The 144,179-nt window shown below is 42.5% G+C and overlaps 1 protein-coding gene across 1 annotated transcript; it reads left to right on the forward strand.

Moving 5' to 3' along the window:
• Window positions 1–3,122: 3,122 nt before the first annotated feature.
• Window positions 3,123–118,353, forward strand: PHLDB1 (pleckstrin homology like domain family B member 1). The gene is made up of 27 exons (XM_063436091.1): window positions 3,123–3,297; window positions 7,984–8,091; window positions 13,233–13,356; window positions 20,162–20,332; window positions 50,414–50,536; window positions 52,378–53,441; window positions 65,795–66,073; window positions 68,915–69,052; window positions 69,177–69,314; window positions 71,553–71,681; window positions 73,550–73,705; window positions 75,234–75,344; window positions 76,048–76,137; window positions 76,879–76,980; window positions 77,431–77,598; window positions 103,046–103,204; window positions 103,712–103,828; window positions 105,360–105,462; window positions 105,718–105,762; window positions 106,053–106,329; window positions 106,480–106,570; window positions 107,021–107,167; window positions 107,262–107,481; window positions 111,907–111,992; window positions 112,170–112,199; window positions 116,884–116,922; window positions 117,262–118,353. The coding sequence occupies exons 1-27, from the start codon at window positions 3,196–3,198 to the stop codon at window positions 117,400–117,402; spliced, it is 4,458 nt and encodes a 1,485-aa protein (XP_063292161.1). The 5' UTR covers window positions 3,123–3,195; the 3' UTR covers window positions 117,403–118,353.
• The last annotated feature ends 25,826 nt before the right edge of the window (window positions 118,354–144,179 follow it).

Consider the following 144,179-nt stretch of genomic DNA (forward strand, 5'->3'; position numbering starts at 1 on the left):
AACAGACTCCCGGGGGTCGACATTTCGTTCCTCCTGCCCTTCAACTGGAACTGTTACAATGTTTCCACAACAGCAAGGTGGCTGGACATCCTGGCATTCGCAAGACGTACGCTTTGATCTCTAAGGACTTCTGGTGGCCTGCTTTACGTAGGGATATTAAAGATTTCATCGGTGCGTGTGTGGTTTGTACCAAGACCAAGCAACCTCATACGCTTCCATGTGGATTTCTGCATCCCTTAGAGATTCCAGAAAAGCCATGGTCCTGTCTGGCTATGGACTTTATTGTCAATTTACCTATATCTAAAAAACAGACTGTTATCCTCAGTTGACAGATTCACCAAGATGGCTCACTTCGTTCCTCTACCTAAACTTCCGTCTTCTCCCGAGTTGGCAGAGATATTTGCAAGGGAGATTTTTCGTTTACATGGGATACCCTCCCAAATTGTATCTGACAGAGGTTCCCAATTTGTTTCTCGTTTTTGGAGATCCTTCTGCTCTCAACTGGGTATCAAATTGAATTTCTCTTCCGCCTATCATCCTCAGTCTAACGGAGCTGCTGAACGCACCAACCAAAAGATTGAGCAATATTTACGTTGTTTTGTTTCCGAACACCAGGACGATTGGGTTGGTTTGATTCCTTGGGCGGAGTTCGCGCACAACAATCTCGTTTGTGATTCTACTCATTCAAGTCCCTTCTTCATGAATTATGGCTTTCATCCATCCATTCTTCCCTCGGCTTCTCCTTCCCAAGGGGTACCGTCGGTTGATGTTCATGTTGCCAATTTGAGGAAGTTGTGGGATCAGACTCGACAAATTCTTTTGCACAATTCTATGCTGGTTAAGAAACACGCTGATAAACGTAGAAGGCCGGCTCCGGTTTTTGTTCCAGGCGATAGAGTATGGTTGAGCACTAGGAACATTCGTTTAAAAGTGCCTTCCATGAAGTTTGCTCCTCGTTATATTGGACCTTACAGGGTTCTGACTCGAATTAACCCAGTTGCGTATCGTCTAGCTCTTCCATCTGCCTTACGCATTCCTAACTCCTTTCATGTTTCATTGCTGAAACCACTAGTCTGCAACAGATTTTCCTCCACAGTATCCTCTCCTCGCTCTTTTCAGGTGGAGGGGCAGGAGGAATATGAGGTCAACTCTATCATCGATTCTCGAATCTCCCGGGGGAGAGTACAATATCTGGTAGACTGGAAAGGATATGGTCCTGAAGAGAGGAGTTGGGTACCTCAAGAGGATGTTCATGCTCCTCGCCTCCGCAGGGCGTTTCACTCCCGCTTCCCATCTCGTCCCGGTTCCTTCCGCCCGGTGGGCGTATCTGAGAGGGGGGGTACTGTCAGGGTACCTGAAGTCTCTACCTCTGAGAGAGGTAGAGACTTAGAAGTTTATCCGTCCAGAAGGTCTGTTTCCTCCGTCCCTCGCGGTCCTTCCGGCCATTTACACGCCGGCCGCGAGGGATCCACTTCCTTTTGTAACACGACGCCCAGCAGTCGACGTCATGACGCCAACCCGGACCGACCTGTCACTCAACTGTCTGGAGACTAATCAGGACTCGTCGGAGGCGTGTCTACTCTCTTGAGCCAGGGTATTTAACAGTGCTTCTTCCATTTGTTCATTGCCCTGTCGTGGTTCTAGCCTGTCTAGTCTCGCAGTGCTCTTGTATTCCAGTTATCCTTTTGGTACCGACCCGGCTTGTTTGTATTACTCTGCTTATCTCTGTTACCCTTTTGACAGTACTCATATGAATGGAAGAGGTAGGGTGGGTTCTAATATGCATGGAAGGGGTTAGGGGGTACTAATATACATGGAAGGGGTTAGGGGGGTACTAATATGCATGCAACGGGTAGGGGGTTAATATGCGTGGCAGGGGTAGGTGGGGTTCTTTTGTGCATGGAAGGGGTAGGGGTGGTTCTAATATTCATGGGAAGGGTAGGGGTGGTTTTAATAAGGAAGATCCCGGCGCTGTATCCGGGTAAGTAAAACCCCTTCCCTGTAGTGACCCTTTAATGTTATTATTTAATCATTTATATAGCGACTGCAAATTCCGTAGCGCTGTACAATGGGATAAACAACTCCTAGTTTACAGAATAAGAATATAACCGGTGAGTAAAAATGCTATCCCCCCCCCAGATTTTTTTGGGTTCCTACGCCCATGGATATTAAAATATATGTTCTTAAAAAAAAACTATATATTATGTATGAGGGCACTGAAAGAGAAACCCCTACAAAAGGTGAAAAAAACACATTGCAAAAACGTAGATTTTATTTTGGTTCCGAACTTGGAAATTTGCTTCTGTACGTAAAAGGTTACCATGTGATTTGTTTTTCTGTATTAAACAATGAAACAACTGATGTTAAGAGCTACAACATCCTGACTGGATATTGTGGGGGGAACCGTTCCCTGCTCATGACCCCAGCCTCTATACCCTGGCTTGCCCCCAAGCCATTAGTTGCCAGTCCTCCCTTGCCCATGTTCTTGTTATACAATAAATGATTTCCCTGTTAGATTGTCTTCCTTCTGAAGATATCCCCAGATGTTTGCATGTTTGATTAGTCTTCACTCTCGAGCATTTCTGCTTTCCTTACTTTCCATTAAAGGTGTTTTCACATTTTCTATTATATTTTTCCTGTGCAGCTTCTTTTGGTATTAAAAACCCTATTATAACCAGTATTTCCTTTTGGAATTGTTACCGATTTAGCGGAGTTTCTGGTTAGTCGTACTGTCTGCACTTGGTGTAATCACTGTGATATAATCTTATACCGAGTAGTTTCTATCCAACCATTAACAATGTTTCCTACACGGTAAATACGCAAAGCTCCTTGTAGGAGGAATAAATGTGGTCTTATTGGCAAGATTGTAACGGCTAGCTCAGCAGGGCCATTGTTTCATATGCCGTCAGCGTCCATGTTTCTATAGCTTAAATATAATATCTCCCTGCCTTTCTTTTCCTTACCTCATATAACTTTTCTTCCCTTTCATTGTGACACCACCACCCCCAGTTTCCTGAACGGAGAATGATTCCTTTCCTCCCTCTCTTCCTCTCTCTACATCCTGCCCAAATCTCCAAGAGAAGCCATTGGTGAATACTATGTAGTACAAAAGGCAGGAGCGGAATAGGTATCCTTAATTAACGGCAGAGGAATGTGGATCTGCCCTTCGTCCCTCCACACCCCTGTGGGGGAACCATGGAGAGGTGCTGGGGTTCCTTAACTGAGCTCTACCACCAAATCAGCCATTCCTGTCGGCATCAGAGGAACGATCAGGATAAGGAACAAGATCAGGATCAGGTGAGCGAGGGCTGGTGATGCATTTGTGTCCTGTGTACGGCTGTATAGAAGTATTGTGTGGAAGGGAGACCGTACCTTTAACAAGGTATGAATGGTCTGTAATCCAGAGTGAATTCAAAGTAAATTTCATGTTTATGGCCAAAGTAGTCAAGCTGAAGACATAGCTGACTTAGAAAAGCTTTTTTTTGGCAACAAATGTGAAATTCCATTTAGTTTTTGATTTCTTGACATTTCTCACCGTGTCAATGAATATACTACATGAGCTGCCTGTTATGTCAAGGATCAGATCATGGTTTCAAATACCCACATTGCACAGTGTTATACCACACCATGCTGTAAAACCTGTATTGTAGACACTACACTGTGCAGGACTGTGACATGCATGGGAAAGACTGCCTGAGATTGATGGGAGTCTACTGGACAGAACCCATGAATTGTGATGGTGGGACAAGATTAATGACAAGCATCAATTGATGTTGCCACCCACAAGTTTGACTCCTATCATTCTCAGCCAGGGATATGTATTCCTAGTTTTGGACTAAAAGTAAGCAGCTGTATAAGTATGTGTGTATCTCTGTGTATACCTGCGTGTGTATATGTGTCTATGTGAGTCTTGTATGCAGTCTGTGTGTGTTACATTCCACAGTAGCTGGAATTTGCTGGTTGCTAGTTCACAATGTGTGGGTAGGTCCTTTGTTGTCCTTGTTTTTTTGAGGCGTGATTCTGTGACACAAATTATATTCCAAAATAAACTCACGCTGTAATTAACTGTTAATTACAGGATGGAGCTGGAAAAGAAGACTGATCTGGTTCAGTGTGTCCCATTTCCCTACATTATAGTCTTGTAGCCCATGCAATTTTTTTGTGTGCCAAATTCCTTTTTCCTGACATTAGCTTTCTTCGTCAGGATACTGTTCTTGTCTTCATTTGCTACTTTTGCCCTTCGTTATTTGACATTGCATCCCTTTATACTCGTATTTTTTTGATTAGCCAACTACGCAATGTAACCCTTTAAATGCCAAGTGGGTGCTCAATACGTTGCTTTACAGCCCTGTTACACCACTCATAGACAAAGGACAAGCTAGAAGATCCAAACATCAATAACCCTGTTAGTGAGGCCAACTCCAAAGTAGACTAGAAGGTTGCAATGCATCAAGTGATACTGTTTTCCAAGTACCAGGATTGCTTTACAGTGATATATCCTGCTCTCTAGTGAACAAGCAAACCTTGACATGATGAATTACACTTCCTGCTAGTGAGTGAGATCGCTTGAGTGAGTCGGACGGCTGCCCAAACAAGTGCCCTCTCTTGTATGTTACTCTAGTAGCTGCCAGGATAGGACTGGTCAGTCTTGGCAGAAGGTGACACAGACAAGCTCCGAGTGTCTATATATAGTACTACAGAGGATGTCCCCTCCAGGCTGGGACATGTGGCAGGAAATCTTCCTTGTGGACCTGCTTCCCGAGCACATTCCTGTGTTTACAAGTCTGACATTCCTTCCCCTCTGAGAATTACCACAGGGAACCCATACTTCAGAGTAGATCACCCCCATGCTCAGCTGTTTACAAAGCACATATTATTTATTATTGTGTATATCTGTACCTGGGAACTCTAAGGGCCAAGCTCGGAATCCCTAGGCTTTACTGACGAATTATTGAGTCATATGGATACAGTGCTTTTTATATGCTTCCCTATATGTATGAAATAAAAACAATTACATGACTTATTATGCAACAATTTATGCAACTAAAATGTAGTTTACATCAAGAACAATGTATCTTATTTACACAGATTGATTTCTAAAAGTCTGTTGACTTTTTGTTTAACACGGCATGGTTTGGCAGCAACGTATTACAAGTAGCGTTACACTGCTGTCAATAACCTGATTTCACATCCTCGGCTGATGACACTGGTTATATTTCTGTGTCCTGTACTGCAAGGACCAGCGATGTTACTTACCGATAGATCATTTCTTGTAGGCCTGCAGTTAAAGCAGGCCAAATAATTGTATACAAATACAAGTACAAAAAAAGTATGAATATATGTTCATACAGGCCAAAAGAGCTAAATAAAAATAGGTAATCCAACTAAGTAGTTTAGTCCATGTGGTAGGATTTAGAAAAGGAAGCCACAGTTAACCCAATGCAACGTATTTTTGGCATTAATGAAGAAATAGAGCATAAAGAGTTTATACTGAAATTCCAACCGAGTCAAGAAATATACTGAGGCAAAGTAGGGAAAGGCATTTAACATCTGAGGAAAGGGATTTAGGGGTAATTATTTCAGGATGACTTAAAGGTAGGCAGACAATGTAATAGAGCAGCAGGAAATGCTAGCAGAATGCTTGGTTGTATAGGGAGAGGTATTCGCAGTAGAAAGAGGGAAGTGCTCATGCCGTTGTACAGAACACTGGTGAGTATTGTACGCAGAACTAGAGACTGTATCTTCAGAAGTATATTGATACTTTGTATTAAATATTCTTTATTGAGCAGGTAGTGATATAGTGATGCCAGAAACTTTTAGCGTAGCTAAACATGTGAGCTGCGCAGAGGTCATAGGTAGCTTTCAGCAGAATAACAATTGTCCCACGCAGGGGATAGGTCTTTAACCTTTCGTATATAGGAAAAAAACAACGTCAGGGTAACATGTTGCCATAGCGTAACATAACATTTGACCTGCCCAGAGGTCGTAACTAACATGTAATGGAATATCCATATTCCCACGCGGGGGATGGATTATTAACAGTGCAGTATATAGGAAAAGCCAGTGTCAGGTTAACATGGTGTCAATCCTGCCATGTGTGTCGTTACCCGTGTCTGTGTATCTGGTGTGGATAGGTCCACCTCGTGCTCTTCTGTTGAGAAGTGTTAACACCTGTCGTTGGTAGCAGTGTATTGGTATGGGGGTGTTGCGGGAAGTATGGTATCGCTTATTGTACCAGTGTCGTTTGCATGGCTTTCTCCAGAAAAAGGGTATAATTGCCTTGGCCGCATTGAGAAGCCTCGGGATAACCAATCTTTTGTATGCTGGTGTCAGCATGGTGGTATAGTGCAGGAGAAAAGGGTCTGGGGAGTGTGGTAGGGATTCATCTGACACCTCTTTTATTATTCTGCTGATCGATTCCCATAATGGTTGGATGAGAGTACAGCTTCACCACACATGGGTGAATGTGCCAGTCTCTGCCTCGCATCGCCAGCAGATATCAGATATTGTGGGTTCCCTAGCGTGCAGTGTTGCAGGGGTTAGGTACCAGCTTGTGAGGTAATGTTTTGTGCCATATCTGCAGGGTTGAGAAAAACTAGGACTGAGCAATGGTCTGACCAGATGGCCGGGGCGTAGTATGAAAAGAATATTCCCTAACAAATGGTTATTGCACATACCACAAGCTAAAAAGGCAATGGCAAAGCAAAACCAATGGGGCACCACACAATACATACTGGCAGTTGAGTATACAAAACTTACCTGTAGAGGTATCCTGTCAACAGTGATGTTAAGATCTCGACCAACCAATACAGCGCTACGGAATTTGATGGCACTATATAAATAATAAAATAATAATAATAGGATGCTTTCCTGGAACTCAGCCAGCATCCAAGGGATGCTCTGTTAGGATGTGTGCTATTTCCTGTTTATGGAATGAACAGATGCAAAAGTATATTTTAAAGCACATATAGAGCCTTATAGATAGGTTGCTAGATCTAAATGGATTCACTGAGTAAAGTCAATCAGATTTTACCCTGGTGGTGGAGACAGATTTATTTTATTGAATATTGAGCTCTAATTGCTGAGCAATAACATTACTTGCTGTACTGTACTCTCTTCTACAAAAAAAAAAAAAACTAACAATAAACAAGGGAGATTCTATACATTTTAGGATAACAAGCACATTATTAGTGGATAATGCCTTCACATCTGCCCAACCCCAAATGGGGAATATGCTGTAGGATGTAAAACTACTTGACTCCATTTTCCAACAGCCATCTGAAAGACATTATTATACTAGAAGACACGTTTTGTGGTGTTCTAATAACAATAAAGTGTTTTTTCAAATATTACATTACAATGTTGTGGTTGTACCACGCAAACAAAAATGATCAAGTGTTGAGGACAGAGTGAGCAGGTGCAGAAATCATCAAGCTCCACCAACTACCGGTACTTATATTTTTACATTGTCCAAAAAGAGGGACAACATCTGTGTACCAAAACCACTTCACTGAGGTAAAAATGGTTTTGGTGCCTAAAGTGTCAGTTTAACAGTAAATTGTTCCTGAAATACCCTTAGGAAAATGAGTAAAAAAAATCATAATAAATGTTTGCCGTGAAATAGGCACTGTAGCCATTATTAATAACATAAAATACTTTTTTATTTGCAGGTTTGCTATATTATATTGCTTTATATCATGTAGAATTGAAAGCTCAAAGAAAGCTCTTTTTAAGTCATCATTAAAAAAGTTTGCTCATTTTTAATAAACCTTATATTCATCTTCCCTTTCAATGTTGAAACCATGCCAACAACTCTGAAAGTATAAATCAAGCTGAGCCATTTTAATTCTTGCTTTTGACGTCTCTTGTATCCCTTCAATAACCATATGCAAACAGGTCATTCCCAGCAGCACCTCCTGTTGGTAGCTTTACATTAATGTCTTTGCTTTTTCCTGAACTGACACTAATCTTGTTTCTTGACAGGATAATTTCGAAACAGAACCCACACCTCAGACAGAAGATCAGGACACAATGAAAGCACTAAGCCGGGATGTGACCAGCCCCTGTCGAAAAACAACCACTCATATCCAGGTAAATAATTCTAGACATTGTAACAGCTAATTAACTATCTCATTGTCACGGTTTAACAAATTACCGATGAACAGCGTCTGGGACCTTCTAGTGCAGGTCCTAACATGCCATAGTGGTTATGGTACCTATAGTGTCCCATTAAGAAGAAAGATTAAAACATTAAATTTACACATTATACTTATTGGGGACATTCTCTGGAGTTCTCAAAGGTCCACATGGGACAAAATGCTGCAGTGCGACAAAGGATCCTCCTTCTCTTCGGTGGATATCTCTTTTGACCCAGTAGAGAGCCCTCAATATGCTGTATGCCAAAGACTAGAGCATCGCAGGAACCGGTCACAGCAGCCCTGATGAAAATTATGTTGGCTAAGCTCTGCACAAACATTACTGCAGACATAGCCCACTTTAAGGACGACATAGAGGGAGTCACCTCGAGGTTTACCCTGCTGGAGGTCTCTACTAGTACTCATAATTCTAGGCTGTCCTCAGTGGAACGGAAACTTGAGAAACTCCAGCTGCAACAACTTAATACCATAGCTAGAGTGGACAATCTGGAGGATCAGAGGAGACGCTACAATTTAAAGATTAGAGGCATACTGGAGGCTCTGGGCCTCACTGACCTGCTGCACTTCATTAAGCAACATTTAGCGGTATTACAACTACTGCACAAACAAGCAAACTCGTGAAATTTGTTGGCATATTTCACTTACCAAAACCGGCAAACGAAACAGCATCCGCAACCTCAGACCTCGTTTTCTAATTCAAGTCGATTCAGGACACTGCGCTATTCCTCGCTGTGGTGTGGGGAAAGACCCCAATCCACTTTGAAGGCTCTGCATTGCTTATGTTCCTGGGTCTAATAAGGAATTCTCTTTCCTGGTGAAAGTCCCTAAGGCCGCTCTTACAGCACCTCCACACCAAGGACATTCCCTACAGATGAGGATACTGAGAGTGCTCTTATTTACTCACCTTGGAAAAATACACATAGTTATCAAAAGCTGGAGACACACTTATGCAACCTGGGCCTCCTGGAGTCACCGGAGGTCGTTGAGGCAGGCTCACTTGGATCCTTCTAAAATTCCAGAGTTCACACCTCGCTCATCTCAGATCTGCTCATCCAGCCAAGCGGTGGCTTTTTATTACCACTCACAAAGACCGCAACCTGGCACAACAAGCTTAACTAACTCCCAGGGGACCACCATTTACTACCAAGGATCCTTTTTGTTTCTATTGCGTTTCCACATATACGGATTAACATGCTATTCCAATAGCTTGCTAGTATTTTTAGAGCTGTATTTAACACCTGATCCGACAGTTTATTATCTTATTGTACACTGTAAATTGTCGACATAATCTTTATTCTCCCCCCACCCTCCTGTTTTTTGGCCTGGATACATTTTGGCTGCTTTCGTAACACACTGAAAGAGGGTAAATCTCCTCAGGGTTATTGTTTTTTTTTTATGTGCAAGTCTCTATTAATGTTGTATCCTTGTGACCACGAGGAGAATAATAGATAGCCACTTATTTAACGCTACTCTAACATTTCTTTTTTTTTTTTTTTATTCTTTCTTTTTCATTTTTGGTGCATGGTATTTAAGTTTCACAAACAGGTGTGCACGTAAGTGCTCCAAAAACGTATAGATACAATGTCGTTTAAGTTTTGCACCAATTTTGGGTCAGGCAGTAACATATTCAGGAATAACATTAACATAGTAAGCTTTACAAGATGCTATGTCGAGATGTGTCTGTATGTTTTGTATACCCTTGCGTATAGGGTGAAGCATTATTTATTGTGTCAGCACTTGCGAATTGTGGGTCTGATGGTGCTAGCGCTCCGTGTGTGCGTAGAGGAGTAGGTGCGGCTATGGTGTGCCTGGGTAGCACTAAAAGCGTGTTCGTTAGACTAGGTCTTTGTGTTGTGCTGGGTGAGTGAGTCTGTGCTATGGTGGAGGGTCACGTTTTGTTGCGGGTGATGCTTCTGGGTTGATTGGTTACCCCTAACCAAGGGGGCAGCGGGGGGGAGGGTGGGGTGTTAGGATTGTGGACGGCTACTCTAACATTTCTAAACCTGTAAAAACACTCATTCTACATGTTTCCTTTTGTACAATGGCACGGTGTTACTTATTGATCATACTTGTGGTTGTTAAATTTATGGCTTATTCTGTAACACTCAAATGTGGATTGAGATAAATAAAGAATTAAATTGACGCTGCATGTATGGTTCTAACATTGAATTAATGTCAAGCCCAGAGAGGGTAAAAAGCCTTGCCGTTGCTGAACTACAAATCTTGTAATGCGGTAGGGCACGGGTTCCTAATTAATTTTTCCTGTGAAACCCTTTGACATAGTGTACCAACATCGTGGAACTCCCTGAAAAAAATAGTAAACAGATTGTAGTACTTAGCAGCAGGTGTGCTTCTGTGTGTAGAGCTGGCGTTTGTATATAATATTAGCATTTTAATACAGTGTGTTTGTATATTATGCTTACATTTATGTGCAATGATGTGTTTGGATGTAGTGTTGGATTTTAAATGCGGATGTACATTTGTGTGTATTATTGGTGTTTTAGTGATGGGTATGTTTGAGTGTTTATATATAATTTTAGAGTTGGTGTTCAGAGGTGTCTTTGTATGTCATGTTTGCAGGGGTTTGTTTGCATGTTGTGTTGGTTTTTGATTGTTGGGATGTCTGCACATACACATTTACACAGAAATGCATACATATTAAACAGAAACACACACAGATACACACACTGGCACATACGCACACTGACACAGATACACAGACTGGCACGTACGCACACAGACACACTCAGATACCCTGACACAAAGATACACACTCTGGCACAAAGATATACACACACTGGTACACAGATACACACAGGTACATACATACTGGTACATACACACACGCACACACACACACTGACATATATACTGACACACAGATACAAACTGGCACATACACACAGATACACACACTACAGATACAGTGGCACAAAGATACACACACACTGGCACAAAGATACACAAACACACACACAGATACACACTGGCACACGGATACACACTGGTACATACACACTGACACACAGATAAACACACTGGCACAAAGATACACACTGACAGATACAAGGACACAGATACACACACTGGCACATAGGCACAAAGATACACACACACACACACACTGACACACACATACACACATTGGTCCACACTCACACACAGATACACACCGGCACACAGACACACTGGTACGTACACACACCATGACGGATAAACTGACACACCAATACACACACATTGGCACATAGGCACAAAGATACACACACTGGCACATACACACAGACACACTCAGATACACACACACACAGATAAACACACTGGCACAAAGATACACACTCTGGCACAAAGATATACACGCACTGGCACATACACACAGATACACACACTGGCACATACAAACACTGACAGATACACTGACACATACACACATACTGACAAACAGATACACACACTGGCACATACACACATTGTCACACAGATAAATACAGTGACACATACACAGATACATACATAGACAGGCTGCGGTGCCTGACTGGGCCCCTGTTTAGTGATACCGATCAGGTGGCCCTAAATGCTTGGGGCACCCGGTCGACAAATCAATTTTGTTCACCAATTGGGAAATGCTGCAGTAGGGCATTTGCTGGCTGAGTTTCATTAGTGTTGTAGTTTAAAAATACTTGGATCCAAGCTGATTACTCTGGCATTTCTAGCACAATTCTGTGAGTCAGTCAGTGCAGGTATTTCTTTGTTTTTTCTTTCATATATATACACCATTGCTTAGCTGAGGACCATTGAAGTTTTAGTTCAATATTGCCTTAAGGACTAATTATATATAATCGGATCCCTGAAGGTTCAAGAAATATGGAATGTCCCACTATACAGCAGCTATTTACAGACTAGTTACCTTTGAGTGGGAAATTACATTTACATATAGTAATGTAAAGGCTAGTTTATTATGATGGAATTAATTTGTCAGTGGTCCTTAGAGGGTTAAACATCCGAGAGACTTATTTTTTCTGTATTGTGCAGATTTAGGCCATAATACTCTTGATGAGAATCACCCTCATTATTAGACATCCTCATATTTCAATTACAGATTCGGCAATTTGAGTTTCCTCAATTTTTTTTTTTTTTTTTTAAACATACCTGGTTTGAGTAAGAGTAAGTAATTGTAAAAATAGAATATTAGCAACAAAAGTGACGCATATAACATGTGGCTACATTGAAGGAATAAATGAGTGAGGTCTAAAGAACCATGGTTAATTGGATTTATAAAGTAGGATGAGATTAATGGAATTAAAAGCTAATCCAATAATTAGATAAATGAGGGGATAGAAAAGAGACAAGGAAAATGTTCCAAGCACAACCAGGTGAAGGCTATTGGCATCATAGAGCAAATGTATATCCTTATGAAAATAATAATTTTGAAAATGCAACATCACATACCTGGTATGTGATAAATCAGTGTCTATTGTGATATACAGTCTTTCGAGCAATATCCAATTTACTATGGCAGCTTAATCAATCAAAAAACACCATACAGGTAATTTTAAAATACATTGGTTGAGCTGCCAGTGTTTCAAGATAACTGTACAAACACAGTCTAGGATATTTAAACTTTTATATAAAAAGCTTGACCACTCTGTAATAATCTTTTTAAGACACAATGGTGTCCAGATTTGTCCCAGGTAATGGAGATAGATCACTACAACAGAGCCATCAACATCAATAGCCAGCTCTGACAAGAGACTAGCAATGACTGTAACAATTGGAACGGGATCTGTGAATGCAATTGTAGATGATCTATCTTAGAATTGACCAGCGGTGGACATCCAGCCATTAGAACTTAAAAACTGATGGATGACAAATAGGAATTGCAGTTTGAAAATAGCTTGATCGTCTGAATCTGAATAATAAGAATATACATTTCTCAGATGTATTGATCAAGGTGTAAATGGGTTGGCTTTGAGAGGTTTAATTATTCTTCATGTATGGAGTTTATATATTGTTATTACTGTGACTTCAAGTATAGAGTTTGTATATTGTTATAACATGTCACTTTGTCACACACAGAACACTCCACTGGATTTCATTGATACTGGAAAGGGACTTAAGGTGCAGACAGAGAAACCACATCTTGTGAGTCTGGGGAGTGGAAGACTGAGTACGGCAATCACTCTGCTGCCTCTGGAAGAAGGTAGGTAAAACATAGTCAGGTATGTGTTTTGATAATAATTAATGCGTAAAAATATAAACGAATAGGAATTTTATTTTAAGCCATTTCAAGAAGGTCAACATGTTGATAGTCGAAATTTAATGCAGTGGGACAATCAGGACAAAACTGGAACACAATTGGAGCTAGTATAATGTATATAAGATGTAAAAAATTAGATATGTGTTTTATAACTAACATATCACGGAGGGTACGTGAGTGGATGAATGGATAGAAAGGTTATGGTCAGGAACTGCTCAGACCGGCTAAAATAGATAGGCGTGCTCTGTTTGCAATTGTCGGCGTGGGTAATACACAACTCTATTTTCAGATGACAAAAATCATATATAAATCTCTGTGCAATATTCCATCTCTCATCTACATGTACAAAAATGTTGTCTTGACTCATCTCCCTCTGTACCCCTACCTGTCCCCTCTTATCCCCTACCTCCACAACCATTAACTCGCCTTTTGTCTGCTCATTCCCCATATCACTGTTACCCCAGCAGTCGAAATTACTATAATTAAAGGATCACTATAGGGTCAGAAACACAAACGTATTCCTGACCCTATAGTGAAAACCCACCATTTAGGTGGCTTCCCCCTCCATAGCCCCCTCAGAATGAGTTAAAACTCACCTTATTTTCAGCTATCCACATGTCTGATGGCGCAGGCCCCTTCCCCTTGGTGACATCATCAAAATTGCAGATTTTTAGCCAACCAATGCTTTCCCCATTGGATTGGCTAAAATCGGCAAGAGGGCGGGGCCAAACGCCGTTTTGGCCAATCAGCACCTCCTCATTGATGTGCATTGAATAAATGCATCTCTATGAGGAAAATTAAGCATCTCCATGCAGAGCGTGGAGATGCTGAGTGGCAATGCTGCCTACTGTGCAGCACTTCCCCAGGAAGCACCTCCAGTGGCCATCTGAAGAGTGGCCGCTTGGAGGTGTCCCTAGGGGCAATGTAAACACTACCTTTTCTCGGAAAAGGCAGTGCTTACATGAAAATGCCTGAAGAGAGCTATTATACTCACCAGAACAACAACATGAAGCTCTTGTTGTTCTGGTGACCATAGTGTCCCTTTAAATAATTGTCTACAAATATGTGAGTTTAAGAAAATCATACTGTGTTTGATCTTGTGCACATTTCTATTAAGGATTGTGGAAGCAAAACCTATTTGCTCCCCTACCCCTTCCTCTGGTTTATTTTAGGACAATGTTTTGAATCCATGTTATCTGATTGTAGTGGTAGTAAAAGCTTTTGTGATCTTATCAATGATGCAAAACAGTTAACTACCACAAGACAACTGAAATATAGATGGCATCTAAGATAGCTGCCATTTTCATTCAGTGACTATAGAGAAATTGATTTAAGTGTATTACGTCACTTGATCAAAACCATCACTGTTTTATACTGCAATAATGTGCAACACCGTTAGAGCAGCAGTCATATCAATTTACTGAAAATTGAGCCGTTCCATTTACTAAACACATGACATCAGAAGAAGTAAATAGAACAGCAATCGCTCTAATCAGAAGTATCATAAGAAACTGAGATGGTATTTGCAATCAAAAAAATTTTTTGACCCGTATATGCCTTACCATCTGTTTAATTTAAATTTTTAACAATGATTTTGACTATGTGTTTTAGGAGATACTAAACTAGAACAATGCGTGCTATCTCTGTTACAATTTTGTATCTGTAATATCCTGTCTGCCGCTGCTCCTGTAAGAACATCCTGGAGATTAGACCCAGATTACATACGTTAGGCAGCAATTTTATTTATTTATTTTATCTGGGGTTTGCAGAAACATTTAATATCTCTGAAAAAACACCGTCCTTGATTTACCTTGGAATCTATTCACTAAACCCAGAATTTTAGCTGCCTGAATCTATTCACTAAACCCAGAATTTTAGCTGCTTTAATCTATTCTCTAAACCCAGAATTTTAGCTGCCTGAATCTATTCACTAAACCCAGAAATTTAGCTGCCTGAATCTATTCTCTAAACCCACAATTTTAGCTGCCTGAATCTATTCACTAAACCCAGAATTGTAGCTGCCTGAATCTATTCACTAAACCCAGAATTTTAGCTGCCTGAATCTATTCTCTAAACCCACAATTTTAGCTGCTTTAATCTATTCTCTAAACCCAGAATTGTAGCTGCCTGAATCTATTCACTAAACCCAGAATTTTAGCTGCTTTAATTTATTCACTAAACCCAGAATTTTAGCTGCCTGAATCTATTCACTAAACCCACAATTTTAGCTGCTTTAATCTATTCACTAAACCCAGAATTTTAGGTGCTTTAATCTATTCTCTAAACCCAGAATTTTAGCTGCTTTAATCTATTCTCTAAACCCAGAATTGTAGCTGCCTGAATCTATTCACTAAACCCAGAATTTTAGCTGCCTGAATCTATTCACTAAACCCAGAATTTTAGCTGCTTTAATTTATTCACTAAACCCAGAATTTTAGCTGCCTGAATCTATTCACTAAACCCACAATTTTAGCTGCTTTAATCTATTCACTAAACCCAGAATTTTAGCTGCTTTAATCTATTCACTAAACCCAGAATTTTAGCTGCTTTAATCTATTCTCTAAACCCAGAATTTTAGCTGCCTGAATCTATTCACTAAACCCAGAATTGTAGCTGCCTGAATCTATTCACTAAACCCAGAATTTTAGCTGCCTGAATCTATTCACTAAACCCAGAATTTTAGCTGCCTGAATCTATTCACTAAACCCAGAATTTTAGCTGCTTTAATCTATTCACTAAACCCAGAATTTTAGCTGCCTGAATCTATTCACTAAACCCAGAATTTTAGCTGCCTGAATCTATTCACTAAACCCAGAATTTTAGCTGCCTGAATCTATTCACTAAACCCACAATTTTAGCTGCTTTAATCTATTCACTAAACCCACAATTTTAGCTGCTTTAATCTATTCTCTAAACCCAGAATTTTAGCTGCTTTAATCTATTCTCTAAACCCAGAATTTTAGCTGCCTGAATCTATTCACTAAACCCAGAATTGTAGCTGCCTGAATCTATTCACTAAACCCAGAATTTTAGCTGCCTGAATCTATTCACTAAACCCAGAATTGTAGCTGCTTTAATCTATTCACTAAACCCAGAATTTTAGCTGCCTGAATCTATTCACTAAACCCAGAATTTTAGCTGCTTTAATCTATTCACTAAACCCATAATTTTAGCTGCCTGAATCTATTCACTAAACCCAGAATTTTCACTGTCTGAATCTATTCTCTAAACCCAGATTTTTAGCTGCCTATATGCTAAAATGGTGGAAACGTAATTGGGACTTGAAGGAGGTCTTCAAGGTTCCTCACTATTTCTCAAAGTTTGTGGTCTGTTCACTGCAGATGTTCCTCACAAAGTAGGAAAATTGCTGGCGCATCCTACTAATTTCCATTGAATTTGGCTACCTGCTACATAGACCACTCTAGGTTCAGCAGGTCACATTGAATCTGAGCTAGCTTTTGTACCTGTGGTGATGAGTGAAAACTACTTTAAATTTTTAAAATGTGGCCTTTCACTAGATTTGTTGTAAATGTATGTACCGTAATTGAGCAGTCATCAAACCCCCCATTAAAGTTATTTGACAAAAATGAAAAATGAAACCTTTCTTGGGTTAAAATAGCTCTGTATTTTAAAATATGTTAATAATAATTTTACTTTCTAATTAATTAAAGAACAACAAAAGCTGAAAATTTTACTAAGCAATTTACTGTTTTCTAAGATGTTTTTAAAAACAGATTGTGGACGATTTGTGAAAAGATTCTGCGTGAAATTGCTGTTCTTCTAAACATCTATTTGCTGTTTTCTGTAACCATTTATTCAGTGAGTTACAAACATTTCTAAAGGTGATATTGACTAGGAAGACTAGGTCTGGTGCCTGCTGGGAAATGCTATCTCTTTCGGCATCAAAGACAGGAAATTAAATTCTAGCGTATTATTGGGTTTTACATTTTTTTTTTAGTTTTATGCAACAGACCTTTCAGTGGGCATTTTAACCAAAATAATACATTTGGATGATACAAATAAATGATACTGAAAGTTTCTAGAGCTATAAGAGAATGTAATGTGGGTGAAATAAGCTTTAATGATACATTTAATAAAATTAAAACAAAGACTCATAGATCTACTTGTGTAAGTAACAATTTTATATAACCAAATATTTAATGGAACACTAATTTTAAAAATAAATATATTCATTTTAAAGTTAGACGTGTTCTTTAGATGCAGGGCCCCTGTTTTAAATGTAAAAAAAACAAAAAACGGAGAGAGAAAAAAAAATGACATAAAACTTAATTGCGATCGAACAAAGCAACAGTTACCTTACAGCAGCAGCTAACCTTCAAATTTAAAAGGCCTGACAGCCACTATAGGCAGGTTCTAAGCAAAATGTAAACATTACCTTTTCTTTGAAATGGCAAAGTTTTACATTTCCAGAGAAAAGGGACAGGGTATATGCATCAAAAATGCTACTTTAAGATGTTGTGGATTTGTTGCTTAGATTGTTCCTTTAAAGGCATATTACAGAATAAGAGAGAAAACAAATGCATGGGGATGTAAATAAGACATGCATGTGAGATTGTAAGGAACCAGCTGTGAATCAGTTATGTATAATTACCAGAAAAAAATATTGTTCCCCTTTACCACTGTGAATATTCCATTTATTTTTAATTCAATTTATCGAATTATGTCTGTCAACATGCTCTTAAAATAATAAGGTACTCCAAAAAAAACTTAAACTTAAACTTTTTTTAAATGTATCAAAAATGTTACTTAGCCCCTTAAGGATGAAACTTCTGGAATAAAAGGGAATCATGACATGTCACACATGTCATGTGTCCTTAAGGGGTTAAAGGGATACTATAGTCACCAAAACAATGTTAGCTTAATGAAGCAGTTTTGTTGTATATATCATGCCTTTGAAGTCTCACTGTTCAATTCACTGACATGTAGAAGTTAAATCATTTTGTTTCTGTTCATGCAGTCCTAGTCATACCTCCCCTGACTGTGAATGATACAGCCTGTATGAAAAACAATGGTTTATTTTCAGTCAGATGTTAACTTATTTCAAAGGTTTTAATCTCCTGCCCTGTAAATTGAATTTTAATCACACATAGGAGGCTCCTGCAAGGTCTAGAAAGCTATTAACAGAGCAGGAGATAAGAAATTCTAAGTTAAACATACTGTGCAATAAAGGAAGTTTAAAAATTAGATGTCACTTTACAGGAAGTGTTTAGGAAGGCTGTGTAAGGGAGGTGTGCCTAAGGCTGCATAAACAAAGTTATTTAACTACTAAATGGCCTAGAATTGAGCAGTGAGACTGCAGGGACATGATCTATACACCAAAACTGCTTAAGCTAAAGTTGTTTTGGTGACTAAGGTAGCTTGTTTATTCCTATTTTTGGAAAGAGAAGATAGACAAAAGATATCAGAAGTTAGATTGTTACTCCAGGCACCATGACCTCTTCAGTTGTTTGAAGTTGTCTTGGTGCCTGGAGCCTGTAAGTTCAGCATTTAGAAAATAAACACACCTATATCTAAATGAGATCTAAAAGCCAATTTGACACAGAAAGGTCCTTTGTAATATGTAAAGAAAAGTATAAAGAAAAAGAATGACTTTATTGCAAAACAGAAAACTTACATATCAAAAGGGACAAATAAAAAATACCCTATAAAAAGAATGTAACAGTTGTATGTGAGGAACTATCTATGGGTAAGTAATATCCTAATCCCATAGGTTAAACTTTTTAGAAAGCTTCAGCATTTCGCTTTTAAACGTTCCTGTCTGGCAAATGTCAATTCTGTGCATTTTGAGGCACAAAAATCCAATACATTGGCTGAGAGTGGTCAGCTGATGCTCTCAATGCCAATGAATAAGTGGCAGCTCTGCACAAGTCAGATGTCATAAATCCTGTTTCAGAAGAGACCCGCTAACCAGCAGGACCAGCTAACATGGCTAACTGCTGTAGAATAGTTTGACCCACTGCCGGAGAACGGCTCCAAGGTTCTCCTACCATCATAACCATTGCGGCCCACTGTAGTGATTATGATGGTTGGAGTAACCCTTTAACAATATGAACATCACATTGTTAATCCACATTCCCTTAATACATTTATTAAATATTAGAATTTTAATACTATGTTCATCTTCCGGTATGCATTCATCCATTGAGTAAAATCAGCTTTTCTGAGAGTGCTGTCTCCTTTTAGATGGAAATATATTGTCTGTATTACTTGGAAAAGAGAGATGGCAATAGATAATATTAATGAAAAGCTAATATGCTTTTAAATAGACTGTTTTGTCTAGAAGCCAGCACTGAATACCACTGCTAATAGCACCAATGTAGGTCAAGTATTATCATTTCTCTTTCCCTTATCTAATTTTACAGTGCTGCTACTTCTTTTCATGGTAATTTCCCTTTCAAACAGATGTTTTCAATGCCATTGTGGTAAAAATTGTTTTAATCGAGTTTCTCTTCTGTATTACGGACAGATATTATAAAACATCCACAGTAGCTTTAGGCTTACTCAGGTAGGTTAACACACACTAATTAATCACGAAGGACACCAAGATTTCGAAGTAGGAGTATTGGAAGGTATAGAGTTTATTTTACAATCACATGTTATGGTATAATAATTTAAGCTTTATATACTGGTATAAGGTTGTTAGGTGTTTGCTGACCACAAAACATTATTCTAAATATTACACATATTAATGTAATTATAACTTTCTCATATTCTTTCCTAACGCTAGGTAGGACAACCCTGGGCCATGCTTCCACAGACATATCGCTGCAAGGTCCTGGTATTGCTGCCGAACACTGCTATATTGAAAACATCCGAGGAACACTCATACTGTATCCATGCGGAAATCCCTGTTCCATTGATGGGATCCCTATCAAGAAACCTGTCCGCTTGACCCAAGGTAAAAAACACTATGAAAATAACTACATGATGGTATTTGTCATGCTCTGACATTAAAGGAACACTATAGGGTCAGGAACACAAACCTGTATTCCTGGCCGTAAAGTGTTAAAAACACTATGTAGCCTCCCTGCCCTCCCTCTTGCCCCCTTAAATATAGTAAAATCTTACTTTTATTCCAGTCTGTTGGTGTTGACTCTGCCTCTGATCTGCCTTCTTGGCTGACAACATCTGAAATGGTGATCTGAGCCAATTACAATGATTCATAGGAAAGCATTGGATTGGCTGAGCTTGTCAAAGAGGCAGATCAGCGGCAGAGCCAGCACAAGCCAAACACAGAACTGGCCAATCAGCATCTCCTCATAGAGAATCAATGCATATCTATGAGTAACGTTCCACACTGTGCAGCACTGCCCCAGGAAGCACCTCTAGTAGCCATCTGAGGAGTGGCCACTGGAGGTATCCCTAGGCTATAACGTAAATACTGCTTTTTCTCTGAAAAAAACTGTGTTTACTGCAAATAGTCTGAAGGGACTGATTATACTCACCAGAACAAATACATTACGCTGTAGTTGTTCTGGTGACTATAGTGTCCCTTTAAAGTGCCTTATACACAATTTCTTGTGTGCCTTGATTGGTAACTTCTACAGGATAACTAGTGTAGTTATGTGAAGTTAAGCTGAAATGTAGGGTGCAGCTGTTCCGCAACCAACGCGATTTGCTTGCATCATAATGCTGCTTATGTATTGTAATACACAAAAATATAACCCCATGACCCTAGCGTTTTGGACAAACTTGATCACAGGAGCAAGCTTTGGAATCCTTACTTAATACTGTCCTGCTAAAAATCTGTATTCCTAACTCTATAGAGCCCTCTGATATCCCCCCTCCATTGTGCTGCCCCACCCCTGATAGCTAAAGGGTTAAAAAAAACCTTAGTCACTTACCCAATTCCAGCATTGATGTTACTCGGCACTGGGTCAGCACTCTGCCTCTTCCGACGTCATCTGACAGGGAGAGGTTAATGCACATGTGTGGCGAGTGCATTAGGCCCTCCCCATAGGAATGCATTACCTCAATGCTTTCCTATGGGGATTTTACTGATGCATGAGGACGTACAGCATCAATTCGGTGTTAGGACTCAGGAAGTGCCTCTAATGGATGTCGGATTGACAGCCGCTAGAGGCTGTCTTAGTCCTGCAATGTAATCATTGCAGTTTCTCTGAAACTGCAATGATTTACATTAAATTTTTAAGTGGGACAGGGACACTGCATCAAGACCACTTCAGTGAAGTGGTCTGGGTAACTATAGTGTCCCTTTAACCCCATGACCACTGAATGTGCATTGATAAAGGTACGGAGTCTCTAAAGTTTTGTAATTTGGTGCTCTTCAATAAATGTTCTGGGGTATTCACTAGAGGTCCTTATCTGCTAAGACGCACATTGTGCTTTTCCTATATTTTTTTTTTATTAAGTTACACTTAATGCCGAGGTACCACAGCATTTTTAGCACACATGCAGCACTAATGTTAAATTTTTATTTTTTTTGGTCACTGCAGTGACCACACTCCACGTCTGTTATATATAATTCAAGTTTAATTTAGAATGGATAGGGATGAGTTACTTTTTTCGGTTTGGCAACTTATCTAGAATGGGAGGTTTGTATCTGCATGTGTGGGGGAGGAAGCAGACAGTCCCCTCGGGAAGGGGGTTGCCAGGATGGCTCTAAACAGGATGTGGAAATACTGAACACAGTTTACACTGGGCAGGACAGACCGCTATTTTTAACCTTTTAAGAACTGAGGCCGTATGAGCATTGTAATCACTGACCTTAAGTGAACACTGAATGGACATTGAATGGATTTGTCAGTGTAAATACTGTCAGAATTGTTCACTAAAGTGTGAATCTTTGGGAAACCATAGTGAATTTCAAACGTTAGGCCTAAGCAGCTAACATACACACATTGCTGACATGTTGACAGAGTTTTTCCAATTTACTTTGAATTGCCAACTTTTGACACTTTAGTGAATAAACCCGCTGTGCTTTATTTAATAGGACTTTTTAGGCACAGGTATGTATTACTCCACTTCTTGTCTGTATCTCGTTTTAGAGGCGGTTTTGTCTACCTGTATGTTTTTCTATCCTGGTTATTTGCCACTGAGTTAATATAGACTAAGAATCAAAAGTGAATTTCAAATTTAAGGCCAAAGTACTCAAACTGGAAGCATAGCTTACATAAATAATGTTTCCAGTTCGTTTAGTTATACCTTGAATTTGAAATTCACTTGGACTTAACAATTAAAACTCCCTGGTCAAGTCACAAGTATTTATTGAATAACCCTGTTACTATTATCAAAGCTCCCATTCGATATTGTTACATCATTGTTATATTATTCACAATAGAAAACAGTTGTAGGGCTGTGTTATATATTTTATTAATGTGTGGTTCTGACATTTGACAGCCTCATTTTATATTCATACATTGAATAAACTGAATGATAACACTTTATTCTGTACTTATATTTGAAAGTACAATTTACAATAAAAAAAATTGTATTTTATTTTTATAACTATTGAAATACTGGCTAATTGAGAAATTACTGCAGTGTGCATTGTGTTGCACTGGGAAGAGAATTGTAGACTTATAAATATTAATAGTAACAGCCAACACTTTGGGGAAGATATAGTATTTTTTGTCTGTGAGAGTTTTTGCAACACTCAGTTTTTCTAGTCTGTACCCCGTTTAATGTCGGTAGACTTTTCTCTTTGTTTTCCATAATATATTGACATATATTTTTTCCTTTTTGTTAACTTGATTGTATTATAAAGCTTGCTTACTTTGTATTCTTGACAGGAGACATTAGTCACAGATTTTAGCCTATTTAACTTCAACCTTGTCCCTCCCTCAGTCTGCGTCACCTTATGTCTGTGTAGCTTACAGACTCTACAGACAGATGTGTATATTTAAAACATGAGGATCCTTGTAGCTATCCCATTGTGGGTCATCTCATTTAGGGAAACTCAGTGTCTCGTTACTAAACATTAGCAATCTGTGTTCTAGAACCCCCATCTAGAATATTGTGCATTAGGTTTTTACAGGACCATGTTTTTCTATTGACTAATAAGTGAAGTGTATAATATATATATATATATTTTTAAAAGCCCCAGCAATTCTAAAGCCCCTCCACCCCACTATTTCAGCAAAATACTTCATTAAGTAGTTTACCTTTAAATATTTGGAACAGCGCCTTCTGTTTCTGCATGTTCAGCTTGTTTTAATTAATTGTCTGTCCATCTTTTGTACATCCCTATGGTGTACGATGGTGCTTTATGAATAAAAATTACAATAACTCATAATAAAGTATAGCCTACAGCCACATAATTCTAACACATTGATGAAAGTGCACAATCTGTCATACCATTAAACATAACCGTAATGAGTTCACTTTCATGTCATGTATATCATTCTGCATATTAACATTGTAATCAAGATGATTGTCGAAAGTTAGGTCTGTAAGAATAGCCTTCAGAGTTATACAAAAAAAATGGGTCAGAACATTCAAAATAAATGTTTCTAGCATTTTGTTTTAACTACATTTTTAATAAAATATAGATAAAACATTTTTTAAATCCTTTATAAACATGCATAAGATTGGATTGGTGAAATGATTTATTTTAAATTTTCCAATTATCTAATGTTACAAATAACAGCCCTTTCACAACAATAGGTTGGCAACAGTACACAAATATTCTGGGGGATGGAAAGGGGTCTCTGACAGCTAAAAAGCATAAATTTAATCACTCGGAGCTGGGGGGGTGGGGTGGGAAGGGGGAGCTCGTCAGAATGGAATGTTAACTAGTACTGGAATAAAAATAGTTTTTTCTGGAAATTAAGATTGTCAGTTTATAGAAAACATATTATTCTCCTAAATTTTTATTGTCGCATTTTGATGTGTCTTAGGATAATAACAATTTACGAGAGAATAAATTCCAATTGTTTTCTGCCTATGGCAGAATATTAAGAAAAATAAATCTCATATCTGCTTTCACCAATATGTGTCATATTCACTGAAGATAAATCAGACAGTTGACACATTCATTTTCGAAGAAATTGATTTTTGATTCCTTGTCATATTTACTTATGTACTGTTTTTTCATAAAGGGACACTCCAGACCCCTAAACCACTTCAGTAAACAGTGTTTACTATTTTTTAACATTACACAAAGTGCAGATTGTAATATAAATTGGCTCTTTTCTAAATTAACTTTTTTACACCCCCATTGAGTAAGGTACATGGTAATATTAACCGCAAATAGATGTTAAGAATTGTAAAAAAAAATGTATGCAAAGTTTCATGAGGGTTATCACACAGGTGTAAATGTCAAATTGTAGGTCAAAACAGCCATAGGAAAATAAAAAGTGTTTTTAATTTTGCTTTTTTGGCCAATTTCTGGTAAAAAATGTCTAGGTACCCAGATGTAGTAAAACTACAACTCCCATGATGCTTTGCATACTTTTAGCAGGTCTTTAGCATGACAAAGCATCATAGAAGTTTTAGTTTTAAAACATCTGGGGATCTACCGTTTGGGCACCCCTGATTTACACTCTCCTGAATAATCCTGATTATCCATAATCCTGATTGCATACAAATATTTTGCAATTCTAATAATAAAACAGTGAGAATGGATTTTAAATGGAATCTGTCGTGGTAAACACAACTGTAGCACTTTAAAAAAAAAAGCTTAAAACTCCATCTATACATTGTGCTAGCAGTTTTGCTAGCAAATGTATAGATTTGGAGGAGAACATTTAAAAATGGGTTTTACTCCAATCTGTTTTTCAATTCCACGGCAGACACTGAATGTCGAGGAATTGAAGGACAGGGAGATCAACCCATAGCAACCAGTTGCTATAGTGGTTATGGTGGCAGGAGTGACATGGCAGTATCCCACGGTAAGGAGTCAAACTATTTTTTAAAGGTTTTACACTTACCTGAATCCCTTTGGTAATCAGTTTTGTCCCTATTAGTATTTTCTTAATTGTCTGAAAGTCAGCTGACACTGTCAGCCAATGATGATATTCAATGTTAGACAAAAATATTACTTTAGAGATATCAGAGCAGATACACATCACAAAGGACGACCGGTGCCCAGAGGAACCTTGAGGTAAGTGTTCGATCATTCAAAAACGGTGTGACTCTCTACTGTGAAATAACTAAAGCACACACTGCCATAGATATTAGAAAAAACATGCTTCCCCGATGTTGGTTTGCACAGTAGTATCAGACCTGAACATTTGCTGGCCAGCTGGCTACGGTTCATGTGAAAAATTTGTCATACAAATAAATAGATATATAATATCTCTGAGCTGTTTTATTGTGTAACCAGCTCTTGTGTCTAGAGATTGCTGCTGTGAGGATTGGTACTATTGATGGAAATCCATGGAGGTAAGAGCCCACACAGAAGAAGGGGTGCAACAGGAGGCACTAGATTCCGAAAGAATGATGCCAGACAAAGGTATTATTTGTCTTTCATGGTTATTAGTCAAATGCAAAATACAGATGACTGTGGGTAGTGGGTGGTTGGAACAAGGCATTCTTCTGTTAATGCACTTAATCATAGGCCTTAGCAGTCTTGATTCCTCTCCAGCTACAGTCATCTGTGTTTTACATTAAAGGCATTAATACATATTTTTTGCAACAAGGTTGGAGTCTGATATCATTCCTCGAGTACCGGGAAATGGGTTCCTCTTGCAGCTTCTCAACTTCTGTGCAGACTTTTGCCTCCCACCTTTCTCTCTATATTTACTTCCAGTGTAAGGGGCCTCAGGATAGGTGACACTAGGCTGTGATATCATATACCAGCACTGTGCATCTTAAAGGCTCCACACACTGCGGGGGAGCAGACACAAAGAACTGTTCATAGATATATTCAGATCTTGCGTCTCTTATTCTGGCTCTTCATGGCGGAGCCCTCAGGGAATGGACAGTTTTGTTGAGCGAATATTAGAAGAAACAGTCATAAAAGAGAGAATTGATAAAAACAGCTAAATTGTAGTCTGAAAGACAAGTTGAGGCAGACATAAAGAGATGGGACATGAATACACAGGGTTATTGTTGCAACTTAAATTCCAAATATGGGAAAATTGAGGATTAAAGTGACACTATAGGCACCCAGACCACTTAATTTCAATGAAGTGGTCTAGATGCCACATACCCCCCATTTTAACCTTGCAGGAACGGCAAGGTTTACATTGCAGGATTAACTTACTTGTAGTGGCAGTCATACTGATATGCCACTAGAGGCGCTTCTGTATAATAGCATAGTAAAACTCTGCTATTTCAATCAAACGGTCTCAGAGACACCATCTGATTAGAGCAGTGTGGCGTTTTGCTGCGCATGTACACTAGCCTACCATTGCATGTCTACGGGAAACCATGGGATTGGCTGAGATCATCCATCTTGATGATCTCAGCCAAAAAAGTGGAGCTTCACAGAGGAGGCTGGCACTGCAAAGGAGAAAAGGTAAGTAAATTCACCTTTTTTAACCCTGGCAGTACTGGCCCGGTCACCTGAGCGTTGACTAGGTCAGCATTATAGTGTTCCTTTAAAGAAACACTAAAATGTTAAAGGACCACTATAGGCACCCAGACCACTTCAGATTAATGAAGTGGTCTGGGTGCCAGGTCCATCTAGGATTAACCCTTTCTGCTGTAAACATAGCAGTTTCAGAGAAACTGCTATGTTTACAAATGGGTTAATCCAGCCTCTTGTGGCTGTCTCATTGACAGCCGCTAGAGGTGCTTCTGCGCTTCTCACTGTGATTTGTACCGTGAGAAGATACCAGCGTCCATAGGAAAGCATTGAGGATGCTTTCCTTTGGACTGGCTGAATGCGTGTGCGGCACTTGCCGCGCATGCGCATTCAGCCGATGATGGCGAAAAGGAGGAGGAGAGTTACCCACGCCAAGGAGGAGGTAAGATTTAACCCCTTCCACCCCCTAGAGCCCGCGGGATGGAGACCCTAAGGGTGGGGGGGACCTCGAGGCCATATAGTGCCAGGAAAACAAGTATGTTTTCCTGGCACTATAGTGGTCCTTTTAAGAATAAAATCTGTATTCCCAACGCTTTAGTGTTTCTGTGCATATTCAGGTCCACCCCCATTGCAAGGTTAAAAGGACAGGACCACTGCACCCAGGTCATTGAGATGGAGTGTCATGGGTAACTTTAGTGATACATTAAGTAGCCAAGTAGTGACTATCTATCTATAAACAGGAGGAAGTCAGAGACAGATAGGAGGAAATGCCAGACAGACAGAGAAGGGAAAGACAGACAGATATAAAGGAGCTGCAGTTTAGGCAGTCTGACATAATAGGGGGCAGGGGATGCAGAGATTTGTAACATAAGGAGCCTAAAGACATAGATAAAGAGGTGCTGAGAGAGATAACGTGTGTCTGGAAATTAGTTACAAAAAGCAGGAGACTGACAAACAGCAGAAACAGTAACAAAAGGATGACAGAAAAGAATAGACAGGAAAAGAGTGAATAGCCTAAAGTGTATCATAATTCCCACATAGTACAGAAATGTTTCCAGAAGCCCATTTCTAGTTGTTTGAATGTGGCTTTTATCACAATTGCTGACTATATATTTAATTAAACATACACCCATTGAACTGTGCTTTGGTATTTTTTGACACTCTAAATCTTAAAGGACCACTCTAGGCACCCAGACCACTTCAGCTTAATGAAGTGGTCTGGGTGCCAGGTCCTTCTAGGGTTAACCCATTTTTTCATAAACATAGCAGTTTCAGAGAAACTGCTATGTTTATGAATGGGTTAAGCCTTCCCCCTATGTCCTCTAGTGGCTGTCTCATTGACAGCCGCTAGAGGCGCTTGCGTGCTTCTCACTGTGATTTTCACAGTGAGAGCACGCCAGCGTCCATAGGAAAGCATTATGAATGCTTTCCTATGTGACCGGCTAAATGCGCGCGCAGCTCTTGCCGCGCGTGCGCATTCAGCCGACGGGGAGGAGAAGAGGCGGATCGGAGGAGGAGAGCAGGATGAGAGCTCTCCGCCCAGCGCTGGAAAAAGGTAAGATTTAACCCCTTTTCCCTTTCCAGATCCGGGCGGGAGGGGGTCCCTGAGGGTGGGGGCACCCTCAGGGCACTCTAGTGCCAGGAAAACGAGTATGTTTTCCTGGCACTAGAGTGGTCCTTTAATTGTAAGAATAATAAAATTAGATACAGTATATGCAGAGACTTGATGTGGAAGAGGGTAAATGTCTCCACTGCTTGCTATGGCAAATACATTGACCAATATAATGCATTGGTGAGTAGAATCATTACCTTCAGGCTTTTTGTTGTAAACACTGTCTTTTCAGAGAAAATGCAGTGTTTACATTACAGCCTAGTAATAACTCCACTGGCCACTCCTCAGATGGCTGCTAGAGGTGCTTCCTGGGGCAGTGCTGCACACTGTGCAGCACTGTCATTTAGTGTCTCCACCCTCTGCATGCAGGCACTGAACTTTCCTCATAGAGATGCATTGATTCAATTTATCGCTATAAGGAGATGCTGATTGGCCAGGGCTGTGTTTGACTTGTGCTGCCTCTGCCCCTGATCTGCCTCCTTGACAGTCTCAGCCAATCCTATGGGGAAGCATTGTAATTGGCCCAGACCACCACTTCTGATTATGTCAGCAGACAGAGGCAGCAGCTTCAGAGTTCATTACAGGTAAAATGTTACTATATTTAGGGGTGCCAGGAGGAGGTCAGGGGGGCTAGATGGTGTTTTTTTTACACTATACATGTTTGTGTTCCTGACCCTATAGTGTTCCTTTAAACGTGTTTAGGTTGTTTGGGGTAGCATTTACTTGTTACTTGGAGTTTGTGGGGGTGTTGTTACACAGACAATCAATGTGGTTAAGTTTATTAGTTAGTTAAAGCTTTGCATTACTTTGCAAGGGGCAGTGGTGGTATAATAGGGCACACATCTGAATGTTATACAAAGACGAAAATGTTCCTTTAACAAAATTACTCTGGATTTGACTGTCTTGTTACTATGTATAACCATCATTTAGCAAAGCTATAATTACCAGAGAGAGACTGGGAGAAAGGGGGAGTGTAAGAGAGGCATAGTGTGTGTGTGTGTGTAGCAAGGGGAGGCAAGAAGTCCTTAGCAATGATAGGACTTGTACATTTTATACAAAGAATATGTAAAGGGTACACAGAACGTGATAGAATATAAATTAGAGGGAGCAGAACAGAAAAATAGCCAGGATGAGTCAGAGAATGAAAAAACAAAAAAACAAACAAACAACAACAGTGATATGACGAGTGCTTCAGACAAAAGTGCACAACAGACAAAGAATAGATACCGTATTTGACAAATAAGGAGCTTATTATTATTTGTATGACTAGTAAATTGAACAACTGGAATAATTCTGTGAGTTTTTATTCCAGGGATCAGTGAATCAGGTCATGATTAACATCATCACCTATAGATCACATAGAGTCCTAAACATATAAACACGGTTCGGGTACCTTCCACACACATCCTGACCTTACCAGTTCAGTGGATGGATCCAGCTGTCAGAGGAAACTATGCCCAGTGCATGCATTTATTGATGTTCTACTAGTGTCATACCTATAATGTTCACATTTTATTGGACTCTTAATTCTCTATCTATTGTCTACTAATTGAGAAATATATGAATTTAGTCTACTAACATATAGATGGTTGCAGTTTGATAACTCTGATCAAATGATCTAATGGATACAGAAAAGAATGCATAAAGTCCTAAAAAGATAGTTAGAGGGATATGGTGTTGTTATTATGCAGACAGATATATAGATATTGAGAGACTCGTTACTTCATGCACTGCAGTGCAGACTCGAGAATTCAAAGACTTCAAAGTCCACTTAAGCCATTTAAGATGAGAACTAAGTTGATATTACTGTAGCATGATGCAAGGTGCTTGCTCAAAAATGTGTAAAACCACTTATAAACACCACCCTTTGTCTGTGAAACTAGGATTGGCCAAGAACCATAGTTTCTGTAGTAGCAGGAGATCCTGTGAATTGCTCAAACAAGGGGCAATTAGAATATCTGTGTTATTTTTCAGATTTTTTTTCCTAATGCAATATATTTAGAAAGGATCACCATTATGCACTACACATATCCAGTGCCTTCTCACAGCAAGAAGTCCTTATCAAATGTGTGTGTGCCCAATTCATTTTTTTTGTTTTTAAACATTATTTGAGCAGCGTAGTGGCTGGTAAAAACTACACCTGACCTACACACACACACACACACAAAAAGTTAAAATAAAGTTGCTATCAAGTACAGCATATTAGTTTGTATTAGTTACTTTAACATATACCAGCTTTTGAGATATTTTGGTGTGGATGCGAGCAGCCAGCACATAAACTTGCAACAGTAAACTGGGATCAAAATTCTAAGCATTCATTGCCAACATAGAAAAAGCTAAAGACACCTGCTTTTACAACGGGTTATAAAAAGATGCAACACAGATGCAACAAAATGTTTCTGTGCGTTCATCATCAACGAAAGTCAGATAAAATTCTGAACAATCGCGAAGGTTTATTAGTCTCCATGAGTTGGGTGATTGCTATTAAGAGAGACAAAAAGCTTTTATGCATCCTTAAATGAAAGGGTCAAGGTCACTGAAATAGTTGTTTCCTGGCCAGGAAAAGTATGCGAGGAAATCATTCCATCACAGGCACTAAAATGTTTTAGGAGGAGATTTTACCAAAAAAAAAAAAAATAGACAAAATTGTAGAAGATCTCTATGTAAAACAGCAATATGAATGCAAACATGACTGTTCAATTTTATCTGCCAAAAGTTCTTTCTGAATGCTTGAAACGCAAATATAAATGTAGGGTTTTGTAAGATTTATTAGAAGTTGGTTGAAAAGTCACGAAGGGTTCAATTTACTAAAAAAAAGTAAAGTTTGCCCACTAGCTTTTGACCTTTCAACCAACTGAGAAAAGTTGGCCGAAACAAAAGTCAGGAGTATAACTTTCCAAAATGGGTGCCTACTGCTCCTTGACAACTGACTTGCCTTTCAAAGAAAAATTGGTAATTATCAAGAATGCTGTAAGTAAAAAAACTGACCTGGCAGGATTAGTCAGGCATGAAATTAAATATTATTTTATTTTAAAAAAAGGTTTGAGTACCCAAAAGAAATTCCTATCAAGCTAGTACAATTGTCATGTTCTAAAGGAACACTACAGCAGAATATTCACTACAACCCGCTGTCGCGGTTATGGTGCCAGAAGTGTTCTGGTACCCTCCCAGAGTAATTTAGCATCAATTGTTTTAGAACAGTTTAACAACTGGGTCGCATGGAAGCCCGCACCACATCTGTTTTTTTATCCAGCAAACTAAGATGGTTGTCTTTATTGGGCTAAGCTTTCCTAATCCAGGACAGCACTGATTGGCTCAGAGCACTCCGCTGACACTCTTATCCATCACGGCTAGGCATGGCCCTGCTCAGTTGTAGTTGAATAGTGATTAGAGTTTTCCTTTAAGTTGTTTTGTTTTTTGTTTTTAGCAATACCTAGTTTTAACCAATGAGACAGTGTGAGTTGGTTGCAAATACTGTTAGTGACTAGTCTTCTTGCTCTTCTATTACACCCAACTTTAAACAAGATATGCCCAGTTGGTTTCAAATATGCTTCTTAGTCGCTAAACAACTGTAAATTTACAATGAAGATGCAAATGTTTAAAAAATTTAGGTCACCGTTGTGAAGTCATGAACAAAATCTAAGTTGGATGGTTGAATTATTTTTTTCAGATTGCTTTTAGACCACTCATAACTAACTTGTTAGCTATTAGATCACATAGTCATTTGTAATAGCTATAGAAGGCGTGCTTACTGTTCCACAATTCTCTGGATATAACTATGTTGCATTGACACTACTCTAATTCCCATGGTGTGTGTACCTATGAGGATTTAAATACACAAAGATGTGTTAAAAACTGAATTTGACGGACGTGTGTGTCTGTATTGAGTAAAACCTTGTCCTCTTTAAAAAATAAAAAAGCAACCTTTAAGAATGAATTGTGCAAATTCTACATGGAATATATCACAATGTTATTGGACTGAAAACCGAATACTTATAGTTTACAATGTCCATATAAAAATAATTATGTCTTACGTGACTTATTTGGCTGTAAAAAAAATGTATCTTCAAAAGATATTCTATGTATCATTGAAAAATAATGCCCAGTAAATCTTTGGGTTTTTATTAAATCTTTTGATTTTCAATTTTTCCAGGAAGGATGTGAATAAATATGACCAGGGCTGTGTATGTACACACATAAAACAAGCAACAAGTATTATCAAGAGGCCAGCTGTAGGGCAGTGATAAAAGACAGGCTTGGGATGGGGGTTGAGAGAGCAATAGGGGGTTGGGGAGATTGCAATCTGGAAGAGAAGGAGTTAAAGTAAACTAACAGAAAGATGTAAAAGAAAGACAAAGAAAATGAAGGTGATAATGAAAATGTAATGGTGGGAGAGAATAGTATAAACAAGCAGGGCAGCAAGGGATAAAGAGGAAACAAAGGGAGAAGAAAATATAGGATTGGAGACTGTCAGGAGGTAAATAAAGATACTGAGTATGAAAATAAAGATAAAGGATGAAGTAGTGCTCAGTAAAGAAATACAATATAGAGACAAAGGGAAAGAAAGGGTGGGAAAGGATGTCACAGTAATATAGGGCTGGACAGATTTATGGGAGGGACGGATGAATGAGCATAGCATGAGAGAGGGGGGATTGGTATCATAATACCCTCCTCACATTCCTGCCCCTTCCAAGAGGGGATAGATTCATTGGTTCTAAATCTAGCAGGCTAGCAGAGGTCCCCTCCCCCTGAATGGCAGCCAGCTGCTGAGTGAAAGCCGGAGAAATAAAGAAAGAAAGGAGGGGAGAAAGAGAGAGAGAGAGCAGGGGTGAGAAATGAAGAGCTAGAAAGCTTTCACCCTGGCACAGGATATCCACATTTTTTTAAAGCAGCATGTTCCAGACTGGCAGGCAGTGGGCCAGCTCTCCCATTCACCTCCAGCACTGAGTGTGGCACTAGCCCCTGCCCAGGGGTGAAAGGAGGACAGGAACCTGAAAGGAGGTTCTAAATATACAGATACATACAATTTATGTTCCATTGGAATTGGCATATGGTTGTACCTATACCAGGATAGATGCTGGTTGTCTGATAGACTGTATAGCAGGAGCTGTATAAAGCAGGACTGGAACTGGATTATATCTACCCACAGGGGATGAATACACCCCACAGCACGGGTGCTATACATAGAGGAGTCGCCTACTGGGCGTGATTGAATCCTGGCATAGTCAGGAGCTGTTAACAGGGGCACCCTGGGGCACACAGAGCCTGGTACACACCCAGCCTGATTAATACATTGGCAGGGGCTGGTATTCTCATTTAGACGGATCCTGGTACTCTCAGTACTCCAAGTCGGACACAAGAAGACCTGGAGTTCACACATCTTGGGTGAGTGAATATTCTAGAGAGTGGCATTTAAAAAAAAAAAAAAAAAAAAAAAAAAGCTTTCAGCATACATAATAACTATGTTCATTTTATTTAATGTGTGTGTAGGCTCCTAAAGGGTTCAAATGAAGCTGTATTTAATGTGAGCCCTCAGCTTGGCAGATATCCCCCAACTCTTTCCCTACCCATCTGACCTACAATGGTAGGACTGCATCAGTCTACAAATTACTCAGATTTGACTTCACTAAAGTTGGGGTGCCCAAAAGTTATGTCCATTTGTTGTTGGACTGCATGCCCTTGATTCTTTGCCACTCTTAAGATTGGCAGAGCGTTATGGGAGTTGTAGTTCAACAAACAGGTGTGTTTGATGGGCGACTGTCTGGCTACCCTTACAGTGAAGTCTATTCCAAGATGCTCATTTTTAGATGTCAGAGTATGGTTTCAGTATAATTAGCTCTCACTGCAGCAGTTCCGGTAGTGGCATCTACTAAAATGATTTCCTAGAGGTTTTTTGCTGCTGAGTTCTAAATGTTCAGTCATTAGAACACGCTGACACTGATGTGTTTATTTGTTGCCAGGCTGACGTTGTTTTGCTGGTGTCACTGATTTTACCCCCACAGATTATGATTCGACTTCCGGTCACAATAAATTTTGTATTGAGTTAAAAATGTGAAACAGACAAAATGCTAAGAGACACAAACAACTCTGAAATGATTCACAAAACTAACCATGGAAATGTCTCAACTTCCTCTTTAGTCACTTCTAAAGAAAGGGTTGGCCATAATTATCTTAAACATACAAGCTCACAGTTTGCCAGTACAGTATTTTTTTAATATCTTAGAAAGACGACCATTTACCCAAGGGTTATAGGAGATTCATAGTGGTTTATAAATGCGGGTACTGCCTGTGGTTTAATATCATGTTATCTACTAACACTGTTATCACCAACCAAAATGTAATAACTGAAATGTCAGAAGTTCATTATACCTGTTATCTGTATGCTTAGGAGGGACAGTCCCTTTTTCTGAAAAAATCCCCTGTTCCTATTTTCTATCTAGTACAACTCTCTGAATAGATCACAACAATTAAACACATAATAGCATATCTTTAAATGTCAATAAACGTGGTTAGAAATTATTCTGAGTAAATAAAATACTTTGATCTTTTTCTAAGTAGAATTTCATTCATAACACCAGCTATTAAAGAAATTGTCTGTCTTTGTTTCAAATGTTGGGAGGTATAGAGCATGATATATAAGTTTATTGGAAATTTTAACTATACAGATTTGTTTTCTATCTTTTTCTATCATAAATCAGTGGGTTTTTTTTAATGATGTTTATGAAAATATTAGATGTATACAAGGTTAAATTAACTCTGCGGGATATATACATTCCATACATCATTGTTTCGTAGTTTGATTCCTGAGGTTTAATTCAGAAAAAAAAGTCCTTAGATCTACCTAGTTATATTCCTGATGATGTCATTTACACTACTCAATAACTAGGTATGATGCACATGTACTGCACACGCAAGGAGTCGGGTGTCTCCCTTTACAGATTTTTTCATAGCCTTAAGACAGAGGTGTGTGTGTTTGTCAAACTCTAAAATAAACTGTTAAGGCTTGGTATATTTATAAGGAAGAAATCCAAACGCAAGTAGCATAATTAATAATTGCTGGCGTTTTATTTGCTTTAATTATGTAATTGTAATTGTATTTCATATGCCCTACAGGGTATGTTTTAACTGAAGAAAAACTATCTGAATATGTTTCTTCTTATGCTGATTATTTGCCTGTATAGCTGAATATCACAGTTTTTGGACATTTTGTTTTTATACAATGCACAGTGATATCTACACCCTATATTGACACCCAATCTGGGGGTTAAGAATTAGTGCTCTATTTTAACCCTTGTACATTTTAATTACTGGAAACTTATATTAAATATGTGTACACATGTAGTTAGCCAGTGGATGTATTATTATTATTACTTATAATAATATAATAATCCGTAGCACTGTGCTCTAAGTGGACATACAGACAAGTAAACCAGTTTAAAGTCCAATGGAAATGGACCTGGTCGCAAATTAAATAACATATCTGTGATTAAGTGGAGATATATTGTGATAAGAAAGGTGAATTGGCAAAAGAGTGCAAATCTTTGATAGGGGATGATGAGTAACACGATACTGTATCTGTTGCCAAACTCACTGTCTCCTTTGCAGCAAAGATGTCCATAAAAAAAAATCTGAAGACACCAAAATAATCTCTCTGAAATGTCCTCCTTTTCCTACAAAAACGTATCAAAACCTCCAGAACAGCGGGCAAACAATAAGAATCCTGCAAAGTATTAAAATTCCAGAAATAGAGTACAGAGATATGCTGGTCTACCCCCCATTGCTTCTCAACGTCCTAGACATTAGAGACATGGGGTCTTCCCATTGCTTAAATTCACCTAGGAGACCAGACAAAAAAAAAAATAGGACATTAGAAAAATGCTAGGAAAATCTTTTAAAAAGTTAGCCTAAAATGCACATTATGTAAGAAATTAATTTCTCCTGAATTTAACAAAAAATGCTCTGCGGACTGTGACTCTGCCATCTGATGTTACATATGGTATACTGAAAGGTCATCTCATATCATCATATCATATCATATCTCATCGTGTACACCAACAGGTATTCTCATAAAGATGCTTTCAGTGAACCCAAAGTTAGGACTAGTGGACATTAAAAATGACAGTACTAGACTTAAAACTTTGCATTCTCAACATAAATTAGCCCAAGTAGACTCCATTTTTTGCATAGCATGAACTGCTTGGAGCCTCTGTTGAATTGTTCATAATTGTCATATTGGATAGATGACAAGGAGTGGCTAAGATCTGCATTAAAAGGAAGGCGTAGTTTTCAATGTAATGTAAAAGTTGAAAGGGACACTATAGGGATTTGATCTCATTGTGTTGTTTATAGCACCTACAGTACCCTGGCTATGTCCTTCCAGTAAGTGTTAAACCATTCTCAAGCAGTTTAACACTGAATGAGGGTCTTTGGAAGCTCAAAACCCGGCCCCCTCTGGAGGTATAGCTAAGGCAGAGATCACACACTTCCTTAGTTGAATCAATACATACCAGTAATGGCTGGCTGTTATAGGCAGAAAACAGTCAGCTGACACTCCAAGCCAATGATTTCTCTTTGGTCCAAGCAGCACAGTGAGTTCTCTCATATAGCATTGAATTATAAAAAATGGTTTAACACTGAACAGAATGACAGCGCCACGGAACTCTACATACTAAAACCACCTCAATGATATATAGCAGTAAAAGTTTCCCTTTTAATTACACATAAATCTCCCAGGTGTTCTATGACCCTACTCACCGCAATAGAACTGAGATTTTACTAAATAAACCCATAAAACCTCTATCGCTCCCCCACCTTCTTTTCACAGCTTGTATTGCTTAACCCCTTAAGGACACATGACATGTGTGACATGTCATGATTCCCTTTTATTCCAGAAGTTTGGTCCTTAAGGGGTTAAAGGACCACTCTAGTGCCAGGAAAACATACTCGTTTTCCTGGCACTAGAGTGCCCTGAGGGTGCCCCCACCCTCAGGGACCCCCTCCCGCCCGGCTCTGGAAAGGGGAAAAGGGTAAAAACTTACCTTTTTCCAGCGGTGGGCGGAGAGCTCTCCTCCTCCGATCCTCCTCTTCTCCTCCCCGTCGGCTGAATGCGCACGCGCGGCAAGAGCTGCGCGCGCATTCAGCCGGTCACATAGGAAAGCATTCATAATGCTTTCCTATGGACGCTTGCGTGCTCTCACTGTGATTTTCACAGTGAGAATCACGCAAGAGCCTCTAGCGGCTGTCAATGAGACAGCCACTAGAGGAAATAGGGGAAGGCTTAACCCATTCACAAACATAGCAGTTTCTCTGAAACTGCTATGTTTATGAAAAATTGGGTTAACCCTAGAAAGTCCTGGCACCCAGACCACTTCATTGAGCTTAAGTGGTCTGGGTGCCTAGAGTGGTCCTTTAATTTAAGTAACACATCTACGTTTGCTGTGCTATTTGCTTTCCATATGCCCTTTTCATAACCTACTCTTATATAGTGTTCTAAATATATTCACAATTCCCCGATTTCCAGTGTAAAAACATGATCCAGCAATATACACAATTAAACCCAAAATCTATACTGCTGGCTGGGCTTGTTAAATACAGCACACAGTGAATCTTATACTTTATCAGCAGTTTCATGCAATTGGCAGTCAATATAAGTCTACTCTCCCCAGCATCTTCCTGCCTCAAATAATCTGCTAAACTCTTCGGGTTAGCAATAGTCAAGAAGCCATCTACAGATTACTTTTTGGTAGCACAGTTTTCGGTTAGATACCAAGACTTTAAAAAAAAGCTTTGTGAAGCTAGTTTCTATGTATGTAAGAATCCCTGTCCACACAGACTGTTATAAGGCTCAATGCCTGCCTATAATTAGCAGAGGTTTCAGTGACTCTGACAGGCGGATTCTAAATATGAACAATGGGCTTGAGCAACCTTTAATAGCTTGACTATGTATGTAATCGTCTATGTTAACCCTTTAAGGACCAAACTTCTGGAATAAAAGGGAATCATGACATGTCACACATGTCATGTGTCCTTAAGGGGTTAAAGGGGACATAGCATTCAAAGCATGCATAGGCATATTTAAGTTCATTGTGTTTAAGTAAATTCTTGTGCTTTATCATTTTATCTCAATACAGCGGCCTGGGTGCAGTGGTCCTGCCATTTTAAATTTGCAGATTTGCATTTTTAAATTTTTTACATTTTAAAGCTTTGCAGAATGGAGAATCTGCACTGTTGACATTGTAGGGTTAAATCCAACTCTAGTGAAAGTCTTTTAGAAAGCCAATAGAGGCGCTTCCTTTACTATGACCTAGTAAAACTTTGCCACTTCAGGTTGCAGCTCGTAGGAAAGTAATGAATTCATTGCTCTCCAATAAGAAGCATTTGGATGCGTGCGGTACTCACCGTGCGTCCACATCAGTTTCCAATGCTTCTCTATAAGGAGCATTACATTTGCTATCGATAAAAGGGCCGGACGACGTTCAGGTTTTTACTTTGAAAAGGCCTAAAACTAATCTGCAAGTAGGACATCAATGCTACGAATACAGGTTTAGATTCCTAATGCTATAGTGTTTGCTTATATTTCTATTGCAAATAGAAAAATATGTCCTTCAGTTCCCAAAGCAAGACAAGTATATATATATATATATATATATATATATATATATATATATATATATAGTGAGAGAGAGAGAGAAAGAGAGAGCAAATTTGTGTTTTATCTTTGCTTTCAATTCATGTCTTGTATGTGGCACTTTATACATACGGTACATTTTCTCTGTAGTGTACCGGGAGATTTAGTTTTGCGAAGGTTATCTCAGAATACAGGAATTCAGTGTTTGTTTGTTTATTGATTTTTTTTATTCTGGGAATCGGGCTCTCACTGTGACTGTTTACAATTGTCATCTCTCCAGCCCTCTTCCATGCATGCTAAAACAATAGAAAACTGTGATAAGGCTTGTGTTTGGAATTCTTCATTTTATCAATCACAGAAAACACACTAAAGAAATTGGGTGAAAGAATTTAGAACAAGCAACAAGCAGCATTTTAATGTGTGAGCTTCTGGATAGTGAGCCATCAGAATCACACTTACTAATAAGAAATCATTGGTGAAAACATCTAAAAATGCAGATCAGAAAAAAATAACTACAGAGGGATCCTGATGATTTAAATAAATAGATTAACCCCTTAAGGACACATGGCATGTGTGACATGTCATGATTCCCTTTTATTCCAGAAATTTGGTCCTTAAGGGCTTAAAGGGCCCCTCCATCGCCCCACAAAAAAATAGTACTGTTTAGTAGATTAACACCAATGAAAAAAAAACAGCATTGGATTTAATAATGTATTTTTTTCAATGGGGATACATCTAAAACAGCTTGTGAAAGCTGCAGATCTTTTGTCTAATTGCTTCGCTACCCCTCCCCTTCTAACTCAGTCCAAGATTTCTATGACTGTCCAATCAAATACTTTCCAATGCAGCTTAATGAGAAGTCTTTGGAAGGCAAGTGCTCTGGACAATTGCTGCCTCTCTAGCTCCTCCGAGCTAACCAGCCAGGAAGTAACAGGACAGATTGTGTGATTGACAGCCGGGTGGTGTAACAATCTAAATTTAATAAAGTAGCAATTTCTATTGAAATCTGCACTTTTTGTAAAATGAAAAGGGGAGGACACACTTCACACATAAAGCACATCTGCAAGGTTAACTGCTTTAGGGATCTGGAGTATCCTTTTAAGGTTATTAAGTTTCTGATGAGCTTTAAAGTTTAGCTGCAGTTTGTATTGACCACACTTGGTGTCCTGTGGTTCACCCGTAGCTATATCCTGAAAGGGACACGCTCAAGTTAGCAATACAAACCTGTTTGTATGTTTGGCTATTTTGGCTTACCATTTGAAATTCACCTACAATTAATGCCATATTACACTTTTTTGAAGAAGCCTGTTAGTGATTAGACACATTAGGAGTAATAACAGTCTGAAGTTAAAAACAAAACCCAATAAACAAATAGACTGTTTCTGATTCTCGAGATGTTTATGCCGGCCAATATTGTTCATATTCTTTGCATATTTTTACGCTCAAATTAACGGTTTTATTAGAGCAATTTCAGTTTCATCCTAATGCGGGTATGAACTACTGTTCTCACTAAGCGGTGATTTCCACTTATAACATCCCCTGTTATTGCTTGATTCAGTCTTGTTAACCTCCATTATGTTGGAACATTAGTAAGTAAAGCCCTAGTGTGCCATCTGGCCTGTAATTCCCCAGTACATACAGAGCCAAGATACCTGGGAAAACAGCCCAGCAATGGAATCCTTCACTTTACTATCAAATAGATTGCAGAATAGAGAAGGTTCAGCAATATACAGTACTTAATTACTCCTCTTAGACTGAGAGTGACATCAAAGACATCATTTTGTGAGTCACACCAACCACCGTCCACAGCAGTGTTTTAATCTATGTTTGTCTGATATACCCATGTGTCAGATATCTGATACTACTGTTCTTGTCATCTAGACTATTCTTATGCATTGCTCAGGTTTACAATTACTCATTCTTATTAGTTTTAGCCAGTACCCTAAAACATTAATACACAGTCTCCTTGCTTCTAGGGGAGCAGACCTGGAATTTCGTACATCATAAAAATCATGACTAGGGTTGGGTAGGGACAACCCATTAGGAATCATCCTGTTACACGTGATACCATACCACATGTCCTTATTTAAGAGGGTCAGTTCCAATTGTTGGCCTAAATCCATGTGTCCCTCTTTTCTCTCCTAATGTCCCTCTTTTCTAGGAGCTCCATATTGGTGGTGTGTCTGCATGTATCACATAGCTCCACAGTAATGTGTCTTTAAAGTACAATGAATGTGTTTAAAAGTCATTCTGTGTAAATAAGATATTCTGTGCTTGTTCTAAATTACATTTTAGTTAGAGGAGCACTATAGGGTCAGGAATACAAACATGTTATTATTATGTTATTTATATAGCACCATCAAATTCCACATTTCTTTACAATGGGTGGACGAAGAGACATGTAGTTGTAACCAGACAAGTTGGACACACAGGAACAGAGGGGTTGAGGGCCCTGCTCAATGATCTTACATGCTAGAGGGAGTGGGGTAAAATGACACAAAAAGGTAAGGATAGTATAAAACTAGTGACAGTTGCAAAAGAGGAATCAGTCAGGAGCTATTAACAGTTTAATTGATACGCTTTTATGAAGAAGTGGGCTTTTAACGATTTTTTGAAGGAGTGGAGACTGGGTGAGTTGCTGGCATCCCCTTACCCACCTTAAATAAGTAAAAAAAACAAAAAAAAACTCATCTTATTTACAGTGCCACACGGGTACGCTGGCCTCGCCCCAATTCACCTCATTGGATGACATAATCAGAATTGATCATCTCAGCCAATCACAATGCTTTCTCATGGGACAAGAAGCGGTAGTTGTTCTGGTGACTCTAGTGTCTCGTTTATTAAATCATTTGTTAATAAGTCACTCAATATTTCTCAGAACATCCAGAGCCCCTGTCCACACACCCAATTACACCCCTAAAATTAAAGTGTCCCTCTTTTGTCTCTTGGAAATATTGGGAGCTATGTGAATCATGTGATGTTGTTTTTTTAAATCCTTATAATGAACAGGGCTAGCTACTATAACACTCATAGTGCAATACAAAATAACTGCATTTTAAAGTGAACCTGTCATGACAGGTTATGTTTACCAGAAATCCCCCTAATTATACGACTATGACTATATGATTTATCTTAGAGATAAATGATATACTAAATTTAAATATTGAGATATTAACTCAGTTCACGCCGAGTCCACTGCTACCATGTCTGTAGCTTCATCTATGCTGAATAATTGATTGACAGATGGGAGTAAAACCTATTGTACATTGTGTTTTCTTGCAATCTATACATTTCCTGGCAGTTGTGGTAATGCAATGTATTGATGGAATTTTAGCCTCTTTAAAATGTTGAGCATACCAAGGCAGTGTGGTGAGTATGTTAACTGTTCCAGGACTCCAGTTGGAAAGTAAGGATGCATGTTGGTAGATAAATCTCCTATCACATGCCTGCATTTATTATATCTCTACATCTGTTTGCCAGGATAGAACTGCTTAGTACTCTTTCAGAACATTCCATACAGCTTACGTTTTTGTGCATAAATATGTCATTATACTTGAAAGTATGCATGCGCTAGCATGTTAGGAATAACCCTTTCTGTGCGATACCTTAACTGTACGCAACTTCTGCCAGTTAAAAAGACACAAAAGATCTAAGAATACAAATAATTAGGGAGAAAAAAGGTATTTTACTTACCTTTTCTGCCTTGCAGCACTGGTCCCCGACATTACGCTCCACCTTTCTGGTTAAATCATCTATGATTTCAGCCAATCCAGTACTTTCCCACAGGAAAGCATTGGGAGTCTAGTGCGCTGCACCAATCAGATGGCCCCTCTGATTGAAATCTTATTGAAATAGTGGAGATTTCCTCCAGTATTTCGCAGAAGCGCCTCTAGTGGCTGTTAGTATGAATGCCACTAGAGGCAGCTTAACCCTGCAATTGAGAACAGTGCCATTCTTGCAGAATGGCAATTCTTTCAGCTGCGAGGTTAAAACAGGAGAGACATGGCACCCAGACCACCTCATTTAGATGACGTGGCCTAGGTACCAATAGTGATCTTTTAAAGGTAGGATGCTAATTGTAGACTAGTGTCCCTTTAATTGTAGACTCATGGGTTTGTGACGTCTTTAGGAACCTGCAAAATGGCATTAGTTTCATATATCACACATTTTACTGTATGTATCATATACACACATATATTTTTTATTTATTTATTTTTGCTTATGTACGGACATCATCACACATCAGCACCTTTAACTGAGGGGATATATCAAGTGCTCTTATTATAAACTTCACAGTGCATTAATTAACATCACAAACAACATTAACTGTCAATGACTCAAACAATGGTAATTTTATAGAGTGTTAATGATGTCAGCATGTTAAAAGCCAGTGTACCGACACTGACGCACAACTTCCGAAAAATGGTTCGCTCATTAAATTAGCCATACCAGTCAGACTATTTCATAAAAAAAATAAAAAAAAAATAGTATTAGAATTAGATTTAGGTATATTTCTTATTTAGTGGGTTCTCTATGGGAGTGATTGCTAATCTTTGTACTCCAGATGTTGTTTGAAGTACTTATGGCCTCAAGGCTGGAAAAGCATCATGGGATATGTAGTTTGCAAGCCTTTGCTGGTTCTAAAGTCAGCCATGACTGCTCTATATTGTTAAAGCTAGAAGTAGGGTTCAGCTGGAGTTCTTTTGCCTCCCTTTCTGCAGCCTCGACCTTCCTGCGCTGAAATATGGCTGAGAGTACTTACCTGACACTTCAACCAGCCCTGCACGTTATACAGGATTGTATCTGGCACATGACATGTGCACCGTCGTTATTCGGCAGGGAAAACACCTCAACGGGAAAACACCTCAACCTTAGGGAGGGTGGGAGGGACAATTAACAGGTACGTGAGGCTCCGATTAAAATGTCCACTCTCTAAGATGGCCGTTATTTAAACTAACCAGACTCATCCCCCCCCCACAGTATTATCCTAAACCCAACCCCTAACCACATTACACCTGCCCACTCTCTGGCCCTGTCAAGGCCCACTCCTCCCACTTCGTTGTTCCATGGGCTCCATGACATGTGCACCGTCGTTATTCGGCAGGTGCTAATTTAAACCTTAACTTAAATGAGACACAGACACCGTTTATACTGTTGGAGTATGAAGTCCACAGCTTTATTAAATCTTATATATATAAATAAACATATTTAGGGTCATTGTCAAAATAACATTATGTTATTCTCCCCCGCACAATATCCCTGACAATGACCCTACCACCTGAACAATAATTAACATCCAAATATAACATTTAACTTGTAACACACGGCCTACCAAAGAGCTCCATAAGTTAACTGTAGGGGTGTACCCTAGACACCCCTACACCCCTAGGTTCGTAGCCACCAAAGAGCTTGAACCTACCAACCTTATTTCCATCCAGCCTTCTCCAGCCTAGACCTTGGCCTGTCCACTTCCACTCCACCAAAGTTCCGACTTTACCACGCCCTGTTCCGCCACAGCACATGACTTGATCCCTTAAGACCATGTGCGACCCCCACCCCACTGAAACAGGGCCCGGCTAAAACCCTCCTGAAAGCCCAAGTTAAGTAGATCGCTCCCTACATCTGACAAGTGTACACCATCCTTTCTAAAATACCCGGGTAACATGCTCTCCAACTCCCGGTGCCTTACCACGACCCCGCCCAACCGTCTAACAAAAACCGCCATGGTCCTATTGACCTTACTCCTGCATCGGGCCATTGCAGCTGGATTCCTAGCGTGTCTACACGTAAAACGAGGCACTATTTCGGACCAAACCACCACCACGCCAGGAACCAGCTCCAGCAGTCTCTCTTCATTCTCCATACCAGTTCCCGTTGGGGGATCAGACCCAGGTCGTTCCCCCCGCCGTGAACCCCTAAAACATCCGGGGCTGTCCCTCCTGCAATTTTCCTAAACAACACACTGCTCAAACTTTGCCAACTAAACCCCCGGAAAACAAACCATGATAGCACCGCCTGCTCCAGAGGAAAGCCCAGCTGTGTTCTATTTCTTCTAACTGCGGCCCTTTTCTGCGCCCAGTAAACAAACGAGTGGCCGATTAGCCACACCTTCCAACCTGCAAGGAAACAGATGCCAGTGACTTGGTAGAGGCCCCACATACTTCACCCCAGCCTCTTTCCTCCCCAATTCAGACCAACATGTCAGGCCTGATGTAAGAGCAGAAACGTAAGGATTCCCATCTATACGTTTGATACGGTCATCCCCTAGACCCAGCCGCGCCGCTTCTGTCGCTGCCCCAATCCTAAATGAGTGCGTTCCAAACTGCTTGGGCTCCAGGCCCAGCTTCTGTAGGCCCAAGCGAAAAACTCTGATGAACTGAAAGCGCTGTCCGTGTGCCTGAAAAAAGCCACTGCAAACAACGCCACCTCGAACGAAGAATGACAAATTTCTGGCAACGCCCCTACTAATCTTTGCAATAACGTGAACAACACATGTCGCCTCGTATCCACCGACTTCTTCCCCCTACGGAATCCCTGCACCGCCTGCGTCGCTCTTCTCTGCACTCCCTCCAAGTGCCGTCCCTGCTGCTGCGCTGTCCTTGGGAGCAGCCGGACGGGCCCTCCCGCCCGCTCCCATCGCTCCTGTCATCATCTAACCAAGTTGTCCTTTGCGCCTCTCCTCCTCTCGCTGTGCCTGGCTTCCCCCCAGCCGCCCTTCTTGGCGCTGCGCAGACCTCCACCGCCTGGCAGCTAGCTTGTTCCCCAGCCCCTGCCGTCCTCTGCGTCTTATGGATGCCCCTGCCGCGCTCCTCCACACTCTCCATACCGGACCCTGCCCTGACCCCCACTCGGGCCGCCTCCTTGTTTGCTGTGCTTTGCCATCAAGGGGACCACCTGCGCCGAAGAGACCACTGCCCTGCCATCCCCTTGCACTTCAGCAGCTCCCATGGTAGCAGACTCACGGGCCTCCCGTCCTGCGGACTCCCGACCGCGTGATCGCCCGCCGTCCCGGCCGCATGATGGGCTGCCTCTAGACGCCCTCCTCGCCGCCGGCTTCGATTTTGTGGCCGTCCTCGCCTGACCGCCAATCCCGCTTGACGGCACCTTCCGCACTCCCGGCTTCGCCGACCATCCCTCAGGTAAGTGAGGCTCCGATTAAAATGGCCACTCTCTAAGATGGCCGTTATTTAAACTAACCATACTCCTCCCCCCCCACAGTATTATCCTAAACCCAACTCCTAACCACATTACACCTGCCCACTCTCTGGCCCTGTCAAGGCCCACTCCTCCCACTTCGTTGTTCCATGGGCTCCAGTACAAAGTCATAGTTTATCACATTGATGCACTGTCTCTATCTGCTGCTAAGGCTGATCATTGTTGGTAAAAAAAAAAAAGAAGTGGTTGTTATGGTGACAACTTACACAGCATGTGTTGCTCTGCATTGCTTGTTATTAGACATTCTGCGACCGGTCAGAATCTTTGCGACCAGACATTATTGCTGATCAGTCAGTAAAAAATAGCGACAACGTTTAAAACCTGCCTGTAAAAAGTAACTGCTACCAAATACCTGCTGTTGTTAGTAGCAACAGCTTGTGGTTGCTATTTACTAAGGTTGAAAACATGGTCTTAATATGGGTGACTAACCTTTTATATGGATGTTTGTACATGCACTTTTGTACTAGCACTAAAATGTTTCTAAATGTCTGCTAGTCACTTCTGACTTTTCCCAAGTCGTTATTTTTTTTAAATCATGCCACATTTTGTGACTGGAGCACCATCAGTTTATGCTTAAAAGGGTAAGATGTTATTTAAGGCCAGGGCTGTAAACTTTAGGAATCCACTATTTGAAGCATTGATAACTGCAAATGTCTTTAGAAGTGGTTTGATTGAAGTTCACGCTATTTGAAAATAACAGAGTTTGATAAATGACCAGCCTGACTGCTTTTTATAATGTTAAAATGTTATGCCTGCTTTGGGTGAAATTGATAATACTTGGAATTAAAAGCTAAAGGTTGAAATTGATGAACATGTCTTGTTATCTAATGGTACACAGACATTTCTAGTTCTCCAAATGATTAACACTGCACTAATCTTATACTGTCTTTCAATTATATTCTTTGGATCTCTCACACTTAACTGGTCAAATCGTAGCTTTTGTCTGTATCTCTGTTTCTTCTAAAACCTGCTGTCTGCTTGTTAACATTTATACAGAGCTAATACATAGGCCAGTATGGTAAGTGCCAGGAAGAATGTACAGTTATACTTAGTGTCTGCAAGCCACGCATTTACTGGACATTTTTAGGAACCTGAACATTCTTGGCACATTTGTGCTATTTATAAGGATTATAGGACATTTAAAGAGGATAGTGTCACCCCTCCTCCAGCTTCCTACTCCAGCATTTTTCGTGAAGGAAAAAGTGAATGAAAATAATGATTGCAATGTGTTTTTAATTTCTATATAATTAAGGATCTCCTGAGATACAGAGCTCTGTTTTAAGGAGCTCTGGTAATTCTCTTTGTTAAAGGAATGCTACAAGAGCATTTAGTTTGACTTTTGATGTCAAGGTCGCCCCTGAGCAGGCCGGAATTCCCATTATGCTGACTGCTCTTAGTAGCTCTGTAGCTCTTGAATGCTGCATTTCCTCTTTACTCTACACCAAATGATTAGCGTAAATAAAAAGAGCTTGTTGACTGTAGCAGAAGGTGAGAGCCTTTTATTTCAGTATGTGTAATTCTCTTGCACTGAATCTAGAAATTTCTTGTGATTCTGAGCTTTAATTTCAGTGGTTTTAAACCCCCATGTCTCCTTTGGTAAGAACGGGCATGTTATATTCATTGGACTTTAGGAATCTGCCCACATGTTCTGTAGTTTGACTACTTTAACAGTGTGCGTGCCTGGGCACTCTAAGAGCCATAATCACTACAGTGTGCTGTAGTGGTTATGGTGATTGGAGTTTTTTTAAGGTCTTTGGCAAAGTTTATTTTAAAGGTTTACTCCAACCATCATAACCACTACTGCCCGCTGTTGTGGTTATGATTGTAGGAGCATCATGGTGCTGTCCCCCATTAATGTGTCAACAGGTTGCCCACTTTCCTAGGGCCCCGCTGGGTGCCTGGTCTCACCTGACTGTCATTTATTTGTTTGGTGTCAGCTGACTGCTTACAGCCAGCGAATGACACTCTGTGCTTAGATTTATGCACAGAATTTATACTCTTTTTCCAGGCTTGCTTATGACGCCCCAATAAGTAAAAGGATCACTATAGCGTTAGGAATACAAACATATATTCCGAACACTGTAGTTTTTAACTACCTATATTAGTGTGTGTTCGCCTTCTGCCGTATGAGAGTTTGAAGGTGAGATATACTTGCCTTGAAGACTTTGGTTGAGGTCATCAGTGTAGCTTATCTCAGCCAATCCAATGTTTCCTCACATGAAACAGTGGGAGGATAGTGGTCTTGTGTGGTAAAACACTGTGCTGTGCTCACAAACTGGTCTCTTGAAAAAGGCTCATGTGAGAGGCGAAACGTTGCTGTTGTAATTTTGTACCTGCATAAAAGACTATCTGAAGAAACCACTAGGTGTGCCTGGATTTATGCATTTTGGGAATTTGCCCTCCCTATCTGGAACATCTTATAGAGTGTACATTATCCTCTTTCTGTTACAATAAAATGGTCTTCATGAGACCCTCTGATTGAATAGCCAAATGTAACGCTACTTTAGGAAGCACCTAGATGCATTTTAACCCTGCAGTGTAAACATTGTCGTTCCAGTAGAACGGCAGTGTTTTTAGTTGCAGGGGTAAACAGGCAATTAGTCCATTTCATAGAGATTAAATAGTGTGAGTTCCTATAGAGTTTTTACTGCGTATGTGCAGCATTTCATAATAAAACACTCCCATATATAGACTCCAGGTACCATCACCACTTCAAATCACATCTTTCATGGACTACCCATTTAACATTAGTTATTATATCACATTGGAACATTGGGTTACTGGGCAAATTATTAGGTTTAATACGTTGATTGGCATCTATTGACAAGTAAATAGTTTGGGTTCGTAACAAAGCAACATTAAGACCCAATGCTGTAATATTTAGGTGTGTTTGCTTCAAGATGTACAGCAACTGTGGAGAACTGACAAGAATAATGCAAATTGTAGGACACAAAACTCCAGCTGGAAACATTCTCTAACTAACTTCATTTTTCCAGCTCAGTTGTTTTGACCTAAATTGTGCAGTTTCCCTGTTCATTATCTACAATCCCCAGTTTAGTAAATAAACCATAGTTGGTACATTTTGTCTTGGTTCAGTGATTACTGGCATTCAACAGCTGCCAACTTCTTTTACAAAGCTGGTGTGGACAAGGCTCATAAACAGTTTGACTTAAAGGGGGCCTGTTTGATTATTTCAAATTACATACTGTTAATTGTCATCTATAGACATTTCTATAATTGGATTTCTCTGAGTGGAGATGTAGCTAATTCTGTTTTCATGTAACTACAGGCCAGGGCATGGGGAGGTAAGTTTGGGTGTGATAGAAGAATGTGAGCCAGAATTGATTGGCTGAGGTCCAGCACAGCCCCTAGCAAAATGGATGTTGCAAATATAGTAGGCTGCATTAAAGGCCAGTAAAGCAGTATGCCACATTGTAGCCATATAGTTGAAGGCCACATTGTAGCCACTTTAAATATAGGCCACAAGGCAGGCATTGACTCAATGCTTCCTTATGGGGATTTAACTGATACTGGATGTCCTCATGTAGACCGTGAGGATGTCCAGCATCAGTTAGGCCACCTAAATTCCAGTAGAATCCAGGAAGCGCCTCTAGTGGCTGTCTTAGTGCTGCAATGTAGATATTACAGTTTTTTTAAAAAACTGTAATGATTTACATTGCAGGAATAAGGGGGATAGGGACACAGCACCCAGACCACTTCAATTATATGAAGAGGTCCGGGTGTTTATAATGCTTAAGGAGCCGATCATTGCTGTACATGTTGAATCGAATTGTACTTATTGTGACTCTGTAATTTACAGATTATCAGTAGAAGAAACTACTGAAGAAAGGTTGGCCAATTATGGCAATATAAATGAATTACTCTTTTGGAGTAAAAATATGGAAAAATAAAATAATCTCACAATCTGAACAATTTCTAAGCCATTTCCAAGAGATATTGTTCAAACAGGGTTTACATAGAACATTATAGTGTTATAAATGTCATTGGAATACTCAAATCTTTCATGATGTTATTGTACACAAGTTGCTATTTGTGCCCCTCTAATCTTCCTATCTTTTTGTTACCATTTCAGGGTGCATGCTCTGCCTGGGTCAGTCCACCTTCTTGAGATTTAACCACCCAGCCGAAGCTCATTGGATGAAAACTATGATTCCTTCTTCTGGGAGGAGCCCTTCAGCAGGCTCATACTCCACAGGTAACAGCCGTAATTGGATTCTAGGGTTAAGCTGAATATGCACAAATATGCGTGATACTGATTGAAAATGTATTTTAGTTCCATAGTGTAGAATTTAGGCTTAAAGGAACACTTGAAGCACCATAACAATTGCCAAATTCTTTGGGGGTTATGGTGTCAAGAGTGCCCTGGCACCCTTCAGTGTTAGTAGCCAAACTGTTTGCTAACAGTTGGACTTTTTACTTGGGGTCTGTCAGTCTCTCCTCTTCTAATATGGAGATCCCAAAGCTCCTGCTAGGAGCTTCAATTAACTCCCCTGAGGTAAGCCTTGCTCTCTCTTGCCAGCTAATTGGTTGAGAGCGTCAGCTGATCGCTTTCAGCCAATGGACTGACAGAATTTGCACTGACAGAATTTGCCTAGGCAGATAGCTTCAAGCTGCAGAGAGGCATGTTGTGGCGTCTGGTGGACCTCAGGTAAGATGTCAAACTGTTGGCAAACTGTTTGACTACTTACATTTGCAATGGGCCAGGGCATTCCTAGTACCATAACCATTACTGCGATATGGAAAAGGCCGGTGGAAAAAGCATGGAAAGCTGTTAGTTTGGGACTGACTTGAGTTTCGGTCTCCTAAAGTTCAACTCCCAGTACGCTAAAGCAGTATTCTGACAGTCTCCAACTGGGACTTGTAGTTCAGCAACATCTCCCAGTCTGCATTTAAATGTTGTATAGCACAGAGCAGGGTGGTTTAATGTAGCGAAAACTTACATTTCAGTTTGTTTTGCTTATATACCGCTATTTTTCAAATTCTCGACCTGTTACTTTTTTCTTTCTGCTAATATTAAGAGTTTCTTGGGGCACTCAGACATGTTTATGCAGTAAGTAGATTAGGTTACAGTTGTTTTCAATGTTCTGTGAGTGTTTAAATAAAATACCAATTAGTACTAATTAGTTTTTCTATATAAGCCACTCTTCCTGACCCTTCCCTTCTTTCCTGCAATGTCTACCTTTTTCCAAAAGTGCTGTTGATGTCATTGTTATGGTTTGTGAGTGTTGTAGTAAAGCTATTAGCGTTCTGTTTTAACTGACACCTAATTGGAACCCTTTTCGTCCTCATAAACCACAATTGATGAAAAGTGCTATTGATAGTATAGTCACTTCCAGGTTTGGTAAGACCGCATTGCATATCCTCCAAAGCCTGGAGTTTTGCAGGAAATACAGGAGCTTCAGAAATGAATATCCTTATTTTTTATTTTTTAATGGTATGGGTCAAAGCTTGAGAAAGACACATTTGTGTGTCGAAACGTTGCTCTTTCACTTTGATGACTGAATGAAACACCTGAACACATTGCTGAGTGCTAAGGATCCTTATTGTGTAGTTTACAATTTTATGGGCGTGATAAACTGTAGTAAATGTAAAAAAAATAACAATAATTAGCAATATAATAATTAGGGTGTTCTTAAATAAGATAACACAAATGATTAATCAAATTGCTTGTGTTAAGCAGAGACTCCCCTATTGGCTCTATTTGGTACTTCAAAGTGAGCAAAATAACTACAGGCCTTCAGTTTTGTAATAAGAGCAGTCTGCTACACTTTGATTTTAGAAAGGTGTCTTCTTTCAAATTAATAAATTATATTTGTGTCCACGTCTTCCAATCAGTTGCACAAAACTGCCATAGATTACAAGTTGTGCAGTTTTTTAGACAGTATAGAGACATGAGAGCCATGAAGACAAAAAATAAGAAAGCTATATAACTATCACCAAATATGGTGGAACACATCACTTTTTTTTTTTTTTTAAAGGCTGCAGAGGTTAGATTACTGATTCCCATTTACTTTAGTGTTTGTTCTCCTTTTACAGATTCCTCCACATCTTTGCTGAATGGGTCACGAGATGGTGGATTTCAACGCAGTGTTCAGTCACATACTTCATTGGTGAGCTCTATTGAGAAAAATCTTCAGGATATCATGGACTCTTTAGTCCTAGAGGGACCCACACCTCTAGGTAGGAAACTATCCCAGCCAACTTCTAACCAACTTTCTTCTTTGTCCAATGGAGGAAGTCGTCGCTGCTTGCTTTCACCACCTACTAGTCCCCTTTCATCCAGTTCTGGATATGATAACGCTTTCCTTTCTCCACTTTCATCTCCTGGTAGTAGTCTCACCAGTCCATCTCCAGGACAGGAAGCAAATACCCCTACAGCTCCACCTGTAGTACCACTCCGAACCTCAAGCTTTAGTCACTCCTTACCACGTCCAGTGCCAACATATGGAGGCAGCAATCTGGATTTACGTATGTCACGTGGCACTGGAGGAGGGTCATTATTAAGCCCTCCTAGCCCTGGATCAGGAAACCGGATGGGGGGTCTAAGTGTGCCCAGCAGCCCACTCATGAGCAGCAAGTTTCATCATCAAATCGCAGACCGACCTTCTAGTCCTTTTAGACAGACTGTAGGGCCAGCAAGGAGTCTGCCTCCTGAAAGTCCCAGGCTTGGTCGCAGAAATATGGAAAGTATGAGGGAGTTGCCTCCACCAAGCCCCTCGTTGTCACGAAGAGGGGTTATAATTTCCTCCAAACCTGTCCCAGACAGCCCCACTCGAGTGCCTGACAGCCCACGTACTATTGGCCGTCGAAGGATTGGTAGCGCCAGCTCTCCTGGCTCTGATGATACTTTGTCAAGGCAAGTCAGAGAACGTAGCCCATCACCCTCTGCTTTCCAAGAACCACCACGCCGGCTGACCCCAGCCTACAGCATGGGGTCTTTAGGTACGCCATCACAGAGCCCACAAACACTAAGGAAGGGGTTGGCCCCAAGAGAGCGCAAAAATAGCATAACTGAGATAAGTGACAACCAAGAAGAATTGTTAGACTATCACCGGAGACAACGGGAGGAGCGATTAAGAGAGCAGGAGATGGAGAAACTGGTAAGTGTCAGATGTCCTGCTTTATGTGAATGAATATAGTGGTGGTCACTCCCACCAAAAATATTTGGCAGGGGAAAGTATTGGTAGCTATGTCCATAAAAGGCCCTAACTTAGAAAAGTTAGTGCAACATTCTCGTTAGCAGAAAAGTTTACAGATGACTTAAACACGGTTTCATATCAGTCTCACGTGAAAACCTGCATGTCCTGTTGGATGTATATTGGTATTGGAGGAGTTAAAAATCCCAGCTCCACCCATGCAAGTTTTCAGTCAGCTGGCCTCGGGAGGGGTGTAGAGAAAGCTCAGCACAGCTGCTCCCATGAGAAACTTCCAAGGGGTCTGTGTCTAGGATGGATCGACAGCCATGCTCAGATCCTCTGTCTAAATCCCTTGAACGCCAAGAGGATGCTTATTTTTACCTTCTGGTCTTAGCTTGCAGGACACTGCAGAGTGCGGGGGTATCTGGAATCAGCCAGGAGGTAATAAAGTTAAAAAACATTCTTCTTTGTGGTGTAATTCTATTGGAAACAATAGGAATGCCTGATTTCTATTGTGGGGTATATCATATAGGTTTTGAGTACTAATACTATGATATTAATTAAAATGGATTGTTTTTTTGTTTCTGAAATGTAATGGTGTAAGGTTTTATATATTTGAAGAGCGGAATATTTTGGCACGGTTGTTTGCTAAAGTGTGACTAGTTGAGAATTCAAAGTGATTTTCAAGTTTACGGCCAAAATATTCAAACTAGAATTTTTTTTGTTCATATCAACTTCGTTATCAGTTCTTCTGTTTTGGTCCAAAATTAGAAATATGAATTCCCGACAGATTTTATTGAGTAACCCAGTCAGTGTATAAATAACGTTCATTGTTTACTGGGAATCAAAGGGTTAACTTGTTCTCAACCTCTAAGCTTTAACTCGGGCTTGTTTATTATTAGACTGTAAGTACAGCCATAAATATGCACTACAGGTTGGAGATGTACAGGTAGCAAGTAAGAATATTTCAAGTGTTATTCATTAAACCGAGAACTGACCAAGGTATGTCAGCTTGTAGGTCAAAATATCTGAGTTGGTAAAATAGCTGAAAACATTTTCCAAATTGGCTAATTTTAGGTGGAAATTTGAAATTCTCTTATCAATTCTTGACCATTTTCTAGTTTAGTGAACAATGAATTGCTCATCTCTTAACTGGTTAAATCACTCTGTAATGTAGCTATTTCAGGTTTAAGAGTATTAGGATAAGAACTACATCCTTTGCAACAAAAATCTACTTAGGTAATTTTCCGTCTGCTTTATTTGCTTTAAATTTTTAACTAGGTATATATCGGTTTCTTACTTTGTCATTTCTGATTGTTTTGTATTGTTTGTCATCTCTAATTGTTGTTCAGTGATTCCAGCACTCCTGTAAAAATATACCACATTCCCTTGAGAATACAGTCTTCCAGCCTGAGATCAGCACTTCCTGTATTATATTAAAGGTCAAGGGACACTGACTAAGAAGTATGTGAAAATCTAGCCCTGCTGATCATTAATAGCACAGTCACTTTTTTTAAAATATTAGTTTACTATTAGATAAAAAGTAAAATACCCTACAGAAAATCAGTCTAATGCAATTTACAATGAAGCCAATGCGCCCCAGTTCTGTTTTTGGCAACAGTTAATCTTGTCAGCTGAACATTTATCTAAAAAGTGATCATAAAACAAATCTTCAATTCCTTAAAGGAACACTATAGGGTAAGAAACACAACATGTATTCCTGACCCTATAGTGTTAAAAACACCATCTAGCCACCCTGGTCTTCCCTTGACCCCTAAATATAGTAAAATCTTACCTTTATTCCAGTCTGCTGGTTCTGGCTCTGCCCCGGTTCTGCTTCCTGGGCTGACATCATCAGAAGTGGTGATCTCAGTCAATCACAGCCAAATGCAGAGCCAGCATAAGCCAAACACAGCCCTGGCCAATCAGCATCTCCTCATAGAGATGCATTGAATCAGTGCATCTCTCTGAAGAAAGTTCAGCGTCTCCATGCAGAGGGTGGAGACACTGAATGTCAGTGCTGCACAGTGTGCAGCACTGCCCCAGGAAGACCTGTAGATGCCATTTGAGGAGTGGCCCTTGGAGGTGACCCTAGGCTTTAATGTAAACACTGCCTTTTCCCTGAAAAGACAGTGTTTACGGTAAAAAGCCAATAGGGACATGCTATACTGACCAGAACAAGCTGTAGTTGTTCTGGTGACTATAGTGTCCATTTATATTTATTGTGAATATTGCATATTGTGAAAAGGTTTGTGATATAAAAAAGTGATTTTCCAGGAATCCCAATGCTTTTTTAACACTAGATAAATTATAACTCCCTTCCCCTAATAAAAAAATAATTTGTTGCTGTCCAGCTGAAAATTCTCCTACTTAGATCCAGGAATAAAGATTGAGAACACCCAAACCTTTGTTTGCAATAATTGCTCTTTTCAGATACGTAACATGCAGTCCATAAGTATTTGAACAGTGAAACAAGTTCAGCACATTGAGTATGAGTTTAATCAGTTAGAATGAAAATCAAGTGGGACTGTCAACTTTCATGTTAGGATTCATACTTCCATAATCCATGAAGCATATAGGAATTACATTTATCTTTATGTATATGTGTACTTATGTATAGTTTCTAGATATTTGGCGACCAAAAGTAATTGAAGGGTGGGATGCTCAACTGTTTCTGGCCCAGGTGTGTGTCATTTCATTGTTAGCTCACCGACAAAGGAAGAAACAAAAGGGGAGAATGTGTTTTTAGGTATCTTATTTGCTTTTGAAATATGTTGTTGTTGAATGAGGCGCAAAGAAGGCCAGTTCCAGTTAGATAGAAAATTAAAATAAAACAAACAGATACATAGTCAAATATGAAAGATGCCAAAGTCAATATTAAGGAGCAAGATCAGATTTGAAGACATATTAAAAGCATACAAAAAAGTAGCCTTTGTGAAAGCAAATAAGAATAAGAAAGCAAATTATAGCTTCCGATGGAGTACTTAAAAAAACGAGTAAAGTTCTGTTATATAATTGCAAAAACGGATGAATTCAAGGTTAGTTAAAACCAATGTTATGGAAAGAAGGACGTATGGAGAAAGAAAGGAACTTAACATGGTTCAAATTTTTCCACCACACTTGTGGAACAATCGCTTGGAGATGTATGACTGCCTCTCAATTCTTTTTGATGCTTCTTCTGATGAAAGGAGAAGAAATCATTCCGATGTCTACAAAAGTTTGTGCTCAGATACAAAGTGTCTCAAAAGTTGCAAGAAGACTATACACCTTTCAACAGTACAGTGACTCAAACATACTCTTGACCTACATCCAACCAGAACGTCAATGTTCTTGCTGGGGTAAAGACTGAAAGTATTAATTATTGAAAAACAGGAATTGAACATGACTGGCTCACAGTCCTGGCATAGAATCAACAGGGAAGCTGCCCGTCATCTTGTAATGTCTATGGGTTGCAGGCTTCAGACAGTGAACAAAAGATTTGCAACAGTCTTAAACATAATAACTTCTTTTAAAGAGACAATCCAGACCAGTAGACCACCTCAGCTTGCTTTATGTGACAAGATTGTGTCTTTGTTTTTTAATTTTATAAAAGAAGATTTCAAAAGAAATTGACACTTTTATACATTATCCTTGTTTACCCCCACTGGCTGTGAATCAAATAAGCTTGCTGAAGTGTATCAAGAGTGTGTCCTCGTTTTTTAATTGTACAAAAGGAGTAGATTTCAATAGAAATTGGCAGTTTTATGAATTAACCTTGTTTACACCCCTCCGGTTGTCAATCAGGCAGGTGGTCTTGTTATTTCCTAGTTTGTTTAACTCAGTGAAGTTAAACTCGAGGCAGCAATTGACCAGAACAATAGCCTTGCAACAAGTTCCTATTGAGCTGCATTGGGAAGTCTGTGATTGGACAGCCACAGAAAGTCCGGGCAGGTTTAAAGGGGGAGGGCTTGCAATGACTTCAGACAAGAGGTCTGCAGCTTTCCCAAGCTGTTTTAGATGTACTCACAATGAAAAAATAAATAATTAAATTCATGCTTGTTTTCACTGGTGGAATATCTACTAAACTGTGACATGTAAGTTTGAATTGGAGTATTCCTTTAAAGGACCACTATAGGCACCCAGACCACTTCAGCTTAATGAAGTGGTCTGGGTGCCTGGTCCAGCTAGGGTTAATCTTTTTTTCTATAAACATAGCAGTTTCAAAGAAACTGCTATATTTATATTTTGGTTAATCCAGCCTCTAGTGGCTGTCTCATTGACAAAATCACAGTGAGAACACGCCAGCGTCCATAGGAAAGCATTGTAAATGCTTTCCTATGAGACTGGCTGAATGCGTGCGCGGCTCTTGCCGCGCATGCGCATTCAGCCGAAGAGGAGGAGTGGAGGAGGAGAGCTCCCCGCCCGGCACTGGAAAAAGAGGTACGTTTAACCCCTTCCTCTACATCCAGCCCAGCGGGAGGGGGTCCCTGAGGGTGGGGGCACCCTCAGGGCACTATAGTGCCAGGAAAATGAGTATGTTTTCCTGGCACTATAGTGGTCCTTTAATATATATGTTGATTTGTTCCATTACACTTTATCTCCCCAGAAAGTGGTTCGAAACCATTAATATTTTATAGATTTGAATATTTTATGATTGAAACTGACTGTGTACATGTTATCGTATGCTATCCAGTTAGTTGTTAATCTAAACAAAAAAAATAAATAGCTTACTGTCCCAACTTTTACTGATTATTAAATCTGTTAAATTCAGGGACTTAATTACAGCCGTAGCTGTATATTATTTATGTACTACATTTAGTAAACCTTTGATATTTGTAAATTACTTAAGTTGTAGTCTTTATTATACAGAACATATCTCTAATACCCCTTGTGCTCATACCATAATAAAGGAAAGCTAGAAGAACATAAACAAATGCAAAGAGTGCAGCACTGTGACATACTGTAGCATGTGGAACACCCACAACGGATCCACGTACGTAGCATATAGCCCAGCACAGTCTCTGTAGTTTAAAGCTCCAGCATGCTCTTGTGCAGAAATAACATCAGTAATCGTATTCTAGAGCAGAGGTTCACAACCTTTTTTTTGTTCCAAGGCACAGTACATTGAAAAAAAAAAATCCAAAACACAAATACTCCCCCCCCCTCCCCACCCCCCATTTTTTTAAACCTTCATCGCTGGCATATTCAGCTCCTTCCCTTGCAAGCAGCACTGTGAGTGCACATACAAGGTGAAGCCCCCCTTTACTTTGTTTATACTCCTTGATCATGTCAGCCCCTCTAAACTCATTTGCAGCCCATTGTCCTTCCCTCATTCCACAGCCAGCCTATCGATTGTGAGATGGGTGGGCTGTAGCAGCAAGATGAGCTCAGCTCATCTTGCATTCATGAATGCTTACACCGCGCACATGTGCGGTGTAGTGTTCAATTCTTCTGATAGAGGAGAATTGAATCCAGTGCTCCACTATTACAAAAAGCTGGCTGGGGCGTCAGTGGCGTTTGCTGAGCATGTACACATTGTCCACAATGCTTCTCTATGAGTAGCAGGTGTTTTAACTGTGTCAGAACAGTGTGATGTTGGGTGATGTAGAAGGAGTGGAAATCATAAGGGAGAACTTGGTCTGGCCTGGATTCCAGGTAAATGTTAAGCTATTTTTAGACATTATTGGGGCAAAAAGGGGGCGGGGGGGGGGGGGGGGGGGGAGTCGACAGATAGGCACACTGAGAAAATTCAAATATTAATTAAGGAGGGGAAATATCAAGTTGGAGTAACCCTATAAGCACTGCATTCAACCTATTACAGCCCTAAAGTCCCTAGTAGAATTTTATCAAACTTCTGTTCTAAAAATTGGTGCGGAAAGGTTAAAGACGAGAATCCACCAGTCGAATGTGCTTGTTGGGTCCACTAGTGTCCATGGTGATTGACTCACTTTTTTTTTTTTTACTTTAGATCATTTTTTTAGAACAAAATATCCTCCCATTGTGTTGATGGCACATTTGGTGCTTAAGGTGGCTTAAGGCAAGCCAGTGTGCCACAGCTCTCTGGTTATAAAACACTACTCTAAAGACAAACTACAGGAGAGACAAATCTGCATATAACATTATGAGCAAGCTATAGATTATGTACTAAAGTAAATGGTAAGTTTGCCTAGTATTGGGGAATTCACTAACAATGAGATGGGCTCTCCATGAAGTGAAAGAACTGCATATAGATGCATCCCAACATTTTCCCCTGTGTGCATACATGACTTGCATTTTGCCATCCCACCGTCTCTGTGCCTGCAGCTTGACTGGTTATATATGAACAGCTTTTCGGCATCTACACACTACTTTAGATATGATTGCACACCTGGAGTGTCAAAGGTTGACTACCCCTGTTACATGACATGCTTACACATTGACAAATTAAATTTGTGCACTATTTTCCTTTGTTTCCAGTGGATTGAAAAGACATGGAACTAATTTGGAAACATTTAGTTGGTACTTATGCTCTGTACAAGAAAGTGCTATGGCTTGTATTTACTCAGTTTAAAAATCACATTTGGGTTCCTTTGACACAGCCTCGCTAAGCTAGACCATTGTGTCCTATAGTCAGCATACCACTTAACTGTTATAGAGATGCAGTTTTAATGACTCTCACTTGATTTTCCAAAATATGATTTTAATCAGGAAAGAGGTGTTTTTTTTTCATGTAGTCCAGAAGATTTCTTTTGGCATTCACTTAAAATTCTCATTCATTAAGTGCTAGACGTAATTAATTTAGGATTAAGCACTTATCTCTTCCAACCAGCAGGTTAGTTAGTACACATACCAGTGCCAATTTAGCTGTATGCTATCTCCTAAATCCTCACTGGAATGTTTAAGAGATGTAACTGAATGTTTTAGACTGGTTTGCAGTGTTTTCAAAGGATAAAAAGAGAGGGAAGATGGAGATATATATTTTATACAATTTGGGGTCTCTATACTATTTTACTAAAACAGTGAGTCAGGTAAACCCATCTATCCAAGCTTCAACTCTCTAGTGAGGCTTCAGAGTACCTTTAAGCTATTATACTTTTCAATAAACTATTACTAGCTGTTTGTCTGTGTATGATGTGTAATGATAAAAACAAAACAAAAACAAGCAAACAAAAGAAAAGTAGGCTACCCAAGGGAACACAAACATGATAAAGCCTCTTTACTAATATTTTGAGAAGCCTCTTGTTCATACCTCATACTACTCCACTCCACTCCAAGTATTTACACTATTGTCAAATGTGTAAGAAAAGGTGTTTGGGTGGAGTGTGGGTGTATATATGTACCTTAAATGAGAGAATCGCGTCTACTGATAAAATATATATTTAAAATTAATTTTAGAATGATGATAAAGCTGTCATTACATATTAACAAAACACAATGTGAATGACAATGGGCTTTTCTAATTAAGTGAAGTAAAACTACAATTATAAAAAGGTGTTCACTCATTCACACAGAGAAACTACCAGTAAAGCAATAATAGCAATGGTATTTTCTGGCCCAAAAAAATAAATAAAAAAATAATAGTTGCTTAAAATTCATCACACAAGGGGGTGTGGCTGACCAAAAGACTGATCAGACATGCTTTCGTCGAGCGACTCGAGCTCCGCTTCACTCCAACGAGTTTATCCAAATTCCACCGGCGTATTCATCCGGAGAGGATTCTCCACTATCCCACCCCCCCAGAGACAACATGGGGCGTAAGCACCGTAGATTTCAAGTGCCAGAACCCCTTAAACAAAGAGATCTAAGGCTCTCATTCGAGCGGCCTACCCCGCCAGCGTCGCCTAAAATGGCGCCCGCAGTAAGCCACACAGAAGATACATCAGAGGAATCCCTAGAGGAGGAAGAGGAATCACTCACCTCTCCAAGACATGGCGACTTACACCGGGAAGCTGAATCTGATGAAGACTCGTCTCCTGCAACCAAGGGGGACATTAAGCAGATGCTCCTGGAAATGCGCCAAATCTGGAAGTCGGAACTCTGAGAAATAAGACAGGATATGGGGGCAATGCAAAACAAGCTCCAAGAGGTAGAGGAGAGAGGCAAGGTCTGGGACACTCGGCTGCAAGCCACCAAAACTACACTGGATGGCTTAACAAAGCAGGTACAGAGGCTACACCGCTCTGTGGTGTCCCTGGAGGCCAGACACAGACGCCGCAATATACGCCTGAGGGGGTTACCTGAAGAGGTAAACAGGGACGCGTTACTCCCATACACCCAGAAGCTGATCACTACCATTGGCCTGAAGGGGGAAGCGGACCCCACGGTGATACTTACAGCGTTCAGGGTCAGGAAGGCACTGTCAGCGCCAGAGGCAGCCCCACGAGACACTATAATCGTCACCAGAGACACAGCCACACGATCGGCCATTATGGCACTCTATCTTGTTCTTCAGCGACATCCCCTTTGTCGCACTACTCGAAAAAAGAAGACTGTCCCAAGTGGCCAAGGAATTAAGAGACCACTCGGTGCAGTACCGCTGGGGAGCTGACGGAACCCTGGTGGTGTCCCACGGCGACCAAATCATCACATTTACCTCAGATTAGGACCCAGAGAAACTACGCTGCTGCATAGAATGGAGAGACGTAGCAGCGAGTGCGGGCACAAGCTACTGGAGCGGGGAACAGCCGGGGAAGGTAAATCGAGAACCCACCTCAGGATCAACAGCCTTGGAGTCCGTAGACTTTGACTATCAGAATGTCAGGTAGAGCAGGGTATACCTGAGCCACTACCATAGGCCCACTCCCTGGGACTGCCCTGACCCCCAAACCTTTGTCACAACCCCTGATTCTGAACCCGCACAGCTGCCCACCAGGTACCTCCACTATCACGCAGCAAGGCCAACATCACTATTATGCCTCAGATAGAGGAGCCACCTGGAATCTGATACACACCACCAACAGTAATCAGCATGAGTTAATGTAATACACACAGAGTACCTAACCTGCAATGTCCCATACATTATGTTATGTTTCCTTTCTCTACACTGATGTGAATGTTTGCCTATGTGCATAAAATTCAATAAAATACAAATTGAAAAAAAAAATCACACAATTGTCAGTTTCCTCCTATAATAACCAGATAAAATCCAGATAGATGAGAAAGCACACACACAATTTTAAGGGACACTATAGTCACCAGAACAACTACAGCTTATTGCATTTGTTCTGGTGAGTAGGATTACATTCAGGCTTTTTGCTGTAAACACTGTCTTTTCAGAGAAAATGCAGTGTTTACATTATAGCCTAGTGATAACTTCACTGGCCACTCCTCAGATGGCTGTTACAGATCCTTCCTGGGTCATGGCAGCCTAAAATGCATCCAAACAGTCAGTATCTCCTCCCTCTGCATGCAGACACTGAACTTTCCTCATAGAGATTCATTGATTCAATTTATCTCTATGAGAAGATGCTGATTGGCCAGGGCTGTGTTTGAATTGTGCTGGCTCTGCCCCTGATCTGCCTCTTTGTCAGTCTCAGCCAATCCTATGGGGAAGCATTGTGATTGGATCAGGCTACTGATGATGTCAGCAGGCAGTGGGCAGGTCTAAAGGAAACAGGGACAAAGCCTGCAGCTTCAGGCTTGAATACCAGGGCCATACCAGGGTGGCTAGATGGGGGTTTTACCCTATAGGGTCAGGAATACATGTTTGTGTTCCTGACCCTATAGTGATCCTTTAAAATTTTGAGATTTTCCAGGATGTACTCTTTCAATGGCCTAATACAGGACAGTGGTTCCTATGTTTTCTGACAGGCACCCAAATACATTTCTTGGCGTCTTGGCTTCTCTGTCACCAAATATAAAGTTTATCTAATCTGTTTCTGTATAGCTCCCTGTGTCTGAATCTCTTTTTATTTTTTGCTAAATTCTCTTGTTTTCATAACAAAAAATGTGACAAAACTTGACAATGGGCGGGGCTTACCTAAGATTCATATTTTGTTGGCAATCGGATTTACCCACAAGCCATCAGTGAAATCAATCCCAAAGAAGGGCAAACCGCAGACATCATGGGCTGAAGCGAACAAAATGGCAGCGCCCATATAATGAGATGGCACCAAAAAAAATAAAATAGATAATATATATAAATAAAGGAAAGTGGCAAGGGGGAGAATATAATCATCAAGACATGGGGGACATAAGGATAAGAAAACTGAAAAGAAAAAGAAAAAACATTATGGCCAAAAAGTAGTCCCTGCTTTATCCAATAGCCAAACATATAAACAATGAGATAAAAATAAATCCTGCAAGGTGACAGTGCTGCTTTAAGAACTACTGTATCAGTCCTTTGTGAGCACCTGAGTGAGTTTATCCTCCCCTACAATGGAAGCAAAGTGATGATCTCTGTTGTCTACAAAGGAGAGGTTGATCAAGCTAATGCATATAATCCCTATATTTAAACTTCAGCTTAACAGACAAATAAAATATCCATTCAATATCTATCCATCTCTGTGTATATACAGAAGTACTTACAGCGCTGAAGATAATGTAGTGTAGTTTGAATAATATGGCATGTCAAACGTGATCTTTGTCTCTGCTTCATAATGAAATAATATCATCCCAAGATGAAATGGCTACTTTGCAACAGTGTTCTAAATACAAAAGTTATATTGTAGTTTTTCTGAATTACTTTTACAATAGTACACATGCATTAAAGGGACACTATAGTCACCCAGACCACTTCAGCTCAATGAAGTGGTCTGGGTGCCAGGTCCCTCAGGTTTTAACCATTCAGATGCAAACATAGAAGTTTCAGAGAAACTGCTATGTTTACATTTGGGGTTAATCCAGCCTATAGTGGCTGTCTTCTGGTCTGTTTTTCATTTGTAGAAATAGACTTAAAGGGAAACTATAGTGCCAGGAAAACAAAGTGGTTTTCTTGGCACTATAGAGCCCTCCAATCCCCCATGAAAAACCTGTTCTGTCTCTTACCTGAGTCCAGCGCCGATGTCCCTCGGTGCTGGCTCCGCCTCCGCTCCTTTGCATGGGAGACCTAATGCACATGCCCGACAATGGCCGCACTCGCATTAGCACATCCCCCATAGGAAAGCATTATGCAATGCTTTCCTATGGGGTTTCAGGTGACGCTGGATGTTCTCAGGCATAGTTGCCTAACGACCCGGAAGTCCCTCAAGTGGCTGTCTGGTAGACAGCCACTAGAGGCGGAGTTAACCCTGCAAGGTAATTATTGCAGTTTATAAAAAAAAAAAAAACTACAATAATTACCTTTGCAAGGTTAAGTGACCTGGGAATATGCACTCAGACCTCTTCAATGAGCTGAAGTGGTCTGGGTGCCTCTCTGTATAGTGTCCCTCTAATATTAATTTGTTTGTATCATGAAAGACCCATTTTAGTGATGCTTATAGGTTGTGCCTGAGTTTTTCAGGCTCTGTTTTATTTATGGATATAGAAAATTGTGCAGAAGACGGAGGTTTTGGTGTTCTCTTTTAAGCCCTTGTAGCATTCGTTGTGTAATAGTGTGTTGTTAACTGTTTGTGTGCTGGCTGTTTGGCCTGCAGGCTGCAGTGCTGTGTACACAGAACAGGCAGGTGAGAGACTGTGCAGATAAGTACAGGTGTGTACGTGTGAGAGGTTGTCTGTTGTGTCAATAGCTTATGTGGGAGGAGCAGAGAATATGCAGCCCTGAGGTTATGGTAAGTAAAAAACTGGGACCGATACAAACTGCAATAGTTTCAGAGTGTGTGTAGGTGCTTTGGTCTGCCAGGTGACGTTCAGTGTATTCCTTTGTCTGTGTGTGTTCCTGTATGTCCGTTTTCTCGTAGGATTTTCTATGCGACCACACACACATATACAAATACATTCTTGTGTCTGAGTTTATGTCTGGCTTTGCTTGTCTATCTAGAAAACTGTATTCACTCGTTTTAGTATCTGTGTCTTTTGCTTGTGCGCCCCAGATGTTCTTTTCAAACTATAGTATATCTGTGTGTCTCAGAAGCCGCAAGGTCGCAGGTCTGCTTAAGGAATGGTGGGGGAGGGTTGTATTTCCTGTACAAACACTCTATAGCCTTGGAATCTGTGCTTATAAAATTTGTGGCTCTTTCATATTTACATCTGTGAAATCAGCAAAGACTTGAAAGAAATGATTTATTGAAAGGAATGCTGTTCGATAAAGTTGTATACTTCTGTTCCTTTTTTGATCTATTACTGTTTGTAATCATTTATAATCAGCTCATTTAGAGCACTAGGCTGTGAGCTAAATATTAACACCTTGCCAACCCACACACTGTATTTTCCATGCTTCTTTGAGTACCAGGTCATTTAATGTCTTATGCTTTCGCTTTCAGGAGCGTCAGAGGTTGGAGACCATCTTGAATCTGTGTGCAGAGTACAGCAAGACGGATGATACAGTTTCCACCCCACGCTTAGATGAACTGAGGGCCTTTCCCTCTCTGGGGAGTGCAGAGCAACCCTCGGCATCCCTCGGAAGCCGAAGACCATCTTGGGAGAACAGCAGGAGCCCGACTCGGGAGAACACTAAGAACCGAATGAGAGCGCGGGGAGAGCAGAACGAAGAAGAAACCCAGAAAGAAGAAAACAGCAGCACTGAGAGTACTCAGCATGAGGTGAGAATGGGAGATATATGCGCTCTGTAAGGGTTGAGAGCAGGCAATATGACGGAATATGAGGTCTCAGTAAGGAGTGAAAGATGAAATGATTGATGCTCAGCGTAATGTGGCACTAAGGTCCAACTGTGTGTAGGAATAAAATTGGACATTCCAGAATGCATCCATTAAGAGGTAGATGTGGTTATTTCACTTAAAGTTTCCAAAAAATACAGGGATTTTGGAGCTAGATTAGCATCATTTAGCACCAAGCTGGATGGATTTAGTTTAGAACATTAACCCAAAAAGATTTTTAAGGAAGACTCCAAACACCATAACCACTTCAGCTAGTTACCTTGGGTTCTCCACCTCCTGTATGCCAGACAGAGGTCACTCTCAGTCTGTGAGCTAAGCTTGGCTGAGAGAGCGTTTTTGGCTCTCTGTTGTCTGTAGTGAAGGTGGGAAGCGGTGCTTAGCAGACCCCCAGTAAAAAGTAAATAAATGGCTTGACTAATTACCATAGTAGGGCACCAGTAGTAGGGCACCAGAGCATTTCCAGTACCATAACCACTAGAGCACACTGGGGTGGTTATGGCGCTTGGAAGTGTTTCTTTAAGTATGTTTATGGTATTATATTCATAAACATTAAAAAGCATTTTATGTGCAATCATAGAAGTGAACTCTAAGTATGCTATCCGTATAAGGAGAAATGGAAAATTCAATTTCAGCTAGCTATCTGAGTTCTTTTTGTCTATTTAAAGCGCCATAATGAGTCAATTAAAATGCCCTACACATTGTATTTACAATTATAGGAAAGAGCACATTTTGGATGTATTTTACAATATCCCAAGCAATTGAGAAGACATACTGGATTGTCATTGGTCCTTGAGGAATGGGTTGTAGAGCAAGGCATTATTGTACTTGAGTGGGGGAGCTCAAACAGGCTTGCTGTGTATTATCTAGTTAAAGGGATGTGTATTCCTATCGCTTTACTGTCCCTGTCCTTAATAGCAAGCCCCCCCACCCCCAATCCCTATTTTGCTATATAAATGTTTTTTACTCACCTTTTTCGAGGCTCACTCTGCACCTCTCTAGCGGCATCATGGAGGAGGCATGGTCTTCTCTGGAGTTGGTCCAATCTAATGCATTTCATAGAGCAGCGGTTCCCAACCTGTGGTACGCGTTCCCCCAGAGGTACAATTCAGTGCCCCGGGGGGGTACGCAAACAGAAATCAGTAATGGCAGCCCTGTCCATGCAGCCGCACCGCAAGGGCTGGGAACCGCCAGTTCCCAGCCCATGCACTTAGGGCCACCCGATGGACAGCTGTTATGAGGGGCCCGGACGTGCATTATGGCGCTTTAATTGCGCGACCGGGCCCTCTCTAAGCCGTCTGGAGAGCTGGGAGGGAGTGCGAGCCTTTCACTTCTTCCTAGCTGACTTACTCTGAGCCGCGCGGGACGCATCGACCCGCGATGTGGGAAGCCGGACCTGGACAGGAAGCAAGAAACCCAAGTCCTAACAGCCCCAGGCATGGAAGTCACCCTCCTGCTGCCAAAAGGTAGGACCTGGAGGGTGGCTAAAATCTTAGCCTGTATGAGTGTCTGAATCTGTATCTCTGTGGGAATGTCTGAATCTGTATATGTGTGAGTGTCTGAATCTGTATGTATGTCTGTGTGAGTGTCTGAATCTGTATGTATGTGTGAGTGTCTGAATCTGTATGTATCTCATGTGCCTAATTGTTTTCTCCTTCCTCCTGTTTTCTCTCCTGGTTGTGTTCAGCCAACACTCGAGCTATATTACTATATTACTTTTCTTCAGCTTTCCCAGTTATTAATGCGCTGTAGTATTACAAAGTAAGGGGGGAAAAAACACAACTGAGTCAGTGTAGCTAATTTATTTTAGAACGTAAGTGACCAATACATGCGTGGTAACTACATGTCATTTTACTCTACATTCAGCATTTTCAGCATCATTATGTTTACATAACTATGCAAAATTCCATATTTGGATCAGATTATCCTACACTTTTGCGTATGTGGTTAATGGTAAGCACAATCGTACCAACATTTATTTGTGGAACACGTACCACACAATGCAGGTTGAGATGAGTACGGAATGCAAATAAGGCCTGAATTTAGTGAAGGTATGGCATTTATAAAAAGTGTTGTCTTAGTATACATTATATAAAAGGTGGAGATATCACAATGGATTGGACCTGCTGATTCCGTGGGTTTCCGTGAGAATTGAGCCAACATTGCACCACTTTCTGTTCACAAAACTGAAATCTCCTCCAGTAGTAGTGGAGCACAAGGGATTTCACAAAAGGAAAGACTTCATCACAACCTGTAGAGGTTTCTTAGAGTCCTGAGTGCTTTTATAGAAAAACTGAATATTCAAGGACATAAGTGAATTGTAGCGTATCCCATAGTGAAAATGTGCTGTGTATAGAGTGACTGAAGACAGAATTTAAAGATCAAGTTGATTTCTGAGGTTAAAGACCACACTCAGTCGAGTAAACACTGTGTATGATAAAGTGAGAGTGATGCATGTAGAACTTATAGCGTGTCACATGGCAGAATCTAACATTATGTAGAGCAGGGGTGCCCAAAAGGTAGATCCTCAGATGCTGTAGAACTAAAACTCCCATGATGCTTTGCATGCCTTTAGCATGACAACACATCATTGAAGCTGTAGTTTTAAAACATCTGGGGATCAAACTTTTGGGCACCCCTGATGTAGAGAATAAATTAATCCGTGTACCTGGTATTTTTGTAGTAAGCAGATGCTCAATATGAGTGGGTGATGGGGGCATACCTGTCTTTAGCTTGCTCAGTAGTGATCCCTATCTCTGCTTTGACTAGCAGGAGGATGCTGGTCAGGTCGATGCTGGGGATGTATTCACCATCGAAGAGCAGCGCAGACAGACGCTGAGTCGTGTTGATCAGCTGAAGAACAGAGTGACAGAACTGGAGGGACAGCTGCAGGAGAGTACACGAGAGGTACGAAAGCACAGCTTGCAGGTTCAGTTTATAACATTCGACTGCATTCCAGAGAGTATCTCTAGAACCTCTCAAGTAGCGCGTAGGAAGACAACCTCTGTGTGTTTCTTCTCATTATACACAGGCTGAAATGGAACGTGCTCTCCTGCAGGGAGAGCGAGAGGCTGAGCTCTCCCAGCTGCAGCAGGAGCAGAGGATGGTTCAGCAGCTGCAGGACAGTCTGACCACTCTCGAGAATGACATCCACAAGGAAAAAGAAAAGGTACCGAACACCTCCTACTGGCCCAACAGAGTTTAAACAACTCCACAATCAATCCCTCTTCCTCTATTTTTTCAATTTCTACCTTCCAATCTCTTTCTGCAAACTAAATATTTAGGGGCAAAAAGTATTTTAATGTTGTTTATTTCTTTACTTTTACTGTTTTACTGTAAGCGGTCATTGCCATTCTGAACAATGAATGAGTTTGGACAGTAACTGGAATATACACCAGATCTCTTTTAACCCCTTCATTGCCAGAGAGGCTTGTAAATCCTTATCCCTGCCCCTCCCACATTTTTGTGCTGTTCCTGCATGCGGACAGAGATGTATATACCTCGGGAGACGCTTCCTGCATTCTTTTGTAGGAAAGATATGTCTTCCAGCAAATGACACCTAAATAGGATTTATTGTGCTTGTTGTAGTGATAAAATTGTTACAGCAAAAATGTACAGCGTTTGTTAAGCCTGTGTAGGAAGTTTGGGTTTTAAAATGGACAATTTGGGTAGCAATCATAGACAATTACATTTGGTTACAATGAAATTGACAAATCTTGCTTACATGATTGATAGAGAGATGAAAAAAACAAGGCTCAAAGGCATTATAAAATTCCCCTAAAACCAGGAGATTGTCCCAAAAGTGTTAAACTGAGCAGATAATCCCTTTGGCATTTTAGCTGCAAAATAGTAGTTTTCAGAATTTATATATATTTTTATTTAGATTCCACAAAATAGATGAAATATTCAATCCTCGTTGACTTCTTCTGTTGAAGTTGGCCACTTTCTTTGCTGACAAATCAGGAAATTCCTGCTTTGCTACTAGTGATTAGTTATGGGTTATTGGCATTGGAAGGTCTCATTGATAAGAAAATTTACATGTAGTGTGCCTGCGTGTGGGATCAAAGACCTGATACAGCCCTATGCTAGTTATAGTGTTTAAGGATCCTTATTTTCCCTGTTATGTAAACGAATACGGGAGATAATGAAAAAGAAAATGGTTATGAAATGGTAGGGTAGACGATAGACAAGATATCATTAGGAGGAGCTACATGGAATATTATGGAAGGTTATGAAATTTTTTTGTAGTATCCTTTGGTTTTGATACAGTTCGCTATTCACATACCGTATATAAGGTATATAGTAATGTGTATATGTATAATAAGTGTGTGTATATATGTATGCATGTAAAATATTTGAACATATGTGTGTGCATATATTATATACATTTTATGCACACCACAACTGCATGTATACCAGTATATATACATATATGTAAAATGTGTGCTATGTATATAGTGCACACATTGATGTTCTCAGCTCTTTATGTAGAGATCAGTAGTTTAGTCAATCAATCTGCCGTCCTTGTGATTAACAATCAGTTCTAACGACACTAACCCAGCCCTCCTTTAATTCTACTATGCATGTTGTAAAGATGCTGTACAGGTGAAGAATACACTGTATTAATAGTGACACTGAAAATCATCATGCTGCCAATGTAGTGACCCTGAGCATTCGGTACTAAGACACGGAGTATACTGCTTTGTAGCATAATCAGTCTGGCTTCGTGTCAAGTTAATAAACATTCAGCTTTGTATGATGGCACTGGGTGGATTTTAACACTTTCTGGTGATTCCAAACATTCATACAATGATTTCACGGTACCGGGCACTGAAATTGGATATGAATACAATGATAATGTGGGCAAAAATGTTGATTTAAGTGTTATGAAAAGAAAATGCTTTCTCTGTACAAAGGTTTATTAGTATTTTGCAGCCCGCCAGGCAGTGAAGGGGTTAAGATTACAATATCTCTCAAAGCTCTGCAGTTTCTTTAGAAATGACTTAGTTTGTTTCTCCAGTTTCTTTCTTTCGCACTTTCCTTCTCTCTTTCTCTCTCTTGTTCTCTCTTTCTTTCTCTTCCTTTTAGTTTTTTTTAGTACTTTCCTTCTCTCTTTCCTTAAGTCTTTCCTACTTTCCATCTCATTCTCTCTCCCTCCCTATCACTATTATTCTAATTCTTTCTGTCTCTCGTTCTGTCTCTTTTCTTTTCTACTCCTAGTTTTCTACTTTCTTTCCTTTCTTACCTCATATTTAATTACTCTCTCTGTCTTCTTCTTTGCTCTCTGTCTCTCTCCCTCTCTGTATCCTCCCCAACCCCCATTTCTAATTCTGGCTGTGCATGGCTGAGGTTACAGTGCTGTGTCCTGTTCCCCGTTTTGTCTTTTGGATGCTCCCTCGGGATTTAGGCACGGGAGAAATTGGAGCAGCAGAGGATGGAAATGCAGAGTGTTCAGCTTTCTCACCGCGACCTGCAGAGGCAGCTCCATAACTGCCCCGAGGCTCTGCGGGAGCAGGTGCAGTGCCAGCTCACACGGGTCAGTGTGCCACCAGCGGACACTCCCTGGCACATGTTTGTCACACATATTTCTCTCTCTAAACACACCCACTGTTATTTCCTCTCAACCCATAAACCAACACTTTCAACTCAAAGTCTTTGTGGTCACAGTTGTGCACATGGAACGGTGAACGTACAGTTTGCTCCTTCACTTTAACTCGCTCTCCTCTTTGACACTTTTACTTGCACATACTGCCCCCTACTGGTACATCAAATTCACTCCTACAAATCATCATATCTTTCTCATGGCATTCTCACTTTTTTTGTTCCCGAAGATGAAGTGTTCTTTGCTTTCAAATCTCACACATTCATTCTGTTATCTCTCAACCTCCATTTCTATTCTTTATTACATAGCTAATTTTGTAATGTAAATAGATTATATATTTTTTATATTATATTGCAGTGTTAAAGCTTCTGTCTCTTCCATCAATTTTATGTGCAGTTAAATTCCACGAATTAGGCTTTCTATACTTGAGCATAGTGTTCTTGTCTCTTGACGCCAAACTTGTGTAGTTTTCCACACGTATACCATTGGTTACCTCTATCCTAACATGCGATATTTCTTTAAAATATAAGCATCTACAGACATATATACTTTCTTCTCACTCACCATTATATCCTTGTGCATACTCAACTCATTTTCTCCTATTATACTCCCCAAACACTATACGATCTTTACTTCACACACTTTCAATTTTCTGTCCATAAAAACGTCCAACTTTCACCCTTATTCTCTGGGTATCTGGGGCTCTGCAGCTGCAGTCTGCTCCACAACTATGTGTTGAATGTTGACTGATAATGTAACTCTCCCTTAACACTCACTAACCTCTCTACCAAATCCCACTGGTTACCCTGTGTGTATGTGAGAGTTATGTCAGGTATGCCTATTATGAACATTCTTAAATGTTACGTGTAAATATTATATGTTGTACTTGATGAATCAAAAATGATTGTGTACCAGCCACACAATCAATATAGTGTAATTATCATTGGATAAAACAATGTCACAAATTCTTGTACTTTTATGTCCTTTTTTGTTTGTTGTTTCTACATATGTATCAGTATACATTCTTTACACATGGTGTTTGTGGTGAGATGTCTATGGTTGCATGATGTTTTACTGGTACATGGTAATTGGTTTTTTGTCAATGACTTGTCAAGCTGCTTATTTCTGTGTGGCATTGGGTCAGGTTGGCAATTTGTATCTCATTTGCAAATCCTGGAAATGGCTGATTTACAGAAGTCCTAAAAACCCGTTGAGCAAGCATGAACTAAACACACTATATTCTGTTTATATTAAAACACTGCAGCCAATCTGGGTGTAATTGAAATTGGTACATTATAAAATATGGTAAATGCTATAAAATATGGTGGTGTCTACTCCCACACTCAATATGGTGGTATCTACTCCCACACTCAATTAGAACATGGATTCTTTAGTTCAGAATCAAATGCGTCACTGCCATCACAGACCAGCCTGCCTAAGTGAGATACACTCCAAATTATTTTCTGTCAATCAACAACTCTTGGCTTTTTCATAGTCGTCTTTGTTGTCCATGTAAGGTATGGTTGTCTATTCCTTTGTGTCATGGGTGCACTGTGCTTTGGTGGCTTTTGTTGAGCCTTGAGACCCAAGTTGTAGCTTTCCTATGGGTAAAATCTCTGTGAATGGCTTTTGGTTTATGGTCCATGTCTGCAATATCATTGTGTGGCTCTTGTTTCTGTGGCTGATGAATGTGCAGCCTTCTTGTGTGGCTCTTGTTGTGATGCTCTGTGACAGAAATCACCATGTACTGTTCTGGTATTGTCTCAATCTCCATATCTAACCCTCCCTATGGATATATCCAGGAAACTGAGCTCCTGGAGTCCCAAATGAAATTATTTGAAGATCTGGAGTTTCAGCAGCTGGAGAAGGAGAGTCGTTTGGAAGAAGAAAGAGAGACCACAAGTCAACAACTACTGCAGAGCAAGGGAGATTGCCAAAGGAGCATTGCTCGCAGGAAGGTGAGAGAGGTCCACAAGGTTTGCTGTTAGTTTAGAGGTGTTTGTTGGGGTGTGACATGGGGCTTATTCACCAATCATGGAACTGTTAGAATTGATAATTACCTTTTAGTCCAGCATATCCAGTTTATCCAGCTCTGCTATTGTGGTCTAATATCTGCAATTTCCTTCCCAATTTTCAACAAATTCAAAGTTGGTAAACAAAATTATGTGTATGTATAGCAGTAAAGCAGGGCTCGACAAATCCCAAGTGCCAGGGATTTCCATGGCGACCAGGAAATTTGTCCTGGCTCTTGGGATTTGTGAGCCTGTTCAGCTCCCGAGGTGACCAGTTGCCTGAGAACAGAAGTGGGCAGTTGGCTCACTGAGGGCTGAGGCAGGCGGCTGGTTGAGGGAGAGGGATGGACGGCTCATTGAGAGCTAAGGTAGGGTGGCGGACTGCTGACTGAGAGATGGGGGAGGGGAGGCTGGCTGGCTGAGGGAGGCGGGCGGCTGACGGAGGGAGGGGGCGGCTGGCTAATGGAGAGCTGTGGGAGGCCGGCTGACTTAAAGGACCACTCTAGGCACCCAGACCACTTCAGCTTAATGAAGTGGTCTGGGTGCCAGGTCCAGCTAGCTTTTACCCTTTTTTTTATAAACATAGCAGTTTCAGAGAAACTGCTATGTTTATTCTGAGGGTTAAGCCAGCCTCCAGAGCCTCTAGTGGCTGTCTCACTGACAGCCGCTAGAGGCGCTTGCGTGCTTCTCACTGTGAAAATCACAGTGAGAGCACGCAAGCGTCCATAGGAAAGCATTATGAATGCTTTCCTATGCGACCGGCTGAATGCGAGCGCGGCTCCTGCCGCGCATGCGCATTCAGCCGATGACGTCGCGAGGAAGAAGAGGAGGAGGAGTAGAGCTCCCCGCCCGGCGCTGGAGAAAGAGGTAAGCTTAACCCCTTCCTCCCCCCAGAGCCCGGCGGGAGTGGGTCCCTGAGGGTGGGGGCACCCTCAGGGCACTCTAGTGCCAGGAAAACGAGTATGTTTTCCTGGCACTAGAGTGGTCCTTTAAGAAAGGGGCTGCACAGTGTGAAGCACTGAACCAGGAAGCATCTCTAGAGGCCGTCTCTAGAGGTGTCACCAGGCAGCATTGTAAACACTGCCTTTTGTCTTAAAAGTCAGTGTTTATATTTAAAAGCGGACAGGGGACAGGATATTGACTTCAGAACAACTACATTAAGCTGTTGTGGTTCTGGTGACTATAGTGTCCCTTTAAGAATTGTATTTTTGGCATTGATTTCTCTGGCTCCTAACTTTTCTAGCTGGCTCCTAGATTCCAAATAAATGTGTCAAGCCGTGCAGCAAACTTTAGAAAAATGAAAGGAAAAGTTCAGTTGCATGCTCCAGGTGATAAAATAAATAGATTTTAGATATGTTGAACAGAGAATTCGCAAATGAATAGCCCATTAGGAGTTGTAGAAATATTGCGTGTATGAGACTCAAAGCCGTATCACAATCAAGCATATGTTTGCAAGTATTTTTCTTTATTACAGGAACGTCTGGCTGCATTAGAGCAACAGGCCAATCAGATCCGTCTTCAAGCTGTGCAGGATACAGACCATCTTGCACAGGAAAGAAGTGCCACATTGATGCAACTACACAAGGTAACAGTGTATAATCTCGGATCTGAACCGACACTTTAAAGTTTAGTACATACGTCTACCCTGTCAAATATTACAGGGGCAATTCCTTTGAAGGAGTTTCATCCACTGCTTATTGTTGTTGCTATTTTCTTTAGTTTTTGTTTTTTATTGACTTATTTTACTCATTAGTTTTTACTATTTTCAAATGCACATCTACAAAATAAATACACAATTATATATATACAGTTATTAGTGATCTTTCATTTGAAACATCAGAACTACAATGTACATCAATATGTTCCCTATTATTGCCACCATCTCTTGATACTTTTTATATCACAATTGGATTGCTATATTCTAAGTACAATTTAGCATAGAACAAACACTGTGATTAGTAGGTAAAAGGTATTCTAGAATAGTATTTTCAAACCTGCATTTTTGGTCTTTGTAACACACTATATAAATGGTACTCTAAGCACCAAAACAACTCTGGCTTAACAAAGGGGTTTTTGGATAGAGATTATCCTCCTGCAGTCTCACTGCTCGATTCTCAAACATTGATGAGAGAAGTCACCTTGTTTGTGAAGCACTAGCCACACCTCCCCTGAGTGTGACTTACACAGTCTCCCTCCACACATCCTGAAAAACTAGTACAGATTTTGCCTTCCCTCTGTTAATTGTCTGCTAGAGCCTGCAACAACCTCATGTGTGATTGACTTTGCAGGAAAAGGAGAGGCTGGTTCAACTGGAGCGACGTTATCAAGCTCTGACCGGGCGCCGGGGATTCTCCTCTGGATCTGTGGCTCTCAGAGAGGTGAGAACTACATAGTAATTGGAGCTCAATAATTATATCTGGATATTACATTTTACTCAAACACTGTATCTGTGAGCACGTATCTAGCACATGTTCACCTACAATCAATGCCATACTGGAAAGTAGCCAAGTATCACGTAGTGTCACCAGCTACAGCTACTACATGTAATTACTGTTACCTACCCAACCTACTTACTAGGTATGTGTTTGCAGGCAGCTGAAATAATACAAATGAATGATTGTTTGTGAAAAGAAACAAGTTGTGAGGTTGGATGTTAATCTTGTAATGTGAATGTTACAAATACTAGGGGTGAGGTGTGAACAGAGAATATTGGGAATATTGTGAATGCATAATAAAACAGCAAATCATTCTTTACTTTCTGACCGCTCACTTTGTAATACCGATGCAACTTGCAGTCCCACTCTCCTTTTTACCTGCTTCCACCTGCGAAAACCCTATAGAGGTGTATATTTGTCATATCATACACAGTATGACAATGGTGATTAAGAGCAGCTTGCAAATTAAATTTGTCTGTGTCTCTGAATGTTCTTCAGCTTAGCATGTGTCAGTATGTAAAGTGTCCTTAATGGCCGCAGCTTGAAATTAAATATGTCTGACGCATTTATCCTTCCTTTCTTCACTTTTACCTATCACTTCCTTCTGCACCTCTATGTATCTCTCTCTTTCTCTTTCTGGCTTTTCTTTTTTTCCTTTTCCCTTCCTCCTTAACTCGCTTCCAGGAATACCTGTGCCTCTCTGATGTACTCCGCTTGTACAGCTGCTCACCTCTAGTTCCTGCTCTCCCCTCCCTACCTTCCGCAGGTCTAACTTCTGACTCCGAGGTACACTCTGCTGCCCAAATCGCCTCTCTTCCTCTATATTGCAGGGGGAAATCAAGTGATACCTCAACCCTAGGTGTTGTTAGACTACAAGATCCAAAGGTCTCTTCCAGCCATAAGCATGGGCCATAGATTGCCAGAGAGCTATGGAATTTGTAGTCAAATGGTTGGAGAATTCAGTGAGACACCCCTGCAGTATAGGAATCAACAACCAGGCGCTTTTTTCAGAAATATCATTATTGATGTTTTATATACTGTGTCATATGTACCTGCTTTATTTGTCTTGGTTTTTCAATTTTGGTTAATGTGACATTTAAGCTGTCTGTTTATTTGTCTTGATTGACAGTTTTTGTTCTATTTCATTAAGAACTGTAATATCCATGGAAACCAACTTTGTAATATTGTAAACCTTGTTGCTGAAACGAGTGATGCAGTGTGCTGTGTCTCTCCTAGTATATCACTTTAGATCAGCTCCATGACATTATGGGGAACATGCCCGCTGGCCCCGTATCCGCCAGTCAAAGTGTGGGTTCCACCTCTTGTGCTGCTTCTTCAGAGGACCCTCTTCCTGTTCATCTCTCTTCTGCATCTTCCTCCTCTTCTCCCTCCACCTCCTTGGAGGTTTGTTCATCATCACATCTCACTCTTTACATGCATTTTAAACCTATGTATGGTTTGTTTTTATATTGTTTCTTATTATACATTTATCTGTTTTACCCTTAATTTTGTTCTTTTGGATAAGCGTTTTAAATGATTACAATCTGTCAGAAAAAAACATTACAAATTATATATCTACAGAACTTACTATTGAAGGATAGCTAAAGGCACCCAGACTATTTCATCTTAATGAAGTGGTCTAGCTGCAGTGGTGCTTTCATTTTACATGTTAGCCAGTAGATATGGCAATGCTTACATTGCAGGATTAAATATGCCTCTAATGGCTGTCTTCCTGGTGAGTCACTTATGCTTTGAGAACCGAGTCAAACTCAGTTCTCACATCAAACCTCCATTTGACTGTAGGAGTGCGGCGCCGGCTGCACATATGCTTTTCATCCCCATTGCTTTTCTTTTTTTTTTTTTTGACAATCTTTATTTTCAATTTTCAGTTTACACATAACGAGCGACAAGGACAGGCTTTAGCTCGTGTTCATCATCAATAGCATAAAAACGTAACATAAATGAGTGGCATAAGTGGTAATGACACGGCGAGATTAAATCACAACAAAGACATAAATAGGGTGCCTAAGAGTAACCAAACTAAGCAACTGGTAGACATGCACGTACATATTTTTGTAACCAGCGGTTGACACCATCGTGAGGTCTGTACCGTGCTACGTGGGGGAGACTTAGGGTGCCTCGAACCAATAGGGCGTACTGAGGAAGACTCCCAGACGTAGACAGTAGCATGTGTGGTGGTAACGGTATCAACATATATCACAAGCGTAGTTACAACTACATTGGTGAGTCACGTAATAAGGAGACACAAGCTAAGCACATTCTTTGGCTAGAAAACATTCAGGTGATCATGATCATCAATACCCGCTGGCAATAGAGCATGTCCTGTATCATGCTATGGGGGGGAGTGAAGGGACTCCTCTAGCCCGTTGGGCAAGTGGGGGCCCACTCCTGATTATGAGTAGTGTCTCGCATGAGGGTAACAGAAACGGGGCGTAAAGTACGTGTAGTTTCAGGAAACATAGAGAGCTAACGCGGGTGGGCGGTGTGAGATTATATAGCCCAAAACAGTGAAACCAAGTGGGGACCACCTGTGGGGTTACTCAGATTGACCATAGTGGTAGTTGAGTTTCCAGATTCTGCGGCTGTCAGTAACTGGGGCTACCGGTGTATCGGCCTGGAACATGTCACGTAAAGGAAAGGTGGGGTCCCCAGTTTCAAAGGACGGTTTACCTCACCTGGTCGTGGAGTGTTTGCGGGGCGGTCTGGTGAGTATAGGTAGGGTTCGTCTGGGTCTATAGTCTAGGGGTCCAGGTCATACCAGGTCCGTAGTGTCGGGCATTCGTCGGGTTTGGATCCGGTACAGTCAAGGTCGGGGGGTGTCATCAACCCTATATCCGAGGTCGAGATATGGGTGGCAGGCAGTCTAAGTGGGGCAGGGCTTGGGTAACGGTTAGCCTATGTTTCATCGCAGGTAAGTGGGGAGGGTGTGGGGGGAGGAAGGGATGGGGACGAGGGGGGGGGGGAGGGAGGGGATCCACGGGCTCCGGTCCCGTCCATCATAAGGTACCACAGCCATGGCATCCAGATGTGGTCACATTTCTCTAATCTGCCTTGCAGGGCTGCCGTGAGTGATTCCATGTGATGTATCTCCCCAACCCTGTCTAGCCACCGCTGGAAGGTGGGCGCGCCCTTTTGTCTCCACATGGTAGGTATGAGTGCTATGGCTGCAGTCAGTAGGTGCCTAAGCAAGGATTTTTTGTAGGCAGAGATGGACATGTCAGTATGGTGTAGGAGCATAGTGAGGGGGTGGAGGGGTAGGGTGATATCTGTTATAAGGCGGATAGCTTCTCTGATCCGTGTCCAGTAAGGGACAATATCAGGGCAATTCCACCATATGTGGAGGAAGGAGCCATCTGGCCCTCCGCAACGCCAGCATTCATTAGGGATCCCAGGGTCTATGCGGTGGGCAACATCAGGGGTCCTGTACCAGCGTGTGAGAATCTTATAGCCTGTCTCCTGAACTTTAGAGCTGATGGAGGTTTTGTGCGTCAGTATAAAGATCTTGTCCCATTCCTGAGCTGTTAGAGTAGTCCCTGTCTCCTCTTCCCACTTTGTCACATATCTGGGGTGTGTCTGGTGTTCGTTGTGTAGAAGCGTCGCATACAGCATAGAGATTCCCTTGTCTGGGTGGGTTCTAGAGATGCATAGGGATTCGAACTGCGTGGGGGGTCTGTGTAGGCACTGTTTGTTTGGGAATGTCTTATAGTAAGCCCGTATTTGAGCATAGCGGAAGTGATCCAGTCCAGTGGGTACCTTATCGCCCAAGAGGTCCGTGAGGGGTCTAAGTTGCTGTCCCTGCAGGAGCTGTCGGAAGCTAAGCCAGTCGGGGTCGGGGAATGAGTGTAGGTCTGCCGGCGTGAGACCTCCTCCCACACCCGGATTGTGTGTAATAGGTGTGAGGGGGCTGTCAGTAGAGGTGAGTTGACGTGTATACCTCAACGAGCACCAGACCCGTAGTGTAGCGTCAATCAAGGGATTGCCTGTTTGCAGTGAGGAAAGCGTGAGGGAGCTGAGCCATAATCGGGAAGGGAGCGCTCCCCTTGCCTGCCCATGTTCCATGGGGACCCACAGTTTAACCGTGGGGTGGGCATGCCAGTCTATCACTCTGAGTAGGTGTGTCGCGTGGTAGTATCCTTGAAGGGATGGGAGGCCCGCGCCCCCTTTGCTTTTGGGACGCTCCAATAGCGCCCTGCTGACCCTGCTCGCCTTCCCGTTCCATACAAACTGCCGAATGGCTGTGTTCAGAGATTGGAAGTATGCTCTGGGGATAGTGATAGGGACGGCCTGGAACAGATACAGGAGACGTGGCAGCACGTTCATTTTTACCACGTTGATGCGGCCGAACCAGGAAACGTAGAGGTTCCTCCAACGTTGGAGGTCTGACTGTACTGTCGCGAGTATGGGTAAAAAGTTTAGTCGGTATAGGAGTGACAGGTCATTGGGCAGCCAGACGCCAAGGTATTTAAGTTTGGAGTCACACCAGGAGAAGTGGAATTGCGATTTTAGGTGCGCGACCTTCTCTGCCGTGAGAGATATCGGTAGGGCTTCCGACTTGCTTAAGTTAAGTTTCAGGTTGGATATACCGCCGAAGGTCCTAAAGGCTCGGAGCAGGTTGGGAAAAGAGATTGTGGGGTTATCTAGAAAAAATAGCATATCGTCCGCATAGGCGGCCACTTTGTGTTCTGCGTTGTGGAGTCTGTACCCACTAATTCCCCCGTCCTGTCTGACCGCCTCCAGGAAGGGTTCTAGAGTGAGGGCAAACAGGAGGGGGGACAGAGGGCACCCCTGTCTGGTTCCGTTCCGGATGGCAAAGGGGGCAGACAGAGCGCCGTTAACCCGAATGCGGGCCGTGGGGTTCGTATAGAGGGAGAGGATCCATGAGCGGATATGAGGGCCGAATTGCATGTGGCGGAGGGTGGCTTCAAGGTACATCCAGTCTACCCGGTCGAACGCCTTTTCCGCGTCTGTGGAGACCAGGATTAGGTTCCTCTTCGTCGACCGGGCAGAGTGGATCATGTGTAGGGCTCGGGTGGTGTTATCACGCGCCTCACGCCCCGGAAGGAATCCCACCTGGTCCGGGTGGACCAGGGTGGGGAGCACACGGGAGAGCCTCATGGCTATGGTTTTGGCGAAAAGTTTGAGGTCGGCATTGAGGAGGGAGATCGGTCTGTAGCTCCCGCATTCCGCGGGGTCTTTGCCTTCCTTCGGTATGACCGTTACGGTGGCGCGTAGGGCATCAGTTGGGAACCGACCTTCTTCTAGTAGAGAGTTGAAACCTTGCACCAGGCATGGGAGCAGTATGTCCCTAAACCTGCGCAGGTACGAAGTGGGCAGTCCGTCCGGGCCTGGAGCCCTATGGGTTTTGGAACTTTTGAGTGCAATAGCTAGTTCCTCTACCGTGAGCGGTTGTTCCAATTCCTCAGCCAGGTCTTCCGGGAGCGTGCGGCCTATATGGTCCGTGAGGAAGTCATCTATTTTGCGCCGATGTTGGCGCGCGTCAGTACTTCGGTCGGTGGTATCCAAATTGTAAAGCTCTTCGTAGAAGAGCCTGAAAGTCTGCAGGATATCTGTCGGGGTCCTTTTCATTGTCCCGTCCCGTCCTTTGATTTGGTGTATGTGATGCAGTCTCTGTCTCTGTTTCAGTGTGCGTGCCAGAGTCCTACCGCATTTGTCAGAGAACTCATAAAAGTGTCTGTTGGACTTGCGAATGGTGTGTAATAGGTTCTGGGATAGGAGGTCCTTGAGTTGTCTACGTGTGTCCGTGAGGTGTCGATAAGTGTCGTCCGTTTGGTCAAGTTTATGTCGCGTCTCTAGGGTGGAGATCTCGCGTATCAGAGCTTGGGTTTTGGCGCCGTGTTCCCTCTTCCGTTGAGTGCATAGCCTGATCAAGTGTCCCCGTATTACACATTTATGTGCTTCCCATATAGTGAGGGGGGCGACATCTGGTGTGGTATTTTCCTCAAAGTATTGGGTCAGTGTCTGGGCTACTTGTGTGGTGATAACATTGTCAGTCAGGATATTTTCATTAAGTCTCCAGTGGCGTTCACTGGGTTTAAAGAGCGGAGATTTGATTGTAACCTGGACCGGTGCGTGGTCCGAGTCGTGCTGTATGCCAATGGAGGCGTCTATCAGGAAGGGGAGGTATTCCTGTGCAAGAAATATATAGTCTATCCTGCTGTATCTGGTGTGGGCCGCTGAGTAGCATGTGTAATCCCTGTCTTCGGGGTGCGCCACCCTCCAGCAGTCTATCAGGCCTGATCTAGCTAAGGATTGTTTGGCCTGTCGTATACAGTGTGAGGGGATGGTGCTGGTGCCCGCGGATGAGTCCATCCGCGGGTCCAGAGGGATGTTGAGATCGCCCGCCAGGACCAGCGTTCCCTCCCGGAATTTCTCTAATAGTGCAAGGGTTTTTGTCAAGAACCGGTGTTGACCCTTGTTAGGGCAGTACACCGTGGCGAAAGTGTACCTATGGTCGGCGATTTCACCCTTGACAAATATGTACCTGCCCAGGGGGTCTGCCTGCGAGGCGGAGCTGACAAAAGGGGTGTTGTGGGAGAAGAGAATGGCGACCCCCGCTCGTTTGGCTTCGGGGTGATTGGCGTAGTAGCCTAGGGGGAATCGTTTATCGCTAATCAGGGGGGCATCTTTACCTTGTAAGTGTGTTTCTTGAATAAATGCCACAGAGGTCCTTTGTGCCCAGAGGGAGCGTAGTAAGTGTCTCCTCTTTTCGGGAGAGTTAAGACCTCGAACATTATGCGTTCGTAGGAGCAAAGGCGAGGGCAGATAGCTCGATGCCATGGCTGTGTTCGGGCTCGGAACGCGTGGGGGGGGGGAGGGGGGTAGAGGAAGGAAAGGCGATGCGGGGGGGAGTAGATAGGGGTCGGGACAGGGGTTGAGTCAGGGGTTATAGGCAACCGTGGCCCTAGGTCAGGTATGGGTGACCTAATATACAGGTGGGTCCGTTGCTGGGGGACTAGGAAGTCACGTGTATGTGGTCCGTCAGGTGGTACCGGGTATCACGTTCCCCCGGACCACTTAGGGGCGGACAGCAACACTCGTTGGGTCGTGCGAGTTAGGACGCATAGGATAAACAATATATGGGAAGTCAACGGTCTTATTGAGGGGCTACGGAGTCATCAGACGTTGGGCGTTCCGTGCGGGCTGGCGTGGGGCGGAGCAGGGGACTAAGCCGTGGTACGGTGGGAGTCGGAGCCGGGGGGGCGCCCTGTCTCGTCAGGCTGGCTTCCATGGGGGGGGGGACGTCTCTTGGGTATCCCAAGCGTGGCTGGGGGGGCGGGGGTCCAATAATGGTCTCAGTATCCGGAACTTGGGGTGACTTCAGTCGGTCGGGGCGAAACAGGGGGGGGGGGGGGGGAGGGGAGGGATGCGCGGGCAGGGAAATTGCACACCTTCTGATAAAGGGAGAACAATTTTGCAGAGAGCATACAGTACAGGCAACATTATTCAGATTTAACAGTAGATAAACCTTTAGCAAAGTTCCCCTTATGCTCACAGTTCCCCATGTCTTAGCCACTGGGCAAAGGGAGGTTCGCCAGTACCCGTGGTCATTGAGAACTGCGGCATTATGGGGCGCAACCGGTATATCGGCTATCCTGGGATCGTACTGTGTCTGACAGGGCGTGGGCGGTGCAGGCTGCTCACTATCTTATTTGTAACACTCCGTGCAGCGTGCAACTCCCAGGCCCATTCGAAACTCCCCGCAAGCCCCCCTCCCCCCCCCCCCAACTAAGGAGCGGGCGGCCGCTCCATCAACAGCAAGGGGACGTGCCAGATCCGGGAAAATGGCAACTTCAGAAGGGTGGGGTGTATGGTGGTTATACAGGTTAAGACATGCATACAGTGGCGAATTTACTAGTATCTTACATAACGGGCTACAATATAGTTGGCATGCAATATAACACTCATAACCATAATCTCCCAATTCCCCCCTCTCATCCAGCGCCCCACCCCAACCTGACACTGGACCCCCCCAATTCTAGCCGTAGAAGTAGCTAACGGTTCCAGGGAGTCCTGTAAAATTAAGGGAGGTCTCGCCATTCGGCGTGGGCAGTCGGGCGGTTCTGGGCTGAAAACTGGGTAGCGTCCCGATCTCCGACCCTGGTGGAGTCGGATGTCAGAATGAGGCATAGTACCCCAGTCCCCTGGTCGGGAAAAGATCCGCCGGTGGGCAGTCCCGATACAAGATAATGAGGGCCTATTCCCGCTCCCCACCCAAAAGCAATAAACGGTGTGTGAAAGAGAGCCCCCCCCCCATATCTGAAGTGTCCCCAAAATGTCGGCCCCGGGTCCCCATGGCCTGCGTGGAGAGGGTAATAACTATGCCCCCCACATGAGGTTCAGTGTGTGTACTTAGCTGTCGTCGATGCTTTCAGATAGGCACATCATCATACGGGGGCAGTTCTGGAGGGCCAGATGACACCGGGGTCGGGATCAAAACGGGTTCAATTATTCTTCGGGCCCATTAGGGCCTCCCCAGCGGATAGGTTGCGTGTCGTTACGTGCTCGGTTGCGGAGCGGCTCTGGAACCTCAGGATGGTCCGGGCGTGGCGGAGGATGGTCCAGTATCCAATTGCGAACGTTGACAGGTGGCAGGTCCATCGATCTCAGGAAGCCGGGTATGTCGTTGGGCCACCTCAGGGAGCACCACGTGTTCCCCCGCTTGGCCTGGAGGCTGAAGGGGAAACCCCATTTGTAGGGTATGCGTTTCTCCTGGAGGATATGCGTGAGTGGCCGCAGCGCCCTTCTTGCGTCCAGGGTGAGGGTAGATAGGTCCTGGTAGAGCGAAACATCGGCATCTTGGAAGGTGATGGTCTGAGCACGTGCTGCTCTCATGATGGCGTCTTTAAGCTGGAAGGACAGTAGGCAGCAGATAACGTCACGCGGGAGGCCATCTCTCCTGGGGGGACGGAGGGCCCTGTGGGCTCGTTCTATCTGGTAAACTTCTGGGGCATCTTCACCCAGAATATGGGTGAAAAGCTGCGTAAGGGTCGTGCCTAGGTTTTCATGCTCAACCTCCGGCAGGCCTCTGATTCTTATGTTATTACGCCGTCCCCTGTTGTCCAGGTCCTCCACCTGTCTGCGAAGCTCGAGCAGTACCGAGCCCTGTCTAGCAGTGGCGTGGTCAGCGGATTGGGAGTGTTGGATGGCCCTGATATTCTCCCCTTCCAGCTCCGTGACTCTTTCCTCCAGGGCAGTGAGGTCCCTACGTACCTCTTGGATCTCTTCCCTGATCGCCGCCCTCAGCTCCGCCACAAGCGCAGTTTTGTCGCCCTTGGAGAGCATGTTAGCAGATATGGACGCTAGTTCAGCAGTAATGTGTGCTAGCTGGTCGCCCCCCGCCGGGCCCGACTCCGGGCCTGCAGTATTGTCCAAGTCCGGTGGCGCGGCCGCCATCTTGTCCGCGTGTCTCGCGGCTCGGGGGCCGTCCGGGTATGCTAGAAAATCATCCAGCGGTCCGGCGTTTTTCCTCACTGGACTCGAGCCCGATGGTCCTGGGGTGCCCTGGCGCTTAGTTTTCCCCATTTTAGAGGTGAAATGTGGCATAGATAAGGGGCTTTGTGGTCCGGGTTCGCGGAGCTCCGGCGATATGCGACTCACTCCATGCACGGCAAGCCACGCCCCCCCCCATTGCTTTTCTATGAGAGAAGCATTGGTTTGACAAGAAGAAGAGTTGGCATAGTGTACCAGGTGAGGGATCGAGTGGCTGCAGGGACTAAATCTCGTTGATGGAAAAAATGGCGAGTTAATGGTTGACCTTTGATTTAATTCTTTTTTTAGAGTTAGTTTGGTGGTGGGTGGTAGGCACGGCCGGATTAACATGGAATAGGCCCATTGATTAAAAAAAATGAATACTTTTTTAAAAAACTTTTTTTTTCTTACACACTACTCTTAGGGTTGCCACCTGGCCGGTATCTCTCCGGTATTTTAGGCTGCCTAGCCGGTGCCGATATTGCAGTAATACCGTCAATAAAAATGTCAGTCTCAGTATAAATAGAGATTATTCTGCAATACCAGCTGTGTGTGTGTGGAGGAAGGCAGGGATAGAAAGTTACAGCATCTCCCTCCCTGCCTCTCTCTACTCACTGATCCGCGGGGGGGCAGCTCTGCACAGAGAGTCCAGACAGCAGCTCCGAGCCTGCAGAGACAGCCTGCAGCTCATGGGGACACAGACACTAGGGAACACTGGGAGACCTCGGGACACTGAGACACTAGAGGACACTGGGAGACATAGGGACACTGAGACACTAGGGGGCACTTGGAGACCTGGGGGCACTGTGAGACCTGGGAACACTGGGAGACTAGTGGACAGGGAGACATGGGGACACTGAGGCACTGGGAGACATAGGGGCACTAGGAGACTTGGGGACACTGAGACATGGGGATGGTGAGAGACTTGGGGACACTGAGACACTAGGGGGCACTTGGAGACCTGGCTACACTGAGATGCATGGGAATGGTGAAAGACTTGGAGACACTGAGACACATGGGGATGGTGAGAGACTGTTCGCCATCTGTTCTCATCAAAATGTTCTTATTCCCGGTCATTCTATGTTCTTCTCGTATCTTCTGGCGTCACTTCCGATGTGAAGTTTCTTGGTGGAGCATGGCAGTGACATGTGCGTTCCACTTGACGATGGTCATGCGTTCCACCATCGATATGCATTACTCCAATAGTCTTCTCCCCCCATTAGGTCTATATAGTAAAAACCTGACAAGATTATAGACAGAAGGAAAAATATATACTTACTGGAAGACAAGTTGTAGTATGTAAAACACGTTACTCAGATCTATATACAATTGGAGAGAGCTTTGGATATTAATCCCCCTATGGAAAAGAAACCTGATTCTATTTTCCCAAGTGGTTAAAAATTAAGGGCTATTCATAGTGTCTAGATGGAGATGAATTCCATTTGGGGATAAATCCAAAGCTCTTGCCAAAACAAAGAATGATACAATGCAGAACTTGTTTAAACATGGGAACAGTCCACTTCTATATATGTAAAACAGATACTAAAAAAAATATAATACAAATAAATCAAAATACATTTAAATATAAATAAAATAAATGCATACAAAATAAATGAAAAAAAATAATATATAATAAAATAAAAACCGTAACAAAAATTTAATTAAATTGGAATAATATAAATCTATAAAATGAAAAAAAATAGTAATGAATAAGTGTAAGAAAGAGTAGACTGTTTCCATTTACATTATAAGAAACAAATTATGTCAATGTCGACATTAAGGCCCCCAGGTTCGAGAATACCCAACTGGTGAATCCAGGAGGTCTCTCACTGGGCTAGTTTATCATCCCTATTTCCCCCTCTCCAGTGGGGCTTTATATCTTCTATACCGATAAAAAAAAATGTTTTCCAGTTGAACAAAGGACAGCTGTTGCAATGTGTGGGAACGGTATGATTAATCATCCTTTTTCTGATGTTATTTAGATTTTCAAGGATCCTAATTTTCAGTTTCCTTTTAGTTTTTCCCACATATTGTTTGACGCACGGACACTGTAGTAAATATACCACATAGTCCGTGTGGCAATCAATGGCCTCCTTTATTCTTGCCAGTTGTTGTACTCACAAAATCCCTTTAATTTCTATATTTTTAGTAGTTATTTTACAGGCTTTACAATCTAAGCAGCCTCTAAAGCCAGATGATGGTTGTCTGATATTAGTTTTGTTATTGGGTTTAATACTTTAACTGGGGGCCAGATAGTTTTTTAGATTGTTATTTTTCTATAAAATCATGGGAGGATGGTCAGGAAGAAAGGGACCTAAAATCTTGTCCTCTCTTAAAATGTGTTAATGTTTAGACAGCATTCTTTTAATTTTGTGATGGTCAGTGTTAAATTTGGTTATGAATGCATATTCAAATTTTTTATCACAATTTGTTCCTTTTTGTTTGTCTGTAAGCAAAACATTCCTAACAACATCTGAGACTCTTTTTCTTTCATTCTCCAATTGGTTTTTGTTGTACCCTTTGGAGAGTAGCTTTTCCTTAACTACATTGGCTTGTTGTTGGAAATCTATAAAACTGCTGCAATTACGACGGACTCGCGTGAATTGACTTTCCGCAATTCCACTGAGCCAAGGGTCGTAATGGCAGCTTTGTCTATGAACAAAGCTGTTGCCATCGGTTTCTTTAAAAAAACATTTGGAACACACATTATGTCAGTTATTTGTCAGAGTCACATCAAGAAAGTTAATTCTCTTTTTATTCTATTCTGATGTAAATTTGAGATTGTATGTATTATGATTTAAATATTGAGTGAATCACCTAAAGAACTTTCTGATCCACGCCAAATAATAAGTATGTTATGGTACTTTTTCAGTAAACCAAAATGTTTAAGTGTCTATCTGTTCCTGTCCAAATTAAAGAGAATTGAATTGCGTATATACGCTGAAGTAATTCAGTCTGACACACGGAGTTCAGGTTAAAATAACTTCGAGGAAATTTATTGGCAAGTGCAGAATCAGCGGGCGCGCAGGCCCTTTTAAGAGACATTTTCGTCATCATTGATTATCAAGATATCAGTGAATAAACATCATTAATTGGATTAATTGTTAAGTGTCTGGGTTAGTGTCCACCTATCAATATAATTAATTGGATCAAAAGCTAAGTGGTTAGTTCCGTGTCCACCCACCAAGAGGTGGTACTTTTCCGGACACGGGTGGGGGACAAGGGGTCTTGAGCGTCATTTTACTCGGTCGGTGATGTCAAATCTCGTGGTTAGGTGCAAGGTCTCTTATGAATAGAACATTTCATTACTACTGTGTTCTCATGGCCTTTAAATTATATTATGTTGCGAGTTAGGGGAAATTCAACAGTTCCTGGGTTAGTCATATCCTTATGGAGAATACTGTCCTTGTCTATTGTATTAAATGTGCTGAGAAATACTGTCATGTAATGTAGTTTTAAAATGAACAAGTCAGGTTAGGAGGACAAAATGGAGGATTGTCACAGTATAAGGTTAAAATGGAGTTAGTGCAATAATTGAATACAAGTACAATAAGGTTTTTTAATAATTCTACATCAGTCCCCCCTATGAAATGTTAGATTCTAAGAGATAAAACTTTATTAAGTTAGTACCAGGAAGACGTGTTAACCCAAAGGCACAGAAACCCTGTGGCCGCTAGCTAGGTGTTAATGCAAAGTGCAAGGCTGTCCCTAGTTCTGACCCTGATAGGCTAACTCATCCGTCAGTATGGCTCTCGAACACTTCACACCCATGGGTATCCCATGGCAGCTAATCCACCACTTCTCCAACACGGGGTCTTTACCATTCACTGACAGATGCTGTCCCTAAGTTAGTCCCTTCCTAGAATTCCTGCACTTTATCATCAAAAGGGATGGATTGCAGCGGCAAACAGGGTGAGTTGAGATCCTGGAAATCTTGGTCATAAACATCAAGTAGTGTGAAAGTGGGTGCCGCTTGGTCAATAGTCTTCGTGAGAGCTTTCCTTAGGCAGGGGAAGACACAACAAAAGAGAAGAGCAAAGATAAAAAAAGAAATTAGTATTGCCATACCAATATACATTAAAGCCTTTTTCCAACCTGTCATCCAACTAAACCATCTGTCCCAGGGATCTTTTATCCCAGAATTCCTTTTTAATTCTTCTGAGAGGTCATTTAATTTTGCTATGGCTAATGTAACTTTACCATTAGGACCTGTGTTTTCTGGGATGTAGGTACAACATGTCATGGTGTCGGGCAAAATTTTACATACCCCTCCTTTTTCGGCTAGGATCATATCCAGGGCTATTCTATTTTGGAAGGCCATTTGGGATGTTGCCTGCAATTGTTCGGCTAATCCCTGGAGGGCATCTCTGGTGTAATTAACAAAACGCTGTTGATTGTAATAAATGTAGTTTATCCAATTTAAGTTCTTGTTTGCAGTAACTATGGTAAAAATTGATTCAAATCCTGCAGCAACTTCATCTCTTGCTTTAAATTCATTGGGTACCCCCCTAGGCACCCCAATGGCATCAATGTAAATGTGAGGGTCAAAACTTCCTTTTACTGGGGCTTCACGCTTGGCCTTAGTGTGGCTGGACTCATGGGTGTTGGTGTGTGTGTCAGAAATAATGTGTATAGGCATAATGGCCTTGGCCAATGTACACTCCCCCCACCACTCTGTGTCCATTCTGGATCTTAACTGTAAATCCCCACACAACCAGTAAATATCTCCCAGTGACCTAGTGTGCTGCTGCAGCAAACGTACAGGAACAGTTCTATATGTACTACAATAACCTGCGCGAAAGTTACCCACAAATTTACCAATCCCATCATGTTTGGCATAGCAAGTGTAATTACCTTTATATACAGTAACACCATGAGGAGGTCTTACATTTTTGGCTATAAGAGGATACTCCGTTGTCCATGCTTGACATTGAGACCTGTTGAAATTATATTGGTAGGCAAAAAGACTTAAAATGCAATTTTCTTCATTTACTGGCAGGGTTAAAGGTACAGTGCCCAGATGAGGCCGGGCACCACCACACACATAGCATGCGGTTCGGTTATGTTTGTTGGCATTATATTTCATCCATTCTAACCATAGGTTAACATCATTAAAACCTGTTTCAGCGGCCATAGTATCTTCAAAGGTGGGGTTAGCAATGGCCATCATGTCCTTAAAGGACTGGATGTGTGGTTTTAATGGGTTTGTGACCATATGAGTAGCTCCTCGCCACTCAGGGGAATTACACATATCTTTAAGGTAGAAATGCCCTAATTTAGTATAGTGGCCCTTTTTCCAGTACATTCCCAATACATACTGGTCTGCATCTGTTGGGCTTGGATGTTCAACATTAAGAATTAATTTCATTGGTGTGCCTCCTCCAGGCTTTCTCAGAGTCATTCTTTGAAGGAGGGACCTACCATGATCATCTACTTTAGATAAGGCACTTTTTGGCTTGTAGCCCCAGGAAGGCCCGGCATTCCATCCCGCCGCCCCCCAATGGCCACAATCATGTCCCCATTGTTTGTCAACTACACAAACATATGGATCTTTTGCATGAGGGATATCTCTATAGATATTCTGGATCTGTGTTGTAGTGAATGGGCATTCTACGATGTCACAATAATCAAAGGTATAGGTAGCCACACGGGTACATGATGAATTATACCAGAAGGTGTACCCACTAGCATCTTTAGTGATGGCTACTTGCTGGGCCTTAATTAAACTAATTAAGGAGACAATGTACCAGAGGTACATGGTTGTGCGGTATCTGCTTCCTCTGGGGCAGGAGACTTCTTGCAGTGGGAAGCGTGGATCCAATGTGGCCTGCCGGCCAATTTGACGGAGGTTGCGGTGATCAGGAGAACTTGAAATGGCCCGTCAAATCTTGGTTCCAGGGAGCTTTTCCGTACGAACTTCTTAACCAGAACCCAATCTCCGGGAAGCAGGTTATGGGTACCTGTGTTCAGATCAGGATCTGGAATTGAAGAGAAAACTTGGGCATGTATTTTGTTCAAGGCACTTGCAAGTTCAGTTACATAGTCTACTAAAACATCTGATTGAAGCTGTAACTGCTGTGGATAATAACAACCTAGCCTGGGTGCTGTCCCAAATAGAATTTCATATGGGGATAACGAGTGTTTCCCTCTAGGTGTGTGCCTAACGCTGAACAAAGCTATTGACAGACTTTCTGGCCAGGGCATTTTTGTTTCTTGTGACATTTTTAACATTCTGGCTTTTAGAGTGCCATTCATGCGCTCTACTTTACCACTACTTTGTGGGTGGTAAGGGGTGTGGAAGGCTAGGGTCACTCCCAGAGCAGTCCAAATTTCTTTAGTCACTGTTGCTGTAAAGGCTGGGCCTTGATCACTTTCAATGACTTCTGGAAGTCCAAATCTACATACAATGTCTGTAAGTAGGCGTCTTGCGGTTGTTTTTGCAGTGATATTGGCTACAGGGTAGGCTTCTGGCCAGCCTGAGAACATATCCACCATTACTAGTGCATATTCATGAGACCCACTCTTGGGCATTTGGATGTGATCAATTTGAATTCTCTGGAATGGGTACATGGGTTTTGCTAGGTGCTTTGCAGGCACCTTGATTGGTCTTCCTGGATTACATTTTGCACAAATGACACAGGCCCTGCAGAAGCTGTTGATCAGGGTTGTGATTCCAGGTGCTTCATAATATTTTTGAATGAGGGCGGCCATTAGGTCTTTTGACAGATGTGCAGGCCCATGGGCCCATTGGACAACTGCTGGGTATAAGCTTCTTGGAAGGCAAAATTTAGAATTGTTGTAGTAAATTCCGTCCTTTAGGACAGCTCCTTTCTTCTTCCATTTCTGGATTTCTTCAGGGGTAATTGCAGCTTGTTGTTCTCGCAAAATTCTTAGGTCAGTAGGAAGAGTTTGCAAGGTAAAGATAGGAACTTCTTCTTCTTGACCGGACACTTCTTCATCCACTTCCTGCAAATCTCTGGCCGCTTGCTTAGCAGCCTGGTCAGCTAAATGGTTGCCCTTTGCTTCATCTGAATCCAATTTCCCATGTGCCTTTACTTTCAAAACGGCCACTTCTTCAGGGAGTAGGAGGGCATCCATTAGTTCCTTGATTGCAGAGCTGTGTTTGACTGGTGTACCGGCAGTGGTAAGAAATCCTCTTGTCTTCCAAATGAGGCCGAAGTCATGTGCCACACCCAGAGCATATCTTGAATCTGTATAGATGTTGGCACGCTTTCCCTTGGAAATCTTGCATGCTGAAGTCAGGGCTTGCAATTCAGCTTCTTGCGCAGACATTGCTGGCGGTAGAGGTGATGACTTGAGAACTTCCCCTGTTGTGGTTACGGCATATCCTGTATGGTATTTTCCTTCTTCATCAGCATACCTTGAACCGTCCACAAACAGAGTAAAATCCGGATCCGGTAATGGATTCTCATGCACAGTTGGTAAGTGTACTGTTTCCATTTTCATCTGTTCGAAACAGTCATGAGGAGTTTCTGGGTCATAGTCATTTGTTATAACTAGGTCTTTAAATTCTTTTTCTAGGAAGTGGCGTGGCCATGCTTCCAGAAGGTCAGTTGTTGGGTATTTGACAATACCATTTTCCTGTAGCTGTTCTTCGTCCATGGTGGCCCATAACTTTGCCATGGGCCCAAGATCATTCCATGACTTTGTCTTCAATTTGGTAACAGGAATATGTGGGATAGCAGTATCCCAATGGCGGTAAAGGTAGTTAAGTTGTTGAGGTAATTGGACCAAGACCATGCTATTGCCTTCAGAGTCACAATAGAAATCTTGAGCAGTGAGCTTAACATCAGTCCATTGGTAGAGCTCATCTTCATAGCAAGGCTCGGGAGTAATGTCTGGTTTGTACCACATGGTACAGAAGGCGTAATCTGGGCCTTCACAGAGAGGCTTTTCATCTTCATAAAATGTCAAATGTGGATGCATGACTTTCTTGATACATCCACAAAGCAGGTAAATGTAGGTTTCATCTGTGATAAATCCATAATAGATACCCCCCTCAGGGAGTGGAAGAAGAGTGGATGGGTTAAGAACTTGACATCTTTGGATGGAAATGTTGTCAGGTAGAAGAAGATGGCACTGCAGGCGTAGGTGTCTGGCTGGAGACACGTGCTTGAGCTGGACTTGGTTGATGATGGCAGAAATGTCATGAGGGGCCAAAACAACCAGGGGGTGGCCAAGGACCAGGTCTGAGGTTCTTTCTATGAGCTCTCTTGCAGCAAAAACAGCCCTGAGACAGGAAGGGGTCCCTCTGGCCACAATGTCCAGTTGACATGAGAAATATCCAATAGGCCTCTGGCGGCCTCTTAAGTCATTAGTTTGGGTGAGAACTCCTGTTGCGTGGCCTTGTCTTTCAGAGACAAATAATCTGAAAGGTTTGGAGTAATCAGGTAGGCCCAAGGCAGGAGCAGAAGCAATGGCACGCTTAAGAGATTTGAAATTGTCCAGAGCTTCGTTGGTCAGGCCGAATGGATCTGACTTGAGTGCATCGTAGAGAGGTTGCATAAGCAGAGAGGCCTCTGGGATCCATGCTCTGCAGTAGGAAATGAGGCCTAAGAAGGCATGAAGAGATTTTGAAGTCCTTGGGGGTTGAATGTCCAGAATTGTTCTGACTCGGTCCCGAGTGAGATGTCTGGTACCTTGAGATAGGCAATGTCCAAGGAAAATTACAGAAGGTTGACAGAATTGCAGCTTGAGAAGTGAAGCTTTGCATCCTTGTTCTGCCAAATAGCAAAGCAGACTGATTGAACATTTTTCAGTAGTGGGTATATCATCTCCACAGAGCAACAAATCATCTACATACTGGAGTAAAACAACTTCTGGATGTTCAGCTTGCCATGGGTCAAGAATAGTACACATGGCTTTGGCAAATTGACTTGGAGAATTTTGTGCCCCTTGGGGCATGACAGTCCATGTATATTGTTGCATTTCATGGGTGAAAGCGAACAGGTATTGACAGGATGGATCCAGTGGAACACTGAAAAAGGCATTAGCTAGATCAATGACTGTGAAGTATTTTGCAGAAGGTGGGACGCCAGAGAGCAGGGTATGGGGGTTTGGTACAAGAGGAGTGTCCAGGACAGTGGCTTCATTGACTGCACGGAGATCCTGAACCATCCTGTACTTTACTGGCTCACCTTTTAGAGTCTTTTTCTTCACAGGAAATAATGGAGTATTACATTCTGATTTACACTCCACTAAAGCACCCTTTTCCAGGAGCGCTTTGATGTGAATAGAAATGGCTGCAGCCTGTGCTGGTTTTAGAGGATATTGTGGTTTCCTTGGTAACTTAGCTCCTGGGATAAGCTTAACCACCACAGGTGGGACATTTAGATGACCTATATCCTCTGGGCCTGAGGACCATAACTTAGCAGGCACCTGAGTTTTTAACTCATCTGGGAAATTGGACCTAGGTTCTGCTGCTTGCTCATTGGATATATCTAATTGCAGCATCAAAGGTATGGAGCACAGGGCTGAAGTGTCAGAAACAGATAGAGGTGTAGACATCTCTACCTGTCCATCTGGAGTGAAGGTTATAGACGCCTGTAGGCGTGAAAGGACATCAGCGCCTAACAGGTTAATTGGGCATGTGGAGGAAACTACGAAACGAGCAAGTAAGCTTGTGCCAACCCGCAGAGGGGTTGTTAGAGGACTGTGTCTCGGTTGGCCATCCACTCCAACACAGGAGACATCAATACTTGACAAGAAAGATGGGTCTGGCAGGTCTTGTTCTCTGAGAACACTTCGGGCTGCGCCTGTGTCAATAAGAAATGTGGTAGGTTGGCCTTCAATGGGTAAAGTTACTGTGGCAAGTGGCCCCCCTCCCTTATCCCCTGTAAACACTGCCATGACAGGGGTTAATGACACAGGTTTGCCAATTTCCTAATCATCATCTGGTTCCTCAACAATTGGAACCGTTTTCATGGTCTTAGGGGCCGGGGCAGGCTTGGGAAACTTTTTGGGCTCCCCTGTAGGAAACTTTTTGGGCTCCCCCGGTTCCCTTTTGGGTTCTGGACAGTCACTTCTGTAGTGTCCCTTAGCCCCACAATTAAAACATGATACGTCCTCTAACTTGACACCCTTGGTGCCAGGGGCGATGGGGGTGGCACGGGCCACCATAAGAGGAGCTGAATTGGGTCTTCTGGGGGTTTGGGCAGATTCCAAACCTCTAGCAACTAGGAGTAACGTGTCTAGGGGAACAACCTTGTATTCAGGGCGTGCAGCAATGATTCCCTTGCGTATGGAATCTTTAACACCTTGGACAAACGCACCTGATAGCATTTGTGAATGAATTTTGTCAGTGAGATCAAATCCCAAATCTGTAAACATTTGATATAATCTTGCATGAAACCTTTCCACTGATTCTCCTTTGTCTTGCACAACATCAGTAAGGCCAGCAGCTTGATCTGCAAGTTTATCCTTAGCCCAATCTCTCAATTGATTGCAAAAGGTTACTCCGGAGGGATAATCAACATCACTTGTAAGCAGATCTGTACTGAGGTGGCGGGCCATGCTGGGCCAATATGCATCCCCTGCTTTAATAGCACAAATGCTCAGTAGGTCACGCCAGGCGGCGGAATAAGTCTTTTGTATCTGAACTATCCCTCGGTAAAAAGGCATAGGCTGTTTCTCTGGGTCAGGGAGAGATTTCATTAAAGCACTAGCTTGTGTGGGGTTAAAAGCGACATATTTAGGAGGGGCCTGTTCTCCCCGACCCTGATGGCCGAAGGGATCTTCAATAGAACGGTGGGCTCTCGCAGCCTCCATTGAAACCTGGGACAGCCTGTCATCCTCTCCCTCATCTAGCTCTATTATCTGGGACCTTCTGCGTGAGGGGATCACCTGAGGAGACAGGGCCGGGGGATAGGAGGGAGCTCCGGAGGCGGGAGTTGCCATTGGGTCATAATCTTGGGACCGGTAATCACCGGGAAGCACCGGCATCAGGGGTGCTGAATGGCTGGGGGCCGCCATATTGGAGGCGGGGAAGGAAGTTGCATTGGGGTTAAGGGAAGACGTGGCGGCCATGTTGGATGTGGGCACATCCGGGGCAGACTGAACCGGACTGGGCATGACCGGAACCTGGGGAGTGGCTTGGGGAAAGGGGTATGGCCAGTGAGGATAGGGGTATGGGAAGGGGTATGGCCAGGCCATTTGGGTGGGAGTTGGGGCGGAACCTGGAGTGGGCAGTGAGGTTGGGGAGGGATTAGCAGAGGGGGTGGGAAACTGGGCTGTGGTCGGGGCGGGCGAGGGAGAGGGTGGAGAAGAGTCAGTAGAGGCGGGTGAAGAAGGAGGAGCCGGAGTGGGATCAGCAAGATTGACAGTGGCAGGAGAGGAGGGGTTAGTGAACTGGGCAGATGCAGATGGGAGGGTAGGATTATCTACGGAGACAAAGTGTGAGGAAGGAATGGCAGATGAGATGTTAGCATTAGACTCAGAAGGTGGCTTGGGGATGGATGAGGATGATGGGAATGTTAGGGAAGGAGAAGGGGAAAAGTAGGATCCATCAGAATTTAGGACCGGGCAAACGGGAGAGGTGACGGGATGGGGATTGGGAGGATTGGGAGTGGGATACATAGTCAGCTGGCAATCTCCCATTGCTGACTGGACCTTTGGGATAGACATCCCCCGGGCGCCATTTTGGGGCGCTGGCTGAGGAAGAGCCCCAGCAACACAACTATTATGGTACACAAACAATTTCACACCCTTGTGAATTATTTCTTCCTCAACCCAACCTTCTTGCTGAATAGCCTTTGCTACTCTGTACCATGCTTCAGCTGTTTTTAATAAATTATAATTTGCAAGCTTGCCTTTCTTTTCCATCAACAATCTACGCCAACTTTCTGGTTGTAATCTACCACATGTCGGCACAGCTATTTTACAAACTTTTGCAATCTTTTCAACACCTTTAACCATCTCCTCACCCTCTCTGTCATCAACTAAATCACATGCTAACCAGCCCTTACTGGGCTTACCTAAATCCTGCCCCATAATCCCTTCTCCCCTACACCAGCGTCCCAGATATAGGGAAAGATAAGGAAAATTGAACCAGAACGTCTACAATGCTCGACTGCCACCTGAGAATCGTGGGTCTTTCTCAAGTGCGTCTTCCCAAAACGTAGACTAGTCACTGAATCCGCCTACCCGGGGTGGTAGACACGGATTGGAGCGAGGTGAGAAGTGTGTGACCAATCACTTCTCTATTAAGAGGAATGGGAGTGGATAGTACAATAGTACAGGAAGTGTAGAAAAGGTAAAGAGTAAGGGAAGGAAAATCCTTAGAGACAGATACAGGAGTTTAAATGACTCCACATTAAACAAACAAGACAACAATACAATTGAAATACAGTGCATGCATCACAGTTCAAATGAAATCAACAGTAATCCCTTTCTTTCTACATGTGCTTACTCCAAAGTCACCTTTCTCAACCTCGTAGTGTCCCCGCTCGGAGAATGACTTCCTCAAGTCTCACTACCAGCGGCCAAGGATAACAGCTAACACCGGTCCGAAATCCTTTCTAGCCTCCCTCGTTACAGTAGTCCACTTAAAGTGGCCACGCCACCCTCACTCCCGTAGTGCCCTTATAAAACCCACTCTATAAGTCTCACTACCACGTGATGCGGAAGACAAGCAATGCCTGCCTGAATCCCCCCAGGAAACTGAGTCCCCTGCCACAAGGCTAAGTCTCCTATCACAGTTAAAATAATCAGTGGACCTTTCAACTCAACTAGAGCCGAAGGGTCCGGGTCAGGACGTCCCCAACTCAACTAGAGCTGGATGGTCCGGGTCAGGACGTCCCCAACTCAACTAGAGCTGGATGGTCCGAAAGCGCACAGTGAAGCTAGCTAGGCTATCAAAGTGACACAAAATTGGATCACAGGAAACTATGATTCTACACAGATCCCACAATTCCACAAGCTCCTTTTTCCTTACAGCCACAGCCACGAGGCTCCTAAAAGAAGTAAACAGGCAAAGAAGACCCCCAGGAACACATCCACAGGTCAACCCCCCTTTTTCCCTGCAGCCACAAACACGTGGCTCCTAAAAGGAGTAAAACAGGCAACAGGACTCCAGGCAAATCCCCCGGGTCCACCCCCCCCCTTTATCCCGAAAAGGGGAAAACAAACAAACACAGGACCCTCAAGCAAACTACCACGGGTCCACCCCCCCCTTTATCCCAAAAAGGGGAAACAAATAAACATTCAGCCCGGGCAACCAAACTAGACACACCCAGGCAACAGATAGACTAAATGCAGGTAACAAATGGGTAATAAGACTCCGGGCAAGATATTACCTGTCTTTGATGTCCTCCCGGGAAGCAGTCACAGACACGTGGACGGGTCAATCAAAGGGGCCGGAACGTACCGGTGGCTCTGCAGAAGTCTCTACCGTGTAACTGGAGGTGATCAGTCTCCCTTTCCTTCCCCCTGGATTCCTCCGTCCACCCTTGTCTTCCTTAGGACGGCTCACCGGCCAGACATAGCCCGGAGTCCCTGTTCGGGCGCCAAAGTTGTTATGGTACTTTTTCAGTAAACCAAAATGTTTAAGTGTCTATCTGTTCCTGTCCAAATTAAAGAGAATTGAATTGCGTATATACGCTGAAGTAATTCAGTCTGACACACGGAGTTCAGGTTAAAATAACTTCGAGGAAATTTATTGGCAAGTGCAGAATCAGCGGGCGCGCAGGCCCTTTTAAGAGACATTTTCGTCATCATTGATTATCAAGATATCAGTGAATAAACATCATTAATTGGATTAATTGTTAAGTGTCTGGGTTAGTGTCCACCTATCAATATAATTAATTGGATCAAAAGCTAAGTGGTTAGTTCCGTGTCCACCCACCAAGAGGTGGTACTTTTCCGGACACGGGTGGGGGACAAGGGGTCTTGAGCGTCATTTTACTCGGTCGGTGATGTCAAATCTCGTGGTTAGGTGCAAGGTCTCTTATGAATAGAACATTTCATTACTACTGTGTTCTCATGGCCTTTAAATTATATTATGTTGCGAGTTAGGGGAAATTCAACAGTTCCTGGGTTAGTCATATCCTTATGGAGAATACTGTCCTTGTCTATTGTATTAAATGTGCTGAGAAATACTGTCATGTAATGTAGTTTTAAAATGAACAAGTCAGGTTAGGAGGACAAAATGGAGGATTGTCACAGTATAAGGTTAAAATGGAGTTAGTGCAATAATTGAATACAAGTACAATAAGGTTTTTTAATAATTCTACATCAAGTACATCATCTATATAACGTCACCAGAGGATGAGGTCTCCCCCCCAGTCATGCCCCGACCACACCGTTAACTCCTCTCATCTTCTCATTTAGATGTTGGCATAACTGGGGGCAAACCTGGTCCCCATGGTGGTCCCGGTGATCTGTAAATAATAATTGTCATCAAACATAAAATAATTGTGCTTTAAAATAAATGAAATTACCTGTAGAATAAAATCACCCAGTGGTTGTGAAATATTAGTATCTTTTCGAAGATAATATGATACAGCTTCGATACCCAAATGGTGTTTAATGACAGTGTATAGTGACGATACATCAAGGGTGGCCCAATTGTAATGGTTTTTCCACTCAATATTTTCAAGTTCTTGGAAGATGGCTTTTGTGTCTTTTACATATGAAGGAGCTTGTTGAGCGTAAAGTTGGAGAAAGGTATCTATAAATGCCAAAAGATGGGCTGTTAGTGAATAAATTCCGCAAATGATGTGGCGGCCAGATGGATTAATATGGGATTTATGTATTTTTGGCAAAAAATAAAAGATTGGGATAAATGGATGTAAATTGTATAGATATTGAAAAATTTTAACTGTGATGATGTCTTGTTTCAATGCTTCCTTTAGAATAATATCTAATGTTTTCTTGAATTTTTCTGTAGGGTTATTTTTGAGCTTGACGTAGGTGTTTTTGTCGTCTAAAATATTATAAGCTTCTGTCAAATAGTATTCTGCTGTTAAAATAATAATCCCTCCCCCTTATCCGCTTCTTTTATTATAATGTCTCTTCGGTCTGCTATATTTTTTAGACATATAGACTCCTCCTTAGTTCAATTTGTTATATAGTTTTTGTTCTGACTAATAGATTGAAGTTCTTTATTTACTAAATTACAAAAAGTTTCAAGGTGGGAGCCTTTATTATGGCTTGGATAGAAGGTTGATTTTCCTCTGAATGATTCCAATTTGAACTATTCTATGTTTCTAAAATTGTTTTCACTGTTGGAATTTTCAAGAAATGTCTCTTAATTGTAAGTTTTCTAATGAATTTCTGCACAAATATAAGTAATTCAAATTAATTTGATTTGCAATTGTGGGTAAATTTAAGGCCTCTCTCCAGTAGTTGGATTTCGAGGTCACTCACTGTGATAGATTTAAGTAGGTTTATTGGACCCTGCAACGTTTTGATCAGTACCCAGGTCTTTATCAAGTCTCCAGTGTCCCCTATGTATCACAGTGTCCCCTGTGTATCACAGTGTGTCAGTGCCCCATGTCTCCCAGTGTCCCCTCATGTCTCAGTCACCCAGTGTACCCATGTATCCCACAGTGTCTCCATGTCTCCCACAGTGTCCCCATGTCTCCCAGTGTCCCCATGTCTCAGAGTGTCCCAATGTCTCACAGTGTCCCCTAGTGTCCTAGTGACATGGGAACACAGACACTAAGGGACGCTGGGAGACTAGGGGACACTAGGCAACATGGGGACACTGAGTGACATAGGGAATCTGGGCGACTTTGAGACATGAGGGGACACTGGGTGACATGGGGCACTGAGATACCGTGATACATAGGGGACATTGGAGACCTGGGGACACAGAGACACGAGAACACTGAAACACTGGGAGATTAGGGGACTGGGAGACATGGGGACACTGAGACTCTGGGCGATATGTGGACACAGACACTGGGAGATTAGGGGACTAGAAGACACTGAGAGACCGAGAGACATGGTGACACTGTAATACATGGGACACTGGGAGACTGAGACAGGGAGACACTGGGAGCAATCAATATATACAGTAGAATCAAACTATAAGTAGTTTTTTGTTGATTTTACAAAATTATCTCTTGTGTCACTCCTTGTGATTTACATCATGTGATGTCACACATACAACATTTATTATGCAAATTAGTTAGGTTGGTATTTTTTTTCTAGAAATGTGGCAACCCTAACTACTTTTCATATACTCTTGCTTAAGTATGGAAACTTAAGAGGGATGTAGAGGAACAAAACTTGAGTGAACTGGCTGACAATGAAATTAGTTTAAGTAATGCTGACTTTGGTATCTCTAACACTGTGGCATGTTCCCTTTCTTCTACACTCACTACATACACCTTTTCTCTGTCCCAGACTATATTCCATGGGCTTCTGCCTGCTAATAAGACGGTAAGGAGACAACTGTACATGTGACTGCTAGGGGACAGTCCTTAGAAAGAGTGGAGCGAGTGCATCATTAGACACAATTATGCCAAGCTCAGGGTGCTGTCTGCATAGTATGCCCTTAGTTGGTCAGCCTGCATGACTGGCAGGCAACCTGACATGCATTCATGCCAGGCTGTCCTTCAAATTCTTTGGGGAGACATGCCCCCTTTTTGGGTATGTTTGCCCCTTTTGGCAATTCTGGTTACGTTATTTGCATCAGTTGCCCACCCTTTTACCCCGACTATAGACTTACTGCTTCACTGGACACTGCTGTTAGGGGGTATGGATTTACTTGAAAGATGAAAGTGTGAGAATAGCACAGGGTATGTGTTTTCTCATAGCTGCATCCTATGAGTTTCCCTCCAGCACCATCTCCATCAGATACATAACGCTTGGGAGGTATGACTGTTTTAGTGTTTTTGGTCGATAAGATTTTGTAATTAGGCTCTTAATCTGGCCCTGGGGGTAGGAGGTGCTGAAACTAAATGTGGAAGAGAACACTATAGTGTTAGGAATACAAGTTTGCTATAGTGTTCCTTTAACATCTATGGGAATGTTTGTAGATGAATAATTTGAAAAGCTTATCCAAAGGAATTAAATTGAGGCCTTTGGTTCTTACTATTCTCATGTATTCCATTTTGCCATTGTATTCATTGTTTATCTATGACCTGTCATAAAGAAGTTCTTCCTTTTTTTGAGAGGGGATTTATATTCATATATTTGTGATTTATAATTACAGATTGATTAATCCAGATTATGCTATAGGGGGCATGAGAAATATTACCATTTGTTTGTCTCTCATTCAACAGACCATTTTCATTTATTTCTTATCTGTCTCTGTCTCCATATCTCCTCTTACTCTTTTCTACTTCCTTTTCTTGCTCCCACACTCCTTCTGTAGGTCGACCCTCAACCTTCTGAGGGTCTCTCTGTAGTACCCAATCCAGATTTGGAAACCTGGTATCAGGAAACTGTGTCTGCCCCCTCTTCCACTTCCTCACCTCCTTCCTCTCCACCTCCTCTCCCTGCCAAAGCTCACTCATCCCGTAAGACCCTACAGGTAATTAACCATCCTCTACATTCATGCTGCCTTTTCCGTTTAAGCACATATATTGTAAGTCACGGTCAAGAGCAGTCTGGTAACTAACACAATTATTAATTAATGTGTGGCATGTAGAGTGTTTGTTGTGTCTGATTTTAAATTGTACAGAATGATTAAAAAGGATGGGATCCTATATCACAAACCAAGAATTCTGTTCTATAAAGTATGACAACAATAAAGCATGCAGTGTGTTGTGCAGAGGGGACTATAACATCTTCATGTGCGACTCCACAATTAACAGTTTATTGAATAAACCCCATATATTTGTGCCGTTGTGTGATTATTAGCATTAGATATTACAGTGTGGTTGCTGTAAAAAGTCTAATTTTTATGCTTGTGCTCCAGTTGCATCAGACATTTTCTCATAACCATTTTAACCACGAGTAAATGTATAACTTTTTGCCTCGTTCCCCCATATTAATAACCAACTCTACCATTGCTCAACCTCTTCGTCTTTCCCGTCAGATGTCACGATCCCGGACTGATATTGAAGGTGGAGGCACCCTGCCACGAATGAAGACATTGTCCCCTGCCTCTTCTCACTTCTCAGTTGCCACGCTCGGTAGAAGTGTGTCCCCAAAGGTGCGTAATGATAATAAATCACTACCGAACGCTTCTAATTCTCTTACTAGTTAACTTAGTAAAACAATAAAAACAGTTGTCTATTGTGTACAGCAACGAACATTGGAAAAAAACGAACAAATATGAATACATAAAAACAAAATATTCTCTATAATAGATGCACTTGGATTTATGTGCTATAATAAAGAGAAACTGTTCTCAAATGAAGATGTAATTTAGCTTGATTGTTTAATACATCGGTCATAGTACCTGTTCGGTCCTCATGGCTGCTTAGGTCCTTTTACTAGTATGTTGTCTGTGGGATCTTCTTGCATAAATAACTCAGCAGTATTGATGTGCAGTTATATATACCGTATATACTCGAGTATAAGCCGAGTTTTTCAGCACATTTTTTGTGCTGAAAAACCCCAACTCGGCTTATACTCGAGTCAGTGTCTGTATTATGGCAATTTACATTGCCATAATACAGACAGGGGCTGTGGGGGCTGCAGAGAGCTCTTAGTTACCTTTCCTGCAGCTCCTGTCAGCTCCCTCCTCCTCCGTGCCGGTCCGTTCAGCACCTCGGTCAGCTCCCAGTGTAAGTCTCGCGAGAGCCGCGGGGTCATAGTGCGGCTCTTGCGAAACTTACACTGTGAGCTGACAGAGGAGCTGCACGGACCGGCGTGGAGGAGAAGGGACCTGACAGGAGCTGAAGGAGAGGTAAGTGCTCTATGCCAGCCCCCCTCCTCCCCCACTGAACTACCAATGCCACTGGACCACCAGGGAAGGAGAGCCCCCCCTCCCTGCCATGTATCAAGCAGGGAGGAGGGACGAAAAAATATATAAATAATATTAGTACATAGAAAAAGATTTTGCAACTATTTAGTTTATTTCCCTAACAAGGCAACTCTATTCATGTAGTTTGTTCTGAAGAATGGAAATGAAAATAGACAGGGAAATAAGGGGTTTATTGCAGTAAGGATATCAAGTATTTATCAAAGGCTTTATTTAAAAATTCACTCCTGTACTTTTGTGTTTCTGGGATTTTTAATATAATGCTTACAAATCCCCATATTTTACAAATATGTATTTGAGAGGTGTGACAAATTAAATGAAATGTATCCACGCCTCTTTATGGTGCAACTAGAACTCCCCCTCTTAGCTCCCTGTCAGTCATCTTTATAAGCTCTGCCCTTTGCACCCGACCGTTAGCATAGCGAACACATACAGAGAAGAGGAAACATTAAACAATGGGGAATTCTATCTAAGTGATCTAATATTTATTAAAGTGATCTAAAAAGTGACATTGTACCTTTGCTAACAGGCAGGCCTAAAACTTGCCAGCAACTACGAGCCTGGAGGTTCCATGGCACTCTCAGTGGGATGAATGTCTACTCCGCAAAGTCTTTTTTTTTTTACTTACCAATGGCTAGTGTGCAAATAGGCATTTTGGTCCCAGTTCATGGTTTATCTACATGTAAAGGAAATACGAGGTCTACTTGTCTTATGCTGCCCATATAGAATTTTAAGATAACAGCTATCTTCCTAACAGAATGCAACTCTGACACAGAATGGAGCCAGCAGCCTTTCCCGTGGCCTAGCGGTTACCCTACAGGACATCCAGAGCAAAAGGCAGCTTGCACTGCAGCAAAAAGGTGAGATTCCTGTAAGCTGTAAATTCTGCAATTCTATCTCTACTATGAAGTTAAAGGGATTCTTACTGCCGCTCCTTCTAGTGGTTATATTGGAGAAAGGGCTCTTTTAATGTGTACGTGTTGGCTTATATCATATATATGCAATGCATTGTAGCCAGTTATATTTCCTTTCAATTCTACTCATCTTCCCTTTCCTATCAATCTTTGTGTCTGTTTCACAATCCACTGCTCAACCGGCCCTGTGTGTCTCTCTAGCAGACGATCTGAATACAGAAGAGTCTCTTCCACCTGAAATTACAGGTAGACAGGCAGTTTGCTGTGTGATTTCCCCCTCCTGCACGTCAAATGAGTGGCATATTTCTAGATCCCATTGACTTGACATCCTTTTTTTATTACCTTACCATACAAACAGGACATTGTGTTCTCTACTTCTAGATGACAAAATAAAACGGGGTGTACATCATACGGTGTTATTAAATCAAACTTTCATGAACATTCATGAAACGGAGATTCATAATTTGGCAATGGAAAACTATCTTTATCTAAGAGCACAAATTGAACATTTCATTAATAAAGTACATGTTTCACAGGACAACAAGTGATTGAGGAGCAGCGGAGGCGTCTTGCAGAGCTGAAGCAACGTGCTGCAGTGGAAGCTCAGTCTCAGTGGGACTCTCTTCACTCAATCCCCCATCAAGGCTATCCACCAATCATGCATCACTCAATCCTTCACCACCAGAGGAACCTGCATTCACGAGATGACGACCCCACACATGGCTATGACACCCTCAGTCTGGAGAGCTCAGACAGTCTGGACACAAGTGTGTCCACTGGAAACTCTGCGTGTTCCCCCGATAACATGTCAAGGTGATATTTTGATAAATTTCCTTACTTTGCTCCAGCTAGTTTCTCTCCTCTTTTGGCACTGAATTGCTCATGTTTGCTGTGGTATTACCATACTATTTCCGTATCCCTTCTGTCTTACACCTGTGTTTTTTGTTTTCTCTGTAATTGCAGTGCTAGTGGTTTGGACATGCTGAAGATTGAAGAGATGGAAAGAATGCTTCTGGAAGCACATGCAGAGCGAGCTAGACTTGTAGAGTCCAGGGTGAGTTTAAGAGAGATGTATGGGACAATAGGGAATTGTATTACTTTTTTTCAATGTTGTTTGTCAAGATTGATTGGGAAAGAGCTTTAATGAGTGTAGTAACAAAATCTGGCAGTCAGCCTTAAACTAATAAATTAGTTATTATCAAACTCCAGTAATGGTAGTTTAGAAACAAAATTGGATTTTAGAGAGCTCCTGCGTGCAGCATTTTAGCTTCTCCTGTGTTCAGGACTTTTGTGACTGTCTACTGCATTTTACTGTTCAACGGCTTACTTTAAATCTAATAATTTATTGCTTTGTTTAATTTGATATTTTTGCAAGGCAACACATACAGCTATTGTATACAAATATTAAATCAGTGTAAAGTAGTATGAGGGGCACCTTAGGAAATAGTGAATTGACAAAGATTGACAGATTTTATTTTTAAAATGACCTCTGACATTTCTCTAGGAGCGTGAGGTGGAGGTACGCCGGAAAGCGCTGGAGGATGAGAGAAGGAGGAGAGAAGAACTGGAGAGACGTTTGCAGGACGAAACGGCTCACCGGCAGAGATTGGTGGAGAAAGAAGTTAAGATGAGAGAGAAGAATTTCTCACAGGTTGGAACGGTGATTGTACATGCTGGATACACCCAACTAAAATGCACATTTTATTCTTGTTGTTGAACCTAATGCAAAATTTTGCATTCACCAGGCACGTCCTCTTACCCGCTACCTCCCAATCAGGAAGGAAGATTTTGACCTCCGTTCTCATATTGAGTCTTCGGGTCATTCAGTGGACGCATGTCCTCACATCATTTTGAGTGAAAAGATGTGTCGTGGCTTTCTAACAAAGATGGGTGGTAAAATCAAATCTTGGAAGAAACGCTGGTTTGTCTTTGATCGGCTCAAACGAACTTTGTCCTACTATGTGGGTAGGTATACAGCGAGATGGAGGTTTGTTTTAGCTTACAAAAATTATGAGATTAAATCTTGAAGTTTTCTATGGCACTAGTTAGGATGAAATTGTTCCAATTTCCTTGTTAAAGATAGTACCAGAATTTTCCAGTTCAGTTTATCTTGAGATTATTTTTTTAAAACTATATTTCACCCGTTGTCTTGTGGAGTATTATATGACTAATTTAAATTTAGCTTTTTTACACAATTATACATGTGGGGTTTATTCCATTGCAAACTGCTAATGATAACATATTTGCATTTGTGACAATTTTGTAAACCAACCTTTTGCTTAAAGGACCACTCTAGGCACCCAGACCACTTCAGCTTAATGAGGTGGTCTGGGTGCCAGGTCCCTCTAGGATTAACCCTTTTTTTTTATAAACATAGCAGTTTCAGAGAAACTGCTATGTTTATACTGAGGGTTAATCCAGCCTCCAAAACCTCTAGTGGCTGTCTCACTGACAGCCGCTAGAGGCGCTTGCGTGCTTCTCACTGTGAAAATCACAGTGAGAGCACGCAAGCGTCCATAGGAAAGCATTGTAAATGCTTTCCTATGCGACCGGCTGAATGCGAGCGCGGCTCCTGCCGCGCATGCGCATTCAGCCGATGACGTCGCAAGGAAGAAGGAGAGGAGGAGTAGAGCTCCCCGCCCGGCGCTGGAGAAAGAGGTAAGTTTAACCCCTTCCTCCCCCCAGAGCCCGGTGGGAGTGGGTCCCTGAGGGTGGGGGCACCCTCAGGGCACTCTAGTGCCAGGAAAACGAGTATGTTTTCCTGGCACTAGAGTGGTCCTTTAACACTTATTTTTCCAAATATATATATTTTTATTGAATTCTCATCAAAATTTACATGAAAACAGGAGCACAGCAGTAAACATATGGAAATGTAAAATATAGCGTAATTAGATAATCAGAATAACATTTAATCACGGTTCCAGCATCCATTGCAAGATATATTCAAAATAAAATATTCAGTAAAACCTACCAATGAATGCTTGATGAACCTGGGTATACATGTTTCCAAAAACTATGGCTGGACTGTGATATTCAACTTGTTGCATCTCTGAGATACCTTTTTACCATTGTTGGGTTTTGTCAAATGGAAGATTTTTTTTACCTCTAAATATCAATGGATGGAAAAGTGGCTCTTAAAGGTGATTAGGATTTTATAAGACTTTGGCAATCAAGTCACACCAACTCTGTTTATTACTGTGCCTTAAAGGGACACCATAGTCACCAAAAAAGATATTTAGCTTAAAGGGACACTGTAGGCACCAGATTACAGAGGGTGAAGCTACAGTGCCAGGAAAACAAGTTTGTTTTCCTGGTACTATAGTTTCCCTTTAATTAAGCAGTTTTTGGGTATAAATCATGCTTCTGACATTTCACTGTTCAATTCTCTGCCATTTAGGAGTTAAATCACTTTTGTTTCTGTAGCCCTAACCACACCTTTCCTGGCTGTTACTCACACAGCCTGCATGAAAAAAAAAAAATGGTTTCATTTTCAATCAGATGTAACTTACTTTAAGACGTTTTTATCTCCTGCTAAGTAAATTAAACTTTAATTGCATACAGGAGGCTCCTGCCGGGTCTAGCAAGCTATAAACAGAGCAGGAGGTCAGAAATTCTAAATTAAACAGAATTTGAAATAAAGGAAGTGTAAACATTAGATAACACTTTACAGGAAGTGTTTATGAAGGCTGTGTGAGTCACATGCAAGGAGTTGTGCTTAGGGCTGCACAAACAAAGTGATTTAACTCCTAAATGGCAGGGAATTGAGCAGTGAGACTGCAGGGGGCATGATCTATACACCAAAACTGCTTCATAAAGCTGAAGTTGTTTTGGTGACTATAGTGTCCCTTTAAAAATTGTAACAGATATGAAAAGGAAATAAGAAGGAGCCTGGAAGCTAGAGAGGGGCACTCACAGGCAAGGGGTTAACCCTAAGGGAACTACGAAAGTAGTGTACACAAAAAGGAGAATAATGAGTGCCCTGAGGTAACTAATACATAACTTTTAATAAAGCCCTTAAAAAGTGAAAGTCACCACCAACAGTGTAGCTCAATATAGTTTAATACATAGCTATTAATCGAATCTTTAAAATCAAAGGTGGAATTCGCCACCTCAAATGTAGTAAAAGAGGAGCCGTACTAAAGTTTCCAGTCTCCTCAGAGCAAAAAATCTATTAATGCACAGGACTGAGATTCAGTCCTAAAAGGTCCTAGGTATAGCAGCAGCAATGCAATTGATGCTATACAGGTATAATTGGTTGATGTGCATATACCATAAATAATGCAGTTAATCGTCAAAGGGAAACACTTTCGGTACACAGGACTAATATACGGTCCTGAAAGGTCCATACAATTGATACTTCATACTATAACGGTATAGTTAATTGATGTGCACATACCATGTGTCATACAGTTAGTCATTTGGGGGAAACACTCTGACAAAAGATACGATGTCTCAAGTTAATTTCGTGGGGGACTGCGTGTAAGCAGTATTGTCCCGTAGTTATCAATCTGTCAGAGTGATCATTCCCATATGATTAACAGCATATCTATTAGGTCGTGCATATAGTTAGCCCGGTTGAACGTTATTACGAAGCGCACACCACCTCAGACCTGTGGGTAGTATATAGCCCAATTTAGCAGTGTATCGGTGTGAATACCAGGAAGCGTATAGGCGATATGAGTAGTGCCTGATGGAAGCCTTATATGTTCTGAATATATCGGGGATCAATCACAATCCTCAGTGATCTCCAGCAACAACTATATAGTTGGACAATACGGCTATCCCCTGTGATAGCACAGATCATACACCATAAAGGCTGTGAGGTACAGAGTTTATCGAAAAAACAACAAAACAAGGGGGTTACTGTCGAGAGGCTGAGACCTCCTAGCTGGAGATCGCTAATCTGCCCACAACTTGTATAAACCCTAAAGTATACAGTGTATCGGTATACTCAACCGAAGGACGTATAACCCGGCCTTAGGTAGTGCCTGGTAAAAAGCCTTCTGAGATCCGATCACGGTTGGATAATAACCCCCACTGAAATACTTAATGGTATATCTATGGAGTATTAAATGCGGTGAAATATGTGGATAGTCATCGTAATAGTGCAACAAAAGTACAGGAGGAACTGTTCAGAAGTTTTCAGTGTGCTCCATGTACAAGTCAGTTGTGCAAAAAGGGATTTTTTGCTCAAAGTACTAGGGAGCCTAGATGGCGCCTAGTACAACAGTTAGATACAATGTAACTGTGTGCCGGGAAGGGTCACGATTGACACAAGTTCCCAGCAATAACAATTATGGATACAATTATAGATACATAAATAGTCAGACAACCAACTGAGTGGGAAGGGATCTATGTATAGAACCGGCAGGGTAGCCTACAAGTGGATCGATGCTACGGCTAGTTCATAGCCGGAGCAGTAGTACCGAGGGTTCTAGTCCCAATATCATACAGTCTGGAAGTCTGGAAGTCGGCTCGAGGACCAGATGCCACTAAACCCGTGGTGCAGAGGGGGAGGATGTGGCAGTAAATGGCAGCGGCAGCGGATCTTCGAGAAGCCCCTGACGCGTGCGTTTCGCCCGCAGCTCATCATATCGCCTATACGCTTCCTGGTATTCACACCGATACACTGCTAAATTGGGCTATATACTACCCACAGGTCTGAGGTGGTGTGCGCTTCGTAATAACGTTCAACCGGGCTAACTATATGCACGACCTAATAGATATGCTGTTAATCATATGGGAATGATCACTCTATCTGACAGATTGATAACTACAGGACAATACTGCTTACACGCAGTCCCCCACGAAATTAACTTGAGACATCGTATCTTTTGTCAGAGTGTTTCCCCCAAATGACTAACTGTATGACGCATGGTATGTGCACATCAATTAACTATACCGTTATAGTATGAAGTATCAATTGTATGGACCTTTCAGGACCGTATATTAGTCCTGTGTACCGAAAGTGTTTCCCTTTGACGATTAACTGCATTATTTATGGTATATGCACATCAACCAATTATACCTGTATAGCATCAATTGCATTGCTGCTGCTATACCTAGGACCTTTTAGGACTGAATCTCAGTCCTGTGCATTAATAGATTTTTTGCTCTGAGGAGACTGGAAACTTTAGTACGGCTCCTCTTTTACTACATTTGAGGTGGCGAATTCCACCTTTGATTTTAAAGATTCGATTAATAGCTATGTATTAAACTATATTGAGCTACACTGTTGGTGGTGACTTTCACTTTTAAAGATATGAAAAGGAATCTCTAGTTTTAAGCACGGATGAAGTGGAATTAGTGTTATTTGAGGGACTTTTTATGGTAATGGAGATGTTCTCTTGTATTTCATTACCTTGAATTAACTCTTGTGTCTCTGTACAGATAAACATGAGGCAAAGCTGAAAGGTGTTATATATTTCCAAGCAATAGAGGAAGTATACTATGACCACCTGAGGAGTGCAGCAAAGGTGAGCTCAGCAACAGCAGTCAGATGCCCCGTCCTCTTTATTTCATTCCTGTACCTGATTCCCAAACCAACGCATTATAAATACACTCCTTCATCCCTCACTTCTTCTTCTTCTTCTTCCTACATTTTACTTGTCATTTCTTTCTCACTGAGATCACTTCTCTTCCTTCACTCACAGAAAGGAATTTTTAATCTCAGCCTGGCGTCTGTACGTATACCGGATACCACCCAGCACCATTAATCTGACCCTGATCAGTTATATTTGGCAGTCCCATAGCAGGAAAGCACTGCTGGGTTCTGGTTAAGCCAGTCTAACTTATGGCTAACCATATTCTGGCAGTGCTGCTGTTATTGGGTTGGTAATAGAGCATAATACAGTTTGTAATTAACAGCATGTGCAGCTTGATACAATTAACCCCGTGCTGTACACATTAATTAAAACTTAAGGTGTCACGTACTGTGGATAGTGCAGTTTTCTGTAAAAAAGGATCCTTGCAAACCATTGGTACTTTGCTGGTAATTCACTTCCCGAGGCAAAAAATATTCTTTATAGCAGTCATACCATGCCTTCATATTAGACATTACCACCTCATACTTTTGTGCAGTCATCTAATAGTACCCAGACTCCTTCATACCCACAGTGTATTTTCCATTTGTCCCTGTGCCAGAGAGTATCCACCCTCCTTTCCCCTCTCATCACAAAATGAATTTAAAGCAAGGTAAATCCAGTTTTGAAAACATGTTTGCCTACAAGTTTTAGAGGAACTGCACTCAACCAAACCAGGGGCTACCACAATCCCCACATTAAATCTTGGAAAAACAAAAGGTACAGGTTCTCCAGAGCTCAGCAAGGCAAATTTATTGGAACCAAATATTCAACCCTTTAATGGGTCCTTGTCAAAGATCCATTGAAGGATCGAATCTTTCTTATATACTTAGTTCTTCCAATAATTATGCCTTGCTGAGGTTTGGAGTGACTTTTTTTGTTTTTGTGGTTTTGAAAGGATATTAGAAAAAAGGGCGCTTTTTCTTGTCACAAGGAAAGGTGCGAACTGGAATTATCGAAAATATCTGTGTGGAACATAGCAAAGACTCATATATAAATCGGACTGGAGATCCTCTCGAGTCCAATTTATATATGAGTATTTGCTACGTACCACACAGCATAAGATACTTTTGATCATTCCACGTCGCACCTATCCTTGTGACAAGGAAAGGTGCCTTTTTTTCTACTTTTGTAATTCAGGTGAGGCCCTGAGACACCCCTGAAGTGTCTAACTGGTGTTCAAGTTCTAGGTAATTTGTTGATCCCGGTCCCTGCATTAGTGTGTGTTTGATTTTTTGAAAAGAAGACATAAGTTCAATTCGAAACGTAGGAGAGGCAGCCATCAAGTAACCCAACAGAATAAGTGATTGATCTACTTTCTTTTGTACCCGAGTCCCCAGACTTAAAGAATAGTGACATGACTGAAGGGAGGGCTAAGTTATATGTAGTCCTGCACTTACCCTCCATTCATCCTGTAATATTTTTAAACAACTTGCCCAATAGATTAAAAATAAAGTCTACTCACCGGCTTAAGATGACAAGCTTGGAGAAATTGGATCGTTACCAAGATGAAGTTGCAATCTCCTAAAACGGAATTTAGGTGATAATCCAATTTATTTGGGAGAATCCAGAAAAGTAGTGAAGTACAGTTAGGGTCATTAGCAGTGAGGCAATAGTATGGGTCTGGCAGCAATTATTCAGTCCAAAAGGGGAATCTAGAAGAAGTGTCAGGTCCAGTCTGGGTCGGCGTCAGGTAACAGAAGCAGAGGGAGAATCCTAGAGAATAGTAAAAGTCCAATTCAGTCTGGCAATAAAGAATCAATTCAAAGGGAAATCCAAATAGAGAAGTTAATTCCAGTCCGAGTCAGCAATAAGAATGGTCAGAGTTCAGTCCAGTTTGGCAACATGGAAATCAAACTGAGTATAAAGGACTTTAAGTTTTATGGGGAATTAGAAAGGTTATTTGGACTGGGAATAACGGCATCTACAGAGCAGAGATAGGTGTCAGTTGCACACTAGTGAAGAGACACATTAATTGTGCACTGGGATATTGATGTTTTGGCGTTTAAATAGGTGAATTAGTAAACGTCAATTAGCCTCTTGAAGTGGTATAGTTACGAGTGAGGTGAACCATTTAGAGGAACCGTTACATATCCTCTGGATTTTACCCCAGTGGTTCCAGACACTCTGCTACTTCGACTAGCTATGAAGACTGACAATAAATGCATCCTTATAATTTGTATTATCCTACACATAGGTTTCAAATCATCTCGTCCCAAATTGCTTTGTGAGGGTAAAATATACTTGATGTTATCTGTGATTAAATTATACTGAAGGGTTTGCAGGTATCAGACATCTCCAAGACACCTGTTGTTTGCTTTAAATGTAATGCTGGCTACTAGCGCATTCATGTGTAACACATCACGCCTTTGTTGTAAACTAAATAATTTGCTGTCACTTTGCTATAACTGAACAAAAATCTGTTTCATAGAAAGAATTGCTTTTTTTGTTTGTTTTTTTGTTTAGCGCAGTTCACTTAATTATAATAAAGGATCTGAAATGGGACGATGAAAATCCTATAAACCCAAAAAGTTCAAAAGAATCAGTGCTTACACAAAATACACATTGTACATTTTTAAAGCTACATAAATACACCTATTTTGAATATACATTTATATACAGAGATAGGCAACCTTCTGCACTTCAGTTGTTGTGGACTATATCTCCCACAATACAGTCATAATGCTGGCAAAGCAACTGCAGACTTCTTCATTAGAGCTATTACATAAGCAGACATTGCATTGAATTGCCAAGTTCAGCTATCAATGCACTTAGAAGGACACTATAGTCACCAAAACAGCCTAGTGATAACTCCACTGGCCACTCCTCAGAGGGCTACTAGTGGTGCTACCTGTGGCTGTGCAGTGTGAGGAGATGCTGATTGGCCAGGGCTGTGTTTGACTTGAGCTGGCTCGGCCCCGAGCTGCCTCCTTGACAGTCTCGGCCAATCCTATGGGGAAGCATTGTGATTGGCTTAGACCACCACTTCTGATGATGTCAGCAGACAGCAGGCAGGTCAGAGACAGACGGGGCAGAGCCAACTACTGCAGACTTGAATACAAGTAAGATTTTACTATATTTAGGGAGGCATGGGGGGCTAGATGGTGGTTTTAACACTATAGGGTCAGGAATACATGTTTGTGTTCTTGAACCTAGAGTGTTCCTTTAATGAAGCAGTTTTGGTGTAAAGATTATGCCCCTGAAGTATCAATGCTCATTTCTCTGCCACTTGTCTGTAATACCTCTATGTTATAAGACAAGTCATCAGACTTGGTGATCTTGGGGATTGAATTGTTTGTCTTGGAGTTGGAATAAGTGGTGATTCATTGATTTAATTTAATTACATTTAAAAAGCCAATTAACGTAAATAAAGGCTCTGACACCGTAAACTAGTGTACATTGTAAGCACCAAAAAACGTATTTCTAATTAGTGGGGTAATGGCTGCTTGATCCAAGTAGACATCTGACTGCTATTTTGGGGTCAAGAAGGATTTTTTTCCTTGTTTGTTGCAAAATTGGAATCGCTTCAAACTAGGTTTTTTTGCCTTCTTTTTGATCAACAGCAACAACATGTGAGGAAGGCTGAACTTGATGGACGCAAGTCTCTTTTCAGCTTTGTAACTATGTCACTTTTAGTTTAATTAAGTGGTTTTGGAGTATAGATCTAGCCCTATGCAGCCTCACTGCTTTATTCAGCTAAAGTTGTTTTGGTGCTTAGAGTATGCTTAGAGAATGAAAAGAAAAACAATGAAAATTGGTCAGAAAAGCAACATATGTGATGATGAAGCAATCAAACAAGATCAATAGTTCTGATTCCTTATTGTTAAGTTTGTAATAGGCTTATGCATAGTGCTAATAGGCTAATATATGCTTAGTGCTATAATGAGTTGGTCCTGATTGGTAGAGCTTTTCCTGGTCTGAGAGGGGTCTGACTGCTGCAGACACTTGCCTGTGCAAGTACTGCAGTTTTAGAGGGTTTTTATTTTTGTTTTGTTAATGAATTATCTGTATTAATAATGGGATCACTTCGCTATTAATACTATATTAATAATGAGATCACTTCTAACACATTGTGTCCCTGTTACATTGGGTTCTTAACATGTTTCCCATTTTGAACATGGAAGACACATCCGCTAATACCGCTGGTACGTGTCTTAGACACGAGCGACTGCTTTATTCACAACTATTGTGCATAATCTGTTCCTTCTATTACTGTGTGACTTAGACAGAAGTAATCCCAGGGAGACCTAGTGTGTCACTTATTACAGATGTTGACGTTCTGTTGTATTGCAGTTAGTGTTTGTATGCATGATTACAGTGGTTTTGCATGTTTCCGATGTATAGCATTTGCATCTTAACACATGCTATTCTGTGATGCTGGAAGGTGACTGTGTGTCACAGCATGTGACTTCAGTGTCAGTTTGTCAACTGTCTGTCCATTATTGTAAGCGTTTATTGTGATATAATTCATTTTATACTATGTCCTACGTAGGTAGCCAAGATCAGTTAGGTGAATATTTGCCTGTGTTTGTATGTCATATACAAGAATATAACTCATGAGTTTGTCTTACATAGCACTTGTACACATGTGCCCTTTTTTTTATTTTTTATTTTTATTCATGCATGCTCCTGCTGAATATGTGCCTCCAGGTGTGATGTAATTTGTCTTTTTTTATGTCACAGTCTATGTCTTTTTGTTCTTGTGTGTGTGTGTTGTTTTCTTTTTCTGAACCCTTTGTAATCCCACAGTTGATTTTCCACTGAATTAATCTCTTGTCCCCTGTAGCAGATATCCGATTTTCTCTCTGTGCCTTTATGGAAGGAGGTGGGTGAGAGTGAGCGTACTCTGTAATTTGTGCAAGTCTTTTGTGTTTGTGTGCAACACATGTGCCTTGTCTGGTGTGATTAAGGGGTTTGTTATGATGCTGTTAGTATTGTCTACTATAGTATAGATTGATATATAATAAAACTGTTTGCTAGCATTCTGAGATAGATAAGTGACAGCCAGCTGCAATATTATTTTCAATCCCCAAATCCACTTTTTTAGATTAAATCAACTCACAAGCAAATTTAAGGGACCAAATTTGGAGTTTTAGAATAGCGTGAATCTTATAACCTAATCTATTTAGAGATAATAAAAATGTTTTCACTTTCTTGCTTATAGAGCCCTAACCCAGCATTGACCTTCTGCGTCAAAACTCACGATCGACTCTACTACATGGTTGCTCCTTCGCCCGAAGCGATGAGGATCTGGATGGATGTCATTGTAACTGGTGCTGAGGGCTACACCCAATTTATGAACTGATGCAGGTGTACCTGTATCCCTAAAGTGAGATTCTCCTCACCCACGTATTCTCTTGCTCCTCAGGAACCTCAGGAAGATAGAGAAAATGAAAACATATGTTTTTTTCAGTGTTAGGAGTATAAATCTATGATGACTTGCAGAGTAGCCCGATTCAAAGTTACGGGCCCAGCTGCCATTGATAAAAACTCTTAAATAATTAACCTGCAGGCTTTGAGCTGGTAACTAAGCCGTACTGTATGGTTTACACGAACAGGCACAGGTAAACGTGTATTGTTATCCATTTTAAGGATTTAGAGTATTAAATATATTTGTGTTTTTTTTTTTTTTTTTTTAAACCTTTTATTTGCTTTACTGTAACGTTTTTTTTTGTTCCTGACATACTATATATTGTTTCTTTTTTTTATTACGACGAGCTGGCCACGTGCAAAGCCATCCTGGCTACAGAAACTGTTATAAGTATATATATATTATATTTGTTGTTTATTTTAATTCAGATATTACTGCCTTACTGTGCCCTCTTTCATGCAGTCTCAGTGGCAGTAGTGTGGATACAGCCATGTTACCCCGTCTGCATGGAGGCACACTAGTTGTGTTAACCAGAATACCACCTGTGCCTTTATATTTTATTATGTTGGAAATAAAATGCTTTCCCCTCTCTTTGTTTGTATATCCAAAACCAGTGTTTGTTGTCCCGTGTGAAATTGTGAAAATATCATTACTGAGTTTTTATGGATGTTCAGATGAAAGAATATATGCATAAGCTAGAATGAAATGAAAATGCACAAATTATACATATCAGATTTTCAATATGTATAAAAAACAGGCCAGTCGGAAACGTATGTGTTAGAATTGCTAGAAATGGTGAACGTGCTTGGACTGTGTCTCCTGTGTACCAAACATCCCTTGCATATTTCTTCAAATACATATTGTATGTACATATACTATCAAAAACTGTTTTGTGTACGATCTAACTGGTAACTCTTGTGGAAGCTGTCATCTATATGCTTTGTACAAATAATTCATATGAAACATCTAAGATGTGTGTCTCAAAAAGTTGATCAAATGGTGCTGAAAATGCTTCTACATGGACAAATTCTTTATGAAACAATCCTTTTGTGAAAATTGTTTAGCTGTGTCTAAAGTCTAAATATCACATAATGTAAATATCCAGCCTAATTATCCAGTTTCTTCATAAAATGAAAAATGTCTCCTCCTTCTCATTCCTCGGTATCTTGAGTTGAGAATGGCTTGGTAGGTTGTTATGTGCATCAGGATGTCTTATTAAAAGGTACCCTCTGTATAAGGTAATAACAGTGTTTCGGGAAATGCTGACAAATCACAATGAGATGTGATGTGAGATGGTAAAATAGTAAGTTTAGGGCACCTGCCATATTTATTAGATAAATCCAGACCCCTAAAGTACATCAGTTTGCTGTTTTACAAAAAGTGCAGATTTTAATAGAAACACATTTGTATAAATTAGCCTTGTTACACCCCCCTGACTGTCAATCATTCATCGGGTCCTTTTACTTCCTGGTTGTTTATCTCAGTGGAGCTAAACTCAAAATACAGGCAATAGCTCAGAGCCTCTGTCTTACAAAGACTTATCATTTAGCTGCATTTGGAAGGCTTTAATTTGACAACCCCAGAAAGATATACCAACGAATAAAGGCATAAGTAAATGCATGAATGTTTTTCATTGCGGGTATATCTACTTAATAGTGATTTGTATTTAGTTTTTATTTGCGTAGGGGAGTGTCCCTTTAAGGTGGTTGATTATTCTTTGGATATCTTGTTTTGAAAAATAATCTACAACTATTTTGCAAATTAGATTAACTAATACAAAAATACATTTTATATTAAATAAATTGTTTTTAAAGAATGGAAGGCAATAAAATTGTAATGTTTCCATTTTTTTTTAAATCTCTGAATTATTATTATTGGCATTTATATAACACAATATTATGAAGGGCACATTTAACAATGTATACAAGACAACTACAAAATGTTACAGGGACAATAGGTTGGTGAGGACCCTGCTCAAACGAGCTTAATGACCAATTTCCGTATTTCATTCTGTCTTAAAATATGGCAAAAGTATTTTCCCTGTATGAGTTGTATACATCTTAAGACTCTGTCTAGCCTAGCTTGCTTACAACATATCCAACCGGGTGTTTAAAGGAATTTAATTTATTTAATATTAAAGCTCTATAGGTAGAACGTTTAGTAAATCTCTGTTTTGCCACTAAATATTAAGAAGTTTGTTCAGAAGCTTGCTGCTAAATGTTAAAATGGTTCTGAAAAGACTTGTATGAGCTTCATTGGTACCATTTTATGGGGGCTGATTATGTTTCTATGTTTCACATTAACTACAGAAGACAGAGAATCTGGGAGAACAAGCAAAATGTGTGGATTTCATTTATACTTCAAAAACTCTCTGGATTCAATTCAGTGGGTCATTAAGCTGTTTCCACATGTGGTTTGTTTTTAGATGTGGATGTCTCCTTGTAGAGATGAATCTCTAGTCTGTATGAGTTGGTAGTATGGTTCTAATGCTTGACAGTGAAGGATTATTCCCAAGGACATGCTTTGATGTGTGAAACTTTATTGTACCAGGACTTGCATCTTAATTGTAATTTCTCCATATCGCCAGTAACTATTCACTCAAACCCTGTATCTTAAAGAACTGTCACTTCCCGGATTGTAACATTACATTTACTTATTCCCAATAATTAGCAAATATGTGCTTGTGAAATATGAAAAATAAATTAAATGGATAGGTCAACACTAGTGATGTCGCGAACACAAAATTTTCGGTTCGCAAAGGGCGGGCGCGAACTTCTGCAAAAGTTCGTGAACCGCCATTGACTTCAATGGGCAGGCGAATTTTAAAACCACAGGGACTCTTTCTGGCCACAATAGTGATGGAAAAGTTGTTTCAAGGGGACTAACACCTGGACTGTGGCATGCCGGAGGGGGATCCATGGCGAAACTCCCATGGAAAATTACACAGTTGATGCAGAGTATGGTTTTAATCCATAAAGGGCATAAATCACCTAACATTCCTAAATCACAATGGATATGGATTGACACATGACATATGACATATTGACACCTGTCCTCAGAGCCCCTGATACACACTGACACAGAGCAGAATAGGGACTGTTCCCCCTACATAGGGTCACTTGGCAGATATGGATTGACACCTGTCCTCAGATACCCTGATACACACTGACACAGAGCAGAATAGGGACTGTTCCCCCTACATAGGGTCACTTGGCAGATATGGATTGACACCTATCCTAAGGATCCCTGATACACACTGACACAGAGCAGAATAGAGACTGTTCCCCCTACATAGGGTCACTTGGCAGATATGAATTGACACCTGTCCTCAGAGACCCTGATACACACTGACACAGAGCAGAATAGGGACTGTTCTCCCTACATAGGGTCACTTGGCAGATATGGATTGACACCTATCCTAATGATCCCTGATACACACTGACACCGAGCAGAATAGGGACTGTTCCCCCAACATAGGGTCACTTGGCAGATATGGATTGACACCTGTCCTCAGAGACCATGATACACACTGACACAGAGCAGAATAGAGACTGTTCCCCCTACATAGGGTCACTTGGCAGATATGGATTGACACCTGTCCTCAGAGACCATGATACACACTGACACAGAGCAGAATAGAGATTGTTCCCCCTACATAGGGTCACTTGGCAGATATGGATTGACACCTGTACTCAGAGCCCCTGATACACACTGACACAGAGCAGAATTGGGACTGTTCCCTCTACATAGGGTCACTTGGCAGATATGGATTGACACCTGTCATCAGAGACCCTGATACACACTGACACAGAGCAGAATAGTGAATATTCACTAAATGCCAAACATTGTTATACAGGGGAATATTCAGTAAATAATAGGAGGGGGGGGCTACTGTCCTCCCCCCCCCCCCGGCCCCCACCCCTGGGTGGGGGCCATAAATCACAATGGGGGGGACCTACTGTCCTCCCGCCCGCCCCCACCCGTGAGTGGTGGGTGGGGGCCATAAAAATAATGACAGGGGGGACCTACTGTATGATGTTGTATCGATCAGGTAGTGTAAGGGTTATGCCCGCTTCACAGTGACAGACCAAACTCCCCGTTTAACGCACCGCAAACAACCGCAAACAGTCCATTTGCACAACCGCAAACTCCCCATTTGCACAAGGTTGGATACCAAGCTAGCCATGTCCGTTCCTTGTCCTCACTGATGTCATTGAAGGTCTCTTCCTCCACCCAGCCACTTACAACACCAAGGGTCCCCGAAAGTATGCTAATAAACTGAAAAAAGAAAAAATCTCCCAAGAAGGAGATCTAAAACTGGCATAGGAAAAGGTTAGACAACTATAATAAAGTGATACCTACAAATCCTAGTGAGCATAGGTGTATAATAGAGGGAGAAAGGGAATCAGAGTAATGCTTCCTAATACCGTGGTTAGTACCCTTTGTTAAAGTAAATTGAGTAATGGACAAAAGTCTTTATTGTATCATTTATAAATAATAAAGGGATACTATACTCATTCCCCTATAGTGGCTAATTGTGTAATAATGGTAATACTATTACCTATTATATAATATTGGCAGGGGCAAGGAAATTCCCTCTAAATAGATGGGTATAGGCAGAGAGTATGGAGACCGGAGTGATAAGGTGATATAAAGTTAAATGTATCACAGACACACAGCCACCCTTTCTCTTAGCTAGTTTCCAGAAATGCTGGATAGGTAGAAGGGCTATAAAGACTCAGAGAGGTCTAAGAAGAATCCTCTAAACTAGCCCTAATCTCCTTAAACACCTTCAAGGGTGTTCTAAGCTAAAGCTCAATCTAAATGTTTAGATGACTGCCTGATTTCCCATCACAGATGCTGGCTAGGAATAACACTGTGCAAGACAAAGAGTGGGTCTAAGTGCCCATAGTGCAGTAAAGTGTCCCTAGTGAAGTGAAAAAGAGAATAACGAGCTGGCGCCCAAGAGAATAACGAGCTGGCGCCCTATCAGGGGACGTGTATATGGCATCGATTTTAGGAAGCGGGAGATGGAAAAAGATGCTTGGTCGGTCCTCCTACTTCAAATTTGGGGCACTGCGCGTGCACTGTAATGTGCTACCAGATAGGAGTGGTGTGTTAAGTAGTACTATTCCTATCAGTTTAATCCCTGTTATGTGCCTTTTTTTTGGTTTGGTTTTTGAAGCCACAGTGCAGCACCAGAGGGCCGAAAAATTAGGCATGTACACATGCCTGAAAAATTAGGTATTGTTGCAACCGCTGCTATAGCAGCGGGCAGAAAAATTGATGTTTGTTTCCCAGGCAGAAAGTGCCCTAAAACATTGCGTCTTGAACCCTAGTTGGTGGCGGATAAATCACGCAAGTCAACCGGCATTCAGAGCTAAAATACAGCAGCGTGTGGACCATTTTTAGCACAAGGCAGCTCATCTCATCGGGCCTTTTTTAGTCGAATGTATTGCCCACTGTCAGTCCCTTCGGGATCCACCCCTCATTCATCTTAATAAAGGTGAGGTAATCTAGACTTTTTTGACCTAGGCGACTTCTCTTCTCAATGACAATACCTCCTGCTGCACTGAAGGTCCTTTCTGACAGGACACTTGAAGTGGGGCAGGCCAGAAGTTCTATCGCAAATTGGGATAGCTCAGGCCACAGGTCAAGCCTGCACACCCAGTAGTCAAGGGGTTCATCGCTCCTCTGAGTGTCGATATCTGCAGTTAAGGCGAGGTAGTCTGCTACCTGTCGGTCGAGTCGTTCTCTGAGGGTGGATCCCGAAGGGCTGTGGCGATGCGTAGGACTTAAAAAGCTCTGCATGTCCTCCATCAACAACACGTCTTTAAAGCGTCCTGTCCTTGCCGGCGTGGTCGTGGGAGGAGGAGGATGACTTTCACCTCTTCCCCTGTTAGATTCCCGTTGTGCTGTGACATCACCCTTATACGCTGTGTAAAGCATACCTTTTAATTTATTTTGCAAATGCTGCATCCTTTCCGACTTGTTGTAATTTGGTAACATTTCAGCCACTTTCTGCTTATACCGGGGGTCTAGCAGCGTGGACACCCAGTACAGGTCATTCTCCTTCAGCCTTTTTATACGAGGGTCCCTCAACAGGCACGACAGCATGAAAGACCCCATTTGCACAAGGTTGGATGCCGAGCTACTCATTTCCTGTTCCTCCTCCTCAGTGATCTCAATGAAGGTATGTTCTTCACCCCAGCTACGTACAACACCACGGGTACCAGATAGGTGACAACAAGCACCCTGGGATGCCTGTTGTGGTTGGTCTTCCTCCTCCTCCTCAAAGCCACATTCCTCCTCTGACTCCTCTTCCTCACAATCCTCTTCCAGCGTTGCCGCAGGTCCAGCAAGCGATGCTGATAAGGCTGTTTCTGGTGGTGATGGTGACCACAACTCTTCACCACACGCTCATCTACGGCCTGATCCAGCACTCTTCGCAGGGCACGCTCCAGGAAGAAAACAAATGGTATGATGTCGCTGATGGTGCCTTGGTGCGACTGACTAGGTTTGTCACCTCCTCAAAAGGATGCATGAGCCTACAGGCATTGCGCATGAGCGTCCAGTAACGTGGCAAAAAAATTCCCAGCTCCCCAGAGGCTGTCCTAGCACCCCGGTCATACAAATATTCATTAACAGCTTTTTCTTGTTGGAGCAGGCAGTCGAACATTAGGAGTGTTGTATTCCAACGTGTCAGGCTGTCACAAATCAAGCGCCTCACTGGCATGTTGTTTCGCCGCTGGATATCTGCAAAGTGCGCGATGGCCGTGTAGGAATGCCTGAAATGGTCACACACCTTCCTGGCCTGCTTCAGGACGTCCTGTAAGCCTGTGTACTTATGCACAAAGCGTTGTACGATCAGATTACACACATGTTCCATGCACGGCACATGTGTCAACTTGCCCAACTTCAATGCCGCCAACAAATTTGTTCCGTTGTCACAAACCACTTTGCCGATATCCAGTTGCTGCGGAGTCAGACACTTTACCACCTGTGCGTTCAGGGCGGACAGGAGTGCTTGTCCGGTGTGACTCTGCTTTCAAGCAAGTCAAACCCAAGACGGCGTGACACTGCTGTATCCGGGATGTGGAATAGTACCTGGGGAGCTGGGGGGGTGCCGTTGATGTGGAGCAAGACGCAGTAGCAGAAGAGGACTCAGCCGAGGAGGTTATGGAAGAGGATGGAGTAGGAGGAGTAGAGGAGGTGGCAGCAGGCCTTCCTGCAAGTCGTGGCGGTGTCACCAACTCCTCTGCAGAGCCACGCATTCCATGCTTGGCAGCTGTCAGCAGGTTTACCCAATGTGCAGTGTAGGTGATATACCTGCCCTGACCATGCTTTGCAGACCAGGTATCAGTGGTCAGATGGACCCTTGCCCCAACACTGTGTGCCAGACATGCCATTATTTCCTTTTGCACAATCGAGTACAGGTTGGGGATTGCCTTTTGTGCAAAGAAATTTCGTCCGGGTACCTTCCACTGCGGTATCCCAATAGCCACAAATTTGAACGCCTCAGACTCCACCAGCTTGTATGGTAAAAGCTGGCGGGCTAATAGTTCAGACAAGCCAGCTGTCAGACGCTGGGCAAGGGGGTGACTTTTTGACATTGGCTTCTTACGCTCAAACATGTCCTTGACAGACACCTGACTGTGGGCAGATGAGCGGGAACTGCTCAAGGCGAGAGACGGAGTGGCGGATGGTTGAGAGGGGGCAAGGAGGACAGCAGTGGTTGACGTGGCTGAAGATGCTGGACCAGGAGGAGGATGGCGGCTTTGAGTTTGTGTGCTGCTTGTACTCATGTGTTGATCCCAGAGGCGTTTGTGATGTGCGATCATGTGCCTACACAAAGCAGTTGTACCTAGGTGGGTGTTGGACTTCCCACAACTCAGTTTCTTTTGGCACAGGTTGCAAATGGCATCGCTGTTGTCAGAGGCAGACACACCAAAAAAATGCCACACTGCTGAGCTCTGCAATGACGGCAATGACGGCATTCTGGTGGTGGACACAGCATGCGTTGATTGGCGTGCTGTCGGGCTGACCCCGGGTGACGATGCATGCTGTCTGACTGTGCCACTAGCTCCTTGCGACAACCTCCCCCTGCTTCCAACTCATCTCCTCCTCCTCCTCTCTGTCTCCCCATCTGAACTTTCGCCCTGTTCTTCTTCTTGCCGAGCGGGCACCCACGTGACATCCATGGACGCATCGTCATCATCAACCGCTTCACTTGTATCTGACAACTCAGCAAAGGAAGCAGCAGCGGGTACAACATCATAGAAACATAGAAACATAGAAACATAGAATGTGACGGCAGATAAGAACCATTCGGCCCATCTAGTCTGCCCAGTTTTCTAAATACTTTCATTAGTCCCTGGCATTATCTTATAGTTCGGATAGCCTTATGCCTATCCCACGCATGCTTAAACTCCTTTACTGTGTTAACCTCTACCACTTCAGCTGGAAGGCTATTCCATGCATCCACTACCCTCTCAGTAAAGTAATACTTCCTGATATTATTTTTAAACCTTTGTCCTTCTAATTTTAGACTATGTCCTCTGGTTGTGGTAGTTTTTCTTCTTTTAAATATAGTCTCCTCCTTTACTGTGTTGATTCCCTTTATGTATTTAAATGTTTCTATCATATCCCCCCTGTCTCGTCTTTCCACCAAGCTATACATGTTAAGATCCTTTAACCTTTCCTGGTAAGTTTTATCCTGCAATCCATGAACCAGTTTAGTAGCCCTTCTTTGAACTCTCTCTAAGGTATCAATATCCTTCTGAAGATATGGTCTCCAGTACTGTGTCCAGTACTGTGGTGGAATCTCAGTAAAAATAAATTTAGTAGGCCGAGATTACCACGTGGCATGTGTACGTGCATATGCTGACGTATCGATCAGTTGGTTGCACGAGGCAAGATACGATCAGTAGTGTACGGAGCATGTGCAAGAATACAGGATATAGTATTCCCCTCCTCCATTGTGCTGGACAGGCCATGCGGTCAAACAGGAAGTTAATTCTTATTTGTGTTGATTGGTTAAGAGAATGTGCGGGTGGAGCTTAATATGGGAGGAGTTATGTGCCTATATAAGGAGCCTGCACTATTGTCCGGGGCTCAGAACTTGCTGTATTTTGGTGACATTAGTCCCTCTGAGTCCCGATCGGTGATCCAATAAAGAATCTCTTCCTTCCTGAAGAAACCTGTGTCCATCTCTCTGTGCTTCGCTTCCGTCAGTTTCTCCGGTATCATTTGGTGCATTGGCCGGGAAGCTCATCGTTCAACGGTAGCTGAGAGGCAGAGGCGTGAGACGGTCTATCTTTGCCCACGTTCTCTACGGCTGCACCCCTGAACTTCTGCGTGGACCTCCCTTCATCTCGGCGCCACTGGTCTGTTGTCCAGGAGATCATCGGCCTCTACGTAAGAAGTGCTGGGGTGTCCCCGTCGATGAGTGTGAACTCAGGTTCAGGAACGAGGAGGTAAGACAACTGCTGTTTTAGACGGCAGGACCCACTAGGGGTATACCGATTGTGCGGTAGGCCCAAAGGGGTTTTGAATCTGTGTATCTGCCCCCTCTGTCGGAGGGAAGGAGCGAAGGCGCACCGCTCGATCGAACGCTCTTTAGTCAGACCGTTTGATTTTGTTAGTCAGGCGGGGTCCTGGTGTAAATAGCCCTAGCCGGACACCGGTGTCTTGTCTAGACTAGCGTTCTAGGGTGTATATTACGTTCGCTAGGTCAGAGGGACCGGGAGACTAAGCGGCGCCTGTGTAAATTCGGTTCGCTAGCTCTCAACCTATCTGGGCTAAGTGGGAAGGCGTGTAAATTTGGAACCCACTAGACTTTTGATAGTGCGACTAAGAGGCGCCTGTGTAAATTCGGTTCTCTAGCTCGCTATATGTGGTGATTGGGCAGTGTGGCTAACCAAAACGGGTGTATATAGTTTTAGGTAGTCCATTCAAGGTACTGGCCAATAGTTTAGTTGGGAATTGTAAATGTGTTAAAGATTGTTTAGTAAAGTGTATAGCTTGTTAGATAGCGCGAGCTCAGCCGTCTAGCGAGAGTGTTAATAGTGTGTTGCTGTATTATAGTGCACGGTACCATAACCCTGTATATTTACTGACACTGTATATAAGTACTAATCATTGTCGTCCATTGCATGTTTTAACACCATAACCACTAATAATTGTATTGTGACCTTAACTTGTGCTTTGACCTATGCTAACCGTACTGTAACCGCTATTTGTAAAAGACGATGTTACTGGGGTGTGTTATAGACGGGTAATTCGTATATAGAGAATTATAGCGTGGGTGACTGTATAGTTTCGCCAAAGGGCATAATATTGATTATATAGTGACTGGTGTAACAGCTGTGTGTGTACGGGAATTCCCTGAGTGTTTATTGTATTATTGTGTACTTTTCACTTGGTAACTGTACCACGTGGTGCTGTTGCCAGAGGAAACGGGTGTGACTGTTGAATAGTACGCGTGTATAGTATTCGTTGTCGACGACGTTCCATTGTTAAGTATGGGTGCGTCGCAGTCAACGATTCCGGATCCCTTAGGTTGTATGGTGAAGAATTTTAAAAAGGGATTCAAAACTTGTGATTTTGAGGTTAAAATGTCTCCTGTACGTTTGGTCACTTTGTGTACTAGGGAGTGGCCTACTTTGGTTGCGGCATGGCCGCCACGTGGCAGTTTGGATCCAACTCTGGTACAGCGCTTACACGTGGCTGTATCAGGTAGGCCTGAACTTTACGGCCAGTTTCCTTATATTGATTGTTGGAGACAGGTCGTAAATGACTCGCCAAAATGGCTTCAGACATGCCACGAGGAGCAATGTCGCCTCATGGTAGCTAGGACTTGTTTGTCCACTAGGACTGGTGTTAGGCCCATTTTGGACACGCCCCCTGAGTCCGAGATCCCTTTGCCGCCCCCTTACTTTCCGTTAAGAGGAAGTGACGCAAATGCAGGAAGTCCTGCACCCCTCCCCTCATTACCCTCATCCACTTCCGCTTCCTCCTCCAGTACAGAATCCACCCCCTCTCGTACTAAATCTCCCCTTCCGGAATCAGAACCAACCCCCATTAAATCCGAATATCCTGATTTGGCGCCACTTCAGACTTCCGGTCAAGCTTCATCTAGCTCGACTCGAAGTGTTTTATTTACAACCTTTTCCCAAAACCAAGTTCCCACATCCCCATGCCCTATCTCTCCCCGACCGGAACCCATGACTGACGCCCCTCTACGTAGCCCCATCCAAACCCAACAACTGACCGGTACCCAACAATTAAAGCACTATCAGATGCCTCTTCGCCTGAATCCCGGGTCAGCCTATATCGATGCCGCAGGTCAAATGGCACATGCTGACCCAGTCTTCGTATATGTCCCATTCACTACAACCGATCTCTTAAACTGGAAGACCCACAATTCCTCGTATACTGAGAAACCACAAGCTATGACTGATCTGTTCACCTCAATAGTACAGACGCATAACCCGACATGGGCTGATTGCCAGCAGTTATTAATGACTTTGTTTAATAATGAGGAAAGGACAAGAATTAATCAAGCAGCCATTAAAGCACTAGAGGATAGAGCCCGTGCTTTGAACCAAGCTAATCCAGCAGCATGGGCCGCAACACATTATCCCAACACCGATCCCGATTGGAACGTAAATGGTGCTGATATGGTCCAACTCAGAGCCTATAGAGACGCTATAATTGCTGGCATGAAAGCCGGAGGAAAGAAAGCTATTAATATGTCGAAGACAGTTGAGGTGATTCAGAAAAGCGATGAAGCGCCCAGTGTCTTTTATGACCGATTATTGGAGGCATACCGCTTGTATACCCCCTTTAATCCGGAAGACGCAGATAATTCCCGAATGGTGAACTCCGCCTTTGTCAGCCAAGCTTACGAAGATATTAAGCGCAAGCTACAAAAGTTAGAAGGGTTTGCAGGTATGTCCATCACCCAACTAATGGAGGTAGCGAATAAGGTTTATATGACTAGGGAAACAGAAAGTAAGAAAGAGGAAGAGCGCAAGATGCGTAAAAAGGCTGATATGCTAGCGGTAGCGATCGCAGGCGTAGATAGACGGGGCCCGGATAGAGGCGATAGTAGATGGAATAGGGAGCCTTTGAGTAGAAATCAATGTGCGTATTGCAAGGAAGAAGGGCATTGGAGGAACGAATGTCCACAAAGAGAGCAGTACGAGAGAGACATACCCAGGGCAGGTTATGGAAACTTTAGAGGCAGAGCGAGAGGTAGAGGAGGCCCCGGAGGGAGTAATGGTAATAGAGGGAGTAATGGGAACAGAGGAAGTGTTAGGGAAGACAGGTATATTCCAGCAGCGCAAAGGTCCCGCGATAGAGAAGGTAGGGACTTTGTAGGATTGTCTGACACGGTCATGGAGGACTATTGATACCGACCGGGCTCCATCCCCCTTGGTCGAGCGGAGCCTATGGTCGATGTATCAATAGGGGGAAAAAGGAGTGCGTTCATGATCGACGCTGGTGCTGAACATTCAGTGGTGACTAATCTAGTTGCTCCTCCATCTGGAAGGACTATTACTGTGATAGGAGCAACTGGAAGAAGTGCTGAAAAACCGGTTCTTAAAAGTCGACTCTGTACATTGGGAGGCCACGTAGTAAAGCATCAATTCCTTTATATGCCTGAATGTCCAGTCCAATTGCTGGGACGTGATATGCTATCTAAATTACAAGCGCAGATTACGTTCCTACCAAATGGAACAACATCCTTAAAGTTTAATGGACCTTCAGGTATTATGACATTATCCGTACCAAAGGAAGAAGAGTGGCGACTTTATACAGCGTTGACTAGCCAAAACCCTAGGAGTGATGAATCCTTATTCAACATACCAGGAGTTTGGGCAGAGAACAACCCACCAGGACTGGCCCGCAATATTCCACCTATTAAAATCGAACTAAAACTTGGGGTTTATCCAGTGAGCCTAAGACAATACCACATCCCGCAGAAGGCTAAGAAGAACATACAATCTTATCTGGATAAGTTCATACGGTATGGTATCCTAAAATTCTGTACTTCCCCCTGGAACACCCCATTGCTGTCTGTTCAAAAGCCCGGTACAGATGAGTATCGACCTGTGCAGGACTTGAGAGCAGTCAATGATGCGGTTGTTAGTATACATCCAGTCGTGCCCAATCCATATAACCTGCTTGCTTTAATTCCGGGCGGGGCTACTTACTTCACAGTCTTAGACCTCAAAGATGCCTTCTTTTGCCTCCGAATTGCCGCAGAAAGTCAATGTATCTTCGCTTTCCAATGGGAAAACGCTGTAACGGGCTCAAAACGCCAAATGACCTGGACAAGACTGCCCCAAGGGTTTAAAAATTCACCTACCCTATTTGGTTCAGCTCTAAGTCAAGATCTACTGGATTTCGAGTCCATCCCAGGAGAGTGTGTATTGTTACAATATGTAGATGACTTGTTGATAGCAGCAGTTACAAAAGAAATATGTCAGCAAGCGACGCACGATCTACTACACATTCTCTGGAAGGCAGGATACAAGGTGTCTAGAAAGAAGGCTCAGTTGTGTTTGCCAACTGTCAAATATCTGGGATTCCATATCTCTGAAGGTCAAAGAATTATGGGGCCAGAGAGAAAAGAAGCTGTGTGCCAAATACCGATACCCAAGAATAGAAGACAAGTGCGAGAATTCTTGGGGGCAGCAGGCTTCTGTAGGATATGGATTCCCAGCTACGCGATACTGGCAAAACCTCTGTATGCAGCTATCAAAGGTACAGAGCACGACCCCTTCTTATGGACTCAAGAACAGCAAACGGCATTTGAAGATGTGAAGAAGGCTTTGATGAGTGCCCCAGCATTAGGTCTACCTGATCACACACGACCATACTACCTGTATGTACATGAGCAAAGAAGAATGGCTGTGGGAGTATTGACACAGTACTTGGGATCATGGCAAAGACCTGTTGCCTACATGTCTAAGCAACTGGATGCAGTGGCCAGCGGACTTCCACCTTGTCTAAGAGCCGTAGCTGCAGCCGCCCTGCTAGTAGCTGAAGCCGATAAACTCACTCTGGGTCAAGAACTTTATGTACGAGTCCCACATGCAGTACAGACGTTGTTGGATTACAAAGGAAATCATTGGTTCAGTAACAGCCGTATGACCAAGTATCAAGCAATGTTGTGTGAAAACCCAAGAGTGCATTTAGAGACTGTAAATACCTTAAATCCAGCTACCCTTTTGCCACAACCTACTGAAAGTCAACATGATTGTTTGGAAGTAATGGATGAAGTATTTTCAAGTAGACCAGATCTTCGTGATTTTCCCATCCAGAACCCCGATGTTCAATATTACACTGACGGCAGTAGTTATGTGAAAGAAGGGATCCGCTATGCAGGATATGCAGTAACAACAATAGACAAGGTGATAGAAGCTCGGCCACTGGCGAAAGGAACATCAGCACAAAAGGCAGAATTGATAGCACTGACACGAGCATTACAATTGGCTGAAGGTTTAAGAGTGAACATCTACACGGACTCCAAGTATGCGTTTTTAACCACTCATGCCCACGGAGCTTTGTATAAAGAAAGAGGACTACTGAATTCAGAAGGCAAAGAAATCAAGTATGCAGCTGAAATCCTACAACTATTGGAAGCAGTGTGGGAGCCGAAATAAGTCGGTATTATACATTGTCGAGCGCATCTGAGAGGAGATGGTGATGTAACCAAGGGAAATCGGATGGCAGACAGTACAGCTAAGCGTGCCGCTGAATCAGGAAGACAGGAATATGTGGGGCATATAGCTGCTCTAATACCAACTCCACTGTCTCAATGGACTCCAGTTTATACAGCTCAAGAAGAGGAGTGGTTAAAGACTGAACCAGGAAAGTATTTGGAGAACAAGTGGTATCAGCTAGAAGATGGAAGAATAGTCATACCAGCATCACTAGCGGTAGAAATTGTCCAAAACTATCATAACGGGACACATTCTGGGAGAGACAGTACAGAAGAATCTCTCAGGAAACATTTCTACATACCAAGATTGTCCAACTTGACTCAGGCCATTGTACGAAGATGTGTAACGTGTGCTAAAAATAATGCAAGACAAGGACCAGTAAAGCCACCAGGAGTCCAGTTTATGGGGGGACTCCCCATGTCCGATCTACAAATAGACTTTACAGTGATGCCTAAGTCGGGTGGACATCGTTACCTGTTGGTAATTGTGTGCACCTATTCAGGCTGGGTAGAAGCATGTCCTACTCGTACAGAGAAAGCAGGAGAAGTTGTGAGATTCCTGCTACAAGAAATAATACCCCGATATGGACTACCCTGTTCTATAGGATCGGACAATGGTCCAGCTTTTGTTCACCAGTGCCTACAACAACTGACTCATATGCTTGGTATAAAGTGGAGGCTTCATACTGCATATAGACCCCAGAGTTCTGGTAAGGTAGAGAGAATGAATAGAACTATTAAGAACCAGTTGGCTAAAATGTGTCAGGAAACCCAACTTAAGTGGAACGTTCTCTTACCCATAGCTCTATTGCGAATCCGCAGTACCCCTACCAGAAGGATGGGCCTCTCTCCTTTTGAAATCATGTATGGGCGACCACCTCCCGTACTTGGTAACTTAAGGGGGACTTGAGTCAGTTGGGAGAAGGAATTACCCGGCAGCAGGTTGTAGAGTTGGGTAAGACTATGGAGGAGGTACAGAAATGGGTACAAGATAGATTACCTGTGAATATTTATCCCCCAGTTCATAGTTACCATCCAGGAGATCAAGTGTGGATTAAAGAGTGGAATAATGTACCGTTAGGGCCCAAGTGGAGAGGTCCTTATGTTGTTCTTTTGTCTACCCCTACAGCGATAAAAGTGGCCGAAGTGACTCCGTGGATACATCACTCCAGGGTTAAACCAGCAGCAGTCGATTCTTGGCAAGTTACAGCAGATCCAGAGAATCCCTGCAAGATCCGGTTAAAACGCACTACTCAGTCGGAGTAACGAGGAATCGTGTGGATTACAAATTTTATTGTTACAGGGATTTGGTGAAGTGAGTGTTTTAGACGGCCATAATAAAGCCTGTCCGCTCACCAGCACATAGTATATAAGCCAGGAAAGTCTCGAAGGGACACCTGTGAAGACGAGCAGAACTCCATTCCCTGCAGCCCTTACATCCTGGAAGCTGAGGTGCCTTCGCACGGACGAAGACTGAGGATGACGGCGAAAGATGTGTTTTTGATAGTGTTTATTCATGTGTGTTTTTATATTCAGGAAGGTAGAGGTACCGACACTCCTAGCTGTGAGGTATGCATTAAGACTACGAGAACAGGTAACCATATTTCCAAAACCCTAATTTGGCATTCACAATACGAGTGTAAAGGAGATGTATCGAGATGTAGATACCTAAATATAGACTATAGTGTGTGCCATTTAGGAGTAGGAGAACCTAAGTGCTTCAGTCCAGAGTATCAACCCCGTACAATTTGGTTGACTCTCAGGAATGAAGATCCTCAGGGGACCCTAATTAATAAGACGGTGTTAGAATCCGTACATTCTTCGGGTGTTCTGCTATTTGATGCATGTAAGGCGATATCAAGTGGTAGAAAGCCGTGGAATGTATGTGGGGATCTTAGATGGGAGAGGACGTATGGGTCTAACGATAAATATATTTGTCCCAGTAGTAAAAATAAATATGTGAGTCCTAGATGCCCAAATAGAGAGTATAACTTTTGCCCATATTGGTCTTGTGTGGGGTGGGCAACTTGGGGACAGACAGTAGACAAGGACATGATAGTGACTAAGTTGCCGACTAGCCCATATTGTAAGTCTATGGAATGTAACCCAGTCCATATACTTATAAATAACCCCGACAAGTTCTTAGATAAATATGGCAATTTATTTGGGTTTCAAATATACTGGACAGGTTTAGATCCTGGGACAGTATTATTTATAGGGATAGAGACTGATACGGTATCCTCCCAGACTCATCAAGTATACCATTCCTTTTATGAAGAGATGAGTATAGATAATAAGATCCCCCATAATGCTAAAAACCTGTTCATCGATTTAGCTGAAAGTATCGCCGGTAGTCTTAATGTTACCAACTGCTATGTGTGTGGAGGTACTAACATGGGAGACCAATGGCCTTGGGAAGCAAAGGAGGTAATGTCCGGTTCTGAGGCAGTTGAACAATTAATATCTTCACAAGCCGATTATCATATGAGTGTTAGAGGTAAATCTGAGTGGAGATTAAAGAGCTCCATCATAGGTTATGTTTGCATAGCAAGGAAAGGAATAATGTATAATACTTCTGTAGGAGAATTAACTTGTCTAGGGCAAAAAGCTTATGATGATGATACAAAGAATACAACTTGGTGGTCGGCTTCAAATGTCTCAGAACCATCTAACCCGTTTGCTAGATACGCCAATTTAAAGGATGTGTGGTTTGATTTATCCATCACATCTACCTGGAGAGCCCCAGCAAATTTGTACTGGATCTGTGGTAAGAAAGCCTATTCGGAGTTGCCACAGGACTGGGAAGGGGCATGTGTGTTGGGTATGCTCAAACCATCCTTCTTCTTGTTACCTATTGAAACAGGTGAGACTTTAGGTGTTAAAGTGTATGATGTGAATCATAGGAAGAAAAGGGGACCCATAGAGATAGGCGCCTGGGAAGATAATGAATGGCCTCCCCAGCGTATTATAGATTATTATGGGCCAGCCACGTGGGCAGAAGATGGTACCTTTGGTTATAGAACCCCTATTTATATGCTCAACCGTATTATAAGATTACAGGCGGTGGTTGAGATTATTACTAACGAAACATCACAAGCGCTCAATCTTCTAGCGAAGCATAATACCAGGATGAGGACAGCAGTATACCAGAATAGATTAGCCTTGGATTACCTTTTGGCAGTAGAGGGAGGTGTATGTGGGAAGTTTAACCTAAGCAATTGCTGTCTTCAAATAGATGACGAAGGGCAAGCAATAGCTGAGCTTACTAGCCATATGGTTAAACTAGCGCATGTGCCTACTCAGGTATGGAAAGGGTACAATCCAAGTAGTTGGTTTGGTAGCTGGTATGAGTGGTTTGGAGGGCTTAAGGCAGTGGTAGGTGGAGTCCTACTGATTTTAATGTTGTGTCTACTCCTACCGTGTCTTATACCCTTAGTAGTTAGATCTGTGCAAAGCCTGATAGAAAATATAGCAGAGAGGAAGGCTGCTGCACAGATAATGGCAATATATAAATATAAGGCTCTAGATCAGGGAGAACCAATGCAGGAAGACGAATGTTGAAGATTCACATCATAAGATAAGTCTGGTCTGGTTCAAGGTAACTTGCGGTGTAAGCAAACTAAGGTTAAGTGATGCCTCAAGTAATTGTAAAATATCAAGAGGCATCAAAGGGGGGAATGTGGTGGAATCTCAGTAAAAATAAATTTAGTAGGCCGAGATTACCACGTGGCATGTGTACGTGCATATGCTGACGTATTGATCAGTTGGTTGCACGAGGCAAGATACGATCAGTAGTGTACGGAGCATGTGCAAGAATACAGGATATAGTATTCCCCTCCTCCATTGTGCTGGACAGGCCATGCGGTCAAACAGGAAGTTAATTCTTATTTGTGTTGATTGGTTAAGAGAATGTGCGGGTGGAGCTTAATATGGGAGGAGTTATGTGCCTATATAAGGAGCCTGCACTATTGTCCGGGGCTCAGAACTTGCTGTATTTTGGTGACATTAGTCCCTCTGAGTCCCGATCGGTGATCCAATAAAGAATCTCTTCCTTCCTGAAGAAACCTGTGTCCATCTCTCTGTGCTTCGCTTCCGTCAGTTTCTCCGGTATCAGTACTCCAAGTGAGGTCTCACCAGTGTTCTGTACAATGGCATGAGCACTTCCCTCTTTCTACTGCTAATACCTCTCCCTATACAACCAAGCATTCTGCTAGCATTTCCTGCTGCTCTATTACATTGTCTGCTTACCTTTAAGTCCTCAGAAATAATCACCCCTAAATCCCTTTCCTCAGATGTTGAGGTTAGGACTCTATCAAATATTCTGTATTCTGCCCTTGGGTTTTTACGTCCAAGATGCATTATCTTGCACTTATCCACATTAAATGTCAGTTGCCACAACTCTGACCATTTTTCTAGTTTACCTAAATCATTTGCCATTTGGCTTATCCCTCCTGGAACATCAACCCTGTTACATATCTTAGTATCATCCGCAAAAAGACACACCTTACCATCAAGACCTTCTGCAATATCACTAATAAAAATATTAAAGAGAATGGGTCCAAGTACAGATCCCTGAGGTACCCCACTGGTGATCATCATCATCACACCATACGTCCATGTGTGTAATGCTGCCTGCCTGAAACGTTTTTCTTTTTAAAGGCACGCTATAGAGACACCAGATATGAGTGGCAAAGTGCACTTGCAGAGGTTGGCAGAGTACACGCTGAAGGCCTGACACCCGCTTTAAGGACACTGACTGCTATTAGCTTACAGTGAAAAACTTTTTTTCTTTTTAAAGGCACGCTATAGTGACACCAGATATGAGTGGCAAAGTGCACTTGCAGAGGTTGGCAGAGTACACGCTGAAGGCCTGACACCCGCTTTAAGGACACTGACTGCTATTAGCTTACAGTGAAAATCTTTTTTTTCTTTTTAAAGGCACGCTATAGTGACACCAGATATGAGTGGCAAAGTGCACTTGCAGAGGTTGGCAGAGTACAAGCTGAAGGTCTGGCACCCGCTTTAAGGACACTGACTGCTATTAGCTTACAGTGAAAAACTTTTTTTCTTTTTAAAGGCACGCTATAGTGACACCAGATATGAGTGGAAAAGTGCACTTGCAGAGGTTGGCAGAGTACACGCTGAAGGCCTGACACCCGCTTTAAGGACACTGACTGCTATTAGCTTACAGTGAAAAACGTTTTTTCTTTTTAAAGGCACGCTATAGTGACACCAGATATGAGTGGAAAAGTGCACTTGCAGAGGTTGGCAGAGTACACGCTGAAGGCCTGACACCCGCTTTAAGGACACTGACTGCTATTAGCTTACAGTGAAAAACTTTTTTTCCTTTTAAAGGCACGCTATAGTGACACCAGATATGAGTGGCAAAGTGCACTTGCAGAGGTTCGCAAAGTACACGCTGAAGGCTTGACACCCGCTTTAAGGACACTGACTGCTATTAGCTTACAGTGAAAAACGTTTTTTCTTTTTAAATGCACGCTATAGAGACACCAGATATGAGTGGCAAAGTGCCCTTGCAGAGGTTGGCAGAGTACACGCTGAAGGCCTGACACCCGCTTTAAGGACACTGACTGCTATTAGCTTACAGTGAAAAACTTTTTTTCTTTTTAAAGGCACGCTATAGTGACACCAGATATGAGTGGCAAAGTGCACTTGCAGAGGTTGGCAAAGTACACGCTGAAGGCTTGACACCCGCTTTAAGGACACTGACTGCTATTAGCTTACAGTGAAAAACATTTTTTCTTTTTAAAGACACGCTATAGAGACACCAGATATGAGTGGCAAAGTGCACTTGCAGAGGTTGGCAGAGTACACGCTGAAGGCCTGACACCCAGACGCTTGCAGACAACTAACTGATATTGGCTTACAGTGAAAAACTTTTTTTCTTTTTAAAGGCACGCTATTGTGACACCAGATATGTGTGGCAACGTACACTGGCAGAGGTTGGCAGAGTACACGCTGAAGGCCTGACACCCAGACGCTTGCAGACAACTAACTGCTATTCAATCTATTACAGTGAAAAAAAATGTTTTGTTTTTAAATGCAAGCTTAAGCTATTGTGACACAGATATGAGTGGTGGCACTCGGCAAGTGGGCACAGTATCCACTGTGAACCTCACACAGAAGCTGGCAGGCAGGCAACTGCTCTTCTATTACAGTGGAAACAAAATTTTGGTTTTAAAAGCACGCTATAGAGACACCAGATATGATTGGCAATGTGCACTTGAACAGTTCTGGAGAGCACACACTGTAGGCCTGACAGAGCCGCTTGAAGGACACTGACTGGCTGCTATTAGCTTACACTGGAAACCTTTTTTCTTTGTAAAAGCACGCTAAAGAGACACAAGATATGATTGGCAACTGTCAAAGTACGCTGGCACAGGTCTGCAGAGCACACGCTGAAGGAGGCCTGACACCCAGACGCTTGCAGACAACTAACTGCTCTTCTATTACAGTGAAAAAAAAATATTTATTTTAAATCTAAAGCTTAAGCTATTGTAAAAACAGATATGAGTGGTGGCACTGACTGTGCAAATGGGCAAGGCATCCAGCCTGACACAGAAGCTGGCAGGCAGGCAACTGCTCTTCTATTACAGTGAAAAAAAATATATATTTTTTTAATCTAAAGCTTAAGCTATTGTAAAAACAGATATGAGTGGTGGCACTGGGCAAGTGGGCACAGTATCCAATGTGAACCTCACACAGAAGCTGGCAGGCAGGCAACTGCTCTTCTATTACAGTGAAAAAAAACAATTTCTTTTAAATCTAAAGCTTAACTTATTGTAAAAACAGATATGAGTGGTGGCACTGGGCAAGTGGGCACAGTATCCAATGTGAACCTCACACAGAAGCTGGCAGGCAGGCAACTGCTCTTCTATTACAGTGAAAAAAAATATTTTTTTTTAATCTAAAGCTTAAGCTATTGTAAAAACCGATATTAGTGGTGGCACTGGGCAAGTGGGCACAGTATCCAATGTGAACCTCACACAGAAGCTGGCAGGCAGGCAACTGCTCTTCTATTACAGTGAAAAAAAATATTTCTTTTAAATCTAAAGCTTAACCTATTGTAAAAACAGATATGAGTGGTGGCACTGGGCAAGTGGGCACAGTATCCAATGTGAACCTCACACAGAAGCTGGCAGGCAGGCACCTGCAATTACATTACACAGGAAAAAAAAAAAAAAAGCAGCCTGATGTTCTAGCCATAAAAAGGGCTTTTTGTGGTGCTGTCCTTACAGCAGAGATCAGATGAGTCCTTCAGGACTGTAGTGGACACTGAATACCCTAGCCTAGCTATCAATTTCCCTATCAAATGAGCAGCAGCTCCTCTATCTAAGAATGCAGCTTCAGAATGAATCTAAAATGGATGCTGTACAGGAGGTGGGAGGGTCTGGAAGGGAGGGTCTGCTGCTAATTTGCTGGAATGTGTCTGCTGACCGTGAGGCACAGGGTTAAAGTTTACTCAATGATGACGAATAGGGGGCGGATCGAACCGCGCATGTGTTCGCCCGCCGTGGCGAACGGGAACACGCTATGTTCGCCGGGAACTATTCGCCAGCGAACAGTTCGGTACATCAACACCCCCCTGTATTGCAACTGGACACCTCCATCTTAGCTTCCTTTCAATCATTGTTATAATCTCTGTCCTGCACCAGGCAGTCAGCATAGTTTATATATCTCTTAATTTGCATTGTGTGCCCTGGACTAAACTGGATTGTAAATGCAATATGTTAAAACTTTAATTTAGAAAAAGAGCATCTTATGACAAAAATATAAACAATATATAGGTGATTTTCAGCGAAATTACAGTCCACTTTTAAGAGACAACATCTGGCAACCAAAAAAAAAAAAGAAAAATATTTGAAAGATCACTTGTATGTACGTAGTGGGGAATTACGATGCAGCATAAACATAATTAAACCCCATTCAACCTCCCCCCAATAACGACAGACAACGTGGTATGGATGAACAGGCCACAGCATTTATTAAAACATAAATAAATTACTGTATAACACACCCATAACTCCATATATTAAACTCTTCTTTCTGTAACGAAATTGTTAGCAACAAAACATAAACAACATATATATATAAATAACAATTCAACATAAAGTGCTATACAGAGAACCCCCCGTCCTTGCCAATAAAAACCTGCAGTGGCTCCTAAACACCACTGCCTCTCACCTCCCCCCCCGTCATAAAAAACATATTCCAATGCCTGCCATCAGCCGACCTTATCCACGCTCGATGGGCACGAGACCTCAGGCAACCTAAAGTTAAACCTTTTGAAGCAGGGGAGGCTGAGACCTGTAAACATGAGGAACTTATTCCATCCTTAACATAACCACACTTAATTGGCAAGGACATACCCCCGCCACCAGACCCGCTGTTTTACCCCTAAATCAGCGGGGAACCCCACCAAAACCAGCCATGGCCTGTTCCACCGCCTCCTGTAGGGCGAGATTAAAAAGGTCGAGCCCGACATCCGTGAGATGTACCCCGTCCCTGCAAAAAAAATGAGCCGCCTCCTTTTCAAAAACCCTGTGGCGGACCGGGAGTCCATGAGCCCCCAAAACAAACAGGGAAACCCGCCTATTCAACTTGCGCCGGCAACGCTCCATGGCACTCTGACTCCTGGCGCCACGCCAATAGTTGCGGGCGACAACTTCAGACCAGATTAAGCGCACGCCCGGGAACAAAACCAAGATGCGGGCCAAGTCCCGCTTCACTGCCGAGATCAAATCCCAAATGGGCACCGAACCCAGATCATTCCCCCCCAGGTGGATCACCAGGACACTCGGCGCACCCAGGAGCTGAGACAGCCGCACTAACTCAGGGAGGAGCCGTGACCACCTCATACCCCGCGCACCGAGCCATCGAACTTCCGCTTCGGTAGGCGTGAAACCCAACCTCGAACCTCCAGGCCGAACCGCCGCCCGCTGCCCAGCCCAGTAAACATAAGAGTGTCCGACGATCCAGATCCTGGGGGAAACAGAAACTGTGGAAAGAAATCACGTCAATAAACCGGCCGGACGAACATAGGAAATGTAGCGCCCTGAGTCCCACCTACCAATCCTCTGAACCACTTGCGCTGGCATGCCTAGCCGAGAGGCCTCGGTCGCCGCCCCAATACGGAAGGAATGGCCCCCGAACTCCCTGCTATCCAACCCCATTGCTTCCAGCCCCAAACGAAACACTCTAACAAACTGGAAATGGGAAAGGAAACTACCATCTCCATGCACCAGGAGAGGCAGCGCAGGAGAAGAGCGCACAGCACAATATTCCCCAAAGGACCACACGGGGCAAATGCCGGAACCCGGCACAGCCCCCAAACGGACCCACTTACCCTTCCCCAAGACATCCGTCTTAGAGCGGCGTATTCGGAACGAGATCTGATCAGTGACGCACGAAACGTCACCAAATAGCACCCCCCCTACCTGCCGCCGGCTGGGGCATACTAGCTCCCCAATCCGCATGGCGCCGAAAAATGCCAGGGAAAAGGCAAGGCGAAACAGCCGAACCTCGAAATCCGAATGGCAAACCTCGTGCAACGCCTCACACAAAGCAGTCAGGAGCGTGCCCGAGACCGGACGCCTTGAGTCCGGCACAGACACCCTCCCCCGTCTCAAGCCTTTTAGTGCCTGCCGCACAATGAACGCCTTAGTAGCGTCCTCCCAACCCCGTAACTTAAACAGGAAGCTGAGTCCCGACAAGCGAGCCGAAATGGCCGAGGGCGACAGTCCTGCGGCCTCCCAATCCCCCAAGAGCCGAACCAAACCCTGCAGACGAGAGGATGAGTCCCGGAAGCCCCCGTGGGCTCCCTCCCACCCTTCCCATTCCCGCCAAACCTTATTATAGCGGTCCCATGTTGCCGCAGTGACCGACCCACGGACCAGCTCCATCAGTCTGCCAGACCCAAGGACCACATCTCTGCCGGACACGGGACACCCTCCATTTCGGCCTGTGGAGCCACGGCCCGAAACACGTCCCACTGTGAACGAGAGAGAGCATCGGCCATCGGCCATCACATTACGCACACCCGGGATGTGCACAGCCCTACAATACACATTCAGCTCCAGACAGCGCAGCACTAGGCGCCGGAGCAAGCGAACCACGGGGGGGGAAGATGCAGACAGCTGGTTGATAGCCTGGACTACACCCAGGTTGTCACAATGGAAAACCACCCGCCTATCCACCAGCAGGGAACCCCCATACCTCCAATGCTACCAAGATTGGGAAACGCCAGATTCCGAGTGAGCCCCGCCGCATACCAGGACTCCGGCCACGAGTCAGCGCACCACCTAGCCCCTAGAATGGCTCCAAAACCGGCAGAACCCGCCGCATCGGTAAACAAATGGAGGTCCGCATTAGAGACCTCTGGTGCCTGCCAGTAAGACCTGCCATTATAGGAGGCCAAAAAGGAGTCCCAGACAGCCAAATCGGCCCGCAAGGGCCGGGTAAGCCGGATAAAATGCAGCGGATGAGCGACCCCCGATGTCGCCGCCGCCAGGCGCCTATTAAAGATCCGCCCCATTGGCAAGATCCGACAGGCAAAATTAAATTTCCCCAGCAAAGACTGCAGGCAGCGCAGCTGGATCTTACGCCGACCCAGTGCACGGGACACCGCAAGGCGCAGGTCCAAGACCTTATCGGGCGGCAGCCGACATTCCCCAGCCATCGAATCAATTTCGATGCCCAGAAAACTCAAGCACGTGACCGGACCCACCGTCTTGTCGTGCGCCAGCGGGACCCCGAAGCGCTGAAACACCTCCCCGAGAACCCGCAGCAGGAGAGCACAGACGTGCGACTCCGCCGGGCCTACACACAGGAAATCATCCAGGTAGTGCAGGAGGGAAGCGACCCCCGCTTCCCTCCGCACCACCCATTCCAGAAAAGTGCTAAAGCACTCAAAATAAAAACAAGATAGCGAGCAACCCATGGGGAGGCACATGTCCACAAAAAACTGGCCCTCAAAGGCACACCCCAAAAGATGATGGCAATCCGGATGCACCGGGAGCAGCCGGAAAGCGGATTCCACATCCGCCTTAGCTAGCAGCGCCCCCGGGCCCGCTGCTCTCACCATGCGAACCGCCGCATCAAAGGATGCGTAGGAAACCCTGCAGAGTTCCGTGGAAATGTCGTCATTCACCGAACCACCACGAGGGTATGACAAATGGTGAATCAAACGATATTTCCCGGGTTCCTTCTTGGGCACCACACCCAAGGGAGAAACCCGCAAATTCGCCATCGGTGGGGCGGAGAAAGGGCCGGCCATCCGACCCAAGGAAACCTCTTTATCCAATTTCTCCCGCACCACTTGGGGAAAGGCCCGCACGGACTTAAGGTTCCGTACGGTGAGCATAGGAGGGCGCTCCGTGAACGGGATCCAAAACCCCTGTTCAAACCCCTCCACTAAGATACGCGCCGCAGCCCGATTCTCATAAAGGTCGAGCCACGGGCGCATCGCGTTTACGAGGACCGGCGTCGTCGCCCTTTGCCCCCATGTCCCCTTTCTCCCCCGTTTTGCCCCGCTTGAAACAGCGGGAGGCAGGATGGGCCCCACCGCAGCCGGAGCATTCGTGCTTAAACCGGCACGAGGACCCCCACTTACAGAGACTGTCGTTAAATTTCCAACAACAGCCGGACCTCGGACTGGAGGCCGATGAGGAGGAGGATGCGCCCCCACCGGCCCCCCCGAGAAAAGACGAAAAAGCACCCTGTTGAGGGGCAGGACGAGTCATGATGGAGAGCCACAGACCGATATCCATCTGGTCCCACGACAGCGAGGGACGCACTGCCAGCCGCTGTCGAAACTGCTCGTCGTACCTCCACCAACCTAATCCCCCATAGGTGCGACAAGCGTTCCAAATCGTGTCCTGATAACAGAACAGAGCGGAACACTTCTGGGGAGACTTCTCCCCCACCACACTGGCCAAAATAGAGAAAGCCCGAATCC

Source organism: Pelobates fuscus, chromosome 11 (assembly GCF_036172605.1).
Source record: "Pelobates fuscus isolate aPelFus1 chromosome 11, aPelFus1.pri, whole genome shotgun sequence".
Classification (NCBI taxonomy): domain Eukaryota; kingdom Metazoa; phylum Chordata; class Amphibia; order Anura; family Pelobatidae; genus Pelobates; species Pelobates fuscus.

Coding starts and splice junctions, on each gene's coding strand:
- PHLDB1 (XM_063436091.1), top strand. CDS start 3,196: ATGGAGAGGTGCTGGGGTTCCTTAACTGAGCTCTACCACCAAATCAGC. Junction 13,357..20,161: donor TCTGCTGCCTCTGGAAGAAG/GTAGGTAAAACA, acceptor TCCTAACGCTAG/GTAGGACAACCCTGGGCCAT. Junction 69,315..71,552: donor TCCACAAGGAAAAAGAAAAG/GTACCGAACACC, acceptor CTCGGGATTTAG/GCACGGGAGAAATTGGAGCA.